Source organism: Achroia grisella, unplaced genomic scaffold (genome assembly GCF_030625045.1).
Source record: "Achroia grisella isolate CSIRO2021 unplaced genomic scaffold, CSIRO_AGI_Agris_v1 utg295, whole genome shotgun sequence".
Lineage (NCBI taxonomy): Eukaryota > Metazoa > Arthropoda > Insecta > Lepidoptera > Pyralidae > Achroia > Achroia grisella.
Genome location: NW_026712783.1, coordinates 1,211,182 through 1,355,360, shown reverse-complemented (window position 1 = coordinate 1,355,360; position 144,179 = coordinate 1,211,182). Strand labels below are relative to the sequence as shown.

Here is a 144,179-nt window from a genome sequence, read left to right as displayed (position 1 = left end):
CAAATCAAAAAATGAAATTGAACCTGCAAATAGAGTATAAACATGCAAATCAAATTTATTGTTGCCAGTACTTATATTAAACATCACTTTAGCGGTTTCAACCGCGTGAAATTACATAGCCTATATATTATTCTGATGTATTTTCTATTAATACTAAAGTTTCATCAAAATCTGTTCAGTAGTTTTTGCAAAGAGTAAAAACAATCATATTCATGCATACAAATGTGTGTTGCAAATGTGTGTGGAATCGCGTTTATAATATTAATAAGATTCATGTCTTTATTGTGATTTTATTTTGTAATTTTTTTGCAATCGTTAATAAAACAGGAAACATACCATCATTGAATTCTTCTCCATCCATATACAGATCATCCTCATCGACTTCGTCTGTGGGGTCCGGGTGGAGGGTCTGTCCTTGGCTCATTGCGGAGTACATAGCTTGCAATTCACCTTCATTCTGTGGTATAAAACTGTTGACAAAAGACAATATTATTAGTAATGTACTAATATTATAAATGCTAAAGTCTGTCCGTCTTACTGTCGCGCATTCACGCCAAAACTACTGATCCAATTTAAATTAAATTTGGTACACAGATAGTCTAGGCCCTTAGAAAGGATATAGGCTACTTTTTAATGCAAAAAAGGCTTAAAAGGGGACATAAAAGGTTGTATGTAATATCGCCGTTTTTAAAGATAAAAGCTTGTAATTTATTTTCTAGGCTGTTGATTAAATATAAATAAATATGACATTCAAAGTTTCTAATATTGTACCGTTAAGGGGGTAAAATAAAATAGGGGATGGAAATTTGTCATTTTGAAGCCAGAATGATGAAACTTTTGTTTGGATTTTTTGGGTCAGATTATTAAATATTTTTTCTTTATTTGACGACGACGCGGGCAGGCAGTATTGTTTTTATATTTTAACTGTATTTATTAGTACTTCAACTAGACTTAAAAAAAGATATGATTCAAAATGAATCTGTGGAAAACAGATTGATGTAGGAGAATACGAGGAGAAGGGACATCAGGGGGTGACTTGTTCCATAATTTTAAAGTAGATGTGGTTAAACCTTTTCAGCCATTTTGGAATTTAGAGTTGACGCTTCTGAGATAAACTTCTTAGCATTCCATGGATTCACCGTGCGGATGCTGGGTCCATCGTGGGGCAAAGAGGGAAACTCCGAGCAGTTCCCGGGCTATGACCTGGGTACTGGTTTAAAGGACCCTTTGTTGACATATATCAACACTCACCTTCACCACTCATGTTTCCCTGTCCAAACTAATCTGGTAGGAGCCTACTAACGCAGCTTTATGTACACCTTTAGTATAGTACCCACTGCAGTTTTAGACAGGCCAAGATCTATAAATAATGAAATGTTTACCGTAATTGTGTGATGGGTTGGTCATCGGCGTCAAACTCATCATCTTCGCTGGCGTCCCCTCCGCCTGATGGTTGCGCTAGTTCTGGAACTCTGGAAGTAAGAAGTTATTATTAAGCTTTCTTCACAATTTGCACAGATTATACTCTGATCCCCGTCCAATTCAAACGGGGATCGAAATTACGACATACGGCTGTACCGAAGTTCGAACCCCTAGCGGTGCTAAAGTCGTATTCATCAGGCAGGAGTTGGCCTTCAGCCGCTCCACTCCATCTAATACTATGCTTATATATTATATACTATATACTAAGCAACAGATATAAATATCTCTCTCTTCCTACCTATCTATGTGGATCTATCATGGTGTTGGGGTCAGCTTTCCTTGTTTTTCTCCACTGGCACCTGATTACATATATACACATATGCATCAGTAGACTACAACATAGACAACTTAGTCCTCAGTCCAGTCAGAGCCTGATATGAACAGAGGCTAGTAAACCAAGACCAACACACTCTAGAACAAAATACCTGAGTTCATAATTGAGGACCATATAGAGAGCCGGCGAGGGTTCCCTCTGGACTGCATGGAGTGAGATGCTGGGGTAGAGCAGTGATATGGTGGGAGCGGCAACACCAGATGGCCGCACACCACCTCCCCACACCACATTGCTGTCATTGTAAGAAAAAAATATTGAATATTTTATGATTTAGTTTAATCATATCAAAGATACTATATAAATAAGGCCCACAATCATATATATATTCAACAATCATACATTATATACTGTATAATTAAATAAATAAAATGTTATAATAATTCAGTACATTTTTTATTTGATTTTGAGGTCATTATATTACTACTACTACTATTTACTTATTATAGTAATTTATCTATAGAGTACACATTCTAAATTTAATATAAAGACCTCTGCAAAATTGAGTTTGACACCTCTGGTTTTGTTAATGTTACATATTGCCTTTAAAAATTCAAGACCTATTTAGCTGAGTGTGATGGGATATTTTTTTTTAATATTTTAATTGGTCTAATTGTGTCTCTGGTAGAGGTTTGGAAGCGTGACTGAGATGCCTTTGCCCAGTATTGGGACACTAATTAAATTATAAAAAAAAGAATGCAACCAAAACATTATTATTATTATTGAAATATATTTATGTTAGAGCATGTTCTGTAGTTGTATTGTTATTACACATTGTCACATCGTTACACCAGTCCTATGTTCAGGTGGCTTTTTGTTGTTACTCTTACGCTCTTAACTAATTCTAATTAAATTTGGTACCCAGATAAGTCATCCCAGTTACAGCGTTTAAAGAGATGCCAAGTTTTGTGTAGGTAATAAATATGAAACCTGTATCTGTAAACACGTGAATTTTCAAACAAAATATTTACATTCCCTCACCTTTCTGTAATGTACAAAGTAGCAGTACCAAGTTCCTGATCATTCACAAAGAGTTTTGTAGAAGGAGCCTGATGAAGAATTCCTTCGATAGGTTGAGAAAACGTAGATGAAACAACTACCATTTTGTTAGAAAATAAGTATTTATATTTTAATTTACGATCTAAGGCGTAATTTGTATGGTAAAATATTAATTTACAATCTCTTCTCGTAAATACGTGATGGTAATACACAATTTCAAGCTTTAAAATTCCCTTCTATTTAATCGCTCTCAAATTATTTAAATTATAGTAAAAAGTACATATAATTTAAGGAAACACGTTGTATTGAACGGAAATAACAAAGACACAGACTACCAACAGACTACTATTCTCAAATCACAATTAAAATACCGAATGATAGATTTGACACTCTGTCAGTGTCAAATAAATTCAATATAATATTTCTATATAGTACGAGTAAAATAAATAAATATTAAATATTAAATTCTAATTTAATATTAATCACAAAAAATACTGAAATAAAACATATTACAATAATGTATTTTATAATATTCCATCAATAGATTGACCCGTATGAAAGTGTACTCAAAATAGTAGTGGCATGACAATAGAGTTTCAGTTTGAAGCTGTCATTCCACCATTGAAAAACGAAAAGCACAGTTTTTATACCTGCTAAACTAAAAGAATTTCAGCATCAAGATTCTGAATTCAGGATGTTGAATCGTTAGTTTATTTCATATTTAAATGACCTATTGTAACTGAATACTTACTTTTTTATTTATTAAATGGTAAAAATAAGTAATTGTATTTACCGTTAATACAGCTAATTCAGTGAAACATTAAAAAATATATATATTTGAGGTGTTCCGAAAAACTAAACTTGTATGATATTAAGGGCGATTAAATATTTGTCAGGAATCTTATATCATAAACAATGAATGAGGAAGAGGAAATTTAGAGGAAAGCTATTTAAATTTCCCATTTTCAATACTGTATTTTCCGTGCCGGTTATTAAAAAAATTAACCTTCGAATGTTCGAAACATGTCGATGTTGAAGAGACATTCTTTATTCGTTAGTTCTGAAAATGCACCATTTGTTAACCGATTTGAAGATAATATTAGTTTGAAACAGGATGTAAGTAATTTTATATATAAAATTCTCATGTCAGAATTCACAACGTTAGTTACCATACACCGACACGGTTTGACTGATTTTTTTTAAATTTTATATGCATGTATTTAGTAGGTCTGAGAATCGGTTATCTATTTTTCATACTCCTAACATTTTAAAAAAAAAAATTAATAAAATATTTATTTTAAAATATAGTAAATACATACAACCCTGCATTTTTACCATTCTATCAAAAGCCCTTTTTTTTAATAACGATTTTAATTTAATGGCAAAAAATGTTTGCGGGTCAACTAGTTTTACTATATATTTGTCAGGCGGTTTGTGAATGGCAGATGAACTGTTTATTTGGCCAGTATATACAGCCCTAAATATTTTTCCTTTTGTTTTAGCCCTTATGTGGTGTTGGAAGTGATGTTCAAGAGGCAACTAGTATTAAATTAATAAACAGTGTTGTATTTGCTGAGCCTTTAAATTATCCTCATCTAGAAAGAGGTAAGAACAATATTTCATTTTATACCTGATTTCTTATGGTAACAGTCGGACATAATAAAAGTAGTATATACAGCCCGTCAAATTTGCTATTTGTATTTAGAACAACATTTATGTGGTAAAAGTGATGTTCAAGAGGCAAGTATTAAATTAATAAACAGTGTTGTGATGAGTCTGCATTTGGAATGATCCTCATTAGAATGAAAAAATATGACTATTTTATACTGCTACTATTAACAGTTTACATAATAAAGATTATTTTATGTTTACTTTAATAGATTATTTTAGGTGGCAATTGTGAACAACTTTGATTTATGTTTTGAGTAGTCATGCTCACTAAAATGTCCAGACTTGTGGCGGCGTGGTGGGCCGGGTCATGGGGTCCCTAAAATATGGTCGATGCTGGCTCATCCGTCATACTCTGCTTATAGGGACTGGTCTGCTCTAATCACTATGACTGATTTCCTCTTATTAATTGTTTAACAGTTGGTTATGTATTCATATTTTTTCTTTTTGAGTATTTAATTGAATGTGTGTATTCACACACTTAAACTTAAAAATGGAATAATAAAATTATTTAAAAGGCTATTCTTGCTCGTTCTTCTTGTGATAGACAGCTGCTAGTTTAAAAAAAAATGTAATGACTATTCAAAAGTGCTTCATGTAAGTTTATTTGAATAAATGATTTTCTATTCTATTCTATTCTATTTCTATTTCTATTTATTAATTTATACTTACTTTTAGAGCTAAATACAAAACATGGTGGAGAGTTGACATTCATTGACAATGTTGTGGTACAGAAAACGGCCGGCAAAAGAAACAAATATCACATGGATATTGAAGACTTTCAAAATCCGAGATGCCCACAGGTAAATGTAATTTAGAAATGAAATATCATAAGCTCCATCGATAAGAGCCTTACAATGCAAAACTTTGGTGGTTTAGCGGATCACAATACGGCTTTATTTCCACATGGTCACATGTTAGGTTCCTCATACCGTACAAACATTTGTATTCATGATTATTATTATTTGGATCTTGTCTATTTATATTATGTATACATTTACTTAAAGAAATATATCGTAAATATGTTGTTTAGTACCTATAACACAATTTCTGCTTAGTTTGGAACTAGTATTGTCTTGAGATATTTGTTATAAATATGGATTAAAAAATTTTGAATAAAAAGTATACAAAAAAAACATAAAAATTTACTTTGATTCGGACTAAATGGTGCTGCATGATCAATTTCACACATTTATAAATCACACATTATATGTCTATATATATCTATAGTATTATGTCATCATAGTCATGTCCAGATTTATTATTATTATTATATATATGTGTGATTTCTCAACATAGCTAGTTTTGTAGAGACAAGGACAAGTTTTTTACCAAGTCACTTGTTCTCATATTGTATTTTATTCAGTAGGAATGTTAGGAATTATTATTATTTGTTTCAGCACAATTGCAACAAGACGTTCTCAAGTATGACGCTCCTCAAAGCGCACATACGCAAAACTCATTGTTCCAATAAGAACCGGTACATATGTGATAGATGTGGCAGTGGTTTCCCAGCACAATATCTGTTAAGGAGACATGCAGTTATACACCGCAGTGAAAGAGTACAATGTCCAGTTTGTAGAAAATCACTCAGTGCTAGAACTAAGTAAGTATAGTTTATATTTTTTAGTTTGTACCAGTGGAACGGGCTAAGGTCGGACGCTATACTGCCTTACTTTCAGTGAAAGTGTTATATAAGCATAAGCATAAGTAGTAAGCAGATGCCATACAGCCTAACTTCAGTAAAGTATAACATAGGAATACTAAATTTACATAACACTGCATGCAATTGCAGTATTTTTATGTCCACTCTTAGCAGTGTATACAAAATAAAAAAGGAATTTTTAGAAATGTTAGGCGGGCCACATAAAACTGTTTAACGGGCCGCGTGTTGCCATGCGTAAAATATTGTGTGTACTATAAATATATATAATATTATTCTTGTTTGCAGTCTATCAACACATCTGAAATCACACGCAGACACTCGGCCACATGAGTGCGTCTCGTGTCACAAGCGTTTCGTACGCAAGTGTACGCTTGACGCACACGTCAAGTTCGTGCACAGAGTTGGCGAACTCAACTGTGACAAGTGTGACGCCACGTAAGTGACATATATTATACTAGCTGTGCCCGTGGCTTCACGCGTGATATGTGCGCCTATATGTTTTTTTTTATACTACGTAGCAAACAAGCATACGACCCATCTGGTGGTAAACGGTTACCGTAGCCTATGGACGAATGAAATATCAGGGGTGTCACGTGCGCGTGGCCGACTCCTGAAAAACCTTTATATACTTTCATGAAAAATCCCATACTGTAGTCTCTCAGGCAAACCTCGGCAGGTAGTCCACAATATAAGTTTACGAAGGAGGATGCTCTTCTAATAATTAGTCAAAAAAATTATGAGTTTCAATGGATGTTCTTTAAAGCAAGTAATCAGTATTATCTATGTTCAAAGCTAGATGTATGTATGTCTGACCCCCATTACAAATAAGTAATTTTTATAAGGTCTCACTCTGTGTCATTTCAATGCAGATTCGTATCTCGTACCGAATGGAGTCGACACAAGTCTTCACACGACGAGTCACGTGACGTTTCCTAAGGGTAAGTCTGTCTGTCTGTTATCTAGATCTCTACAGCTTGAATATTTTTTTTTACTTATAGCGCGGTGGTTAAGAGGTTTTATGGATGATAATGGAATGGTGCACCCGCCTTCGCTAACGGTTTACACCAGTGGAGGATGATAAGATGAGCATGAGGTCAGGTCAGTTAGCCGATCGTAACAGATTCACCTTGACATGGTACATTGCTACAGACATGATATTACTGTACCATATACCAACTGACCCCGATGACCCCATAACGGCAGGTAACCTCCCCACGGGCCCACCCGTTTCACCCCGACCACACTTTTACACACACACACGACACCGTCCTCGCCGGCGAAGACGACGACCTCAAACACAATATCGCGCATTCAACCGGGCGCCTACGCGCGCCCGGGCGCTCCACACCGGTGCCCACCGGCGCCCCCGGGCGTCCCTCCGATCGATCCCCCGTCCAATTCAAACGGGGATCGAAATTACTACAGCCTGAGCCGAGGTTCGAACCCCTAGTGGTGCCCTCAGACTAAAGTCGTATCCGTTAGGTGGGAGTTGAGCTTCAGCCGTTTCAGAAGTCCTTCCGCGGGTTTGAGTGCCATCGGCACTCGGTCCCTAACGTCCGGTGAAGCTGTAAAGGCCAGCTGCGGTCAACAGCATTAGAGTAGTCCGAAAAAAATAACATATACCAAATATGTACAGTATTGGGGTCCACATTAATAACAATCCTTTTCCCGTTTGATTATGAGGTCAAAAACGGGCTATTTTTGTTTAATATAGATTAGTAGTTACCGAGTAGATAGATGTAAGGGAGTCATAAAAAAACGTACGTAACGTAAAATACTATTCGATGAAAGACGACATACTCGTTCGCAGTACCAGTATATACGACTCGACAAACACGCTTCGTATGTAAACTAAATAATTATCTTAAGATTTAATATGGCAGCCGATAGCACACAACAATATATGTGGAGACGGGCAATTCTAGTTTTATATAATACACATTAACATACAGTTATAAAACTAATATTTAAAAAATTAACAACTACATCGATCTTAGTGCAATAATAGAATTTAATTTTAATTTCTAAAATAAAAGTAGCCTAAGTTACTCGTTATTACATCAACTACCTGACAATAAAAGTCCCGTCAAAATTAGTCCAGCCATTTCAGAGATCAGCCGGAACAGACAGACAGACAAAAATTGTAAGAAATGTTATTCTGGTGTGTACCGTATGTATACTCATATGTATGTAGTAAAAAATGGTTATTTCAATATAACAAACAGACACTTCAATTTCCTTAGATTAGAAAGTGAACCTAGTGAGACTTTCTAGTGACTGCAGCATGAGTTTTTTCAACAAAGGTATATTAAGATTTCTTAAGGGTCTACAACGCGCATGTGACACCCCTGGTGTTACAGGAGGCAATAAGCTACGATAACTGTTTACCGTCAGATGGGCCGTATGCTTGTTTGATACCATCGTATAAAAAAAATACTCACAAAGTTGATGGTATTTTTTATACCGCAGTTGTTGCAATGAATTTGAGCCCAATTTGATGGTCAACGGTCACCGTAGGCTAAGTACGAATGAAACATTAGGGGTGACACGTGCGCGTTACCGACCCTGAAGATCTTCTTAATCTTTGAAGAAAAAATTGAAGAAATTCTGAATCTTAATATGCTCTTAATGAAAAACCACTTGCTATGGTTAATCGAGAGAGCCTCGGCAGGTTTATTTCTCGATCTGTGTGTACGTGGGAGGAAACTGGAAATTTTTCCCACGGACGTGACGTCATCAGTTGACGCCCAAAAATATGTTTTATGTTACGTTTGCAATGGATATCTTATTGATATTGAATATGGATGAATGATTGTTACTCTTTCACGCAAAAACTACTCAACATACAAATACAACATAACAAAATTCATATCATCAATGACATATCTAAATATATGTAACTCAAAGGTGACTGACTGACATAGTGATCTATCAACGCACAGCCCAAACCACTGGACGGATCGGGCTGAAATTTGGCATGAAGGTAGATGTTATGACGTAGGCATCCGCTAAGAAAGGATTTTGATTAATTCTACCCCCAAGGGGATGAAAGTTTGTATGAAACTTCGTCAATTTTAATCCGATCGGGCTGAGACTTTGCTTGCATAAAACTACTATGACGTAGACTAAGAAAGGATTTTAATAAATTCCATCCATACGCGGGTACAGCTAGTATAATAATAATATTGTTATTTAAGACTTATATTTGGTCTACGCTAAATCGTCGCCGTGGTATTTATTTCTATTTTTATGTGTCCATGTTCTAACGTCTTGTTGTTTTTTCTCCACTGGCAACACTTGCGATAACTGTCTTTGTTTTCCAAGGCCGTAAAATACTTAATAAAAAAAAAACTGTCTTTGTCAGCTGGCCGAAATAATTAATTACTTTTATATAATTTATTACTATAATTTTATATTGTGTATATTATAATTAGTGAGTTTATACTATAAAAAGCATCGATTGTTGTTTGTGAATAGAAGATAAATTCCTGGTGTTTGTCATTATGTGCTAACTGACCTGATCTCATGTCCATCTTATCATCCTCCACTGGTGTCCCGCCAGCATAAACCGTTAGCGCAGGCGCACCATTCCATTATCTTATATATAAAATTCTCGTGTCACAGTTTTCGTTCCCATACTCCTCCGAAACGGCTTGACCGATTCTCATGAAATTTTGTGAGCGTATTGAGTAGGTCTGAGAATCGGCCTACATCTATTTTTCATCCCCCTAAATGTTGGGGGTAGTCCACCCCTAAATTTTTATTTTTTAGACAAAATTTTTAGTTTCTATTTTTTTATGATACAACATACAAAAATACATACAATCCTAAATTTTCAGCCTTCTATCATCAACCCATATTTTTTTATAGCGTTATTAATTTATATGGCAAAACAACGTTTGCCGAGACAGCTAGTCATCCATAAAAAAATCCCCTCCCCTTATGTGCTGGGGTAGCTACAACCCAACAGTACTGGCACTATTATTACTTGTTTGGTTTTCTTTTGAATGGAGTAATTTCACTGTAATTCAGGACTAATTCATATCAATCCGTTGCTAATGATACAATTCTGTCTCATTCAACGTCTCGCCATATTTATTTATAGTAATACTAGCTGTTGCCGCGACTTCGTCCCCGTGAAATTTAACTTTACTTTTCTAAAATAAAAGTAGCCTAAGTTACTCTTTATTACATCAGCTACCTGCCAAAAAAAGTCCCATCAAAATTTATAGCCATTTCAGAGATTAGCCGGTAAAAAACGGTTATTTCAATATTAGAATAGAATAGAATAGAAAATCATTTATTCAAATAAACTTAATTTAAGCACTTTTGAATAGTCATAACAATTTGTTTTTTATCTACCACTCGTTCGGAAAGCTGTCTCATCACAAGAAGAACGAGCAAGAAACTTGTGTGTTGCTCTTTTAAATAATCCTTGTAAGTTTACATTTACCAAGTCGAAACGTGTGAATACAAACTACCAACAAGCACTAATTTTTTGGGTCAAATATAATCTTGCAATAAGATTAAATCAGTCGTAGTGATAAGAGCAGACCAGTCCCTACAAGCAGCACTCGTTCACGAGTATGACGGATGAGCCAGCCATCACTGCGCTCGACCATATTTTAGAGAGCCCATTGACCCGGCCCACCACGCCGCCACATGTCTGGACATTTTAGTGAGCATGACTACTCATTCCACACGACCACGTCACAGCTACAAAAATTACTATATGGTAGTTACAGTATTCGCACTTTACATAAGGATGCATGCGGCAATCAATACAAAAGCCGCTACGCTATCATATATCAAGAAAGCAGTATGAAAATTAAAATTATAACGTTGTCCGCAAATAAACTTATTCTTGCTATATATTGCTATCATCTATAAATTCATCTATCTTATAATAGGCTTTTTTAAGTAAGATTTAGCGTAGACTCTGGCAGTTTATTATAGAATCTTACGCAATTACCATAAAATGAATTACTAACTTTGTGTAGACGGCATTTAGGTAAAATTAGCTTATTTTTATTGCGTAAGTTTCTACTTGTACAGTCTTTAAGTTTCTTGAAACTATCTAAGTTTTTCCTTGTATACATAATATTTTCATAAATGTACTGTGAGGCAACGGTGAGGATATTTGATTGTTTAAAGCATTGACGTAATGACTCTCTAGAACCCATACCATAAATAGAACGTATGGCTCTCTTTTGTAAAATAAATATAGTATTTATATCGGCATTCCCCATAGCAGTATGCCATATGACATAATGCTATGGAAATAACTAAAGTATACAAGTTTTGCCGTCGCCACGTCTGTTAATTGCCTTATCCTTTTAATTGCATAAGCAGCAGAACTAAGTCTACTGGCTAATTTTGAAATATGGGGCCCCCATTGTAACTTCGAGTCCACTGTTATTCCTAAAAAAACTGTATCATTAACAAAATTTACTATTTCATCATTAAGCAATAGCTGCGTATTTACTTGTTTTACATTAGGCAGCGTGAATTTAATGCACTTAGTTTTGTTGGAGTATATAATTTATTACATAATTTTATATTTAGTATAGCAGAGATAGCATAATTTACATCGTCTAATTGATTACATTGGCGACCAATTTTAAACACTAACGAAGTATCATCCGCAAATAACACTATATCTGCAACTTTCTCTACCATGTAGGGAAGGTCATTTATATAAATTAAAAAGAGAAATGGGCCTAATATTGAACCTTGAGGAACGCCCATTTTTATATTAGTTCTTATATTTACACCATCAATATCTACAGTTTGCACCCTATCCTCTAGATAAGTTTTCATTAGACTTAGGTCATTATCTCTAATACCATAATATTTGAGCTTGTACAAAAGTGTTTCATGATCTACGCAATCAAACGCCTTCGACAAGTCACAAAAAACGCCGAGAGCATCCTGTGAGTTTTCCCATGATTCGAATATATGTGTAATAAGCGCTACACCTGCATCAGTAGTAGACTTGCCGGCAGTGAAACCATATTGCTGACTGTGAAGCAGTCCGTTATCCCTGAAGTATTTTAACATTTGGTTAAACATAATCTTTTCAAATACTTTACTTAGAACTGGCAAAATAGAAATTGGTCTATAGTTGCCTAGCTCAAATCTATCTCCAGATTTAAAGAGTGGAATTAATTTGCTAAATTTCATTAATTGAGGAAACACGCCATTATCAACACATTTATTGAAAATAGTAGCTAGATAAGGAGCAACAATATCTATGAATGTACTAACTACTTTAACTGACATGTCCCAGAGATCTTCCGTATTTTTTAAATTTAACTGTTTGAATATTTTTATGACATGAAAAGGGCTGACATGTGAAAATTTAAATGTTAAAGAGCAAGGGCTGACATTAGCCTCCAGTAATGTTTTTGCTCGAATTGGAGATGAGTCTAGAGAAGATGTAATATCAATCGGAATATTAGCAAAAAAATCTTGAAAAATATGAACTATATCTTTTGTTGCTGTTATTAACTTATTGTCATAATTTAATGAGAATTTAATATTACAAACAGATACTCCAATTTTATTTATATGTATAGATTAATACAAAAGTGTCTGTATATCTGTACATTTGTTACTTTTTTACGACTAAACGGCTGGACGGATCTATGAAATTTGTCGTCATGGTAGTACCTCAGTTTATCCTAGTTATTACGTCACTACACATCCTTTGTGGTTGTGCATGAGTAATACAGACAGACAGCAATTTTTTTAAAAGCCAGTTTTTTTACGTACTACATGTGGCCGCGATTTTGTTCGCGTAAATTACATATAACCTTTCGTCTCTCCTTTCAAACGGAAACTCGAAAAAAGAACGACCTAGAATATTTGATGAAGTGGGTAATTTAACTAAAATAATTTTAAGAAATATTTGTAATTCAGTCATATGATAATTAGGATAAGTTTTTAATTTAATAAGTACTGTTGACTACAAAGTACATAACAACAAACTTTAACCATAAACAAGGTAGATCATTATTTTATTGAAGATATTTCTACACTGCTGGCAATTTTTTTTATTCCCGATATTAATTGTCAAAAATTTGACTGATGACTGTTTCACGACTGACAGCTGCTTTAAATACATAGGAAATCGGGCGTTCAGAATTTATAAACGTGTTTAGCGAAATTTGTAGTGGTGAAATGCAAACTGAAGCTTTGAACACGTTTAAACGTTTTAATGGCGTTCAGTTCGAACTAAACGCGATCAGTTTCTTTGATGAAATCCGGCCAGTCTACGGTTCTTTAGATTTATTTAATTACATTTAAATAATAATTATAACGCTGAACAATTCATAAAGCGCCATCTAGTCCTAAGCAAAGCAGCTTGTGTAATGGGTACCACACAAGTTATAGAAATACTTAGATACATTTTTTGTAAATACACACATAATATACGTAGAAAACACCCATGCCGATACAACCAGTCATATGAATGAATACAAATGTTTGTACCGTGCGAGGTATCGAACCCGCGACCATCGGAAGAAGGCGGTGTACTAAACCGCTATACCGTCAAGGCCTAAAACGTGTCATTAATGTTGCTAAGGAGTACTAATTTTAGAATAAGAATAATTTGTTGCTGGCAATGTAATTACGCAAAAGAAAATACTTTTAAAGGTTACTTAATTAAAGTCGGCAAAAGGATCCGGTTTTAAACGTGGTGGATTTTATTTTTTAGTTCCACTTGTTACTCTTTCACGCAAAAACTACCGAACAGATTTTGATGAAACTTTACAGTAATATAGCTTATATCAGAATAACACACAGGCTATACATTTCATGCGGGTCAAACCGCGGGTACAGCTAGTTTTTTATAAGCTGACCCTGCGAACTCCGTTCCACCTCAAAAATAATATGTCAAAGGTTTTTGAAGTTTAGTTACGCAATAAATTTCTGAACGCTTGACAGCTATCAGCAGTTTGTATGGGGAAATAATATTGTTGTTTTTACTATTTTACATGCAATTTCTTCATATTTTATCGCCGCCTAAACTTTCCCTGGACTTCCACGAATATTTCAACACTAAAATTAGCCAAATCGGCTGTTCTCGAATTTTAGCGAGACTAACGAACAGCAATTTATTTATATATATATATAGATATACCATACCGATCATCTGATTGAATGGCGTTTTTCTAGAAACTTTTTGCCACGCACAACCACATTGTGGAATCACCTTCCACCAATGGTATTTCCGAACCGATAAGATTGAAACCTCGAAGAAAAGAGCTACTACTGATATTGCTCTGTGTTTGTGGGCGCTGATAAAAGCAATTTAATAAATAGATAATAATTACCAACTTACATAATTTGGTAATTATTTGATTGTTTATTTTTTTAAGAATTGTTCCGATTAGTTTGTAATAATGGGATTGACATGTCTGAAAACAAAAATCCCCAAAATAAATTTAGATTAAAAGAAAAAAAAAGTGCTTACGCGTTTATTCCTTCTTAAAAGACCGACGAGAAAAAAACATAGTTTTTTTTTTTTTTCATAATATGATTTAATTTTTTTTTATCGTAGTGATAAAAAAAAAGTTTTCTAGAGAATTTAAATATTTCCAAAGATGACTTTAAGGAACTTGTTGCTCATTTAAGGTTCTACTGGTCTATTGCTCAGACAGTTTGTCTGATCGTATTGCTTAGTAGTGCTGCAGCAAGTACATATTCTTAGTCGAATTTGCTATTTTCTTTTTTGATTTTGTATTCGATTTCGATTTTCTATGAAATTTTATTGAAGTCTGATCGGCATAACGTTATATATGAATCTGTCATTAAAAGACTAAAATGTTTTTTCACTCAATTAGATCTTTGAAACATAGATAGGTATTTACTATACGGTAGAGACGTGTAGTAATTTTATAGAATAGAATAGAATAGAAATTTATTTATTCAAATAAACTTAATTTAAGCACTTTTGAATAGTCATAATAATGTTTTTTTTAATTTACCGCTCATTCGGAAAGCTGTCTCATTACAAGAAGAACGAGCAAGAAACTTGCGTGTTGCTCTTTTAAATAATCCTTGAAATAGCTAGTTGTAGTAGGTATACTAATGATTTGTGAAGTACCTAATCAATTAAAATTTATATTTATTACCTACGTTACAGTAACATATAAATATTTTAGGTAGCCAATATATATTTTTTTGTTTTTGTCATTAATTTCTTATACAGCTTAATGTTTAGGTTTTACTATAATTTTATGAACTAATAAAACAACAAATTATAAAAGAAATCATACTATTTTTATTAATTACTATTGTACGCTCACGGATTTGCTCGATATTGTAAATTATGTATTTACTCTTGTTGTAATTTAATCTATCCTCTCTGCTATACAGTAAACCTTTGTCAGCCTTATAAGTTTCTTCATTGTTATTTTGTTATGCATTTCAATACCGAGTCACTACAACGGCATAACAATATTATAGTTAACTACCTACCAGCCCCGGCTTCGCACGGGTGTACATTTATTATAAATATAAACTTTCCTCTTGGTTCACTCTACCTATTGTTAAAAACCGCATTAAAATCCGTTACGTAATTTAAAAGATACAAGCGAACAGACAATGGCGGCGACTTTGTTTTATAGTATGTTAAGAAGATACGTATGAAACTATTACTATGTATAATAGTTTATATAATTTCTGAATCGAATTCGAAATTTCGAAATTTTACAATAATATACAAAATACGTCATGCAGTAATTCGGAATTCTGAACCGTATTCGAATTTTGAAATTTTACAACTAATATACAAAATACGTCATACAGTAATTCCGAGTTCTGAACCGTATTCGAATTTTGAAATTTTACAACTAATATACAAAATACGTCATACAGTAATTCCGAGTTCTGAACCGTATTCGAATTTTGAAATTTTACAACTAATATACAAAGTACGTCATACAGTAATTCCGAGTTCTGAACCATATTCGAATTTTGAAATTTTACATCTAATATACAAATACGTCATGCAGTAATTCCGACTTCTGAATCAAATTCGAATTTTAAAATTTAACATCCAATATACAAAATACGTCATGCAGTAATTCGAGTTCAGAACCGAATTCGAATTTTGAAATTTACAACTAATACACAAAATACGTCATGCAGTAATTCGAATTATGAACCAAATTCGTATTCCGAAAGGTTATTGGGTACCTTAAAAACTATACCCACTGCTTACAGAAAAAAAATAGAGTGCGAAGTTTAGATAAGAGATATTTATCTAAACTTCCCACTCTATTTTTTATGCCAGACCAAAATATAAAAATGAAAATTAATATATTAAGGTTAATTATCATAAGGTCTCGAATATTAATATTGTTGTTTTATTTATTTAAGACAATGCTTCATTGAAATTGTTTTATCTAAACATTTTATATATAAAAATGCAAAATGAATACCTATTTATTATACATCCAGTAATTTTTATTCCCATGGTTTAAAAAAAAATACGTACATAAAATTAATAATTGTTTAATACTCAACAATTTTACCTAATGTGATTTTTGTAGGAAAACTTTTGGTAAACAAATGATATACAAAATACGTCATGAGGTAATTCAAGTTATGAACTGAATTCGAAATTCCCAATTTTACAAGTAATATAAAAAATACGTCATGCAGTAATTCAAGTTCTGAACCGAATTCAAAATTTTACTACTAATATACAAAATATGTAATGCACCCCGCATTCGGTTTATGAATCGAATTCGAATTTCGTAAAATACCTATACAATATACGTCATGCAGTAATTCGAGATCTATCATATTAAATGATTATGAAATATTTAGACAATTATTTTCATTAGACAATACAGTGACTCTGTCAGCCGCGGCAATAAACAAGGTCAAACAGAGCTAGCAATTTACATATACTTTATGAAAAAACTATACATTATTTGTTATAATAATTACCTGCCTAGCCGTCAAGAAACGCTAGCAGCGGCCGCAGCTTGCTTGCCGCACGTAAAGTATCCACGGAATTATGTAACACTACAATTTCTATAACTCGAACGTTAGATGGTCGTTATGTTACCAAGCGACGTGATTACCTATTTATGATTAAACTTGTGTACAAGTTATCTAGAGTACACGGCGATAATAATATTGAACAAAAATGTTTTGTAAGATTATTGATACATGATGTGCCCGTGACGTTACTACGACATTATTTTTGCCGCGTTCACACTAATGTAGTCAGGATACATTGCATGCATCTTATTTATTTATTAGCGCGAGGAAGGCGATATCGCAGCGACCTCAGTCTGCTCGCACCTATTTGTTCCCCGCCGTCTCTGGCGGCCATGTTTGCCCGATGCGCTGTTCAACCCGCCCGCCAGTTTCACGCGGGCGTTCAGACGTACATTACGTTACGTCCGCATAGAGCTAATACGCACGTAATTTTTGAACTCGCATTTGGAACGTGACGTTCGAAATTTAAAAAAATATTTTTTTATTTTATTTATCTACAATGGTCAGAACGAAGGACGGCGACGGGGTGAAGAGTACTCTGATAATAACAGAAGTACAGAAAAGACCTTGTCTGTTCGACACGAACGATCCAAGTTACAGTGACAGGGCGGAGAAGTCACGGTGCTGGGAGGAGGTGTACGAGTGCGTGGTGCCGGGCTGGACTGCTCTGGGGTTGACGGAGAAGTTTGCGGCTGGTATGTTGTTACGCACCCTATTTGCGGATGTCGGTTGGCCGCAACGAGCGCGTGCGGCGGTCGTGCGTTCACAGCCGGCCGGTTTGCAATTGTCGCGTCGCTGCGTGTTCTTGCTCTTTGTTCGAGCGCCGTCGTCGTCGCTCGGATGCTTTCCAAACGTACTATCCTACTGTAATACCTATTTCTAAATAACGTCTGTATAGAATATGACACGTGTTATATTATCTACTCGTAATATCTAATTATCGACGCCATTTTGTAATAGTTAATTATTTAATTTTGTACTCGAAAGTACAACTCTTGGGAGTTTATACCTATCTCGATTTCAATTGTAGCCCAGAACACAATGTAGATAAATTATCCATCTCAATAACAAATGACGTGGTTTTAGTATTCATAAAAGGCGTCGATTGTACTTTTTGTCTACTATTATCAACTACGTCTATTCCGTATTGAAATAACTATATATTTCTATATTCACACGTAATAAGTAACTCGACAATATCTTATCTTAATAATAATATATTATAAATGCGAAAGTTGTCTGTCTGTCTGTCTGTCTGTCTCGCTTTCACGCCAAAACTACTGTTTAAATGAAATTTAGTACGCTAGTTCACCGCAACTTTTTAATGCGTAAAAAGGGTTGTAAGGGTTCAAAATGGAAATACAAGGTTATCTTTATGCGGTTGAATACTTATTCGTCATCTTTACATTTCACTAGCTAACAACCAATCAACACATCGCGTGCGTTTGCGCCATTTGCCATCTTTTCATTTCACTAGCTAACAACCAATCAACACATATATAAGGTATCCATCACAGAGAACAAAACCACAGATAACATAATGTAAAACGAAAGATCTTGCCGGAAACATGACGTTGACGTTTAGTGAAAATATTGTTTTTTGACACTTTTTTATGATAAAATCGTATATCGTGTGTATGTGTTTTTTCTTTAAACCTGAAATTGGCCGATTGCGAGATAAATTTGGCGATTTTTTTTATATAATTTATTTTACGGCTCTGGATACAAGCCCAGTTTAGCCCAACTTAAAGTTTTACAATATAAATTACAAAAATTAAAGTCAATGTCCAATGTTAAATAATAATAAATGTCAAACGTTGTTTCCCTGTTCTGAATATATCACAATTTCTTCAAATTTTATTATTTACATTTTTTAAAGAATGTTGTGGTGTGGCATATTTAAATTATTTACCCATTTTTGTAGGTTATACAGAAATAATGTGTGTTTATTTAAAAAGCATTAACACAAAATTAATAAAGTATAGGTCTTAATAAATATATGGTTGTTGTATCAAAATAGAATTTTCTTATTTTTCACTAAAATAAAAACTAACTGATTTTTTTATACAATAAATGACCTTTTCATTGTGCCATATATTATGGAACTATTTAAATTATTTAGCTGATTGTAAGAAACAAAATGTTGGTTTGTAGATTAATACTGTAAAATTATTATTTGTACGGAAACGATAAAAATATATTTTTGTGCTGCGACAAAAACTAATATTATAAATGTGAAAGTAACTCTGTCTGTCTGTCTCGCTTTCACGCCAAAACTACTATTTGAATGAAATTTGGTATACAGATAGTCTAGACCCTGAGAACGGACATAGGCTACTTTTTAATGCGAAAAAAGGGTTGTAAGGGGTTAAAAGGGGGGATGAAAGATTGTATGGAAGAATCGTCATTTTTGAAGCTAGAAGCTTGAAACTTATTTTTGAGACTGTTGATTAAATATAAATAAAAATGACATTCAATGTTTGTAAAAAATTACCCTTAAGGGGGTAAAATAAAATAGGGGATGCAAGTTTTTATGTAAATTCGTCATTTTTGAAGCTAGAAGCTTAAACTTATTGTTGAGACTGTTGATTAAATATAAATACATATGACATTCATTGTTTGTAAAAAAATTACCCTTAAGAGGGTAAAATAAAATAGGGGATGCAAGTTTTTATGTAAACATGTCATTTTTGAAGCTAGAAGCTTGAAACTGATTGTTGAGACTGTTGATTAAATATAAATAAAAATGACATTCGATGTTTGTAAAAAATTACCCTTAAGAGGGTAAAATAAAATAGGGGATGAAATTGATAAATTCTTCATTTTTGAAGCTAGATGCTTGAAACTTATTTTTGAGGCTGTTGATTAAATATAAATAAATATGACATTCATTGTTTGTAAAAAAATTACCCTTAAGGGGGCAAAATAAAATAGGGGATGATAGTTATTATGTAAATTCGTAATTTTTGAAACTAGAACGATGAAACTATTTGCATTGGTTCTTTTGGGGTAGATTTTTAAATACCCCACTAATGTTATAACTGTGAAAGTAAGTCTGTTTGTCTTTCTGTCAGTCTTACGCTCCAAAACAAAACAAAAATTTAAATGAAATTTAAAAAATTTAAACACAGTTAGTTTACACCCGGACAAAGAATATAGGGTACTTTTGAATGTGAAAAAAATATTTGTAAGAGGGTTGCAATGGTACACTGTATGGAAGAATCGTCATTTTTTAAAACTAGAAGTTTGAGACTCATTTTTAGACATTCAATGTTTGTAAAATTTTTACTCTGAGGGGGAGGGGGGGTAGTAAAATAAAATAGGGAATGAAAGTTATTGTGGAAATTTGCTGTTTGTGTTATTGTGGAAGCTAGAACGATTAAACTTTTTTCTTTGTCTATTTTAGTTTTTATTAAATATTACTGATATTATACATGTGAAACTTTTGTTTGTCTGTTTGTCTCGCTTACACGCCAAAAAAACTGAACCGATTTAAATTGAAATTTGAAACAGACATAGACAGACTAGATCCTGAGAAAGGACATAGGTTACTTTTTAATGTGAAAAAGGGTTGCAAGAGGATTGAAAGGGTAGATCCAAGGTCATATAGATGTATCGTCATGTTTAAAGCTAGAAGCTTGAAATTTATTTTTTAGCCTATTGATTAAATATTTATTTTTATTTTTTATCATTTTTTAAGCTAAAATGATGAAACTCATTTATTTGACTTATATTGTGTTAATTGAGTTAAATATTTTTTCATTATTTACGCGGACGAAGTCGCGGATACAGCTAGTATATTATAAATGCGAAAGTTGCGAGTATGGATGCATGTTTGTTACTCTTTCACGCAAATACTACTGAACGGATTTTGACGAAACTTTACAGTAATATAGCTTATACATCAGAATAACATATATAAGCTATAAATTTCACTCGGATACAGCTAGTTTTACTATATATTCACACGTAATAAGTACCTCTGCAATATCTACAGATAAGCAACAATATATTATTTAATTTTAGGTGTATTTTAAATTAGTAATATTGTAATTTGTTTTTTCTAAGTTAGTAATTTTTCTGAGAATTAACTATGTTCAGTATCAGTACCAATCCACGTACGTTACAATCTTCAGATTAAATTCCAAGAAGTCATATTTTGTTGTAGATTACCGATACTATATAGGTACCTATTTGGCTAATATTAGATTATTACGTTGCTTGCATTTCATTAGCTCTGATTTCAAATATTTATAATTTCTATATTATTATATACAATTCGTATATTTTACTTATTTATGGCGGCTAATGTAGATTTTCTATTACAATGAGCGTATAATAGTGATAAGAGAAATATTTAAAGCAGTTATCAAAAAAATTTATTTTTACATACATCAAAAACAGTTTAATCTTATCGTAATCGTTTAGTTGTAGTCGTTTTAAAAATCTAAAAAACCATATGGTTTTTAAATTGAATGTTATTAAACTTAAAATTATCTATGGAAATTCTTTATGGTATAATCGCGATAAACTCTTTTTATTATTTTATTTTTTGAAATATTGTTGTTGAAATTGTTTTATTTTAGAATTATTTATGGAGCTGTCCTGAGGAAATGTTACGCGTGGATGTCCTATTTATATTATATTTTAGTTTTTTTAAATGTTCTGTAGGTACGTTGTAATTAGTAAATATTACTTTTTAGGTAGGAAATCTGTAATCTGTACATTGGTAGACGTCACCACGGTAAATATAATTAGCAACTTCTTTTTAATTTATTTAAAACTAGTTTTTACTAGCCGCGACTTCGTTAGCTTGGAATTTTTTCTATTAGTAATCTTAAATATTTTTACAATTAGTAATCTTAAATTGTTTAATTTAAAATCCATAAGGAGTAACAAACTATAATATAAATTTCAGAAATAAAAATATCCGAACTTACTCCATATAACGTTAGCTATTTGCGAGTAAGTTCTGTCAAAATCGGTGTAGTCGTTTCAGATGTTAACAAGAACTGACTTATATTTATTTTTTTATATTTGTATTATGTTGTTCCCTTATATATATGGTACATACTTTTATATACATCTAATGAAAAGTTATAAATTTGAAATTATATAAAGTTTCAAATTTATAACTATTATTTATTATTTATTTGTACACGTTCTGTCATTTAAATAATGACGTTGTTATTGAAGGACAGATGTGATAAACATATTTACTAATTAATATAGTTGAATTCAAAACACTTTTAAGTTTTTAACATATCTACTCGTAGCAAAAGTAACAGCACCCATACAAAAGAAACGCTATGAAACTCGCTTGTTATTAACCTTTTAAAAATATATATAATACAACTTCACGTGGCAGGTCACGTGGACATCCAACGCCGTCTCCCTGATTACATTTTGGTTTGTTAAAGATGTTCCCATTTCCGGAGAGTTAGTCGGAAATGTGAATTGACACTGTTGGGCCCATGGCAAGATTCAAACTGGACAAAACCCAACGCCGTCGCCCTGATTAAATTTTAGTTTGTTAAAGATGTTTTCATTATTCATCAGAGAGTCAGTCGGAAATGTGAATTAATACTGTCGTGTCCATGGCAAGAGTCAAACTCACGACCTTTGGTGTATCTGTCTAGCAATGTAGGAAGTCAAGAAGAACTTATACTTCTAAGATATCTTCCTTAAAAATATAATTTAACTAGCGCGTGGAAATGAAATTTATTTTTCTAAAATAGAAGAATTTTTCTAAAATTAAAGTAGCCTAAGTTCCTCCTTATTACATCAGCTACCTGCCTAAAAAAACTCCCGTCAAAATAGGTCTAGCCATTTCAAAGATTAACCGGAACAACCAGACAGACAAAAATTATAAAAAATGTTATTTTGGTATAAGTACCGTATATATAATCATATGCATGTAGTAAAAAATGGCTATTTCAATATTACAAACAGACACTCTAATTTTATTTATAAGTATAGATGTATAGATGAGTTTGTTTATACCATTATTAGATTATGTAGGTATGTATGTAGGATTGCGGAAAATATCGATAATATACTATTATATAACAACCCAGAAGCTTGTAATTTTCCATTGATAGCTTTTCTTTTATTTATTAAATTAATACAATATAAACTTACCAAATTGGCAACATATCATTATTACATAGTATATTACCATTATTAATAAATAAAAAAACTGTCGCTGTCGCTGTTTGTCCCTATGTATGTTTAAATCTTTAAAACTACGGTATAAAACACATTATTAATAAAAAAAAGTCGCTGTCGCTGTTTGTCCCTGATGTATGCACTACGCAATGTATTTTGAAGCGGTTGTTGTAGAGAGATTTTAGATAGAGTGAAACTTTTTGTTGTTTATGTTTTCTTTTTATTTTATTTGTTTCTCTATTGTGTTTATTATCACATTTTTTGGATTATGATATTAAGTAGTACTTCAGCCGCGATTTGATACGGCCAAAGTTTTAATTGTTTAATGTGTTCCTTTGGAGGGGATGCTCAATTAAGAAATAAATACATATATATTATACTAGCTGTTCCCGAGACTTCGTCCGCGTGGAATTGAGCTTTATTTTTCTAAAATAAAAGTAGCCTAAGTTACTTCTTATTACGTCAGCTACTTACCAAAAGTCCCGTCAAAATCGGTCCAGCCATTTCAGAGATTAGCCGGAATAAACAGACCGACAGACAGACAGACAAAAATTGTAAAAAATGTTACTTTGATGTATGTACCGTATTTATATTCATATAGTAAAAAACAGACACTCCAATTTTATTTATAACTATATATATAGGTATTAATAAGTATATATATATCATATTTTATATACATTAGTTAGTAGTTAATATTGTTTATAATGTTAGTATAAGTTGGTTATTCCTTCCTACTGTGTTGTAGTGTCAGATTACATTATTGTAAGCACAACGTGCCTCTAGAGTCATCAGAACTAACAAGATGGTGCTCTGTACTGAGAATCTGGAATAAGCAAAATTGTATGATACTGTGTGGGAATAAATATCAGTCAATTAAAGCATATTTTATTTATATTTTGATTGATTTGACAGCTCCGGTGGTCTAGCACGCCACTTTACCTCCGATGGTCGCGGGTTCGATTCCTCGCATGGTGCAAACATTTGTATTCATGTGTATGATTGTTTGATTAGTCTGGGTGTTTTCTATGTATAATAAGTATATTTACGAAAAAAAAATTATGTATTTATATCAGTTGTGTAGCACTCATAACACAAGCTCTGCTTACCGTGGGACTAGATGGCGCTGTGTTAATTGTGCAAGGTTACTTTTTTTTTTATTAATATTGAGATATCTAAGTGGGTAGAAATAGAAATAATCTTTATTCAAATAAACTCAATACAAGCACTTTTGAATAGTCATAGTTTTTATTCTACCACTCATTCGGAACGCAGACACATCATAAGAAGAACGTGCAAGAAACTTATGTGTATGTTGCTTCTGTATTGCTTCCTTACATCATGAGGGATTTTCTCGAATAAAATCTCTATAAAATAATTCTTCTTATATATAAAATTCTCGTGTCACAGTTTTCGTTCCCATTCTCCTCCGAAACGGCTTGACCGATTCTCATGAAATTTTGTGAGCGTATTGAGTAGGTCTGAGAATCGGCCAACATCTATTTTTCATCCCCCTAAATGTTAGGGGTAGTCCAACCAAATTTTTTTTATTTTTTAGACAAATTTTTAATTTTTATTTTTTTATTATACAACATACAAAAATACATACAATCCTAAATTTTCACCCTTCTATCATCAACCCCAATTTTTTTTATAGCGTTATTAATTTATATGGCAAAACAACGTTTGCCGGGACAGCTAGTATAATATATAAAAAAGGCTAGCGGTGTTAAATATACCTAATATTATTATTATATTAATTCCGTTGTATTTTTTTTACAAATACAACTAATGATTAGGAAATTCATACTCAAAATTATTTATTTCATATAAGACATTTCCGGTCTCTAATGCATGTAATTTTTTTTTATCACCATCCGTACCATCCAGTTCGGATACCTGAGAAAATTAACTGGTACATAGTTTATACGTTATCATTATTTTTTAATTTAAAAAATAACATACTGTTCAAATGTGTGTATGTCTAACATATTTAAAATATCGAATATCTCATGTCAGAGGAATTACCACCAGGTAAGGTCGTCCCAAATAATCGTTTATAGAGTAATAGGTTTTATTTGTTAAGTATTTCTTTAAAAACAATATTATATTATGATAATCGTTTACACAGTAATAGGTATTATTCATTATTTCTTTAAAAAAATGTATGAATACAATAAAACACGTTAGGAAATGTTTTGAGTGTAGTTCTTGACGCTTGTAAAACAAAATGTCCGCCCATATTCGACGTCACGATCGTTCATACGAATGCGATATGATATTTAGTTACCGAGTAAGCTATGGACACAAGTTGTAAACTTAGTTCGAGATACACTGCTAAATTACATATAACTCTATATATCGCACAATAAGGCATACATTCGTTTGCTGCTATTATGTAATATTATTAATGTATAATATATCACTTTTTTTTAATAACGCAACTTTATTAAATCTTCTTTATGGCCAGTACTTAAGGTAAAAAATAGACTACTCTTCTTATTTTTAATTTAAATTAGTTGTTCATACGCGTTGATTCTAAATTGCCAGTTTATTAAATAACTAAAATTTCCTAACTAACTAGCATACATAAAAAAATTACGTCGATATTTGTTTATATGTAGTTAATTTTAGAATCCGTAATTATCTTAAATTAAAAAACACGATTTCATCACATCGGGCAAAATTTTCATAAACCTACGCGCGCAAAAAACTACGTCCGGTACTGCGTCGACTCTATACGCGTCGACGACGTATTAATTATAACAATTTTTTAAAACTCATTTCATTGATGGTTTTACAGTAAAATAAAGCACTACATTTCAATAATATAAGCAATGTATGTTATTAATTTGCTAGAACCAGAATTTTGAATTTCGAAGAACGCAATGGCGGGGAATTGCGGCGTTCGTGACTCAATATAGACTAACTTCACATCGCATCGACTGAACACAATTATATTTGTATTACATTGCTCGTTCAAACTAGGCTTGTAATATATCGTTTAAATACATTGCGTGCCTGGTATATTACGTGATACGATATGTCGTTCGACTGTGAAAGTCATATTTATTCATAGGTACGATAGTATAGTATACGTTTATAAGAGTTACCTATGTGATATCATTTTGATATTCAAGGAAATATATAGTGTGGGCATTATAAAATTACTTGTTAATAGTCTTGTGTACCTTAGTTAGCGACTCGGAACGCTTACTTTAGGTTTAGCTTACGGTTCACTGGTGCGGTTCGTTCGCTCCCGAATCGAATCAAAGTCTATTAAGTATTCTTAGTTTTTAGCAAGATATAGTATTTTATGAACTGAATTAAAGCAGAAAGTTCCGCGAACTAGTTCTGCAAGCGTAGTTCGTCTTTGGGATCGCTCTTTCTAATTATTAATATTTATACTAAGTTCAATACCAAAACATTGTTTGACAATTTATGATTAATTAAACAGTGCTTTGTTAATGAACTTGAAAATTAATAATGTACCACAAAGTTCGGTATTGCTATTGCTAGTACTCTGTGCTACGTCATAAGCAAACAACTGTATTGGTATCACATGATTCCATAATTAAATTATTGTGCAACAAATTTGATATTATATTCAACCGGGACCAAATTTAAATTTGTATAGCATTTTTTTTTTGTAATGGATTGTTTCCAAGGTCCTTCCTGGGAACTAGAATAGGTTTTCTTTATTGAGTCATAATGGAATGGTGCATCCGCTAACGGTTTACGCTGGCGGGGGCCAGTGGAGGATGAGTTGAATATGAGGTCAGAATAGTAGCCCACATTGGTAAATTCACCAGAAATTTATCATGATAGTTTCTAGGAGGAACCGCATATACATATATCAAGCTGACATAGTACATTGTTAGCAATAGTGTTATCAGTCCACATTACTAACAATCGCCTTCCCCCCAGGAACAGGTTAGACAGATGTACCCACGTCTACTACTTTGTAAGAAGATTAATTTACAGTTTAAATACGTTTTGTATACTCTAATAAATAATAACAAATTGTTATTGTGGGCACAGATAAATTTATAATTTTAATTTTCGAACACTAACAACTCGTTTCTGTGCACATAGAGGAAAAATAAAATTTTATTTTTCAAACACTAATAATTCGTTATTGGGCACACAGAAGAAATATAGTTTTAATTTTTCGAACTATAACAATTCGTTAATATGTACACAGATAAATTTATAATTTTAATTTTCGAACAATAATGTTTCGCCATTGTGCATACAGAAAAAATATAATTTTAATTTTCGAACAAAGCTGATGGATCCGCAATATTCCGCAAGCAGCTGACTCATTCGGCCAGTGTTATGTCGCGAGCGTCGACGTGCAGTAGACCGCGTATCCATGTACTCACACCGACCGCGCCCGCACGCCGAATCTAAATCTTATCGTTTTCCAACGAGTTTATTTGTTTTGTTACTAACATGAGTGTAACAACACAAATCTTGTTGTTTCAACACGCCAAACCTATTCAAAACTATTAAAACTTCCACAAGTAATTAATTCCTCTCTATCTATAATGTAATTATGTGCAAACGGTTACTAACATCGTCTATACAAAATAGATTTTGATTTTTGATTCATAATTACGTAAACTATTTTCTCAAAGTCCTACATTAACGATGTTCGCGCTAATGAAACGTCTAGATAATGATAATGTTGTAATAATATTCCTCTTAAATTAAAAATGTACAGAGTCTAAATAAAACGTAAAATATGTTACGTGTTCGTAACGAAACCTCTGTCATTGGCGGCGAGAGTAGTCAAGTTAACGTCTCGCTTACTACTGACTGACTGGTTCTTACTTCTTGTTTGAAAAGAGAATCTATAGAGCGCGCTCGCATTATAACGTTGCAGGAGAGCGGAAAACTGAACGCGCGCCGTTCCATATTTAAAAACTTTTAAATAATTCACTACTAATATAATTAGCGCACACTGTTCAGTGCTTACATACTTCTTACTCGCTTTGCGTTTTATTATAGCATTATGTACATTGACTTTTGAGTTCGTAATTTAAAAAATATAATTTCATAGTTGTTGATTTTCGTAACATTACTCTATTGTGGTTGGTATTACGAATTTGTGAAATAGATATCTTTTGTTTGAATGAACAATAAATAAGTAGTTTTTGTGATAACATGCCGGATTTGTGAGTTTGTACTGCGGTGCGGTGAGCCATTGCTGTTGATGTTTGTCATATCGTTATTTAGGACATAATGGGTTGGTATATTATTTAATTATATACAATTAGTTGTATAATTTTAATCTGAACATTATTATACATTTACTTATACGTTTGATGTTTGTTTAAATTCTCGTGATTTGGTAGGAACATGCTATTAACATATGGAAAGATCTCGTCTTATTTTTGCAGTTTCATAATTAAGTTTTGTTTAAATAAGTATTACAAGGATTTCAAATTATTATTATCTCCATTTAATTCTATTAATGTTACATTATGAGTAACTATAATAGTATAAATATTATATGTATTTACGTATTGTTTTTATTTTATCTGTATGATTTATTTTAAAGTTACTTATTTTGTTCTTGAAGTATATCCTCAATGAGTACTATATTATGTGCATATTTTAAGACTTTATATTAGAAACTACAAATAAATAATTGCGTGTATGAATGAATGAATGAATAAATAAAAGGTATTCCCGAAAAAGTACATATTACACAAAATATTCAGTTTTAAATGTCAGTCAACTATGTCATATAAAATAGTATCTATATGTAGTGTAAAGCAGAATCTGTATATGGTTAAATGTTTTTTCAATTTTAAAACATGGGTCGAATTTTTATACTACTTTCAATAAAGTTTTATATGTACAACACGTGCACATAATTATATAACATTCATTATATTTTTTTTATACCACGTAAGTGGCAAACGAGCATACGGCCCTATAGACTATAGTACAGACTCGTGCAATGCCGAGGTATGGTGCTAGTTTTGTCGTATATAGTTGTTTGGTATTAATTGTATAGGTATAGACAGGCTGCCATGAGGTGTGCGACCTCACTGGAGGTCGGCGTCGATACGTTCCGCTTGAACACTGAATTTTCCATTTTTAATTTTGTAACAGATTAAAACTCGTTATATCCTATGAGCGACCATGACCAAAATGGGAATTTTATAGAAAGACCTATTTTCTTATGGATGATAATGGAATGGTGCATATGCTTGCGCTAACGGTTTACGCTGGCGGGGCACCAGTGGTGGATGATAAGATTAGCATGAGGTCAGGTCAGTTAGCCCATCATGACAAATTCACCGAGAATTTATCACGATGATTTCCAAGAGGAACCGCGTGGAAGTCAACCTAATAAGGTACATTGCTAGCTATAAGATCATCAGTCTACTTTACTAACAATCCTGTTTCGCCCTTCTTGTGTCTATTATTATGCGGTTTGGTAACAAAGGTGTGCATTCTAGTAGTTTAGTGTAACGTAGAGCAATGCTAGTTAGGTTGTTTATACAATAAATAATAACATTGAGTGAAATTTATAGTCACAGTACCTATATATATTAAAGAACACATGTACTGTTCTTTAATATATTGTTTCTTCCTTTTCTTTGCTGTATGTTACAAATAAAGTATATTCTATCTATCTATTTATCTAAAACTAGCTTCGTCTTCGTCCGCGTGGAATATAACAAAAATGTTAATTTTTCTAAAATAAAAGTAGCCTAAGTTATGTCTTATTATATCAGCTACCTGCCAATAAAAGTCCCGTCAAAATCGGTCCAGCCATTTCAGAGATTACCCAGAACAAATAGACAGACAGACATAAATTGTAAAAAAATTTGGTTGGTGTATGTACCGTATTTATATTCATATGCATGTAGTAAAAAAAGGTTATTACAATATTACAAACAGACACTCATTTTTTATTTATTTATATGTATAGGTAATATAATTACAATACAGTAGAGTATAGGTTGAGATAGAGTATGAGTGTTTTTTTATATTCAAGATATAAAAAAAAAACTCATAAAAGATTATACCTTTAACAAAGAATATTCTTTTTTTTTAGTTGGGTATGTTTAAACTGTAGTTGTATCTAATATTATACTGCATCACAAAGAATGTTTATTCGAAAAATAGATTCTAAAGTTTAGATGTTAAAGTTAATTTTCCAAATATTGTAATTGTAGAGTTAATTCAGTATTATCTGTAACTAATTGTATGTCTATATACGTCTTCAGCATCTTATGAACTTTTTCATGTCTCCGGAGTGTAATTTGCCAGATTTGAGTACCAGTAGGTTGTGCATATCTTTACATAATATAAAACGAAAGTCGCAGCCGCTGTCTGTTCCCTTATATCTTTCAAATTACGCAACGGATTTTAATGCAGTTTTCAGCAATAGATAGAGTGATTCAAGAGGAAGGTTTATATGTATAATACATACGTGTTATAGTATAGAACAAGCCGGGAAATTGAAAGATTTGTAATGCATCCGTGCGTAGTAGGGACGAGTTGCTATATGTTATCATTATATATAATATATAACTTGAACTACGCAATTATATATTACATCAGGCAGACGGTCGTTTATCCATCCATATTGAAATTAATTTAGATTTATTGTTGTAAATACAAACTTCAAATTCAAAAATCATTTATACATGTAGGACATTTTAGCTGCTTATGAACGTCAAATTTTTTATATGAGTTGTATTTTTACCTATCGTCCAAACTGTTCTAATTTTAAATGAGGATTATACTTTTTCTACTTCAATCAATGTGCCTAATACGGTCCCTTAATCCATTACATTTAAGACATTCTAATCTGAATATATTTTTTAAATCTGTTAAAATACCAGTTTATTTACAATGTAATAATTTTTCCCTATCGTAGGAGAACTGTCTATGTCTTTATTTACATTAAATGAACATTAAATGAAAATCCCGTGCATAAACAACTATTGCCATGCACGCTCGTCATTCAAATAGTCGTTCAGTGAGTAATAGGCTTTGCTCAGTAAATATGATTTAACAGTTGTTTTGAATTTATTTAAAGGTTAGAAAGAAAATAAATTAATGTAGTTACAATCGGTTTTATAATTAAAGTGAAAAGAGAAACGAAACTAAAAAGAGTGTAGGTAACTGGGCTCCTAGACGGGGGAAGGGGATTCTTAATGTAACAACCCCATTGCTAGCAATGTACCTTGTCATGTTGACTTCCACGTGGTTCTCCCTAGAAACCATCGTGATAACTTCCTGATGAATTTGTCACGATGGGCTAACAGACCTGACCTCATGTTCATCTTATCATCCTCCACTGGTACCCCGTCAGCGTATACCGTTAGCGCTGGCGGGTGCACCACTCAATTATCATCCATAAGAAAAAAAGGAACTCCTAGATAGGTTAATAACTTGTATTTGGGAGCATCACCGTATAATAACTAATAAAAGTTAATCATAACTTATTACTTTAATTGATTTATACTATTTTGCTTCAGTCCGCTACGAAGAGCATATTTGAGGCCACAAATATTCAGTTCGGAAACCTGACCACCTCTACTAGAAGTGTTATGACCTTCACTATTAGTGATGATAACGAGCTTCTCTATTGGTGATCAAATTTCGACTTGAGAATCTACACCTATATTGCGACAAATTTTTCGCCTCTGACCGAGGTATCCTCAGGCATTGACTAGAGGGGATATAGCTTAGAAGCCTAGTGTTATTTTCGGCGACCAATCTTCTTCGAATAGTTCGGCATTAAACGAAATAAAATAAATCCATTTTAGGTTTTTTTGTACAATTAAGTTATGTATATATAGTAAGATAATGTAAATTTTTATTGTTTATTAGTTATTAAAATATTTAAATTATCAGTCATAACACTAATATAATTAACGAGACTATGTAAGTATAAATCCATTAATAATGATGAAGACTTCCGCAAAAGAACACCTGATTCGGTAATGCATAATCCTAAACCCAATGTAATGTGATCGAAACATACGGCAATCAGAAATAATGTTTACATATAACAAAATCGTGACGAAGCGAAAGCTGATTGTTTTTGAGTAGAATGTTTCTTTTTTCACTGAGTATGTTTTAAAATGTGTGTCTACTTATGGTCTAATGAAATTTTAGACTAGCTGTACTCGCAACTTCGTCTGCGTGGAATTTAACTTTATTTTTCTAAAATGAAAGTAGTCTAAGTTACTCCTTATTACATCAGCTACCTGGCAATGAAAGTCCCGTCAAAATCGGTCCAGCCATTTCAGAGATTAGCGGGAATAAACAGACACATAGACAAACATTGTAAAAAATATTATTTTGGTGTATATACCGCATTTATATTCATATGCATGTAGTAAAAAATTGTTATTTCAATATTACAAACAGACACTCCAATTTTATTTATATGTATAGATGTATAGATAACTAACCAACGAATTGAAATTCTATACTAATTCATCGTTTGAAGATCGAACCCACGACCATCGGAAAATGAAGCGGCACGCTAAACCGCTCGACCACCGAGGCCGTCACTGCGAATGTATTAATAACATTATTTCAATTTATCTTTTCCCGTTTAATACACAATATATGCAATGAACTGTGGTTAAAATATATATTCAAGTAGTCCATTAGATATAAATTTAGAAACATAGAATGTTTAATAACGCGACAAACAAGTCGTTTAATCTGTATATAGGTAATTATGATAACTAGAAAAAGAAATCAAAATAACATTATCATTAGTGAAAAATATAATTAACTAACTGTTAACAGTCAGTTTTGTTGCCTGTATAATTATTTTTTTCGTTAATAGAAATTTATTAGTGGACGCCGAGTGGTAGAAATTCAACCATAATTTATGGTTAATTGAACTTACCAAGCGAACTTTAACCAAAATACATTGTTTTTGTGTGTATATTTTTAAATAATTATATTTATATAACATAAATTATATGTGTACAGAGATTTTGTTTAGTTATTTATATATTGTAGTATTATTATCACAAATTTTCTAGTTCTACCCAAAGATTAGCTGGTAGAGTAAATGCCATATGACATTAAGCTCGCCTCTTGTACACTCTTTATAGTGCAATAAAGAATAATATATATATATCCTTTTTATATGCAGAATAATTGAAATTCAAATTCAAAAATCATTTATTCAAATAGGACATTTTAGCCGCTTATAAAGTCGAATTTATTACATTATAATTTTAATTTTTTCCCTACCGTGCAGTTCGGTATATAGAAGAACTGGCAAGAAACTCAATTGAATTACTTTTTTTTAAAAAGCTCGTTTATTTACAATGTATATTTACATAGGTGTCTATGTCTAACATTAAATGAAAATCCAGTGCATGAACAACTATTGCCATGCACGCTCGGCATTCAAGTAATCGTTTAGTAAGAAATAGGCTTTACTTAGTAAATATGATTTAACAGATGTTTTGCATTTATTTAAGGGTAATTCCAATATATCCTATGGGTATCTTATTGTAAATTTTTATACCTATTCCCATAAAACTATATTAATATTTAATTAATTATAACTACTACTCTAAAATAATGACAACTAGTGACTTGCACCGTTCCACGTAACGTTGACTTAGTAACAACTCGTTATTTTTTTTTTATCTAGTCCAAATGAAATCTGACTTGTGTGCTGATGCCATAAGAACACCGTCTACATGCTATACTTAAATCTCGAGGATGCAACACTAGAGTATAATTAATTTAATATTTATTAAGATTTTTTATATATATTCTCTGGTCCATTCTCGCGGCATTTACCACTTTCTATCTCTCCTCTACTCAAAGGTTGTCTGGAAGAGATTGTTTACACGATAAGACCGCCTTTTGACATTCATTCATTCATAATTTAAGAGCTACGCTCTTGTCGGTGGAACTCATGCCACTTTATCTTCCATCACGCTCTTTAATTTTTGATACGACACGACTCCCATTTTGTACTTGATTTGTTTGATGTAGCTGTGCCTTGGTCTTCCCCTCCCCCTCTTTCCTTCTATTTTTCCCTCAATAATAATTTTCATGAAATCATCAAGTGTCCCAACATTTTTCCTGGTCTATTTTCTATTGTGTTCAATATCTGCCTTTTTTCTTTTACCCTGTGTAGTACTTCTTCGTTACTTACTTTATTCTTCCAGCTAATTCTTTCCATCCTTCTCCAACACCACATTTCAAAATCCAGTATGTCCCTTTCTTTTTTATTTCATGTCCACGTCTTACACGCATACAAGGCTATACTCCAGATATAGATTTAATAAATCGTTTCCGTGAGGTCTTTCATATTTTAGCGCGTTAAAGGTATTTTTTTTTGTTGTTAATTGCTTTTTGTTGCCAGTGCTATTCTTATTGTAATATCTGTGGTACATCTGGAGTCGCAGGTGCCTAGATATTTGAATGTGTATATATTATGTGTCGTCTTTTGACAAATCATATTAAAACAAATAATATTAATCTATTCTCAATTTGACCACAGACTAACAATAAACAAAGGAGTATATATGCGTGTTGTTAAATACGCCATGTATTAAATACACACGCATATATATCTTAGTGTGTGTTTTTTTTTTAATTTAAAAAATATTATTTTCTAATAGTTATCTGTCATGATAAATTAAACCTTGTGAATTTTCCACGATATATTTATACACCAGTGAGAGTAGTTAAGTATTCTAACCAGATGCCTGACCTCATGCTCATCTTATCATCCTCCACTGTTGCCTCGCCAGCGTGAATCGTTAGCGCGGGCGGGTGCACCATACCATTATCGTTAAAAAACCTACTTATACATACCTATATGCAAGTATTGACAAGCAAAATACATGCAGTTGTATCATGTTATAGCATAGCCAGTCGTGTTTGCGGAAAAATATTATTTTAATATTTTCCTACATTGACAACCCAAAAGCTATCTGTATTTTTCCAAACAGATCGAACTTTACGTATTCTTTTCTTTTTTATCTGTATAATACAGTTCCTGTGCTATATCTATATGTGAGTAAGAAGGAAAGTCCTTAAACTTTTCCCGCGCAAAACCTGTTGTTCATTCTCTATGGAATTTCCAAATATCAATAAACTTGAATAACGATGTAATTTTTTGCGGTGATACCAGATCTTATCTATCGGGGTTTTCCCCACTGATTTGGGGGATTTTATGGTGAGGGAGTGGAGGGAATTTCGAAGGTATTTGTTAGGGAGAGATTAAAAGGTGACTGGGGGGTTTTTTAAATAGACGATAACGAAATGGCACTTCCACTAATTGTATAGTCTGTAGGACACTAGTGGTGGATGATAAGATGACTATGAAGGCAAGTCAGTTCGCCCATAATATTGTTCTATGAGCACCGCGTGGAGATCGATTTGTCATTGATAACAACGGGGATCCAGTTTCTGTAACGAATGATAAAATTGCGAGTTTTTGGCACGCAATGTACATTACTAAGGATTCTTCAAAATCACAACTTTTTGGGAATTTTGGACAAACTTTGGGGGAAATACAGACGGTAATCTGGCTACACTGGTTTTTTGTCGTTTACATTTATTATTCGTGTATTTTTCGGTGCTATTATTATGTTAATGACCTTGTTGTTTTACATAACGTTAAGAATCTATTTTAATAATTAAAGCAAAGCCTATTTACTTTGTTACTAATTATATTGACGAAACATTTTAAAATTGACATTGTATTAGGAGGCGACACTACGTGCTATTTCGTAACGAACACACAAACTTTCAATAACATATCAGTAGGCTCAAATAAATTTAATTTTAAGTATTTTTTAATGGTATTTTATTTTCTCTACCACTAATTAAGTTTGAGATTCTTGCGTGTTGCTTTTTAAAATAAAAGTTATACAACTTGACATATTTAAGATTTTTAAGAATTAAGTTAGAATATATTAACTGAAAGTATTATTTATTTATTAAAACTTTAATACACAAATATACTTATGGCGGATTTAACACCCTACGGCATTTTCTCCCATGCCAAGGGAGATTATACGGGTAGTGCATTTAAAAAAATAATTAAGTTATAGTTTACATGTAAAAACTTGTACAGATGTATTTTTTTGTGGATAATAATGGAATGATGGGGGCATCATTCCATTATTATCCACAAAAAAATATGGTTGCGCCTGCGCTAACGGTTTACGCTGGCGGGGCACTAGTGGAGGATGAACAGATGAGGTTAGGTCAGTTAGCCCATCGTGACAAATTCACCAAGAATTTATCACGATGGTTTCCAGGGGGAACCGCGTGGAGGTCAACCTGACATGGTACATTGCTAGCAGTGGGGTCATCAGTCCACAGTAATAACAGTGTTTTCAGACAGTGCGGCTAAGGCAATTTGCTCAGTGGTGAAGTGATGTAGTTATTAGTTTCAGGGTAAAATGGGAATGTACTTATGTAGTTCTAGTTTGTACAAGTCCCTAAATTTGAAATATATAAACAAAAAGTCTTATTGTTAATTAATAACAATTAAATTTTTTGTACACTTTCAAGTGACTATTATTCTTTATAGATAATAATGTAGATATAACTATAAAACACCGCAACAACTTTATCAGTAACTTTATCAATAAGTATGTACCTACTTACATACCAAAAAAGTCGATGAAAATAGTATGAGTTTTTTTTATGAGTCATAATGGAATGGTGTACCCTCCTGTGCGTACGGTTTACGCTGGCGGGGAACGATTGGACGATGTTATGATGAGCATGAGGTCAGGTTAGTTAGCCTATCGTTGCAAATTCACCAGCGACTTCAAGATGGTTTCCAAGGGAAACTGCGTGTAGGTCAACCTGACATTGTACATTGCTAGCAATGGGTTCATTAGTCCACATTATTAACAATCCTGTGTGCCCGTGACGCATCATTGTGGGCTTTCGTTTCGTAATACTCTTTGTGTATACAAAACTAGCTTTTATTCACGTATTCGTTTGGCATTCAACTTTTGTTTTTTATTAACGAATATAATTTCTAAATCTAGCCAAGTTACTCCTGATAATAGCAACTTTCGGGGGGAAGGGGATCGTTAGTAATTTGGACTGACTGATAACCCCATTGCTAGCAATGTACCATGTTAGGTTGACTTCCACACGGTACCCCCTGGAAACCGTCATGTTAAATTCCAGGTGAATTTGCCAGGATAGGCTAACTGACCTGACCTCATGCTCATCTTATCATCCTCCACTGGTGATCCGCCAGCGTATACTGTTAGCGCAGTTAGCGGGTGTCAGCGGGTGAACCAAACCATTATCATTCATAAAAAAAAGTAGGTGCGTTTTTCCTCTAAATGAGTAGTTAAATAAATTCATACATACATCTACATAATACCCTTTTATATTAAGGTGTCTTAAGGGCGACAACGCGCAGGTGATAACCCTACTGGTTTTGGCGTTTGTAGGCTACACTAGCCGTTTACCATCAGATGCGCCATATGCTTGTTTACTACCTTTATGGCATTACAAACATTTGTTTTTTTAATATTTATTTTATTTTAAATAACATCTATTCAAAAGAGCAACACAACTTTCTTGCTCATTCTTCTTGTGATGAGACTGCGTTCCGAATGAGTGGTAAAATAAAAAAATGTGACTATTCAAAAGTGCCTATGCCTATATTGAGTTTATTTGAATAAAGATATTTCTATTTCTATGTATATATGTATAAGAAAGTTGGAAGTGTATTATTAAATTAAAAAAATTATTTGTATACCTACATCGTAGGTAGTAGGTACTGTTATTATATTGTATAAAGCAAACAATTGTTCTTATATTTCCAATATGAATGTACTAATAACCACAACAATAATATTTTTAATCATCTTATCATCCTCCAATGGTGCCTCGCCAGCGTAAACCGTTAGCGGAGGCGTGAGCATTACTCCATTATCATCCGACGACCTCGGTGGTCTAGCGGTCTAGCACACCGCTTTACGTCCGATGGTCGCGGGTTCGATTCCTCGCACGGCACATTTGTATTCATGAGTATGATTGTTTGTATCGGTCTGGGTGTTTTCTATGTATATATAATATATATATATATATATATATATATATGAAAAAAAAATCTATGTACTTGAATCAGTTATCTAGTACCCGTAACACAAGCTTTAGCTAGCTTAACTTGGGACTAGATGACGCTGTGTGAATTGTCCTGAGATTATTATCCTTATAAAAAATACACACATTATTTTTAAAAATAACTAAATAAATATATTATCATGCCAAATTTCATATATACTTCAATTCAATTAACGTTTCATTTATTGATAGCCTTGTTGGTCTAGCAGTTTAGCACACCGCTTTACTTCCGATAGTCGCGGGTTCGATTCCTCGCACGGTACTCATTGGTATAATTGTTTGGGTGTTTTCTATATATATAATGTATGTATTTACAAAAAAAAAAACTATCTAAGTATTTATGTCAGTTGTCTAGTACCTATAGCACAATCTTTACTTGCCGTGGAACTAGATGGCGTTGTGTTAATTGTCCAGGGTTTTTTTATTTATTAAAAAATAATTATTGCACTAAGATCGATTTAGTTGTTTAGTTGTAGTTGTTATTTTTTTTAATATTAGTTTTATAACTGTATGTTAATGTGTATTATATAAAACTAGAATTGACCGTCTCCACATATATTGTTGTGTGCTATCGGCTGCCATATTAAATCTTAAGATAATTATTTAGTTTACATACGAAGCGTGTTTGTCGAGTCGTATATACTGGTACTGCGGACAAACGAGCGAGTCAAGTTGAAGGCCGGTGCTGCGTGACTCCACGTTTCGCGCCAAATGGTATTGCCAGGTCATAGTCTTGTTTTTCCTCGAGATTTCCCCAAAATCCAGATCTTGTAGCACTCCAGATCAGCGCAGAAAGACTGTATTATCAGAGGTAAACTAAGATATCGTCGATCATCGTCTCGTTTTCCCCCAAATTTTGCCTAAAATTCTACCAAAATCATTTTATACAAATATCCAGTACAGAAAGATTGTACTACCAAAGGTAGACTGCAAAATTCGTCTGTGTGGAGTATTTCAGTCTCACTTATTTCAGCCACCAAGCAGCTTTCTGTAATCTGTCTTTCGGTTGCAGGATGCAAATTAGGCAGTAAAATTGTAAGATAAAATCCAAAACATCTTAATCCCTGTAGTGTTATTTATATGATTTAGTCTAGTACCCATAATAGGCTCAATTTACCTTGAGACTTAAGGCGTTGTGTGAATTGTGCAGGGGTATTATTTTAAATCCACATAAACATTTGTTTTCCACATTTACACTTATTGGATCAAATTCCCCTCAAATTTGGGGGCAGAACTGTGGCAGTCTGGCATCACCGACGCTAAACTATTATAATTTTTTTTTAGGTTTTGTATCTTATGTTGGGCTAAAAAGGACTTGTATCCAGAGCCGTAAAATATTAAATAAAAAAAAAAACTAACGTTTTGCAAGCTTGCGTCACTTTCAACAAAATAACGTTTATATGAATCTATGTTACTATTTTTTAGCCATATTTGCATGGAATTAAGTATATACATGCATTTTGAAGGTTTTTTAGTATGTACAGTTTCATAATAATCATTAAAATATGTATAAAACTTCATGCTCTTCTTTTTCAACCTTCTTTAAAAAAATGTGTAGGTTTCGTAATTTGACTGTATTGTTATTTTTTTATACTATTATGGTGGCAATCAAGCATACCACCCATCTGACAGTAAACGGTTATAGTAGCCTGTGAACGCCTGAAACACTAGGGTTGTCACGCGCATTGCCAACCTTAATATACCCATTTTATGTATGTTAGAAAACTATTGTACGATTTGATTTTGATATTGACTACCGACCCGTCCCGGCTGCACGCGGATGCTTTACAAATCATTGAATGTCTCGGCTTCTTCTATATTATAAAACGTATGTATTACACATATAAACTCTCCTCTTGGATCACTCGGTCTATTACTGCATTCGTTGCCTACTTTAAAGATATAAGCAATCAGCTGCGACTTTGTTGTATACTATTTAAATTCAAATTCAAAATATCTTCATTCATGATAGGTCTATTACAAACTCCTATGATATGTCAAATATAACGTCAGTTTGGAATGATTTCGAGATGAGAAGAACTGACAAGAAACTCAGCTCGTATTCTTTTCAAACAAATGTTACAATATGCATGTTCACAATAGTACAAATTCATTTTTTAATTCAACTTTGGGATATATGTAAAGATGATTCCGTTTTGTCACCAGGTAAAGAGGTACAGAAGAGATGGCGTTCGATTCGCGACTCGTACACAAAAGCGTACCGGCAGGGCAAGTGCATCCCACCAGAGAACTGCCAGCCCGGCAGCCGTCGCTACCAGTATCACAAGCAGATGGAGTTCCTGCTGAAGGCATTGCAGAGCAAGTTAGTGTATATCATGGTTTACATAACTACAAGTCGTGCTCGCGGTTTAATCCGCGTGAAATTTATAGCCTATGTTATTCTGATGTATAAGCGCATCACTCATCCCGCCATCCACGCTCACAAACTTTTCCGTTTATAATATTAGTAAGATTGTTATACACATAATGTAAAAAAAAACTATATGTATATATGTGTATATACATATATACATAGCTGTGCCCGCGACTTTGTACGCGTATTGTAATGACCAAATAAAGAAAAATTATTCAATTGTCTGACCCAAAAAAGAAAATAGTTTTATCGCTCTAGTTTCAAAAATGACGAATTCCCATACAAACTTTCATCCCCAAATTTTTCGACTCCCTTAAGAGTAACATTTTAACAAACTTTGAATGTCATATTTATTTATATTTAATCAGCAAATAGCAGCCTTAGAAAATAGTTTCAAAATTCTAGTTTTAAAAATGACAATATTTCACACAAACTTTCATCTCCCCTTTCAATCCCTTACTACCCTTTTTCCAATTTTAAAAGTAGCCTATGTACTTTCTCAGGGTCTAGACTATGTGTGTACCAAATTTCATTTAAATCGGTTCAGTGGTTTAGGCCTGAAAGCGTAAAAATTTTAGATTAAAATATTAGAAAGGATAAATGTGTTTATATTTATATAAATCGTTAGCTATCTTACTAATATTATAAAAGTGAAAGTTTGTGAATATGGATGGATGCGGGGTTAGATTTTTGTTACTCCTTCACGCAAACACTACTGAACGGATTTTGATGAAATTTTACAGTCATATATGTATATATTTTTTTTCGGGACGATTCTCTCATGCAATTTGCGTTCCTTAAAAAATACTGTCGAAATGGAAACCTATTTGTTTAAAGTCGGTGGATAAATAAATAAATATACTATTTCACTTTTTCAGGAAACCAAGATATTCCCAAGACAAATATGAATCGTTCTCTGAAGTGTCCAACTCACCACAACATCCGCCGCCTGAAGATATCATTCCAAAGATAAAGAACGAGATCATAGACAAACCGCTGGACTTAAAAACCAAACCGGATATCCCAGAGAAACCAGAAACACTTGACAAATGCAACCAAGCAACCATGAACACTCAAGAGAAGCCGATAGAGTTAAAAAGTCGCTCGCTAGAAATAAAAATTGACGCGAATTCCATATTACCAGATGATCACTTCGACGATGATAAATTGTTTATGAATTCTCTGTTGCCGCTTTTCAAGAAAATGGACGATGATACAAGGTTACTGTGTAGAATCGAGGTTCTAAAAATTATAAGATACGCATTACAAGGTCACAAGTGTTTTGAAGCGCTCAAAATGGCGGAGGACAGCTTTTTCAAAAATAGAATAAGCGGGATTCTGGCCAAGGAGGAAGTTATGGATAGTTCAATGAATTCAAAGTCTAACGATTCTAGATTGTCTATGGTCACCCGGTCGGCCGACGGCACGAGAACTATTAGGAAACGAAGGGTAGGTAATGAAATGTGAGTTACATAAACACAAATAAGTATATAATGGTAAAAGATAAACGAACAACCAGTTCAGTTTCATGACAGTTGTTCCCAAATGAGACTGTAGCCCGACTGCACTCTTCTCTCTATTCTTCTCTTTTAGCATATATTAGTCCACTGCTGGAGGTATGTCTCTTGCATAATTTTCCACTTTCTTCCATCTGTGGCGCATCTTGCCCAGTTTGACCTGTCTTCCTAATGTCATCAGATCATAGGTCTGGTAGTTGGTCTGCCGAACTGAACGATAGGATTACAAAAAAAACTGCATTATGGCAGAAAGGTCCTAAAAGAAAAAATGCTTCTTTTGAGTTTAGAATTTTATTAGTAGTTTAGTGTTTCCGGTTGTATTACTTAACTAAATAATAATAACCCAGGATAATACACAGAGCGCCATCTAAACCCAAGCTAAACAGAGCTTGTGTAATTGGTACTAGACATAAATATATATATACTGATATAAATACATTCATAATGTACATGGAAAACTCAATACAAACGACCATGCCTACAAATGTTTGTATAGTATGAGGAAACGGATCCGCAACCATAGGAAAGTAAGGCAATGTGCTTAACCGCTAAACAACTAAGGCTGTCAACGAAAAATGGCATCTTAAGTATAAAATAATGTATAATATATTGTTTTTTTTTCTATTTTAGGATCGCTCACCGACACCCCTACCAAATCCGATTAAAAGGAGAGGTCCAGGACGCCCAAGGAAGGTATAATTGAGATTTTTATTAGTTATATAGATAACAATCCGTGCTCGTAATACGATGTATATGTGAAATTTCATTAAGATCCATTCAGCGGTTTAGGCACTTCATTCCATTCATTCATTTCATTCCTTTCACACCTTTCATTCCTTTCATTCACTTCATTCACTTCACTCATTCATTCATTTCTTTCACTCATTCATATTCGTCCAGACTCAGTGCTTTATGTTTGGTTATTAGTTTGCGATTCATGGTCATATATATTCATAGCTAGTGTTTCCCCATCAGATCCGCCCCCCTCAGTCCGATTCTGATGAGGAACACCTCGCCAGGAAACGCTGTTCCAAGAAGGTGGCCCCAATGGAACCCCGACTGTCTGAAATGGATGAGTCGCTCAGCAAGGCCACCAGCGTCGCACAACTCTCAACGCCGTTGTTCATGAAGGTAGCGAATTTATTTTTAACAACATTAAAATGTGTAAACATTGAGTTTAGTATATTTTTTAATCTCGGAGAGTAAATGTCAAATTTTTAAATAATGTTACCAGCTATATCGGTGACAGTCAACCTAGTTACCTGGGGTTGTCGCCCTCGCAGTGAATGCCAAAGGGATCCCCCGAGACCCTAACTTTACCCTCCTAGGAGGTACACTGGTCTTCTTCACCCTTCTAGGGGAGTGCAGAAGAAACACTGGCCTTGGTCAAGGTTGGGGCCTAGTAACCTGGTAACTGGGTTGACAGCCTCTTGGGGCGGGTTTCTATCGGGATAGTGCTACCTGCGATACCGTTTTGTTGAATCGTAATTTTTTTAATTTAATTACTTGTTATTTTGTGTATAGTCCGTTTCATTACCTAATGGATTTATATTGTTTTGTGTCATTGTTTAATTCGGCTATCATTAGCATGATGTGTGAGGAGACCACATACATATATTCAATGCGGAAACCTGTCTACCGCTACTAGGAGCGTTATGACCTAATGGTGATCAAATACCGACCGTTGTTGAGTCTACACCCCTATTGCGACAGCTTTTACAATATTTTTCATTGCAGCTCCGCTCCTATTTCTCGTAGCGTAATGTTATATAGCTTAAAGCCTTCCTCGACAAATTTACTATCCAACACAAAAAGGATTTTTCAAGTCGAACCAGTAGTTCCTGAGATTAGCGAGTTCAAACATACTCTTCAGCCTTATTATACTCTATCTATATATATATAAATGAATTGCTGTCGTTAGTCTCGCTAAAACTCGAGAACGGCTGAACCGATTTGGCTAATTTTAGTCTTGAAATAATCCTGGAAGTCCAGAGAAGGTTTAGACGGGATAAAATATGAAGAAATTGCGTAGTAATTAAGTAGTAAAAATAACAATTTTATTTTCCATATAAACTGTCAAATGGCGCGTTCAGAAATTTATTACGTACTACTACTAAACTTCAAAATTCCTTTAATTCTGAAGCGGAACAGTATTAGTGTAGATTTCAAATTTACAATCTGAAACATTCATAGCAATTTATCATTTCAGATGTACAATCTGGAGCGTTCGAAGCAAGCGCCAATGACGTGCTCGACTCCACAGAACATGCAGGTGTCAGTGAAGACGGAACCCGTGGACCCTGAACCGCAACCGAGTTAAATTGTAACCCACAAACCTATGGGTTTAAGTGCTGAGATATATGTAAAATAAGTTTATTAACTGTAACCCGACTACTGACTAAAAGGTAGATACGTAGATGACGTCATATGGTTGACAGGGGGTGGAGGGAGGAGGGGGAAAGGTCCGCAAAGTGTGATGCTATATAAAAAATTGATTAGTTTTAGAGTTCGTTTAGAAATATGAAATGTAGTCACATATTCTTACCCTACTGGTAGGAGTGTTAATTTTTTTTTATTGGTTTTTTATCGAATATCCTAAATATAACTCTAAACCCGCAGCAGGATTTTCAATGCGGCTAAAGGCCAAGTCCCGCCTGATGGATATGATTATAGTTTAAGAGCACCGCTAGGGGTTCGAACCTCGGCTCAAGCCGTCGTAATTTCGATCCCCGTTTGAATTGGACGGGCGATCGATTTCACATTTAAATGTGATCAATTGAAACGGTATGTTAAAGGGGGCCGATAGACGTGGATGGATGAAAGTAATATATACAACATAGAAGATTATTTTTCATCAAAAAATGTCAAGCCATAACTCTACTTTTGCATCGCCGTAGTCGGGTAACAGGTTAAAAAGTTACATTTAAGCGTAGTTCACGGATGCCCCCGAATTGAGGAAGTTGTGATATAAATAATAGACGCTTGGATAGTGATGTAAAGTATAGAATTAGATTGTAAATAAATGCCATTTCTAACCGACTTCGAAAATAGGAGTTGTATTTTTTTATTGTTTACTTTGATAACTTAGGCGTTTATGAAACGTTGTGGATGTTTTTTTTATTTGTATGTATAGTAGATGATAGTATGGTTTTATAAGTTTCATCAAGATCTGCTCAGTTGTCTCTTCAAAACTACTTTTTGATGTGACTGTAGATTTGACTTGTCATAATTCTTAAAATATCAATAAAGATACTTATTTTTAAACTTTCGCGTTTGGTACTCATTATTAATATAAATAAACAAGTTTTTAGGTAAATACATTTATTTACCGTAAAATTATTCGTGTTAAAACCCGTTTAATTATATTAATAATGAATAAAGATGTTTGTATCTAACTTTGTACAGTATAAACATCTAAAATACCAGTATACAACGAACGTGTGATTTAATTTGTACAATCGTTGACTTATCCCAAATGAGGAATTTCTTCCAGTCAACCTTTAAATGACTGACAGGAATTGTGGCGTGGTGGAAATAGAAGCTTATAAATGATAATAACAATGTGTTACATATGAATGTGGTTGGTTATAAGGGCGGAGGAAGGCCGAAAAAGAGATGGATGGACTGTGTGAAAGATATGGTAAGAAAGGGAGTAAATAACGAGATAACTGCGAAGAAAAAACATGTTACGTCAACCACATATGAATGGGATAAGGAAGAAGCAGATGATGATAACAGAAATTAATAACAAAGATATATATGTTTTGATATGTTTTGTAGTACCAGTCAAGTTTAACCCACGTTACGACTGAGTTTGCATTCTAAATTTAACGATAGAGTAATAAAAAGTGATTCTTATGTTTATATAATTAAAGGTTATTGTTAATAATATTTATAATTATTATTGAAATATGTGGCACTCATACTAATATTGTAAAGAAGTAAAGTTTGTGAGTTTGGATGTTTGAGGTACCCACAGGGTAGCCAGTTTATAGAGGAAGGCTATATATATTTTACATTACACTACAATTAATAGGAACTGAATTTTGTAAGCTTTATATGTAACTATATATGTATATATACACAGTTACTTGGCAAGGAAATATTTTTTTCCTTATGGATAATAATGGAATGTTGACCGCGCCTGCGCTAACGGCATACGCTGGCGGGGTAATTGATCAATCATAAAAACTATCAATGTTTTACATATGTTCCTGATAGAGCTGATGACAGCTGATGTTGATGCAGTATTTTGTTGTTATTGTATTTTTATGTAACAACATTCTCGTAAAATGTATGGTTTCAGCGAAAGTTGCAGATAGTATTTTTACGGCTCTGGATTATCACATTCTTAGGAATTAGTATACCCTTTCTGACGAACCATGTATATATAAATATATGTAAACGCATCATTCCATCTGATATAAGTATAATATTTATACAAGAATGATAAACAACTTGCAAACTTAATTGTAAAAATTAGCAATTTATATTACGCCTTACACATCCCATACGTATTGCTTGTTAAATGGTATTTTTTAATGAGGCAACCCTGTTTCGGTTTAGTAGATTTTGAAACTTATTGTTTAAATGTTACATTCCATGTTATATGTTAATTATTATAGTTAAGTCTATCATATGAATGTACCAAATAATAAAAATATTTCATATACAATTTTATTTATTTATTACAATTTATTGTACCTGGAAAATAATGAATAAAATTTATAGAGTAAGAAAGTACAAAAGTTCTTATTGCTTAAACAACGTAAACAAGCTAACGGGACATTTGATAGTAAATGGTAATGCTTATATACATGACATCTCGTAGTCATTGTATATGGTGGTGCAGTGGTGCAACTCACACTTTGCTATACCAACCTACATTTCTGTATAACTATAGTAATGTTATAAGTACAATAAAATATATATCAGAGTGCTAAGTTAGTAGGCCATATATGCCTGCGGAAAAATGGCGTTGGTAATACACGTTAGGGGAGGGTGGGTGCTGTGGATAAACAACATTGTACTAGAATTTCGAATCACAGAGTATCTGAAAAACTTTGAGGTACCTATACAAATAATTTATTTATTTATTTATTAGCATACAAAACAGATTACAATCAATATAATAATATAATTAGGAGCGTGTAGTTCGGTACAAAACTGGATTGTAATCCAACACTATTTATGCCTAAAATATAATTAATATAATTATATTTTAGGCATATATGCATTCAATATACGCTAGATAGCTAGATAAGGTTATATAATAAAAAGTAAACTAAATAGAAAATGATATATAACTACGTAATGCAATGAATTATCATGTTAACAGAATTTTATTTATATTAAAGAAAAGAAAATTGGTACAATGTTAAATATAATTTGTCTCTACGGTGGAAATTTAATTGTCTCCGGAACTGGACCAGCGTTGAATGGATAATATCTATATTTCTATTCGAGACAAGAATTTCATTGTATTGGCGACACATTCGAACTATTGGATTATAATAAGAAGTATTATTTGAGTAAACCTGAAGATAGAAGGTGTTATAATTACGGTTGCGTGATCTAAATCTAGTATTAAAGTGAGAAGAGTGGACGAGTCCAACATTCAGGTCATTATTTTGTCGTCTTATATATAAAGGGTCCAGTGGGCTAATTATGTAACACGATATGAAATTGTTTCTGTTGAAGTTGTGATGCAATATGAAATCATTTCAATTTAAAAAATGCGATCAAGTAAGGTCGAATGACCGCAACATAAATCATTTCTATCGATAAAACACTACTATGAAGTTGCAGCGGAATATTGTTAATCCGACCAATTTAAAAAGTCAGTACATTAGATAGCTTATACCTTTAGAGGGATACATTTTAATTTATTGGGTTGTTACACTAGTTGGTTGATTTGAAACAATTTTTATTGCGTTCAAAAATTACAAAATATACTGCAGCGTTCACTTGTTCTTTTATTTTAATTTTATTAATAGACATTTAATAAAATAAAATAAAGAAAGTCTATTCTATTCTAATGAAAAAATAAGGTTAATAATTTTGAATATAAAAGCATATTTTATACAAACTATTTATAATCATTAATAATATTAATCTAACCTACAAATTAAATTTTCTTTTCTGCTATAGATATCTAGGTAAGTACGTAGGTATCCATATAAATTTAAAATGATATGGGCACATCTTTTTAAATTTGTACATAATTGTAAAAACTTTAAACAAATAAATTTATTTACTTTAAACAAATCACAGAGCATCATAAACGTTGTATTCCACAGAGCACCGTATTCATTGAAATAGTTTTTTAATTATATTAATATCATAATCAACCCTAATTTTATATTAAACATTTACTCTAGTTAATACAACATTCTATGTGATTTGGGACGAAAATAAAATATCGAATTGGCAACACTGATGTCGTGTTGTGAGTCGTGACAATTTTCCCATTTTAATAAATTTAAAACCTTTTCACGACTTTCTACGTAATATTTAATATAATAAAAATATATGTAATACTGAAAATTACCAAAACAAGATAAATAATGCTGCTAATGCTGATATTTTAAAGATTGTAACCAAAAGAAACACCTTCTAAATTGTTTCTCATAATGTAAAAACCGTTTCAATTCCACGCTGTCATTTCGGCAAAATAGCGATTACGTGACGTTGCAACGAGGTTACTAAATCGACATTCGATAGAAATAATTTTTATCGATATGTAAATATATACGTTGCAATGCTAGTTGACAGCGTCAAATGGCGTCTATATGATCGCATTATTGACAGATGACCTCATTTTCACTACGTTACATACGAAAATCGTTGCGAACGAAGTTACATAATTAGCCCACAGATTAAAGTAATAATAGAATGAATGGGGTAACTTTAGTCGATTTTTTAATTAAATTGTTTAATCAATCGAATATTCGAGAAATACTAAACATCTTTTTACACAGAAGGTCTTGCTATTATTATATGGCAACGAGGATGAAATTTTGACCAGCTGTGACATGGGAGGGAGGAGTCAAAATGACTGAAATTGGTATGACGTGTAGATGGTACCTAATTTGAATGTAGTATATCCTTATTGGGCACAGAAACAGATACATCGCTGAACTTAACCTCTAAACCTTGCCGTTGAGGGGTACAGCACATCAAGCCAACGAAATATTTCTCAGATACGGGAAATTGGCACAGTCTAAGTAGAGTCCATTTTACTTTATCTGTGGAATATTTTACACAGACGACGTCGCGCACTTTAGTGAGACGCAGCCAGAATTTACGCGGGTCGCCATGGTATTCGCCTGAAAAAAAGCCATTTTTTATTTTACGTAACTGGAAACACAAGTAAAGTTATATCCAAAAAGCTTAACACACCACGGACATCTTTTTATATGTCATGCTTCTGATATGCGTTACAATTACGGAGGACTATTAGAATATATGGGCGCGAGGATTTCAGGGTTTGTATGGTGTGAGTTAAATGGAATTATTTTCTAAAAAACACAAAACCGAACAGTTATATTTATTTATTATTTAGTATTAGCATTTGGCAATACAACAGGAGTTTTATATTCAACAATTGCACAACTTTCACTGCCCTCACTCAATAATTTTATCCCCACCCTTCAAACGAAAGCCATCTCTGTATAGTTTATGAATACAGCTTACAACGCAAGCTGCATGGCGGCTGATATAGATGAGACCATAGACTTAGTTTTTAGTGTATGTAACTAATTCTATGGGTGAGTTTGCGTTACAGAAAACTTCTTAAAATTCATTCACTTCACATCATTCCCATCATTTACTTCATTCACTTCATTCACTTAATTCACTTCATTCACTTACTTCATTGACATTGACATTGTATTCATTTACTTCATTGACTTCATTCACTTCATTGTCTTCAATCACTTCATTGATTTCAATCACTTCAATAATTCAATCGTTTCATTCATTTCATTCATTTCAATTTTAGAATTTCATTCATTTCGTCATTTCATTCATTTCATTCACTACATTCACTTCATTCACTTCATTCACTTTATTCACATCATTCACTTCATTCCATGTGGGGTACACAATTAAAAGATCTTCGATTTTCAATATGTGTGGACTGTATTTCAATTTGTTTCTTATTCTATGGGTCGGCCGGCCGGAGTGGGGTTTTCTTGGTCGTTGCGCCGGCGGTGGTTCTTCGTCGGTGGCGTATGCGTAAGAGAGCGCGATCGAGAACCAACCCGCCTTTTACGGGCACCCGAGCGCGTCCTTCCCCACCCCCGCCGAGCCGTGCGCGTCGGCCGTCCCACCCTCCCGACAATTCCTGCACATGTCGGTGACCGACGGGCCGGAACAGCGAATACGCACACATTTAAAATTAAATACAATAGTAACAACACAAAAAACTACAAAAAACCACGTGCGACTAAATGCCACATGTTCAGGCTACACTAAAGCTGTGATCCCTAAGAATTTACACAATGGGCGGACATAGAATTCACAGTATCTATGCCGCTACAAAGGGTATATGGTACAAACAATAGTCTAACCTAAACAATAGTCAAAACACTGGAAAAATACAAATTTATACACAAATTTGTTTACATATTTTCGATGCCGACTCGTGGTCCGCAACAGCCTCCCCCGGCGCAGATCTTCGCAGCCCTTATCCCTAGGGAGGACCACCAGCCTTCGGGTCGGCCTTCGAAAAATTCCCTCGCGTCCGTCCGGCCGTCCGCGTTCACCGCAACCCCACATGACCCAATTACCCGCGTCGGCGGGGCGCTCCCGGCCCAGCTTCCATGCCCGTCGCCTGTATTCTTCTGCGACCAGCAGCACCTGTGCAGTCCTCCTCACTCGGTCATTGAAATTGATGAGGAGAACCGCATTCTGTCCATTACGGTGCTTTGCCTTCGCCCGGACACGGGCTACTGTCTCTGCAGGGACGGGCTTGCTTTCCTTGGGTCGTTCTTTCTCTGGAGCGTATAAAAGCGCCGGCCCGACGGATCTGTCGGCGGCGGTCCGTATTGTATATCTCGCGCGGGTCGCGTCGTTAGTTACGTCGTGGGCGGTCGGTACCCAGCGCCACTGTGTTGGTTCTGTATGTTCGGCGCTTTCTGCCATCCGGCGGGCCGCATGTGGATTGTATCGAGCGGTGTCGTTCCTAGTCCAATGTAGCGTCTTCTTCGGAGAGATGACGACGTCCTTTCAGTACGTCAGCGGCCAGTCGGGGTCCTACCAGGCTCGCCTGAAGCTCCATCCGGGGTATACTCTGCGCTTTCATGGGCGCTACCCTCGCTTTGGCTGCTACCAGGACGACGTTAACGCTACGATCCTCGCGTTCCGTCCTCCAATACGCGGCTGTGGCATATGCCTGTTCGCTTGCGTCCGTGAATACGTGCAGTTGCGACCGTTGGCTGTCGTTCGTGCCATACCATCGCGGCAATCTCAGTTCCTCTATATAGGCTAAGTCATCTCTCCATTCCTGGAACATCCGCGCTTCCTCGGCGGGCAGAGAGTCATCCCATTCGACCTTCTGCACCCCCAGCGCCTGCAAGATGATTTTTGCCGTGATGGTGTAAGAGCTCAGCAGCCCGAGCGGGTCGAACAATGACATCACCGCTCCTAAGGCTTCCCTTTTCGTCGGTATCCGCGTGCCCTGCTTCACTTCTCGTGGGACGCGTGGCATGCCGGTGTTGAACGCCAGCTGGTCTTCGGCTGACATCCACAATAACCCCAATGTCTTTCCGTATGGATGTGCGTTGGCTCCCAGTTCCTTCGGCGTCCTCGCTCGCTGGTCCTCACTCACATTCTCTAGCAGGCTCGGTCGGTTTGTATTCCAACCCGCCAGCGTGAATCCCATCCCGCCATGAACCTCTACTACCTCTCGTATGGCGCGGGCTGCTTCCTCTTCGGAGTCAAAGCTATCGACCCAGTCGTCCATGTAGTGGTTCCTTGTTATTACGCTGACGGGTGCGACTTCGGTGCTCTGCCGCGTTTCTGTCTCGAACGCTGTGTGCGATGAACGGTGAACTCCTCGCCCCGAAAATCATTGAGGTCATTACGTATTTCTGCGGCGGGTTAATCCTGTCATCTCCTCGCCACAGAAACTGTTGTGCTGCTCTATCTTCTTCCCGTATCTTAATCTGCAGGAACATCTCTCGTATGTCTGCCGTGATAGCTACGGGCTTCTCGCGGAAACGGTATAACACACCGTTAAGCGACCGTAGCATATCTGGCCCATCCAGCAGTACGTCGTTCAAGCACATTCCCTTCGAACGGGCCGCGGCGTCGAATACGAGTCGCAGTTTTCCGGGTTTATTCAATTCGTCACTCCGAAATGGGGAAGGTACCACGCGCGGTCGTTGTTGAACCGGTCGTCGGTTACTTTCTCGGCGTAACCCTTGTCCAACAACTTGTTTATCTCCGCGGTATACGCCAGCCGGAATTCCGTAGAGCGATCCATCCGCCGCTCTATTCCCCTCAGTCGGCTCGCTGCCATGTCGTAGCTGGGAGGTAGAACGACGTTATCTCTCTCCCACGGCAATCCTACGACGTATCGTCCATCCACTCTCGTCGCTGTGCGGTTGAATGTGGCGACGGCGCGCTCTCCTTAGCGATGGGTAATCTCTTCGACGATATACCCAACGCGTCGATGTCGTAATGCGCTTTTATTATGCCCTCTATATGCCGCATGTCTGGCTCGGCGTTGCGCTGTGTCAACCGCACGTGGAGGACATGTTCCTCGTCTTCCACGACACTTCTGGGTACCGTTCCGTGGATGACCCATCCCAGTCGTGTCAGCGACGCTGCGGGTTGATTGTGCCTTCCTATGAGCAGCTTCCGCGTAACAATCAGATGCCAGTTGTCTGACCCGATCAAGACCTTGGGTCTGGCATCTTCGTAGCACACTTGGTCGCAAGTGAGTTGTCGCAGGTGTCCGTACGCGAGTATTTCCGGGTTCACTCGCTGCGTTCCTAAGATCCCGGATCGTACGCGCCCTCACCGAGTGTTCTTCGTCCGTATGGTGTCGCCCTCTGATGATGACATCAGCCACTCGGCGAGGCTTCGTGCCAGCTCGAGGCCGCTCCCTGAATTCTCAGAGATCGCGTCGGACCTTCGGCTCCGATCTGTTCTGCGATCTCCGCATCGATGAGTGTAACCGTCGAGCCTTCATCTAGCATCGCGTACGTCTCTACTTCGCGTCCCGTCTTGCCTTTCACGATGATGGGACACACCTTTAACAACACTGGGCTGTTCTCTGGCAAGCGTGCTGCGGCTGTAATCGCGGTGTCCTCTTGCCGCTTCGGCGGTTCTTCTGGGGGTGCAGCAGGGCGTGGTGTGGCTTACGACACTCTCTCACACCACATTTGCGAGCCTTACACTTGAACCTTCTGTGCGTGCTGTTCATGCATTGGAAGCACATCTTATTTGTTTTCGCCCACTCCCATCTGTCCGATAACGACATGTCGTTCAGCTTCTTACACTTCGGCGTTACGTGTGCGGCGCCGCAACAGAGACATTCGGTACTCTGTTCGCTCTTTTCTACGGCGGCGTATACGGCCGCGCCAATCCGTCATCTGTCGCCGAGGTGCCGACATCGTTGCTTTCGGTATGGGTTGCCTAGTGGGTTGCTTCGGGGCTGCTTCGTGGGTAGCGCGCTCGTTCGTCTCGTTGGTGATGCTATTCGTAGATGTCGGGTCATGAGATCGGCTTCGCTCATTAAAAACTCTGCCATCTTGATGATCGTAGGTCTAGTGTCCTCCTTGTTTTTTTCAGCGTAGTGACACCAGTGGACCTGTAAGTGAGGGGTCACTTCTCTGACACTTCACTCTCAAGCGCGGGATTATGTAGGAATCTCGCCCCCCTGTCGATATCCGCGACGATGGTGGTGATGTTCTGTAGTTTAATGGCGAAGTCAATCACCTCTGTTGTCGATGTTCCTATTACCGGCATCCTTCTCAGATCTTTGAGGGCGCGGTCGATGATGGCCTCTGTCCGGCCGTACCGCTGCTCCAACGTCCTCATGATCTGCGACGGTTCTGTAGCGGATACGAGTAACGCTGCGACTGTCTCTCTCGCTTTTCCACGTAAGCAGGCCCTCAGCCTGGCCAGGTTCTCCGCTGGTGTGATCCTGTACGTCTTTGTAGACTGGTCTACGGCCGCCTTAAACGCTAGCCATTCACTTGCTTCGCCGCTGAAGATCGGGAGATTTGGGCTTGCCTCGGCGCTATATCCGCTCGTTCGTCCACAGCTCGTTCAATAGCTTTGGCCAACCGGGTGAATCCTTCTTGCATCCCGGCTTCAGGAGCGGGGGACCTCCGTCTTTGCTTCGGCGTCCTCGGCGGTGAAGCTTGCCTTTCTGTTGGCTCTTTCTGCGTAGGCGGTGGGGAATTAATTCTCTGCTCCCCCCGTACTTCGGTACGTTGAAACCAATCCGTTATACGTTGCAGGCCGGCACCTTCCTCGGAGCACACGCTATCTCTATCGGTCTCTTCATGTACCGCGGCGACATCGGCTGCCAACTTCTTTCTAATTAAATCAGCCTGTAATTTCGCCATCTGTAGCGCTGCCTCGTACTCCAGCCTCTTTAATTTAGCTATACCGCTAGCGGTAGAGCGGCGCGATCGCACCGACGCGGCCCGGGCCGGACGTACATCTGTCGTCGGCGGCTGCGACGGTGGCGCCGGTGCGGAGTCAATAAACGCGGCGCGGGCGGCTTGTGCCTGTGGCGCGCTCGACGGCGCGGCGGACGCGGACATCTGCGTGGTTTCTGAAGGGGACGCTTCTGTCTGTTCATTTTCCCGCGTGGTCTTTTTCTCTGCTCCCGGGGGTTTGGCTTCTCGTAGTCGGCATCGTGTTCTGGCACTTAAAAACCTACCGGTCCCTACCTACCTAACCGTCCCTAACAATCCCTCAGGATAACACCCGAGGGGATGGACTATGGGGATAGGAGGGTAGGAATTACCCCGCAGTGGTGCGTATGTACAGACGGGGCGCTCAGGGCCGGTTCGGACTTTCCGACCCCTTTGGCAGTGCCTACAGTCCGGCCCCCGCTATACGATACACACGTACAGGCGTAATAGTGCTATTCGGTTGCGCCACGGTAACAAGCAACAACCGGCAACACACCACCCACTGCACCGCTCAATGGCGTTAACCCACACTCCGACCGTTTGACACCGTTAGGTGGTAAGAACAGCCGCGGACACACCGCTTAGACGTTATCTATCCTATATGGCGTAGACGTTATTTATCCTATCCTCGCTGCACCCTCAAGTTATCACCTTACGACGGCAGCGAAATACGGTAAGCTGCTAGCGTCGCACCGTTGGGTGATCTTCCTCGGCGAGGTACGTCGCACCGTTGGGTGATCTTCCTCGGCGAATATCGCATTGGGTGATCTTCCGCGGCGATTCGTCGCACCGTTGGGTGATCTTCCACGGCGATTCGTCGCACCGTTGGGTGATCTTCGGTCTTGATATGCGGCTGCGATGGACCACAAAATTGTGGGGTACACAATTAAAAGGTCTTCAATTTTCTAAATGTGTGGACTGTATTTCAATTTGTTTCTTATTCTAGGGTCGGCCGGCCGGATGGGGTTTTCTTGGTCGTTGCGCCGGCGGTGTTCTTCGTCGGTGGCGTATGCGTAAGAGAGCGCGATCGAGAACCAATTTTACGGGCGCCCGAGCGCGTCCTTCCCCACCCCCGCCGAGCCGTGCGCGTCGGCCGTCCCACCCTCCCGACAATTCCTGCACATGTCGGTGACCGACGGGCCGGAACAGCGAATACGCACACATTTAAAATTAAATACAATAGTAACAACACAAAAAACTACAAAAAACCACGTGCGACTAAATGCCACATGTTCAGGCTACACTAAAGCTGTGATCCCTAAGAATTTACACAATGGGCGGACATAGAATTCACAGTTTATGCCGCTACAAAGGGTAATTACAAACAATAGTCTAACCTAAACAATAGTCAAAACACTGGAAAAATACAAATTTATACACAAATTTGTTTACATTTTTCATGCCGACTCGCGGTCACATCACATTCACTTCATTGACTACATTCATTTCGTTCATATATTGACTTCAATCACTCGTTGACTTCATTCACATCATTCATTTATTGACTTCAACCACTTCATTGACTTCAATCACTTCAATGACTTCAATCACTTTATTGGCTTCGATCGAATCATTGACTTCATCCACTTTATTGATTTCATTGAAATCATTCGTTTCATTGACTTCATTCACGCCATTGACTTCAATCACTTCTTTGACTTCAATCACTTCATTGACTTCAATCACTTCCTTGACTTCAATCACTTCTTTGACTTCAATCACTTCATTGACTTCAATCACTTCATTGACTTCATTGACTTCATTGACTTCAATCACTTCTTTGACTTCAATCACTTCATTGACTTCTTTCACTTCAATCACTTCCTTTACTTTAACCACTTCATTGACTTCATCACTTCATTGACTTCAATCACTTCATTAACATCAATCACTTCATTGACTTCAATCACTTCGTTATCTTCAATCACATCGTTGACTTCAATCACTTTACCATTTCATTCACTTAATTGATTTCATTGAAATCATACGTTTCATTGACTCCATTCACGTCATTGACTTCCATCACTACGTTGACTTCAATCACTTTATCGACTTCGATCACTTCATTGACTTCAATCATTCATTCCATTCAATCGATTCATTGACTTCATTCACTTCATTCATTTCATTCACTTCATTGGCTTCATTCACTCCATTAACTTCATTCACTTCATTCGCTTTATTCACTTCATTGACTTCATTCATTGAAATCAATAAACTGATTCAATGACGTGAATTCAACGAAGAGATCCATTCAATGAAGTGAAAGAAGTTAATGAAGTTAATGAAGCCATGAAGTCAATGAAACCAATGAAGTGAATGAAGTCAATGAATCGATTCCATGAAGTCCATTGAAGTCAATGAAACCGAATAAATTTCATTAATTTCATTAATTTCATTAATTTCATTAATTTCATTCATTCATTCATTTCATTCACATCATTCATTTCGTTCATTTCATTCATTTCATCATTTCATCATTTCATCTTTTCTTCATTTCATCATTTCATCATTTCATTCATTTCATTCATTTCAATCATTTCATTCGTTTCATTCATTTCATTCAATTCAATCGTTTCATTCATTTCATTCATTTCACTCATTTTACGTTTCGGTCGTTTCGGTCGTTTCATTCGTTTCAATCGTTTCATTCTTTTCATTAATTTCATTCATTTCATTCATTTCTCACTTCAAATCATTCACATCATTGACTTCAATCACTTTATTGACTTCAATCACTTTATTGACTTCAATCACTTTGTTGACTTCAATCACTTATTGACTTCAATCACTTCGTTGACTTCATTCACATCATCATTTATTGACTTCAATCACTTCGTTGACTTCAATCACGTCATAGACTTCAATCACTTTATTGACTTCAATCACTTCGTTGACTTCAATCACTTCGTTAACTTCAATCACTTTATTGGCTTCAATCGATTCATTGACTTCATTTACTTCATTAACTTCATTAACTCATTTCAGTCATTTCAGTTATTTCAGTCATTTCATTCGTTTCAGTCATTTCATTCGTTTCATACGTTTCAGTCGTTTCAGTCGTTTAAGTCGTTTCGGTCGTTTCAGTCGGTTTAGTCGTTTCAGTCGTTTCAGTCGTTTCATTCGTTTCATTCGTTTCATTCTTTTCATTCATTTCATTCGTTTCAGTCGCTTCAGGCGCTTCAGTCGGTTTAGTCGTTTCAGTCGTTTCAGTCGTTTCAGTCGTTTCATTCTTTTCATTCATTTCATTCATTTCATTCATTTCATTCATTTCATTCATTTCATTCATTCATTACATTCATTTCATTCATTACATTCATTTCATTCATTTCATTCATTTCATTCATTTCATTCATTTCATTCATTTCATTCATTTCATTCATTTCATTCATTTCATTCATTTCATTCATTTCATTCATTTCATTCATTTCATTCATTTCATTCATTTCATTCATTTCATTCATTTCATTCATTTCATTCATTTCATTCATTTCATTCATTTCATTCATTTCATTCATTTCATTCATTTCATTCATTTCATTCATTTCATTCATTTCATTCATTTCATTCATTTCATTCATTTCATTCATTTCATTCATTTCTCACTTCAAATCATTCACATCATTGACTTTAATCACGTCATTGACTTCAATCACTTCGTTGACTTCAATCACTTCGTTGACTTCATTCACATCATCATTTATTGACTTCAATCACTTCGTTGACTTCAATCACGTCATAGACTTCAATCACTTTATTGACTTCAATCACTTCGTTGATTTCAATCACTTCGTTGATTTCAATCACTTCGTTGACTTCAATCACTTCGTTGACTTCAATCACTTCGTTGACTTCAATCACTTTATTGGCTTCAATCGATTCATTGACTTCATTCACTTCATTAACTTCATTAACTCATTTCAGTCGTTTCAGTCATTTCAGTCATTTCATTCGTTTCATTCGTTTCATTCGTTTCATACGTTTCAGTCATTTCAGTCATGTCAGTCATTTCAGTCATTTCAGTCATTTCAGTCATTTCAGTCATTTCATTCGTTTCAGTCATTTCATTCGTTTCATTCGTTTCATTCGTTTCATTCGTTTCATTCGTTTCATTCGTTTCATTCGTTTCATTCGTTTCAGTCGTTTCAGTCGTTTCAGTCGTTTAAGTCGTTCGGTCGTTTCAGTCGTTTCAGTCGTTTCAGTCGTTACAGTCGTTTCAGTCGTTTCAGTCGTTTAAGTCGTTTTGGTCGTTTCAGTCGGTTTAGTCGTTTCAGTCGTTTCAGTCGTTTCAGTCGTTTCATTCGTTTCATTCGTTTCATTCGTTTCATTCGTTTCATTCGTTTCAGTCGCTTCAGGCGCTACAGTCGTTTCAGTCGTTTCAGTCGTTTCAGTCATTTCATTCGTTTCATTCGTTTCATACGTTTCAGTCGTTTCAGTCGTTTCAGTCGTTTCAGTCGTTTAAGTCGTTTCGGTCGTTTCAGTCTTTTCAGTCGTTTCTGTCGTTTAAGTCGTTTCGGTCGTTTCAGTCGTTTCAGTTGTTTCAGTCGTTTAAGTCGTTTCGGTCGTTTCAGTCGGTTTAGTCGTTTCATTCGTTTCATTCGTTTCATTCTTTTCATTTGTTTCATTCGTTTCAGTCGCTTCAGGCGCTTCAGTCGTTTCAGTCGTTTCAGTCGTTTCAGTCGTTTCAGTCGTTTCAGTCGTTTCAGTCGTTTCAGTCGTTTCATTCGTTTCATTCGTTTCAGTCGTTTCATTCATTGCAGTCATTTCATTCATTTCATTCATTTCCTTCATTACCTTCAATTCATTCATTTCATTCATTTCATTCATTTCATTCATTTCATTCATTTCGTTCATTTCGTTCATTTCGTTCATTTCGTTCATTTCATTCATTTCATTCATTTCATTCATTTCATTCATTTCATTCATTTCATTCATTTCATTCATTTCATTCATTTCATTCATTTCATTCATTTCGTTCATTTCATTCATTTAATTCATTTCCTTCATTTCATTCGTTTCATTCGTTTCATTCGTTTCATTCGTTTCATTCATTTCATTCGGTTCATTCATTTCATTAATTTCATTCATTTCATTCTTTATTGACTTTATTGACTTCAATCACTTCTTTGATTTCAATCACTTCATTGACTTCAATCACTACATTGACTTCAATCAGTTCATTGACTTCATTGACATCATTCACTTCATTGCAAATTACTGATCTAAATAAGTTGTTAAATTAATTATTATTTGTTATTTTTAATTCCGATATTATATACACCGTCATATATTCAATCTTTTATTAATATCACTCCTACTCTATATCAACACGCCAACCTAACCACACTGGTGACCCCGACGTGATAAAAATATGTACGTCAAAGTCGTAGTAGGAGCCCTCAACCTAGGACATGTTGGTACTACCGTATATATAAGGAAAAGGCGTTACACTGTACTACTCCTTGTAACTGGCAGCACGATTTATTTTTAAACATGAACAGGAGTCAGTAAAGTCGACTATCGACATACATATTCACTTACAAAATAGGACAAAAATAATTACCAGTTGCCCAATCCGAAGTTCCATTAGTGTGCACACTGCCTATCATAGGCTGTCCATCGTTGTACTCTATGCCTGCTTTTAACCAGCGTTTTTCATCCAAATAAATCGTAAGGCCTGCTTGGTCGTACAATGTAGTGAAATCTGCTTCAATACAGGCCTATAAATAACACATACAAATATTAGGTACATTTGTATCCTACACATAAAGTCGCTGTCGCTGTCTGTCCGTCTTTATGTATGCTTAAATCTTTAAAACTACGCAACGGATTTTGGAGCGGGTTTTTTTTAATAGAGTGATTCTAGAGGAAAGTTTATGTACCTATGTAATGCATGTACACCCTTGCGAAGCCGGGGCGAGTAACTAGTATTATATATATATATATGTAGCGATTCCACGTTTCCGTGCTATATACTTGTGGTTTCACACATGTTAATAATATCGGTATTAAATAAAATAATATAATTCCATTTAGTAAAGTAAAGAGACTTAGTTCCATAAAGTATAGACAGAGTTGTTCTCGGTTTCATAGTATTAATATGGCTGGATTCTTAAATTACTAGGAATAATATATTAAAACGATAATTATTTAGTAAAGACGGGGTCGCTAACTATGGGCCTCATGAACAAGAGTCAGTCAGAGTCACTCAGAGGGCAATGGAGAGTGACCGACATAGCCTGAAGAATTCCGACACTGAAGTGCCAATGGGCAGGGCGCTCATAAGACAGATGGCCGTTGGAGCAATAAAGTCCTCGAATGGCGACCACGGACCGGAAGACGCAGCGTGGGAAGGCCTCCAGCAAGGTGGTCCGACGATCTGGTCAAGATCGCTGGAAGGCATTGGATGCGAGCAGCGCAGGACCGATCGCCGTGGAGATCTTTGGGGGAGGCCTATGTCCAGCAGTGAACATCTTCCGGGCTGCGATGACGATGATATATTAAAATAATTACTCACATAATTAGTACTTACCGTAAAATTGAAGTCATCACTTATATCAACACCATATACATGCGCAGTGTTGAAATAAAAATTGTACCAGGTCCCTTGCCAAAAATCTGTCTTATTATCAGTGATTACTCTTAAACTGTGAGATTCTATTTGCCAGGTTGCCGGCTCGTTTAACCATTTAAATTCTTTATGCAAAGTTACATCATTAAACTGAGATGACTGCATTATATGAGTATATTATAAAGTAAAATGTAATAACTCTCTAATGTTAAAAATTGTATGCTGTTAACACAATACTTAGTTGGATGACGCTTATCTATAATATGTATTTATTTCCTTATGAATCATGCTATAGATATGTCTATTCGATTAAATAACTCGAGTTGTGCTAAATTCATGTTAACTCAAGTTGAATTCAACGCCAATTGATCGATTTAAACAAAAGCGTGATTAGTTCGTTATATAGAATAATTGTAATCGAAAATACATAATACAAATATAACATAAACAATAAGAAAATACTTTTAAGAATATTATATTACAAAACAATATTTTTTGTTTCTTTTACATTATAAAAAAAAACTTTTTACAATATGTTTCACTTTTTATATAATAGGTATATCTTGGTAATGAAATAAATAGAATTCTAATTCAGGTGTAGTACATATTATAATAAAAGTTGATTGAGACTTATGAGAACAATTTTTTGAGGCAACAAAAAAACAGAATATTATTATTATAAATAATTTATATAACTATAAATTATTTATAATAATAATAGGGTAAGGGGATTGTTAGTAATGTGGACTAATGATCTCGTTGCTAGCAATGTACCATGTCAGATTGACCTCCACGCGGCTCCCCCTGGAACCCATCGTCATAAATACCAGGTGAATTTGTCCCGTTGGACTAACTAATCTGACTTCATGTTCATCTTATCATCCTCCATCAGACCGTCAAACCGTAAGCGTATGCGAGGGCACCATTCTATTATCTTCTTTAAAAAAACAGAGCCAGAAAAAAATGGGTATTATAGTAGATTATTACCTATTCGATATTTAATGTAGTAGTTTCATGGTCGAAAGACTGTATATTCATATTATAAATTTAGACTGAAATTATTGTGTGAAGACTACTTTATATCTAGTTAGTTTAGTTATGAAATATGACTACTTACGATAACAAAGTTAAAACTAAATCAGTACGACTATAAAAATAATTTCTAATCTATTTCTGCCTATATACATTAAAAATTTTGTGAATATACGCAATTTTGTGGCGTAATAAAAAAAATAGGCATGACGAAACAATTCGAATTTATTTTTATCTCGATATTACCACAATATTACAATGACATACTTTATCTATTTTGTTTAAGATGTGGCAGCTTATATTATTCTCGCGGTAACTTTATGTAACTGTTGGCAACACAGTTGAGCGCACCACCAATCACAATTCATTATTTAACTTCATTTATAAAATGGCCTCATTTCCGCCGAAACCACCGCGTTGCCGTCGCTCTGCGCGGCTTATGAAGAAATTAAAATATATTTTTGTATTTAGATAGTGAATAGTGAAATTAATAATTTTACACCTTCTATTAGGTATTTTTTTGAATTATAATGGGTAAACCTGGTGAGTATTTTGTCTACTTTCATATATATTCATACACGACTTACACATTGTCACCGCGTGGTTATTAAACACAGTTTTTACTGTATTTACATTTCTGATTTACTATTAACCTTAGTTTTTATAAGTAAATAATCAAAATTAAATAATAGACGCCACCAATTTGTAAAATATCACGCACATGGTAATTTCTCTCACGTGTTATATTTTAGGTTATAATCTCCAATGTATGAGTGGTTTAAAGCTTTTAAATTATTTTAAAGGCTTAATTAATTATAAATAATTGTTTAAACTTAGGTCTTTGTAAAAGCTTAGTGAATTTCAATACTGGTAATGAGTAAATATCAGTGAAAATTTATATTGAGTCAATTGTTACTCTATTTATCATATTTGTTAATGTCGAATTTAATAATGTTATTCTTAAATTCTGTTAATAATGCATGAACGAGATGTTAAAGAGGAACAAAAATGAGTCTGCTTTTGTATATTAAAACTAATAAACAAAAGTGTTTGTTCCGCCATGTGCACGTTGAGACATTTTCTCCCTGTGAACCATAGGCCCAACAGAGATTCATGTGGGCGGTGCATTATCAAAATTAACTTTGTAAAAGGAGAGGTGCTTCGAATCTTATGTATACATACATATGCAACCATAGTTATATGTATAATCCATAATATATTTTTATATTACATTAACATACAATATATTTTTAAATGTAATTATTGCTTTTAGTAAAAGTTTCTTAGTTTTCTGTCATTGTGGCACTGTAAGTAGTTGCTTGGGTTGGCAGTCCACCATGGTTACCATTTACCATCAGGTGGACATGGATGCAAGCATGTTTCATTAAATAAAAATGGTAACCAGAAGGAACAAAGCAATATCGAGATCAAATATTTATAATATACATAGTAAAATGGCACATTTACAAAAGCATGTTTAGACAGTATAAATTGAACTGTCCACCATTTTCTGTTCGCCTATGTATCTTTAATTACAGAACAGATTTTAACCCTTTGAATTTTTTGACGCAGATCTGTGCAAAAAACTTCTTTTTAACCAATTTAGTCCTTATTTGAAACGAAATAAGATTGAAACATTTTTGAAAAATACAGCTGGTGCGCCTATACTGCCTCTTCACTTTCAATCGCTGCGATAAACAACAGACATTCGAAAGGTTAATACAGGCAAAATTTATATGTATAATACATGTGTGTTTAATACAGAACAACCTGAGATATTAAAAGATTTGTAATACATTGGTGCAACGCTGGGTCACTAGTACAATATAAAACAAAAGTAGCAACATAAATATGCTATACCTTCATGACTTAGGTTGAACCATGAATGAACCATGTGGAGCTTAACCTCATAGGGTATATGAATACTACTCCCCGTTTCTGCTCCTATATAAATATATTTTTTAAATTGAGAGATATACATTAAAGTTAGTAATTCATTTTATGGTAATGTAAGGTTTTACAACAAACTACCAAATTCTGTTTTAAATCTGCCTGAAAAAAGATTAAGATGTCGTATAATACACTTCCTTTGTAAAACAGCATATAAAATTGAAGAATTTGTTAATGACAATAATGTTTTTGTAGAAAAATTTGAAATTCATAGCTCTGACAATATTTTCTGATTTTACAATGAGTGCCTAGCGGTTTCTATGTTGATTATTGCATGCCTCTTACTTATTTAATAAAGATTATTTCTATTACATATTGATATACTAAGTGGACACTTATCACTAAAACGTTGGGCTCAAACACACCTACCAGAGCTGTAAAACATAATATATTGTCGAGCTTAGTGATAGCTGATTATAATTTAACAATAATGTACATATTATAAAATATATTTTCTATCACAAACAATTATATTTAATTCAAATTAGAAAATAATTTATTCATATGGTATAATATTTTTTTCCTACCATCAAGTTCAGTAAACAGATTCAATTGAGAAGAACTGCCAAGAAACTCAATTGAATATTTTTTTTTTAAAAGAGACTATTTACTATGTTAATTTATATATAAAATTCTCGTGCATGAACAACTATTGTAATGCACTCTCGTCATTCAAGTAACTGTTTAATGAGAAATAATAATAATAATAATAATAATAATAATAAAGACATTTATTCAGCATTACAGTATTCTTAGATGCTATCTATCTTATATACTATACAATTTAAAAGCTAAAAGCTAAAACATACTAGTAACGCTGAATGTGACTCCCACTCAGCATTTATACTGCAGTATATATATACCACAGCGCTGATTTTCAGTGGGGCCACCACACACGAGAGAGCGTAAAGATTACTAAAGAAAATAAAACGTTAAAATTAAGACCATTTTATAAATAGGTATGAAAATGTATGTAAAGATAAATGCAATTTTAATTAATGTATGTATTTAGTATTAGTAAAAATGATTTAACAGATGTTTTGAATTTATTTATATTCATACAGAAAGTATACTATGTCCTATCGTCAACTACTTTTCATATATGTATATGACGGTTATCGTTTACCATCAGCTGGCTATGTAATCAGCTATATAGTATAAGAAGCTTATTTTATAGACTGTCATCAGTTTTTTTTAAAGTGTGATTCGATCTGTGACCGGTATACGCTGTTGGGGCACCAGTGGAGTATGCCAAGATGAACATGAGGTCAAGTCAGTTAGCACATCGTGACAAATTCACCAGGAATCTGTTATAGTTTCCGGGGGAACCGTGTAGTCAACCTGATGGTACATTGCTAACAATGAGGTTATTAGTCCACATTACTAACAATTCCCTTCCCCTTGTCATCAGAGTTTAACGGTCCACGTGGAGGCGGCGGAGGTCGAGGGGGCTTCCGTGGCGGACGCGGCGGGGGTGGGGGCGGTGGCGGTCGGGGGGGAGGAGGCCGCGGGGGCTTCGGGGGCGGCCGGGGGGGAGCCGGCGGCGGGAAGTTCGAGAAGCGGGGCGGTGGCGGCGGACGAGGATTTGGAGGCCGAGGTGGAGGTGGTAAGTAATCTATACAGTATTTTAAATACGTATTATTTAAGATATTTCATATTATCTTCAGAACCTACTGGTTTATCTAATCTTAATATATAAAAAATTCATATCACCTTATCTGTCCCGGATAAAATACTAAACTATTGGACTTATTATTAACTAGCTGTGCCCGCGGTTTCACTAGCATGAAATTATAGCCTATATTATTCTGATGAATGATGAAGCTTACTATAAAGTTACATCAAATTCCGTTAAAGTTTTTGCGTGAAAGCGTAACAAACATCCATCCGTACAAACTTTCGCATTTATAATATTAATAATAAGATATATAATGTATGTAATTGTTAGGTTTAGCAATAACAATTTACACGCCCCAAAGTGGGGCAATTTGATTGTTGAGGAGGGCAATTCGTAAATGGACTCTATTAAAATTGTATGGAATGTGAGTTATAATTATTCATGTTTTGAATATTGACTTATTGTTTCATTAACAATTTCCTAATGATTTCTTCGTAAAACCAATTTTATAACTTCTTTGAACAATTCAATTTTTTAATGTTATATGTTACATTGGGGGGTATGAGAAGTTTGGAAATGCTAAGTCTGACCTGGTGCTAAAAACGTTGGGAAACAATCTGGTTAAACACATTTCTATTGTGTGTGGAGATTTCTTAATACAATTTTTTAACATCTTTGTATTATTTTTATAATATTGTCTTTCACACAACCCTTTTCAAATCCAAATCGGTTAAACTTTTTGTTTTGGAAAATTGTTACTATTTAAAATAGTTAAAATGTAAGTAATTTATTTCACCCTGTGCAAACTAGATGGCGCTATTAAGATGTTTTGGTTTTAATGACCTCCCTGTTAGTATTTTTTAATAAAAAAACTCCCTATCATCCCTATTGAATGATAGTTTCAATTGGAACCCTCAATAGCATCATTTTGACCTCGCTGTACCTAGTTGTTCAGTGACAACAAAAATTTTGGAGAACTATGGCAAGTAACACTGTGATACGAGAATTTTGTATATTAGATCATATATGATGACAACATGGTCCCTCTAATCTAGACCTATTCGTGAAGACTATGATACCACATACCCACTACTGATTACAAACAGACAGACAGATCACTGAGCTGTTTTGAAACTGTTATTATAGTGCTTGTAATTGCTCAGGTCGGGGCCGTGGAGGACCACCAAAGAGAGGAGGCTTCAAGGGCGGGAAGCAGGTCATCATTGAACCACACAGGTTTGTACTTCTTTCTATGTAATTTGAATGGCAAACAAGCGGCTCGCCTGATGGTAAGTGGTAATCACCTATGTACATGAAGCGTGTTACACAGGCGATACAATGTGTTGCCATTCGAGAGGACTAAGATGTGACCTTTTATTTGATTGTTTGTAACGGTCTGGGTGTTTTCTATGTATATTATGTATGTATTTACAAAAAAATATCTGAGTAGTATATAAGTTGTCTAATACTCATAACATAATAAGCTTTGCTTACCATGGAACTAGATGGCGCTGTGTTAATTGTCTAGGTTTAAAAAAAAAAAAATGCCAACAATAGCATTTTAGAACGAAAAACACTATGGTTTCATGATAATTCGTCTCTTCCTCGTGGTCTGCCCTGAAAACCATTTGTGATAAATTCTTGGTGAATTAGCGAAGATGTAATTATGACTTGACGGTATCCTTATGCTATCATTCTCCAAAGATGTCCCATTAGCGCAGGCGTATTCATCGGCTCATATTCGTCTATAATAAAATAAACGAAATTAAGTATATACTCATGCGAAGTCGGGTGATTAATAACAGGATAAAGATTGTATTATTATCAGCCGTATCACAAGATAAGCAATTGTGGTGAGATATAGAGCGAGCGCTGTATCATACATATATATAGATATATATCACAAACATACATAGACGACAGGTTGTGTTATCAATTAGAACAAAAGAAATCAATAGTTTTAATAGAATTACTTGTTTCCCAAATAGAATTGTGCAGTGATTGTAACAACGATGCCTTTGGGTGATATAGAACCCTACAATTTGGAATCGAAGCAATGGAATTCGTATGTGAGACGTGTCAAAAACTTTTTGCTGTGTAACGAAATAAAAGAAAATCTAAAAGTACCGACCTTAATAACGTTAGTTGGCGCGCCCACCTACAATCTTATGTGCGAACTGTGCTCACCAGGGAACCCCGAAGACAAAACGTTCAACGAGCTAATAAAAATAGTTGGAGACTATCTCGAACCCGAACGATCCGTGCTAACAGAGAGACACGCCTTCAGATCGAGACGACAATTGGCAGGCGAGCCGTTGTCTGAATATTTGCATAACTTGAAACGTCTCGCTGCAACCTGTAACTTTGAGTCGACGCTCGAGGAAAATCTTCGAGATCAGTTCGTTTCGGGTCTTTGCAGCGACGGTATACGGTCGCGATTACTTTCCGAAAAGAACATAACATATAAGAGAGCGGTGCAGTTAGCTCTGTCTTTGGAGGCTGTTGAAAAATATGCAGAGACTGGCCAGCGAACGGACGACCAGGATAGCGGAACCAACAATAACGTAGGGTCGACTAGCTTGTGGGGAGTACTGTACGGAGGCGGCGCCGTTGCCGATAGCAGTAACAATAATGAATACGGCGATGAAAAAACCGCTACAAAAAGCCACAATAGTGCCAGCATAAATACAAGAGGAGGGAGATCCAAACCTGGCAAGGTACAGGGCGGAGAGGACGTATCTGACAGTGGTCACCTCAAAGGCGATATTGGAATTGGCCCCGGTAACACTCAAGGCGGCAGTGTTAGAGTAATTACTAGCAGTAACGTCAAAGGTGCCGGTGCAAAAGGAAATGACAGCGGTGACGTCAAACGTGGCGTTGCAAAAGGAAACTATGGCGGTAACGTCAAAAGCAGTGGTGACGTCAAAGATGGCGGCGGAAATGACTTCGAAGACGTAGATGCCAATCCCATTGCGCTGCCGCCCGATGATCGACGCCGCCAGAAGTCAGGCGTCATTTGTTGGCGATGCGGTGGACGGCACCCAGCATTCAAATGCTACTATAAAAATTATGCCTGTGAAAATTGTAACCATATAGGTCATGTAACAGAGATGTGTAAAACGAGACTCGAGAAACACAATGTTAATAACCAATCTACTGTTGATTCTCGCAGCCTACAAGTTACAGGTAATGTAACAGAGGTGTGTAAAACGAAAATCGAGAAACACAACGTTAATAACCAATCTAGTGTTGATTCTCGCAGCCTACAAGTTACAGATAATGTAACAGAGGTGTGTAAAACGAAACTCGAGAAACACAATATTAATAACCAATCTAGTGTTGATTCTCGCAGCCTACACGTCATGTCTGTCGAAAACGATCCTTACTTTGTTACCGTTGAAATAGAAAAGAAAAACCTTACATTTTATGTCGACACTGGTAGCAAGGTATCCCTAATTAATATGGATTACTATGAAAACTTTTTTTCTCATAATCCTGTGTCCAAAGACAATCTTCAATTAACGTGTCCATACAGTAGTTTGGCAATACAACCGGAAGGTTATATATTAGTAAACGCAAAAATCAACGACATCACACGATATAAATTAAAATTATATTTAATTAAATGTTGTATTCGTCCACTGTTGGGCAGGAGTTGGATTCATGAATTCAGTATTAACCGGCTGAATATTGTTAACAGTACTGCTACAGTTAACGTAAACGACGTACGTAAAAATATTGCAAATATTTTAAAAAACAAGTTTCCCAATGTGTTTACCGATGCGTTAAGGACATGTAAAATAAAAATTCGATTGGAGTTGAAAGATAAGGAACCTATATACGTGCCTGCGCGCTCGGTTTCGTCCACATTACTCCCATCCGTTGAACGCGAATTGAAACGTTTACAACGAGAGGGCTACATATATCCCTCAAGAAAGTACGAGTATGGAACGCCGATAACAGTTATAGACCAGTCGGATTCAATCAGTATCTGTGGAGATTACAAAATAACTATAAATCCTAAACTTAAACGAACTTTCTATCCGTCACTTACTTCGCAGTCCATAATTTCGGCATTAAAGGGCGGACAAAATTTTACCAAAATAGATATGTCTACGGCGTATACGCAGATATTGCTTGAGGAGGAATCCCAGGATATTACAGCCATATCCACTCATATGGGCATGTTTGCGTTCCGACGTACACCCCCAGGATTAGCATGTATACCTGAAAAATTGCACGAAATCTTACAAAATATTCTGCACGGTATCCCTATGAAGCTGGTTCATTCGAGTACCATAGTAGTCACAGGTCCGGACCAAGAAACTCACATGATAAACCTGCAACTAGTTCTAGACCGGCTCTCCGATGCGGGCCTAACAGTTGACATTAAGAATTGCTTATTTTTACAAACCAGTGTCACATTATTCGGTTTTATTATTGATAAAAATGGGGCACACGCTATATCGAAATAAATACACGAGGCTGCAACTTTAGAACACTCTATACCACTGTTAATTGGTCGCATGACTCCGCATTTTGACTTTTATTTTCAAAATCATCATAGAAACGATGATTTTGAAAATAATTTCAATTCATTTCGTTTCATTGGGAAACTTGTTCAGTTGTCAATCAAATCAAAATATCTTTTTTGATGAAGGTCTATTACATATGTGATAAGTAATATTTATCAGTAATTTTAGTTTGAGTCGATAAGAACTGAAATGAAATTCTGCCCTTTTTTAATTATTATTGTAATATGTATATATAATAATAATACATTATTCTGTAATCAAAAACTGTATTCAAATTCAAAATATCTTTATTCAGGTCTATTACAGACTCTTATGATATGTCAAATGTACCGTCAGTTCGGAATGATTTCGAGCTAAGAACTGAAAAGAAACTCAGCTCGTATTCTTTTAAAAAAAAGTGTTGTACATGTTTACAATAATACAGAGTCATTTAAATTCAGATTTGTGAGATATTCATATTAAAACTACGATGTGATGAAGTCTTTAATTAGCTAATTAATATAAGTAAATAATGTGTTATTTAGATTAAGTTTGAAAAAAATATATTTTTAAGACAATTCTGTAAAGTAATGTGAAATGAAACAGTTAGCCTAGGCCGCTTTGTTTCACTGTTCCGTCGTGATAACCATATGTATTAATTTTCATATATTGTTATTGGGAAACTGCGTTTACCCCATTGACGAATTTGCAGACGTTGAATGTTATTTTATGTAATCATTACATGGTATAAAACAAAGTCGCTGTCGCTGTCTGTACCTAAAGATACCCAACGGATTTTGAAGCGGTTTTTTTAATAGATAGTGATTCAAAGGCGAAGGTTTATATGTATAATACATGTACACCCGTGCGAAGCCGGGGTGGGTAGCTAGTACATAAATAAACATGACATGTAAAACGACCTCGTTGGTTTAGCGGTGTAGCACACCGTTCTACTTCCGATGGTCGCGGGTTCTTAGCTTTTCTAAAATTCTAACGCAGCACACGGAGCGGAATCAATCGTACTAGTTTTTTTTGCCCCATTGTTCATTGCTGGTCCTCTCCTATTGGTTGTAGCGTGATGTTGTATACCCTATAGCAGTCGAGAATAATATACCTTTGTAATAGTGAAAGTATATTTAAAATCGGATCATCAGAACCGGAGATTAGCCCGAACAAACAAACATACAAACATTGCCTCTTTATAATATTAGTATAGATTTATGTTTTTACTATCTACTAGCTACTCGCCCCGGCTACGCCCGAGTGTACATGTATTATACATATATATAAAACTTCCTCTAGAATCATGTATTAAAATAAAAACCGCTTCAAAAATCCGTCGCGTAGTTTTAAAGATTTAAGCATACATAGGGGCAGACAGCGACAACGACTTTATTTTATACTATGTAATTATTATTTTATACAGAAAAATATAATGTTGTTCTTATTCATCTTTTATCTGTTTTATTTGTTATTTGTTATATAATATATAATTAAACTATTTCTACCCAACAACCGTCTTTTTTCTTCTTGATTGAAGACTTGAAGATTGTTCGTCAATATCTTATCTTAATCTTAATATAATATTATAAACGCGAAAGTATGTAAGTATGGATGTTTGTTCCTCTTTTACGTAAAAACTACTGAACGGATTTTGATGACACTTTTGCATATTTCTTGCTCTTTCTTCTTGTGATGAGACAGCTTTCCGAATGAGCGGTAGATGAAAAGAAGTATTACTATGACTATTAAAAAAACCCTGAAATTAGGTTTATTTGAATAAAAGATTTCTAGTCTATAAATATTTACCAGCGTAATATAAATAACCCAAGACAATTAACAAAGCGCCATCTAGTCCCACAGTAAGGAGAGATTGTGTAATGGATACTAGATAACTGATATAAATACTTAGATTTTTTTAAATAATATATATAGAAATACACTAATATAATATACCTAATATATATATAAAACACCCAGACCGATACAAATAATCATGCTCATGAATATAAATGTTTGCACCGTGCGAGCAATCGAACCCGCGACCATCGGAAGTACAGCGGTGTGCTAGACTACCAAGGCCGTCAACTACACTGCTCTATACTGTTATAGATTCAAATGAATTTTACATGATGTAATTATAAATAACTTTCGTTCTTCTGAAAGCGAACAGCTTGAAGACAACATATTTCGCTGATCAAACACATTACACCACTTTACCAACGTCATCTGTACCCATGTAACGGAAGAATCTGTTCACCAGGCATGCCGGAGTGTTCATCGCAAGAGGGAAAGAGGACGCGTTGGTTACAAAGAACCTGGTACCAGGATCAGAGGTGTACGGAGAGAAACGGATATCAGTTGAGGTCTGTAGTCCATTATAGTTTTATGTATCCGGCTGACCTTATGGCAAATGTTATAGTTGTCTATATACATAAACTTGACGTCATCATGCGACAATAGTGGTAACCCTCATGCTTGTTAGTAATGAGGAATAAAGAAATGAGGCCATTTTTTTATGTATTATAATGGAATGGTGCACCCGTCTGCGCTAACGGTTGACGCTGGCGGGGCACCAGTGAAGGATGATAAGATGAACATGAAGTCAGGTCAGTTAGCACATCATGGCAAATTCACCAGGAAATTATCATGATGGTTTCCAGGGGAACCGGGTCGAGGTCATCCTAATATGGTAGATTGCTAGCAATGGGCTTGCGCTGTCCCCTAACTGGTGATTTTGTCACTATAGGCTAACAGACCTTACCTTATGCTCATCTTTCCTCCACTGGTGCTCCATTGCATTACATAAAAAACCGATCAAGATATCATGCTTCCCTGTAAATTTACTGTCATGTCACATCAATCCAAAGCAAGAAATAAGTGAATCTGCATTTCTTAAAAGTAATCACTAAACTGTCAGTAGAAGCATCGAGAACAAACTAGAAGCATCCAGTACAAAGTCATTTGTGTAGGAATGGATAACCAAGCGGCTGGTTGTGTATTTATTATTTTGATTCTAATGAATTTATGCTAATTGATAGTTTTTAAACATTTCAGCTTACAAATGTAAAGTTACAACAATTATTTAAAAGAGCAACACGCAAGTTTCTTTCTAGTTCTTGTGATCGAGCTTTCCGAATGAGTGGTAGATAAAAAATAATAATGACTACTCGAAAGTGCTTGAATGTTTATTTGAATAATTTTCTATTCTATTCTATTCTTGCTTTGTAAGGCTATGTGTCTAGGTTTTGGAGACATGACCCTTTTGTGCTACGTAATGGTAACGCATGAGTGATATCACGAGCGTCGCATAATAACGTTTTGTCCATTTATGTATATGAACAGCTTGTTTGTCATTACTTAACACGTTGAAGACCGCATTGAAAAATCTTATTTCTCACATAGGGACTGGTATTGTTTTTATTGTTAACTAGCTGTACACATAACTTCGCGTGGAATTTAAGTTCATTTTTCTAAAATAAAAGTAGCCTAAGTTACACCTTATTACATCAGCTACCTGCCAAAAAAAGTCCCGTCAAAATCAGTCTAGACATTTCAGAGATTAGCTGGAACAAACAGACAGACAGACAAAAATGGTATTTTGGTGTCTGTACCGTATTTATATTGATATGCATGTAAGTTTACTACATGCATATGAATAACAACGGGTATTTCAATATTACAAACAGATTCCAATTTTATTTATATGTATTATGTATAGATAATGTATATTATTTTTCAAATATGTTTTTAGTGTACAATAATTTGAGGTAGACATTATTTAACCCCTAGATTTATTTCAATTAAAGTGCCCACGGGTGATCACCCGGTCCCAACGTGTAAAACTTTCGTTGCGGAGTGACCCACCGGTGGGTATGCGGTCTTGAACTTGTTAAAAGAAATGATAGGATTTCTCTTTATAACATTCTTCATATGATGATTGTGGTCCCTCTAATCTAGACCTATTCGTGAAGACTATATCCACATACCCACTTCTGATGTTCCTCTTAAAACACCCCCCTCATCCCCTAATCTTTTACTCTTATTTAATCAGCCTCCATTTTGCAGAATGAAGGCGAGAAGATTGAATACAGAGTGTGGAATCCGTTCAGATCAAAGTTGGCTGCAGCTATTATGGGCGGCGTGGATGCTATTCACATGCCGCCAGGGTCGAGGGTTCTGTACCTCGGAGCTGCTAGTGGTACAACCGTAAGCCACGTGTCAGATATCGTTGGACCTGTAAGTGATCTTACTGTTTACATTAATATTATTTCATTATTACATAGTGACGACCTCGGTGGTCTAGCGGTCTAGCATACCGCTTTACGACCGATGGTCGCGGGTTCGATTCCTCGCACGGCACAAACATTTGTATTCATGAGTATGATTGTTTGTATCGGTCTGGGTATTTTCTATGTATAATATGTATTTACGAAAAAAAAATATTATCTATATATTTGTATCAGTTGTCTAGGACCCATAACACAAGCTTTGACTAGCTTAACTTGGGTCTAGATGACGCGGTGTGAATTGTCAAATAAAAAAAAAATTAAGTCGCTGTCGCTCTGTCCCTAAGTATGCTTAAATCTTTAAAACTACGCAACGGATTTTGAAGCGGTTTTTTTAATAGATAGAACACCCGTGCGAAGCCTGGTTGGGTAGTTAGTACATAAATGAACATGACATATAAAATAGCCTCGGTGGTCTAGCGGTTTACGCCGCTTTACTTCCTATGGTCGCGTGTTCAATTCCTCACACGGTGCAAACATTTGTATTCATGAGTTTGATTGTTTGTATCGGTAAGGGTGTTTTCTACGTATATTATGTATGTATTTACAAAAAAATTCAAGTATTTATATCAGTTGTTTAGTGCTCATAACACGAGCTTTGCTTACCGTGGAACTAGGTGGCGCAGTGTTAATTGTCCAGGGTTATTTATTTATATTTTTTTTTTAACTATTGCCATAACAGGAATACGAAATATAAAACAAGAATGTACAGTAAAATAACTATAAATTTAGAATAAAAAATACATTTCAGATTAGCCAGTTACAACACATCTGCGTTATATTTTCACCATTTTTGCAATATTTTTCATTGCTGCTCCGCTCCTATTATTCGTAGCGTGATGTTATATAGCTTTCTTAATAAATGGGCTATCCAACAACAAAATGATGTTGCAATATCAGCTCAGAGTAGTACCGGAGATTACCCCAGATTCAAACTTACAAATAATCTTTATAATATTAGTATATATGTTAATGTTTATTTGCAGGAGGGTCTAGTATATGCTGTAGAATTCTCACACAGATCTGGAAGAGATCTTCTTAATGTAGCAAAGAAGAGAACGAATATCATACCCATAATAGAAGATGCTAGACATCCACTGAAATACAGGTATTTATATCAACTGATTTATTTCTCCTAATGCTGTTTTAACATACATATTCTTTTAATGTATGATAATGGAATGGTGCAACCGCCTGCGCTAAAGGTTTACGCTGCCGGGGCACCAGTGGAGGACGATAAGATGAGTATGAGGGCAGGTCACAAAAAACATACAATTACAGGGTGATATAGGGTGTGATCGTTTTGTATAAAAAAAAATCTATATAATTTGTTATTATAATCGGCGGGTATAGTTTGCTAGTTACATAATATTTTAGACTGCCACCCCATCCTGAGTCCATGGCTGGCTACGTTCATGCGTGCAATCTATGAACTTGAAGCTGATGAAATTTCGGGTTTTTTTTGTGGATGATTATGGAATGATACACCCGCCTGCGCTAACGGCTTATGCTGTCGGGCACCAGTGGAGGATGATAAGATTACCACGAAGTTAGGTTAGTTAGCTTCTTGTAAATTCACAGGGAATTTATCACGATGGTTTCCAGGGCCAACTACGTTGAGGTCAACCTGACATGGTATATTGCTAGCAATGGGGTCATCAGTCCACAAATTCAATATATCTTTATTCATGTATGTCTATTACAGACTCTTTATGATCTGTCAAATATACCATCAGTTCAGAATGATTTCAATCGATGAAAAGCAGTGGCTATTAAAACAGAGTTGGCTATGAAAACTAAACTGCACTAAAATAAGTGAAGTCATATTGAACAAATTTCAAATTATCTGTTATGGAACCTTTGCGTCATAGATTTTGTTAAGTCATGTTATCATTATAGACTTTGTTAAAAGTCATCTTACTATCAAGTGAGCTGTCAACTCATCATAAAGTTACATAAGCCAAAAAACTAAGTGATGAAAAACATTAACTAAATATTTCATGTTGATAACTTTGAACTCTCTCTCTGATGCCGATTACTAATTTGCAACTATCTCCGTTTAACTGCCAGCTTGCTAATAAGCCTGTCTCTGTCCAGAATGCTGGTTGGTATGGTGGACACAATATTTGCGGATGTGGCCCAACCTGATCAAGCCAGGATTGTGAGCCTGAACGCGCAGCACTTCCTCAAAAATGGCGGACACTTCGTTATCTCAATTAAGGTGAGGCCAAGTTCTTTCTTATAATCCATGTTATTTCTTTGACGGTCTCGCAGACTGCTAGACCATAGCAGATTAGCACACTGCTTTACTTCTGTTTCCTCATACGGTACAAACATTTTTGTTCATGAGTATGATTGTTTGTATCGGTCTGGGTGTTTTCTATATATATCATGTATGTATTTACAAAAAAATCTTAAGTATTCATATCAGTTATCTAGTACATCATAACACAAACCCTGCTTACCTTAGGACTAGTTGGCACTGTGTGAACTGTTGAGGGATATTATTTTTATTATATTACTAGGAGTCGTTTGCCATTCGTGGCATTAAAAAACCACTACAGTTGAATACATTAAAATCCTCCATAAAACAAAACGAAATTTTATTACTTTCTTATGATGAAAAAAAAAATGCTAAATATTTCATGTTGAAATTTGAACTCTCTCACTGAAGTTATAATATTCACTATATTGATTTTTTTTCTATTATGCAACTTCTGACCATAAATATTTGTTCTAGGCATCGTGTATAGACTCGACGGCGCAACCGGAAGCGGTGTTCGCGTCGGAAGTAAAGAAACTACAAGCGGACAAGTTAAAACCACAAGAACAGTTAACGTTAGAACCTTACGAGCGAGATCACGCAGTAGTCGTCGGAGTGTTCAGACCACCGGCCAAGAAAGCATAGACTTAATTATAGATTAGTTATTTTTTTTAATTACAACTGACAGTTCTAATAGCAGTATAATTATTGCACCTTCGCTCAAATAGTGTCAGAGAGACAGAGAGAGAGGATTCATCGAGAGAGAGAGAGAGAGGATTTGGATTCATCGTGCAAAGATTAGGATTCTCCCTGCAAATTGGGGAAATCAAATCAAAAATCATATGAACGTAAAAATTTTTGTCTTAATAATTTTTCCTTACCATCCAGTTGAGAATACGAATTCAATTGAGAACTGACAAGACACTCAATTAAATTTATTTTTTCTTTAAAAGCCAGTTTATTTACACTGTACTTGTGGTAGGTGTCTATGTATAGCATTAAATGATAATCCCGTGTTTGAGCAACTATTGCCATGAACGTTTGTAATGTAGTGATGACAGTAAATTTGGGATAAATAATTGAAGTTAGGGGGTGGGTGGGAGTTTTGTGAAGCTAAAAGTATTATTAATAATATATAATAATGTTTATCCTGATTTTTCTGTATTATGTATATTATTACTTCTTTGCACTCCAGTATAGTAACTCATAGAGGATACCAATAACTCCTGAACTATATTAGGTACAAGTACATACCTGTGGTGTAAAGGAAGAATGGAGTCGTTGCAATAAAACAAAACATTTCTTAGCTTAATATATAAAGAAACATTCTAACTAATAATATTAAAAAAAAAACATAAATTTTTAATCGCGACAGTGGATTTAAAATTAGTATTTTAATGTCGCAAATACAACGACAACGGAGTGCAAAGGATTGTTATAGTAAAACGGGTTTTAATACAAATAATTTTATGGTAAATAAAGGTATTTACCTCTCGACGATTCGACTAGGTTGCACTAGACGTGGTCACCCCAGACTTGTATATCATTAGATACACATATTTGATTTATTCTTAGTGGAAACATGCCTTTTCTGAAACTGATATAACTTTGACGCTATTTGAGTGGAGTTGTGTTATGTAATTGCGTTGCTAATCTTCCCATTTGGCGATTATATAGGTTTGCAATTATGTATAGATAATTTGCGAGTTGCAGTTACATATTAAGTCATATGTTTCGCAACTGAAACGGTTCATACATAATAGTTGTAGATTGAAATCTGTTGCAAATGAGAATAGTTAGCAACCGCTTTACATAATGCGGCACTTGTGATGTATTTGTAACAAAATTGTTTACAATACATTGTACAAAACAGGTTATTGTAACATTGTTATTAAATGTTGCCATGCTGACGTGTTGAATCAATCACAATTTGAAAATTGTGTATTTTTTATTGTCATGTTGACAATCTCGATTATCTGTAAGCCTGTTTCACACTGAAAGATTCCATTTGTACAAGCGTATAGTGTGGAACGAGCCTTAATTATAAGTAGCACATATGAGATGAATGTATGATAAATATGTGATAAGAGAAATATAAAATGGTGCGAATGATATTTAGTTGTTTTTATTGTATTTTTAACTAGCTACTCGCCCGGGTGTGCATGTGTTATACATATAAACGTTCCTCTGGAATCACTATTCGCTTCAAAATCCGTTGCGTAGATTTAAAGATTCAAGCATACGGACAGTCAGCGACAGCGACTTTGTTTTATACTATGTAGTGATGTAAAAAAGTAATTTTTACGAACAATATAACCTGAATAATAGTTTGCTCAATGCTTTAACTACCACTGATTCCTGATTCCGGGTTCGAAACCCGCACAATACAATCATTTGTATTCATATTCCGGTCTCGCCTATTTAAGTTGTTAAGCAGCCTCTGGTGTAAATTGTTTCTGTTGTATGGAGAGGATTCGGCAGTCCAATTACAGAATAAGAAGCGTAGATTAGTCCTCCATGACAACGGGTGAGTGATTAAGTCTTATGATGTAATAAGACTACCTGCCAAAAGGTACCGTAAAAAATCAAATAAAAGTACCGTCAAAATCGGTCCAGCTATTTCAGAGATTAGCCGGAACAAACAGACGGACAAATATAGTAAAGAATGTTTAAAGCACTAGATTTTCTATAGAAACTCGTGAAGTATAAAACACAATTATTGAGAGTTTAAGATATGAAATATTATTTTCATCGTTTGTTCATTCATACTTGAGAACCTCTGTGGTCTAGCGTTTGAACACGCCGCTTTACTTCCAATGATCGCAGGTTCGATTCCTCATCCGGAATATGTCTGATACATATTGTTCTGGGTGTTTTCACATTATGTATATACATATATTAAAAAAAAATCTAAGTACTTACATCAGTTGTCCAGCACCCATAAACAGCTCTGCCTGCTTTGGACTAGATGGCGCTGTGTGATTATCATTATTATTTAACTATTCAAAAAAGATATATACTAGAATTTTTAGAAGTTTAAAACAGAATTATTGTTCAGAGAGTCGATTCATATTATCATTGTATCATCATCATCTACTTCTTCCTTATCCCATTCATTTGTGGTCGGCGTAATATGTTTTTCTCTTCTATTCTGTGAACTGACTGCGAACAGATGTTCGCAGTCATCTCGTTATTTACTTCCTTTCTTACCATATTATCTTTCTCTCTTTCCTTTCTCTGCCCTTATAACCATCCACATTCATACATAACACCATTTCATATTATAAAGAAAACACCAAGTTAAAATTAACATTTATATATTTTATCAATCGTCGTCTGACTGCCCCGAGTCTGTATCCATGTCGTTATCAGATGCCTCCGACTGCTCGCCGGCCGATATTTTCCCTGCTGACTTCTCTTCATCTGATTCCCCGGGCAACTTGTCCTCGTCCCACACGTTATCACTGTCCGAATGGTACTTCTCCACTTCCATCTCCTCGTCTGATGATGTGTCTGTAATAACAATATACCTGTTGATCGCACTGAGGGATGACACTAATAAAACTAGGAGTCGTGACTCATTAAGAGAGAAATTCAAAGAGGAAAATACTCTCAATTGTTTCTCAACTCATATACATGTGAAAATAATGATTTTTTATTTTGAGGTGAAGACATTCTAATAAAAGCTATGCTTCAGGCGTTAGTGCATCGATGAAAGTGGCCAGTCTATCGTTTTTTTTGGATACACTTTGGTCATAGTACCTGCATAATTTTCATGCCTTCTCTTTTTTATCACCAAACTCCACGAAGAACACATCAGATGTATAGTGGCATTCAATCGAGTACTGGGATATATCAGCATTTTTGTTAAGCACAGTGCATTGGAAGTAAGATGATCTAACCGCCGACAACCGATGCCGTATCAATTGTAAACTTACCATTGTAGTCAAGTATAGCTTCTTGGTCTTCAGTCTGGTTGGTTCTTGCTGACCGTTGCGCCATCGTTAACTCCAGCCGACCCTTCAAATTCAGCAATTGGCAGAGATGTGATCGTCTACAAACAATTGATAATAATAATAATATCTCAGAACAATTCACACAGCGTCTTTTAGTCCCAAGCTACGACAATTTGAGATATACTTAGACATATATTTTTGTATGTATATATATAATATGCATAGAAAACATCCAGACAACTATAAACGGAACTACTCGGATACTCATGAATACAAATGTTAGCATCGTGCGAGGAATCGAACCCGCCACCATCAGAGGTAAGTCGATGTTCCAAACCTCTAGTCCACCGAGGATTTTACAGGCAACCTGGAATTATGACTTTAGTCGTTCTTGCGTGTAATATTCGCCTGTACAATATCTCCTGCGGATATTAGTAACTTCTTTTGCTAGGAATGTACCATGATTGACCTCAACACGGTTCTTGGACGATCACGAACCATTACGTCAAATACCTGGTGAATTTACCACAATGTGCTAACGGACCTGGCCTCATGCTCATCTTGTCATCTTTCACTGGTGCCCCGCCAGCGCATACCGATAGCGCAGGCGGGTGCCCCGTACTATCATAATCAATTAAGATTAGGTACTGGTGCGTGATTAATAGGTACCTGTGCGTGAAGTGTGCGAGGAGATGCGCAAGATGTGTGTTGGCGGGAGAATTCGCGTGTGCGGCAACAACCAATGCGGCGTGTGCCCGCAGCGTGGCCGCCGCCCACGTACACGCAGTCGCACATCTGAAGATCAAAACATAGTTATTTATAAGCTGTTACTCCAGTCAGCTCGTAACCACGGCTAGTGCAACCTAGTCGAAACGTCGAGAGAGGTAAATACCTTTTTTTGCTATAAATTTATTCGTGTTAAGACCCGGTTAATAATTTAAATAACATTCAAAACATTAGCTCAAATTGAGGTTTCATGGAGGAAAGGGATGATTAGTCTTTCTTCTCTCTTTCAACATAAAGTATGCCACCGTTAGACGTTTGCCTATTGCATAATATTCCACTTTGGATGTGGACTAATGTTAGTGTACATTGCTAGGAATGGGATATTCCTAGCAATGTACCGTTATTACCCAGAATTTATCGGTAGCTGACCGTAAATTTGGTAGGTAGCCGTACTAGTACTGCCGTAGGTAGTACTGATAAAATCTGGGTAATAGTAGTTCTAACTACTCGTGTCGGTTAACGGTAGTTAACCGGTTAACTACCGTTATCCGGTTTTTTACAAGTAGACACGAGTTAAAACAATACTCACTGTGTGGTCTTCTTGCTGGCCATTTGTGCGAGTTCTTCCAGCAACAGGTGTACGTATTCTACAGGCAGGTGGGCCACTGTCTGCGACGCCACCGCCGGGTCGTCTTGTAGCAGCACCGTGAATATTAAACTGTCAAAATATAATTTATTATAGCTTAAAATACAAGGCTCGGCTGGGTGTCCATCCTAATGAGCCCAGAGGTTACTCATTAACAACCCTCCAAAACGCCTGAAAGGAAACATATTCTGGTGTTGGATAAAGTGTACTCCGGGTCTTCAAACCTAATCAAAGCGATGGAGGCATCTTTTAAATAAAAAGTCGTGCACTCACTGGTCTGTAGACTTGCTTAGTAATTTACCAACCAATCCGATTATAGTACAATTACTGATTGCGGATATACAAGAAACAGAAAAAAAAAAGAAAAAAAAGTTGAGTCTGTTCTTGAGTTTCTCAATTGAATCTGTATACTGAACTGGATGGTATGGAAAATATGTTAAAACTTAATATTGACGATCATACGCAGCTAAAATCACCAATAGAGAACATCATACTCATATAGTAGTAAATATTTGTGGTGAAACTGTGGCAATATGCGACAGACAGCGAACAGCGACTTTGTTTTATACTATGTAGTGATGATATTCTGAACACTTACTTTTTATCTTTAGAGTGGAGACCTTGCATTAATAGTTTTGTTAGATTCTGGCTGACGGCTGACTTGCTCCGACTCTTGGGGTCTAATGCCAGGTTTTCGAGTCTCGCCTCCATTGGTATCTCGATCTGCCAACAATAAAACAGCATTTATTGACTTATACATAACATTATTACCAAAAAAAAGCAAAGAAATAACACATTAGAACACTAAAACAAAAAAAAGGAAAATTGTCCCCAAGTTTAGCACTACGTTTAGCAAGTTAGATATAATATATAAGAGAAAAATATTTATTAAAATAGGCCTTTTTTTATCCGACCATTCCCATGTAATCCCTTAAGCAGTTTATAATGTATACTCCCTGTTGGCGACCGACCGACCGCTGAACTCCTTTGATATAATAATTATTTTAAAATTTATATACTTTTAGAACAGTTCTTTTTTATATGTCATGTTATTTGATATACTTCACTTTATTATTCACTCATTGTCTTTTAGATAGTTCGCAATTGTATTTCAATATGTTATTATAAACTACGTCTTTTCATCATTTAGACCACTCACACAGTCCACCGATCTATACACTCGCCCTAGAGGCTTTAACCCAATCACCCAGAGGTTGTTGTCCCCCAGTTAATGCTGGGGCAAAGATTCGCTCCCCGAGCCCCAACCTTTACCTCCCTAGTTTATATGTTTCCATTTTTAAGGAGATAACAGATTGACAATAATCAGTTGCGTGCGCAGCGTCGCAAGCGCGTTGTCTATACAAACACATACTTCCATAAAAGCTTGCATCTCCCCTTTCAACCCCTTACAACCCTTTTTTCGTATTAAATAGTTGCCTATGTCCTTTTTCGGGGTCTAGACTATCTGTGTACCAATATTGTAAATTTAAATTAGTTCAGTAGTTTTGGCGTGAAACCGAGACACTTACTTTCTTATTTTTAATATTACTAGATGTGCCCGCGACTTCGTCCGCGTAAAATGACGATAATTCTCTATCCCATAACTTTTCATCCCCCCCCTTTCAACACCTTACAACCCTTTTTTGCATTAAAAAGTAGACAATTTCCTTTCTCAGGGTCTAGACTAAATTTCAATTAAATTACTTCAGTAGTTTTGGCGTGAAAGCGAGACACACAGACAGTTAATTTCGCATTTATAATATTATTAAGGACTATCTGTGCCCCGCGGTTTCGCCCGCGTTAAATATCAATATTAAATATAGGCTATGTGTTATTCTGGTGCATAAGCTATACTACTGTAATGTTTCATCAAAATCCGTTCAGTTGTGTTTGCGTGAAAGAGTAACAAACATCCATACTTATAAACTTTCGCATTTATAATATTAATACGATTAAGGATTAAGGATATACTAACCTTGGCACCGGGCGCGGGCCGCTTCCTGCTGGCGCCAACCATTGTATCCACGAATGTAACATCCTTTGTATCTCCACTTCTCACTTTATTAATTTCATTAGTTTCATTTTTTTTCTTCTGTGATTTACTAGCTTTGACATCTTTTTCGCCACGTATAAGAATTTGCGTCTTGGATTTTAAGTCTGGTATCTAGAATAGAATAGAAATAATCTTTATTCAAATTAACTCAATATAAGCACAAAATACAAATGTTTACAGTGCGATGCGAATCGAACCTGCGACTCGGAAGCAAAGCGGTGTGCTACACCGCTAGATCACTGAGGCCGTATATATTAAGATACTACTTGTTCCCCGCGACTTCGTCCGCGTGGAATTTAACTTTATTATTCTACAATAAAAGTAGCCTAAGTTACTCCTTATTACATCAGCTACCTGCCAATAAAAGTCCCGTCAAAATCGCTCCAGCCATTTAAGATATTAGCCGGAACAAACAAACAGACAGACAGACAAAAATTGTAAAAAATGTTAATTTGGTGTATGTACTGTATTTATATTCACATGCATGTAGTGAAAAACGGTTATTTCAAAATTTCAAACAGACACATCAATTTTATTTATATGTATAGATTACTTACCACATTTTCAAAAATGGTGGCAGGACCACTGGAGTACCCTATGAGCAGGTCAGGATCACCCAAACGACAGCACTGCAGCGGGAAGGGCGTAGCATCACAACTGGTCACCTGGATCGTTACTGATGGCTTGATTGGTTTCACTGAGGATCTGCAAAACGAGAGAATGACATTGTAAGTGTATAGGTCTTTTGGCCCCTAATGTAGTATACCTTATGGATGATAATAGAATGGTACACCCGCCTGCGCTAACGGTTTACACTGGCGGGGCACCAGTGGAGGATGGTAAGATGAGCATGAGATCAGGTCAGTTAGCCCATTGTGGTAAATTCACCATGAATTTATCACTATGGTTTCTAAAGTAACCACATATACCATACACTGCTAGCAATGGAGTTATTATTCCACATTACTAACATTCCCCTTCACTCCACTAATGCAGTATTGAATATTAAAAAATTTTTTTTACCCACAATTCACACAGCATCCTTTCCCAAGTTAAGCAAAGCTAGTGTTCACTAAACAATTGATAGAAATACTTGGATACATTTTTTTGTACACACATAATATACATAGAGAACACCCAGACCAATACAAACAATCATACTAATGAATACATGTTGGTATTGTGGGGGGAATCGAACCCACAGCCATCTGAAGTAACTGTGTGCTAAAATATTTTTTTTTATATTCTACTATGATTTCATATGTATGTTTGTATCAAATAAATAAATAATCACAATTTCTTTTATAGTTGTCATTGTTTGGTGATTTACAAATAATTTACACCAGCAATGACAAATCTATCTCTCTATTAAAGGGAGTATACAAAAAATATGTAGCAAAATAATACTAATGAAGTTCCTGAAACTCCTGAGGAACTATAGTATAAATACCTGTGTTTTATTTAGGAGTATAAAGTGATAAATATACTTACCCATTGAGCATGTGCCCATAATAATGGACAACTCCACTCCTGGTAGCTGCAGCAATCTGCAACGAGCTGCCATCATCACCACTCGTCAATGTGGCATCTATAAATCTCGGTGCATCCTCCAATATGAAGCTATACATGGGCGTAGACAATTTGGATATTGAGGTCTTCCGTTGCTTTTTCGTTGGAGATGCATCTCCATTGACTTGGGGTGCGACTTCTTCTGTTATTGTTACATCCCAGAAGGATAGGAGACGTTCATTTCTGTAAAGATAGATAAAAATTTTATTTACGACTAGCTGTTCCCGTGACTACGTCCGAGTGGAATATAATTTTATTTTGCTAAAATAAAAGTAGCCTAAGTTACTCCTTATTAAACCAGCTACCTGCCAATATAAGTCCAAATATGCTAAGCTATTTTAGAGATTAGCCGGAACAAATAGACACACAAAAATTGTAAAAAATCTTTTTTTGGTGTATGTACAGTATTTATATTCATATGCATGTAGTAAAAAACGGTTATTTCAATATTACAGACACTCCAATTTTATTTATATGTATAGATAATTACAAATGCATATACAATAAATTTACATATAATAAATACACACATGGACTCTGTTTAAAGAGTATAGCAATTTCATAGATGACTTATTCCCAAATTTAAATTTAAAATTTAGGTCTGTTGTAGTGTCTGCTTAGCCAGTAGCTCCTCTAGTAGGTCTGCTAAAAATTATTTTACTGTAAATAAGCTTTTTTTTCGGATGACATGGGGAGTAGGGGAGTCTACATGATGATTATGTCATCGATAGTTAGTTATTTTTTTAAACGAATTGCAACCCTCACATTGTTTTTGCTAAAAACAATATGTTGATCAAAAATGTTTACATAATCATGGGGGGAGGGGGTAAGCTTTGCTTACTTTTGTTGACAAGGGGGATGGGGGGGTAAATAATTGTAATAAATCTGCTTACGTAATACTTGAATGACGCTGAGTGTAAAAAAATAATTAATAATACTAACTGAGATCCTTCAATCAGCCAACTTGAACCATTTGATGTAGTCAATGCTAACAACGCGTTGGATGTCGTGTTGTGTCCTAGATTCCGTAATCTTGTGGCTTGGCCACCATGCAGCCTCCACAGGTAGACCTGCCATGACGCTGTCACTATGTAATTAGCCGGTGTGCTCTGTAAACAGGTTTTTTTAATTAGTTGTTGTTTTGTATGTATACTATGGGTAGTTCAATTTTTATTTGTAATTTATGTGAGGGTACTTATATAATTATGATGAATATTAAATAGTTTTGCTTCCAATCTCAACCAAGATGTATCTTTTAGTTTTTTTTTTGTGGATGCTAATGGAATGGTGTACACACCTGCGCTGATGGTTTATGCTGGCGGGGCACCAGTGGAGGATGATGAGCATGAGGTCAGGTCAGTTGGCCCATCATGACAAATTCACCAGGAATTTATCATGATGGTTTCCAGGGGGAACCGCGTGGAGGTCAACCTGACACGGTACATTGCTGGTAAAGGGGTCATGAGTCCACTTTTCTACTAATACACCATCCCCCCGGTATCTTTTAGTTGTCATTACAACTAATTAATGGAACAGGCAAAAGAATTGTACGACGGCAGAAAAATTGATGGGCTGTTCCGTGATAAAAGGGATACCACTAGTGATGTGCCAGATTGTGAAAAATATATATCCTTGGGTATTGATCCAAATATGGAATTTTTTAGGTATTCTCTCTTACATATCAGCCAAGATAGATCAGGAACATGAGTATATTGGCTGGTATAACTAAATTGGCTCATATAAGCTTAATTTATATGTATTGTTATTTTATGTTTGTGTTGATATGACTAGCTACCCACCCAGCTTCACAGAGGTGTACATGTATTATACTTATAACCTTCCTCTTGAATCACTCTATATATTGGTAAAAACTACATCAATATTGACTGTATAGTTTAAAAGATCTATACAAACAGACAGTGGAGGTCACAGCAACTTCATTTTATACTCTGTAAAGATTATTATATATATATATATATATATATCAGTGCTATCACAAGTATCATATGATAATATGATATCCATTGTGATGCTCATGTATATAAGTGGCAGTACTGCTTATTAGAAGGTGGGCTATCACTTAGTTGCTATTAAAATTATATTAAAAAACATGTCTCTGAAATAAATAAAATACATAAAAAATATTTTTCACTCACCAGATTGTGTGGTACGATTTTGATAGCACTTATAATATTTGCTTGTTTATTCTTATTATCAACACTAACATTATATTTAAATTTAACATTTCCTTCATTTATATCCCAATGGTATAAATTGCTTGATTTATTACAGCTGTATAAACCAGATTTCCTTTGCCAATCCAGTGCAGTCACATTAGCGTTCCCTTGTTTAGGACTCTGTAAAACGGTCACTACTTTTGCTTGTGTTACTGAGTATATAAGAATCTTTCCACTTGTTGTACCTAAAACTATACTCTGCGTTTCATTGTCTTGGCTTATAGAATTACGCTTACCACCTTTGCCTTTCTGTAGGCTCTGAAAAAAAAACATGAGGTTATTTTAAAAAAATATTAGCCAATATTGTGATACAATTAAATCATTCAGGATTTTAAGTTTAATGCATTAAACGGAATAAAAATTAATGCTGTATAACTTCAAAACACATTTGTTTCTCTAACAATTGTATAAAAACCACGTGTATGACTTACGTTTGAAACCGCTAGGGTTATCCATTGTAAACAAGTAGGTGGTGAACTTAAATGAAGGTCAGGAGTATACTCCTGTTTCAGGATATTGGTCTCTGTTTCCCATATCCTCAAACGACCGTCTTTACTAATATATGAATAATATTTTGCGTCTTCGGAAAACGCGGCCACTGCCATGGCTCTACATTCGTATTAATGACAGAATGATTGAGAAAATATTTAATACAATTTGACAGTACGAACGCCGTTCCGTTTTTACATCAGGGTTGAACACGGAAGTTCATCACGTGCTAAATCCAATGCTATTTCAAGATATTATTAGTAGATATATATGTTTGTTGTGTTTGATAAAAATTTTTATTATATCTGTAAATTAAATATTAATCATTTTAATATATATTTTTAATTAATAAAAATTTACTTATTTAAAATAATGTTATTCGACTAAAAAGAAACGTGTTATTATGAATGACAGTTGCATGACATTATTCGTATTAAAAAAAATACAATTCTGACTAATGTTGCCATTTTGTATAAAGAGAATAATAAGTACATAAGTAAAAGAATTATAAATTAAAATTTTTAACTTTATTACTTATGAATGTATTTTTCATCATAAAAGACATAATTTATTATTTATTTTAGTTTTTCCGTAGTCATGTACATTATTGACAATTGCTGCCAGTCTATTGAAATACAAAAGTTCCATTTCAATCCAACCAATCACCAATCCAATTTCCAGTTTCACTTTGAACGTCATAAACATCTGTCATAGATTGTAAATTCGCTCTCGTTCCCTTGTCTGTGTCCGCTGATGTAGGCGGAGTTCACAATATTTTCTAGTTTATCGCTCTCGTTCCACTTTTCAATATTATTCTTTTATTTTTATATCTAGTGCCTAGTGTTGTGCTTTCCTCTTTAATACTAATAGTGATGTGTTTCGAAATCTGTGCATAATTTCTCTCGGATATGCTTTTGTGAATTTATGATGTCATATTTGTGCTTGGAACCTTGAAATATGAGTGTCGAAGCGGATGTATCTAGCCCTCTATCTGAAGGACAGAGTGGTACCTTGGATCGGATATCGAAATCGTCATCCGACAGCCTTACTTTAAGCAAGACTGAAGAGGTCGACCCAGGGCAAGATCAAGATGACAAGTCAGAACCCTCTACACCTAAGCCTCATCCGATGGCATTTACCATTGATTTTGGGGAGACCAAGCCAGTGGATAACCGTAGGCTGGAGGAACTGGCGAAAAAATCCCAAGCCAGACATCAAAGAGTTCAATCTATGTCTGCAAGCTTAACGAGACCTAGTCCAGCGCCTCAGAAAACCCCTATGAGTGCTAAACTGCCCAGAAAAGCTCAAGGATACAACTCTGAAGGGTACTTCTCATCAGACCAGGAGGATAGTGGTCTGTCAGGGTCCGTTAAACTACGTAGCAGCCCCCTAACGCAATCTGCATATGTGACCTCCCCAGTAATCAACAGGCACACAAAATCACCAATTACAGATATTTTCCAACCAAAACGTACGTCCAAAAGTCCAATAGTTGATAGTATAATGTCAAGAAGTGATAATTTCACTGCGAGACAAGGCTTGAACCTTCCATTAAAGAACCCTACAAGTTCCTATGTACGAGACATCCATAGAACTCCGAGTTATGGTAACCTGTCATCGTCTTATCAGCCTAAACATAGTAATATAGCTGATATTATCGATCAAAGTCCTGAAGGAGTTATGTTAACTGATATATCCAGTCCAGAATTAGATATTTTAACTCCCGATAATGGCCTATCTACTCCGGAGCATTCCAAAAGTCCATTGATACGAAAGAGTAGAGCATCATCAGAAACACCAGATTTGTTTAAGAAATGCATTCCAAAAGTAGAGCCTTTATATGTTGATGATGAAGTGGATAGGCAGTCAGATAATTCATCAACTGGTACATACACCATCGAAGGTGATAATTACACTGAAGAGCAGAAAGCTCGGATGAGTATAGATCGTACATTTGGTGCTAATTTACTAAATGAGACTGTAGAAGAAACATTGCAGATAGTCAATACTGAAAGAGATCCTGAAATAGTATTTGACTTTCCATCTCTTCAACGGGTCATCACGAAGGAGCCCCGAAGAGATGTTGCACTACGAAGTCCATTAGCTATTAATGCATTAGATTTGCCAAACAAAGTGTCAAAAGACAAGAATGTGTTAGAAATATCCTGTTGCTATGAACCTCCAACAGAAAATGATCTAGCTGCCCAAACATCCAAGCAAATTAAGTCCACACGTAGTTATTTAGAGAAAATTAAAAATAGGGTGCGTACTATAACTGAAAAGACTTTCTCCAAGTCTCCACCGAAGCATGACGAGGATGTGGACGTTGGTAGCTTTACCTCTGTGACCACATCCGGTGTTTTGAGCACTAAAAACCTTGCAAAAGTGGAGATACCAAGTCGAAGAAGATGCAGTTTGACCAAATCTGAAATTGACCAAACCGACTATATCCACAGGCTATCTAGAGAATCTTCTGTGCCTGTTTGTCTTCCAAGCAATAGGGTTCCTTTAGATGCTGCAAAATTCGAGAGCACTGCCTTAAAAAACGCTCAAAAAGCTATGAGAGATGATTCCGGAGTGTCCTCAGATATTACACCAGATCATGTGGTTGGGAAACTGTCATATCTAAGTCTGAATAGATGTAAGGGGGATAAGACTTGGATACAAGATTGGGCTGAAAGTGTCAAGAAATACAATTACGATGGCACATTTCCAGTGGAGATGGATAGGCCTCCAATAAGTCCAAGGCACATCCAGGCTAAACGTAAGTTTTTTTATTTATATACTTAATTGCAAATATTTTTTTAAATATCTAGTAACATCCAGAGACTACAGGGACAGGGCATATATGTACAAAGAGAAAAAAAAATTGAAATGTGATGTGAAGAAATTTATGACTTCTTCCCTGTGTCACACTCTGTCACACTTATCCGATTATTACAAATTTTATGTCACACTTTAAGGGAGAGGAAGTCTCTCTCTTAAAGTGTGACATAAATTTTATATTTTTATTTTTATTGACCACTGTAAAAAACTTGTTTATATATATGACAAGTCATATAGTAATGATATTTATACAATAACAGTTTAATTACAATTATACTAATAAATAATAATACATTAGTGAAATATGTATACAATACACAATATAACTAATAACAATATATCATAATAACATAAATCATAAATAACATATAATTATGTTTTGGTTTATGTATTCTATTAGCTGTATTCGCGACTTCGTCCGCGTGGAATTTAACTTTATTTTTCTAAAATAAGAGTAGCCTAAGTGACTCCTTATTATATCAAAGTCCCGTCAAAATCGATCCAGCCATTTCAGAGAATAGCCGGAACAAATTTTATTTATATGTATAGATAACATTATAAGAAGGATGTATTTCAAAATAAGATATTATTTTAAATTTATATTCTTTGGTAGTAATTATGTTATCTGAATAGCTAGCTTATTATATTTTTTTAATTTTAAAGAAAGACCTTTTCTCTTTTTATTTTCAAGCTTAGGATGTCACTAGTGTGTTTGTTTTTTTTATGTATGATAAAGGAATGAAGCACCCGCCTGCGCTAACAGTTTTGGTGGGGCATCAGTGGAGAATGATAAGATGATGAGGCTATCTGACCTGTTTCAGTTAGTCCATCGTGACTAATTCACCAGGAATCTATCCCACTGGAAACCATCATGATAAATTCCTGGTAAATTTGCCACGATGTGCTAACTGACCTGACCCTATGCTCATCTTATCATCCTCCACTGGTGCCCCACCAGCGTAAACCGTTAGCACAGGCGTGTCCACCATTCCGTTATCATCCATAAAACTCTGTCACACTAGAAATGTGACATGATTATGCTGTCACACAATTTCGACACAAATGTCAATACGTGTCCCGTTACTAATAGAAAGTAGGTAGGTATTTAAAGTCTTATCATTTCGTTATCATAACACAGGCCCGTTCAGTGACAGTAACGGTATATGTGATAATGTTTGTTTGTATTGTTTATTGGCATTATTGTTACCTTCCATTGTTGGTCGAGCGCAGTGATGGCTGGCTCACCCGTCATACTCGTGAACGGGTGCTGCTTGTAGGGACTGGTCTGCTCTAATCACTATGACTGATTTCCTCTTATTAATTGTTTAACCAGTTGGTTATATATTCAATATTTTTCTATTTGAGTATTTAATTGAATTAGTGCTAATTGATGGCTTGTATTCACACATAAACTTAAAAATGTAAAGTAATAATAAAATTATTTAAAAGAGCAACACGCAAGTTTCTTGCTCGTCTTCTTTGATGAGACAGCTTTCCGAATGAGCGGTAGATTAAAAAAAAATAATGACTATTCAAAATGGCTTCAATGTAATTGAATAAATAATTTTCTATTCTATTCTTCCCTCTCGCCCCGCATTAGCCATATAGATAGATAGATAGATAAGTTCTTTATTCAACAATTACAAACACATAGCATACATGAGATATTTTATAAATAGAAATAAAGTTTACAAATTAAATATGCAGAAATATAATGTTACAAAGTAGAAAATGGAGGTGGCTTTATGTGTCCCAATGATGTAGAGGAAACCAACTCAGCATGAAGGTACAGATAAGTCTGCAGCGCTGATATTCTGTTGGCTCCTATAATTAAATACATACATATGCTACGCCCCCACTCTGGGGTCGAGCCCTCGCAAATATGGAATGTTTACAAGTGTATAAATATAAAAAAAATAAAACAAAAAAGAAATCTGTCCTCAATTATGGCACAACACGTAGTAAGCTTTAAGTAGTTTTTCTGTTTCCTTTTTTTATGTATACTTGCCCTAGGGGCTTTGATCTAGCCTCCCGGAGGTTGTTGCCCTCGGAGTAGACGCCGGGTCAAAAGGGTTCACCCCGAGACCCAATCTTCACCTCCCTAGAGGGTGCGGAAGACCAGACAGTCAGAATTATTATTACTTCTCTCTCTGCCCAGCACGTTTCCATTTCATTTGAGGTTGACTTTCTTCATCAGGCTCAATTGTCCTGGGGCATCAAGTCGGTTACTTTCGTTTTCTTTAGGTCGTTCTTGGTAACTGACTGCCTTGTTAGATTTCCTCGCAGGCATTAATGTTACCAATATTAATCAAGCAATTAGGGACCTTTCTTTGAAGATTTATTAAATGCACAGCTCTGAATAGCTGTGCCCGCGACTTTTTATATATCGAGAAGCCAGGAAAGAAAAAACTATAATAATAATATCTCAACACAATTTACACAGTACTAAGTAGAACTGTTATGGGTACTAGACGACAGATTTTTTTTTTACTACGATGGTGGCAATCAAGCATACGGTTTATCCTGAAACACCAGGGGTATCACTTGCGCGTTGCCGACCCTTAAGAAACCTTAATATACTCTTCTTGAAATACATTGATTGTATTTTCATGTTTTTTATAGTTACATTGCATAATATATATAGGAAACACCCAGACAGACAAACAATTATACTCAGGATAATATATAAAATATATCGCTTTTGCAGCCATAAATACAAATGTTTGTACCGTGTGAGGAATTGAACCTACGATCATTGGAAGTAACTATACTAACCGCTAGACCACCGAGACTGTCATCAATAAAAAAAATATATAAACTTAGTATCCTAAGCTAGAAGCTAAGTTGGGTTAAATTGTAAATATTGTAATCTTCCTCGTAGTTTAGATACTTATCTATCTATCTCTACGGGCTGTAAATTTACGTAAAATAAACTTTTATTTTACGTAAATTTACAGCCCGTAGAGCTTAAGTCTAGTTTCCAGTGGGTTGTTGGCCCCGGACCTGCACCCTCTTGTCCCTTCCAGACCTGAATTATTTTATTACATCCCATGACTTTGGTAAATACGATGCGTCTAAAGTATAATAAAAAGAAAAAAAATTGCCTTAAATTTTTGAAAACAAATTAGTAGTACTAAATTTAATATTTATAAGTAAACAAATGAATACAATCGTTTTCAATCAGAAATTATAATATCGTTTTAAATGATATTTTAAGTCTACGACTGTGCACGCCAGTTTTGAAAGGGTTATGAGGTGCGGATGAGCAGGTTCATTCGATATGGGACTGCCACTAGCTTTCTGTCGTTACACACAAGCCTTGCTCCATTCACAACTTTTATTTTTCTAGTTCATATATATATTTTATTAATTACCCGCGGCTTCGCTCGCATTGAATCCTTTTTTTTTTATTATAAAGTATCCTATGTTCATTCTAATACCTCCAAGAACATGTGTACAAAATTTCATGATGATCGGTTCAGTAGATTGCGTGAAAGCGTAACAAACATCCATATTTATAATATTAATCCCCTCCGTCACATTTATAATATTAGTAAGAATATTCATCGCAAAAAAAGAAGAAAGAAAGAAAAAAAAAAATATGTTAATAACCTTTATAAAAGAAACATTTGATACAACAAAAAAGGATTCTTAAATACAGAGTGCCTTCTGGCAAAGGCATTGATACCTTTAATATTTTCCAGTGTACTAATGTAAAAAAGTACTTTTATATAAATTATGAAATCGGTCCATACTACAGTATGTACAAAATTCCATCTATATAAGATTAGATAGATAAGTCAGTAATGTACAATGAACCTATTATCTTATCATAGGAAAGTGTACTTTATGTTAATGTGACTAATGTAAATAATCATACATCAAGATTAGGAAATTGTTAGTGCATTCTACTTCATGTGTTGAAAAATTACACAACGACCTTGAGTGGGCGATGGTATTTCATGACGATGACGTAATGCTGCTCCCACCTTTTTTTTAATTTGTAAAACCCTCATGTAGAGAAACGCTACTCAAGAATTGTTCAACATTATAACAACGACTACCTTTTACCATCGACAGGGAATTAATTCCCATACGCTACAACCTAAGTGGTCTCGGACAGTGCGGTTTCAGTCTTCTTCCCATGTACACTTAGATTGTGGTATGAACTACTTGCCGAGGTTTTCTTACGAGACTACAGCGTGTGGTTTTTCAAGAAGGGTATTTTATTAAGGCTTCTTAAAGGTAGATAACGCGCACGTGTCACCTCTGGTGTTTCAGGCGTCCATATGCTACGGTAACTGTCTGTCTGTCTGTTTGTACTATCAGATAGGTCGTATGGTTGTTGGTCACCATTGTGGTATAAAAAAAACATGTTTTTATATCATGTTCAGACAAAAATTAAGACAGATCATTTAGCCGTTATAGTGCTAAAGCATGGGGTTTTTCAAGAACGGTATTCTACGGGTATTCTCTTCCATTCCTCCCTGTTCGCAGTCATCTCGTTATTTAATCCCTTTCTCACCATATCATCTTTCACACAGTCCATCCATCTCTTTTTCGGCCTTCCTCTACCCTTATAACCATCCACATTCATATGCAACACCTTTTTCAAATTATTATTAGTATAGATATTATTAATATTATAAATGCAAATGTTTGTAAGTATGTATGTTTTTTACTCTTTCACGCTAAAATTACTGAACTAATTTTCATGAAACTTTACAGTAATATAACAAGCTGTATTTTATATTGAAATATAACGCCAGTGAAAACGCGGGCACAGCTAGTATTATATAATAATATCCTGACATATCCAAATTGTTAGCGAACTTTTGTAAATAAGCTAGGATATATAAGGGCACATGAAATGCGTGGGAGTTCTTGAAGCGATCTTTACATATAAATAAAATTGGAGTGTCTGTTTGTAATATTGAAATAACCGTTTTTTACTACTTACATATGAATATAAATACGGTACATACACAAAAAAAACACTTTTTACAATTTTTGTCTGTCTGTCTGTTTGTTCCGGCTAATCTCTGAAATGGCTGGACCGATTTTGACGGGACTTTTATTGGCAGGTAGCTGATGTAATAGGGAGTAACTTAGGATACTTTTCATTTAGAAAAATACAGTTAAAATCCACGCGGATGAAGTTGCGGCAACAGATAGTAGACAAATGAATATGTACAAGAAAACATCATAGCGCCGTCACATGTCATTCCTACAATTTCTAAGTCATTTCCCAAAAGAGGGAATCGTTGAATTATTTATAAGTGTTCCATATAGTTCCGAATTTCGTAGCGACGTTAAGGTTAGATATATGACGACCTCGGTGGTCTAGCGGTCTAGCACACCGCTTTACGACCGATGGTCGCGGGTTCGATTCCTCGCACGGCACAAACATTTGTATTCATGAATATAATTGTTTGTATCGGTCTGGGTGTTTTCTATGTATAATATGTATGTATTTACAAAAAAAATCTAAGTATGGGTCTAGATGGCGCTGTATGAATTGTCCTGAGATTATTATATTATATTATTAGATATAGATATTAATCTAATATATAAAGTTCTCGTGTCACACTGTTAGTTGCCATATTTCACCAAAATGACTTAACCGATTTTGATGATTTTTTTATGTATACTCTGTAGGTATCAGGTATGAGAATAGTTTGTTATCTATTTTTATAACCCTTAAGTGATAAGAGTGCTCCACCCCAAACTTTAATTTTATATTTTTTGGACAAATTTTGATGATGTGGCAGGAATACTGAAAAATGTACCGTGAAACGGATGAGTTATGTAAAAAAGGATATGTATTAATGAGGAGTAAGATCAGGTATGACGGCTGATAAGAATCAGTGGAAGATGACATACAGAGCCGACCACAAGTAACGGGATAAAGGCAAGGCAATGATGTGACATTAAAAATACATACACTTCTAAATTCTCACCCTTCTACAACCAGATATGTATTTTTTAATAGCTATATTATTTTATATGACATATCGTTTGCCACGTCAGCTAGTATATATCTAGCCGATCCCTCTACGATATATATATATATCTCATTGATATTATATATACATATGTGTATAAATTATTTTTTCTATAATCTAATTATATATTACTTTAATTGAAATGTTTATTGTTACAGCGCGCAGTCCCCACTGCGTTACTCCGACCAAGATACCCAGCCCCGTGGGTACACTTCTGCACAGGAGAACACCGGTAAGTCACAGGTTCATTATAGTAACTACCCCCCCCCCCCCCCCTCACACCCCTCCATCCCTACTACTTTGCATGTGGATAACTAGGTTTTACTTCGCTCGCATTGAATCTAAAAAAGTATCCTATGTTTATTCTAATACCTTCAAAAACATGTGTACAAAAATTCATGATGATCGCTTCAGTAGTTTTTGTGTGAAAGCGTAATAAACATCCATACTTTCACATTTAAAATATTAGTAAGGATAATAGAAGTTGCACCCGCGTTCGTGTGCTAACGGTATCGCTGGCGGGGCACCAGTGGAGAATTATAATAATATCTGTGGACATCTCACACAGCGCCATCTAGTCCCAAGCTAAGCAGAGCTTGTGTGCACCCCGTCTGATACAAACAATCATACTCATGCATACAAATGTTGGCACCGTGCTAGGAATTGAACCCGCGACCATCGGAAGGAAAGCGGTGTGCTGAACCCCCAGACCTAATGGCTAATGGCAATCGCTCCTCGAACCAACCGGGTCCCGGGTCCGGCTCCAGTGGAGGATAAGATGAGCATGAGGTCAGGTCATTTAGCTCATCGTGACAAATTCACCAGGAATTCGTTGCCATTCCGAAGGACTAAGGACTAAAATGCTATAATTTCACTAACCTATCGCACCCTTCAACCGAAACATGTAACAAAGTTGTTTGGCGGATCAAATAAATTTAGATACCCACGCAGACAAAGTTTATCTCAATTTATTAGCTAAGTTTTCACTATGTAGAATCAAGTTGTGCTTATTTGGAAGTGTGGTAATGGATTTTGTCACCTGTGATCAAGATTATGTAAAACATGGTCCAGTTTCTATTTATGTAGTCGTTGCCATATTAACATTGTAATTCAAAAGTCAATCAGACTGTTTGGTTCAAGGCTGAACTCAGTATATTCTTAGATCCTAAAAAGTCTAAACTTTCATTATGCAGTAAACTGGTTTTCGGACTATTCTAAATGTATGATGCACACTAGCTGCACTAGCTGCAATAGGTCACTAGTCCTGACCGATTTTGTACCAAGACAATCTTAGGATAGTAGATACTATTCATCTATTATCCTAAGATTGTCTTGCTTTCAGCAATAAAGCCGCCTAATTATATTTATTCATATATATATTTCGGACTACTTTAGAGCTGTTGGCCGCAGCTGGCCTTTACAGCTTCACCGGACGATAAGTGACGAGTGCAGATGGCACTCCAAAGTGCCAAGGAAGGACTTATGAAGTTGCTGAAGGCAAACTCCTGCCTAACGGCTACGACTTTAATTTCAGGGTACCGTACCGTACTAGGGGTTCGAACTTTGACTCGGGCCGTCCAAATTTCGATCCCCGTTTGAATTAGACGGGGGATCAATCGGAGGGTACAAAAAGTGTGTATTTTTTATGTATGACAATGGAATGTACGTCAACGGTATACGTAGGTGGAGCTCGAATAGAGAATGATAGGGTAAGCATGAGGTCAGATCAGTAATCGTGATGAAATTGCTAGATATTAAACACGATTTTTTCCAGGGGCAACTTAGCAGAGGTCGACATGACATGGTAGTTAGCAACTAGAAATAGAAATATTCTTTATTCAAATAAACTTAATATAAGCACTTTTGAATAGACAAGTTTTTTGATTCTACCGCTCATTCGGAATGCAAACTCATCACAAGAAGAATGAGCAAGAAACTTGTGTGTTGCTCTTTTAAATAAATATTGATTCACTTATTTATTATATCCTATATAATAATTATAAAATATTACTTCCTATTACTATCATTAAGTGTATTCAATCCCCTCCCCCCACCCCCAAATAAGCGTATCAAACTATATTACACTTATTTGCAACAAAATATTTGTATAGAAAGTAAAGAAGGCATAAAAATGCCCAGTTTTTTCTGAGTGTACTTGTATTTTGACTTCTATTCTGGTATCACGATCTTACCACCATCTTTCGGAGTGATTAAATTTGTTATCGGTGATACTTTCACTGGAGTGTCAGTAAAACATATTTATTTATGTTAGAAAGATTAACGGTGTAATATTTCAAGTTACTAATTGTACTGAATTGTCCTATTTTTTTTTATTGGGTTGTTTGGGCTATGGTCAGATGTTTGTAGCACCTGTAGCACTGCGACCTACATAGATCTATTGTGCTCGCCCTTTTTCAAAGCTCGCTACCTAGACCCGCCCTACAATTGTCCTATGCCAATTAATCTTCACGAATAGTAATTTTTTTATGGTACATATCTCACTGATTTGAATTCAAGACCGTTAAGGTTTGTTTCGAGGTAAACCACTAAACTAAGACGTTCTGCTTTACTAACGGGTTATTATCAGCGCTGCATATATGTACATATATAAATAGTATTAAAAGACGTGTGTTCATTGAGTTAATCGTTATCGTAGTTAACGGGGACGCGATTTCCTCCAACAGTTAAAATTAGTGTACTTAATTATGCAAGTGTATGTAGAGTGGAACTGTGAGAGGTTTCACTCGTGACTCGTGTTTATTTTGGGAGTGACAGAGATTTGTTTTTAATGGTATCATAGTTACTATAGCACTATCTGTATATATAAAACTAGTAGTTAATAGATAGAATAGATAGAGTGACTCAAGAAGAAGGTTTAAGCTATATAACATCCCACTACTGAGCAACTATCTTTAATAGCGCGATAACCTATAGTCCACGCGGGCGAAGCCGCGGGCGGAAAGCTAGTATTATTTGTATTATCGTCCAATTCAGTATACAGATTCAGTTGAGAAAGAAAGTCAACTGAATTTCTATTTTTTAACTTCACATCATTACTTAATAGATTATATGATACATTATATTATATATACACATATATGTACCGACACCTGTGGTCAACCCTAAATCAACAGCAAAAATTGTTGATAAACCACATCCTGTAGTATCTTGAAAACGATTACGCCATCTAGTCCAGTCTAAGGTTAGCAGAGTTTGTGTTATGGGTACTAAACAACTCATATACATATTTTTTTGTAAATACTGCCTGACTTCATTCTCATACAAACGTGACATAAAAATATGGTGCCTACACATCACTAAGTCTCGCACTCATCCATTTAAATTCAAGTGACAATAATAAATCAAGAGAACACTTCCTTAATAGTTACATACATAAAAAACAAATAAATAGACTCATAGTAACTAACTACGCTACAGTCTTGTAAATAATAGTTCGCGAGTGAGATCGGTCGGTTTAGTTCGCTGCTCTTTTGTTCTTGAAACTGGTTTGTTCCCAAATCTAGTCAGCGGATGGCGCGAAGTAGGTTGCGCAACTTTTCTCAACCTAGTGTTTTTTTCTCCCAAATATTATTATTATATTATAAACGCAAAAGTTCGTGAATATGGATGGATGATTGGATATTTGTTACTCTTTCATGTAAAAACTACTGAACTTATTTTGATTAAACTTTACAATAATATAGCTTCAGAAATATCATCAGAATAACACATAGGGTAAACTTTAAAAACATGTAAATTGGGCGAAATATATTGATAAATGACAAGTAAGTTTGATGAAAACGAAGTTGCACTGTCAACTAGTAAGTTAAAGGTTTTCTCGAGAGATTACAGCATGGCGTTTTTCAAGAAGGGTATATTAAGGTTTCTTAAGGGTCAGCAACGCGCACGTGACCCCATTGGTGTTTCAGGCGTCCATAGGCTGCGGTAACCGTTTACCATCAGATATGCTTGTTTGCAACCACCGTAGTATAAAAAAAAATGTTTTTATTTATAACTTTTTGCGTCTTCTCTAATGAACTAAAGAGCGTGAAACTGCGAACTAGTTGGTCTTTCTGTGCGCTCTTCTGAACTAGTTTGTTCATGTACTACACAAGTCTAGTACGCTAAGCTAAATTTAGCGTTAAACCCACGCAAATACATTGTTGCAGTATTCAATCGTTTTAACATCATGTTTAAGTCCAATTTCAATTATAGCACGTAACCACCAGAGACTTGTAATTAGAACTGATGAATAGTAGCACATGTTCATTGTTTTCTATTCTTGTTGTATTTTATAAAATTATTCAGTTCAACAGTTTTTTTTTATTGAAGGTTTTGGGCCTTTATCAGTTGCTAAGACCTGTAGCGCTGTACAGATCTATTGTGCTCACCCTTTTTCAGAGTTCGCTATATTTGCTATAGCGTGATGTTATGTAGCTGAAGCATTCCGTGATAAATGGGCTATCCAATACTAAAAGAATTTTTCAATTAGCAATAGTAGTTTTTGAGATTAGCACGGTCAAACAAACAAACTTCTGCGTCATATTGTTAGTGCAGATAATAATTTATTTTCAATTTATGTTTGGCATTTTCCTTCGTCATTGCTTTAATATTGTTAGTTTATTTCTATTAATGAGTATGATTATGATTGTATTGTCTGTAATATACGCATAGGTATAAAATATGCACATTTAAGTTTTTGTATCGGTTGGCTAATACTCATAACACAAGTTCAGTTTACCTTTGGACGAAACCAGTGTAAAAAATATCAGTTGTATCTTACTTCTCTTCTCTTCTCTTCTTAATGTGATTTCAAGCGTTTCCTTGACAATTTACAAAATTGTTTCTTAGCGGATGATTATCAAAATACACTTTTGTTGTAAATATTTGTTACTGTCTAAAACAACATTGGATTGCATTGATGCTTTAGTACTAACTAATAATTTATATTTTATATTTTTCTGTAACTGGCCGCTAAAAAATAAAAAAATAATTTTAATACCACGCTTTCAAAACCACACGCAACACCTAGCTTCTCATTTGTTGCTAATACATAAAAAATCCAAACCGATGCATGATGACCAACTGGCTAGAATTTTTATCAAGTTCAATAACCACCTTCATAACCACTTCACGTGTTGAATCATCGTGATTAGTCGTTTCTAAAAATCTTTATCTATCGCATTTATATAGCTGTATATGGCAAACCTGATGCCTATGGTCATGCCTTCATGCGCCGTAAAAAAAGCGGTTCAAGAACAAATTCCGTTCTATGACTCACCTGTCAAACTTTCGCGGGAAAAATGGCGCGCGTGCGCTCCCAAAATGGCGTCAGCCTACGGTGCTTTCTGAATCATGTTTGTTATTATTATTAAATAACTAAGTGTATTGATTTTAAGATTGAGATTGACTTATAATTTAATATATTAATGTCATGGCGTTTTGATATACATCTTCGTAGAGAGATTTAATTCTTTTTGGAAATATACTTACAAATTTACATGTTAGGTACATGTCTATTAGACTAAAACCCGATTTTATAGCAAGATCAAAATAGAACTTGTATGTCTACAGGAATTGTTAGTTTTACATATTATCCTTAATTAGTTTTATAACACAAAAATGCATGTATATGTGTAATGTGACTCTGTGAATTAGTTTTGTTTGTCAATAATTTTTTTTTTTATACCACGGTTGTAGCAAAAAGTATACGGCCCTATCTGAAGGTAAACGGTTACCGCCTATGGACGCCTGAAACACCAGATATGTCACGTGTGCGTTGTCGACCCTAAATTAAATCTATGATCATGACGAATATACTCGTGATCACAGTATCGATTTATTTACTGCGAAACTTAAATTTTGTGTCAAAATTGGTTTAGATTTGCATTGGACTCTAATTATTTATTATTGGAACAACAAATACTATGGTAAGGCATGAAGCACACACATTAAAGAGTCATTATATTTTGAGTATTTACTTAAAAGGAGACAAAACATCCACATGCCATTAAAGATAGAGACAATTTTCAACTAAGTTATGGAGGAACGTAACAATCGCCTTTATTATATCTAGAAAGCATTTCTTTGTTGCGGTCTGCGGTCAGAGATGAGTTTTCTATCCTATGCATTGTCCGAAATTTTCTAGCGAAAGTGTTAAGCATTTATTTTATTTTGTGAAATCAAAGTAATAAAGATTCTATAAACTACGGCTTTTTTCTGTAATGGTTTCTGGTTATTTACGATTGCTTGCTTCTTGTTCTCGTTTCTTCGGTGACCTTAGCTGTTGTATTTGCTTCAGATAACTTGATATTATTAATATATGCACTATTGGCCGATATTATATATATATATATAAATTATTAATATTGGCCGATATTATATATATATAAATTATTAATATTGTCTTATAAATGACACCAAACAATTGTGGTTATTGTAGTTACCTTTTCACGATGCACATTTTGTAGAAAGTCCTACAAAATGATACCTGAAGTTGTTTGGTGTCATTTATATGAGAAACAGTTCTGTAAATCTAGCTATTGCTACTTGAATGACGAGCGTGCATGGCAATAGTTGTTCATGTACGGGATTTTCATTTAATGTTAGACATAGACACCTATATAAATATACATTGATTATAAACTGGCTTTTAAAAGAATAAATAAAATATTCAATTGAGTTTCTTGCCAGTACTTCTCAATTAAACCTATATACTGAATACAGTAGGGAAAAAATTATATAAAAAATTTGACGTTCATAAGCGGCTAAAATGTCCTACATGAATAAATGATTTTTAAATGTGAATTTGAATATAACAGAACTACCTAGGATTATTGCTGTGTCCTAATTAATTGCGATATGTAACGCTCTACTTTTTTCGTTTACTAGCTTACCTACAATTTTATCTATAAAATTTTTCATACCTTATAATTTTTTTTTGTAATTAAAAGATAGCCCATGGCCATCTCCGTAATACAATCTAGTCTAAGTCCTTATGTAAAATTTTCGTAAAATCCGTTCAGACGTGATAAGTTAATAATTAGAGAGAGAGCTTCACTTTCGCGTTTATAATGTCAGTATGAATTAATAATCTTTTAGTGTAATATTATCAACACTTCAAAAAACTGTTGGCAAACTGTAGCGCCTCTTTCTAAACGTTTATCTGCTGACAGTTCTGACGTTGGCAGTAATCTTTAATTAACAATATGATGTAATAATTAAGTAAAAGTAAATTTTGCTACCGCGGCGTGATGGCACACTTGTTGCTTTTGGTTATCACTATCAGCAAACAAGATGTTAGGTAATGTACGAGTAGCGTAGTCGAGGTAAAATTCATTAATGAAACATGTAAGTGGTACATCAATGATCTATGTACAGATACTCTAGAACAGTGGTTCCCAAATAGTTTTTACTGCGTACCACTTCAAAAAGACCTCAATCCTTGCTTAACCCTTATTGTAGCAATCACACTAATATTATAAATAAAGTTTGTGTATATGTATGTATATTTGTTTTACAAATAGCCGCACGTACCCCGTGATGCAAATTCACGTACCCTTGGGGGTACGCGTACCACTAATTGGGAAACATCGCTCTAGAAGATGCTTTGTTAAGATTAGCCCGTAAAGGTTAAATTTTATTCATTTTATTATTTGTACATAACATAGATGTTTTAACAACAATCACTGCACTAAGCTCAAGGCTTGTATCGCAGGAATCAGAAAACTTTTAGTACAGAAACTGTAATAAGATTTTTTTATGGATGATAATGGAATGGTGCACAGCGCAGGCGGCTAATGGCGCTGGCGAGGCACCAGCGGAGGATGATAAGATGAGCATGAGGCCAGGTCAATTTGCCCATTGTGATTAAATAACCAGGAATTAACCACGATAGTTTCCAGGGGGAACCACGTGGAGATCGACCTAAAGTACATTGCTAGCAGTGGGGGCACTAGACCCTATTACTTACCCCTTCTCCCCACAGGGTAACAAGTTTAACTAGGTACAAAACCAACCAATATTACATAGAAAAATAATTAAGAAAGAACAATAAAAAAAGGGAAAAGCATGTGTGAGTAGAAGAAAATTCGTGGATGCGTGCTTTTACATAATAATATTCAACTATAATTAATTAAAATCAGTTATTTTTTATATAATTGGAATGGTAAGCTAAATGATGACTCACCTGATGGTAAGCGATATGTCGTCTATATACATTAAGAGCACATTACGTTGTTATGTGACGCCAGTACGCAACGATTACCACTTACCACCAGGGGGCCCGTCAGAACACAAAAAAATTAAACATCCAGTTTATAAACGACGACGAGGTCGTCAAGACCTCGGTGGTCTAGCAGTCTAGCACACCGCTTTACATCCGATGCTCGCGGGTTCGATTCCTCGCACGGCACAAACATTTATATTCATGAGTATGATTGTTTGTGTCGGTCTGGGTGTATAATAAGTATGTATTTACAAAAAAAAATATCTATGTATTTGTATCAGTTGTCTAGTACCCATAACACAAGCTTTAGCTAGCTTAACTTTTGTCTAGATGGCGCTGTGTGAATTGTCCTGAGATTATTATTATTATTATTTCTTTATATATATATATATCTCCCTTTGATGCGGTAATAGACTTATCATTGCGAGTAAAAATCACCAAACAATGATAGTATAAATGATGAATGATGAGGATGGGTAATTTATTATTATTATTATTATATATATATTATCTATCTATAATAGTTCTATTGTAGAGGAGGGGGGGATATGCAACGTGTTATTATTATTATTATAAACTTACGTGCATATTAAACATAATTTATTCAAACACGCTCTAAGCGAATTTAATATTCGCATGCACCATTGTTTAAAGTTGCACAAAGGATGGGTGAATCATTACATTCCAGATTGTAATGTCCGCTCAAGGAATGACAATGAAGATAGTTCTCCAAGAGACCAAATGATAGTTGTAATTGTTTCTTACTATTCGGATTTTGTGTTTAGTATGACGGCTTTTTGTAATAGTTCTATTGTAGAGGAGGGGGGGATATGCAACGTGTTATTATTATTATTATAAACTTACGTGCATATTAAACATAATTTTCAAAACCAAGACGAACTCTAAGCGAATTTAATATTCGCATGCACCATTGTTTAAAGTTGCACAAAGGATGGGTGAATCATTACATTCCAGATTGTAATGTCCGCTCAAGGAATGGACAATTTCACAGGCTGTTTAAATTTATTGTGCCTGAAGATAGTTCTCCAAGAGACCAAATGGATAGTTGTAACTTGTAACGTAAACATCCTTAATCCTTAATGATATTATATATGTGAAAATAGAGAAGATGTTTGTTCCGCATTTCATGATGCCTCGCAAAAACTACTGATCACCATTAGAACGTAATGGTAGTCATCATCAATCCAGATTACATTCAATACCTGATGATGCCTCGTTCAGAGGCGAAACACGTTCTCAACAACGATCGGAATTTGATCACCATTAGAGAAGGTCGTAATGGTAGTCAAGTTTACATGCTAATCCAGATTACATTCAATACCTGATGATGCCTCGTTCAGAGGCGAAACACGTTCTCAACAACGATCGGAATTTGATCACCATTAGAGAAGGTCGTAATGGTAGTCAAGTTTACATGCTAATCCGGATTCCATTCAATACCTGATGATGCCTCGTTCAGAGGCGAAACACGTTCTCAACAACGATTCACAATATCGTGATATTTGTAGTCAAGTTTACATGCTAATCCGGTGTAGATGATGCCTTTCAACAACACGTTCTCAACAACGATCGGAATTTGATCACCATTAGAGAAGGTCGTGATGGTAGTCAAGTTTCGGCACTGAATATTTGTGGTCTCACATGCTAATCCGTATTCCATTTAATACCTGATGATGCCTCGAGCCTAAACACGTATCGCAATATGGGTGTAGACTTAACAACGGTCGGAATTTCATCACCATTAGAGAAGGTCGTAATGGTAGTCAAATTTCCGCACTGAATGTTTATGGTCTCACATGCTAATCCGTATTCCATTTAATACCTGATGATGCCTTGAGCCTAAACACGTGTCGCAATATGGGTGTTAGACTTAACAACAGTTGGAATTTGATCACCATTAGAGAAAGTCGTAATGGTAGTCAAATTTCCGCACTGAATATTTGTGGTCTCACATGCTAATCCGGACTCCATTCAATGCCTGATGATGCCTCGTTCAAAGGCGAAACATGTGTCGCAATATGGGTGTAAATTCAACAACGGTCGGAATTTGATCACCATTAGAGAAGGTCGTAATGGTAGTCAAGTTTCCGCACTGAATATTTGTGGTCTCACATGCTAAATGTACCGGAATATAAGTCCATTAAGTAGTAATATTATTGTGCCTGAAAATAGTTCTTAATAAGATCAAATGGCTAGTGCTAATGTAAACAGCCGTTATATAGGATATCTGTTGAATCTTTAACTTCCTGTAAGCTTTCTTGTTGTATACGGATGAAGTACTCTTTTACAAAGTAACTTGCTTCGTATATTGATAAATACATGTGTTAGAGTTAAAGATCTTTAAAATTAAACTTCGGTTCAAGGATTTATTTTTCCAAAACACCACTTCGTTCACATTTCAAAATCGACTCACTCATTCAGAGGACTGGCGTTCATTTTATAGACATCTATTGAGTCGTTAAACAACTTATTTCGTTTAATAACTGAAATAAAATTACCATATTTATAAAGTTTTATAAATATATACTTCAAATAATAATTATGAAAATATATTACAATTCTTACTAAATATATAGCTATATATAGCTTCTGCAAATAAACTATAAATAGTTAATTTCAAATTCAAAATATCTTCAAAATATTCATATTACAATGTTGTTCCGGCTAATTTCTGAAATGGCTGCACCGATTTTGACGGGATTTTTATTGGCAGGTAGCTGCTGTAATAAGGAGTAACTTAGGCTACTTTCATTTTAGAAAAATTCTTTTATTTTATAAAAATAAAGTTAAAATCCACGCGGACGAAGTCGCTGGTACACTTAGTTATACATAAAAAAAAACCAATGTGGCATCGACGAATTTAAATCAAATAAAAAATAAATTATTCATGTTCATTTTAGCCGCTTATGAACGTCAAATATTTTGTATTATAATTTTTCCCTATCACCTAGTTGAGTATGCAGATTCAATTGAGAAGAAATAACAAGAAACTCAATTTGCCGCCTTCTCAAATATGTTTATTCTCGGCATCTAAGATCGAAGTGAATACTATAATAAATAGACATTTTAAGCAATTTCAATTTATTAGATGTTGCAATGCGCTCCGTGAATTTCATGCTGTGAATAATTGCTTCAGGGTTGCTATAATGTCTGGTGCAATTTGGTTAAAGTCTAGATAGTTAACTCCATAAACTGCCTGCTATGTTTAAACAGCTGTACGATTCTATATTTCTTGACTTGTGTATCTTGATATGTTTTTCATAATTTTATATTAATTAATTTTTTCAACTAATTAAAAATTTATCAAATTAAAAATAAGTCAAAACTCAATTATATCAAGATTGAAGTAAATAATGAAAAATGACCACACATTTAAAGCAATTTCAGTTTATAATATGTTGCAATGCAAAAGGTATCATTATATAGTATAAAATAAAGTCGCTGTCGTTGTCTGTCCGTCCCTATGTATGCTTAAATCTTTAAAACTACGCAACGAATTTTGAAGCGGTTTTTATAATAGATAGAGTGATTCTAGAGGAAGGTTTATATACACATATAATACATGTACGCACGTACGAAGCTAGTTATGTATAATAGGAGAGTAGATCGAACCCTTATCTAAAACTATAGTTAGAGAACACTGAAGACTTATATGTATGTATGTATTATGTATTTTCTAGTATGTATGTATTTTCTAAAATATCAACGTCAAAAGTACAGATATGGGTGTCCATATCTGTACTTTTGACGTTGATATTTAACTATATATATAACAATAACATAAATATATATATATAACAAGTGTTTGTTATATATATATATTTCCAAAAAGAATCATCAAAATCGGCTCAAAAACTAAACAGATATCGTGTAATATATATGATTGATTGAAATAGCTAATTTTTGTCGTTGGTTTAAAAATAGTTTTATGCGTTACTCATTCTTCTTAATCGTTCTTCGTGTGATGAGTCTGCGTTCCGAACAAGTGGTAAAATAAAAAATATGACTATTCAAAAATGCTTGTATTGAGTTTATTTGTATAAAAAATATTTCTATTTCTACTAAGTGCTTTTTAAGTAATGAATAACTAGTTAACAAACACATCGTAAATCATGTAATCTTGTAAATGTAATAAACAATAGTAAAATCTGGCGGAAGTTAGCCCTGCCATCAGTCATGTACCGCGCGGGAGTCGGGGGCAACGATCTCTAAAGTGTAACTTACAAGTTTACAAGTTGACACGTAATTGGGTTAGTGGTTGTGTTTTTACATGCTTTTATTAACTTGTAAAAAGTTCGTTCTGGTCAACTCTTGCGAATTTGAAGCTCTCAATTGATTGAACTGAAATCTTTATCTTTTTCTACTTTACATCTAATCAAATCAAATAGCAATATATGAAAATGTTACTTATTATTAAGTTATAATTTTAGTTAAATTTAGTCGTCTTTTTGTGAATTTATCAATACTATTTATAGACACCTTATTTTATACTATGTAATGATAATCATTACATAGTATAAAATAAAGTCGCTGTCGCTGTCTGTCCGTCCCTATGATGCTTAAATCTTTAAAATTACGCAACGGATATTGAAGCGGTTTTTTTTTAAAAGATAGAGTGATTAAAGAGGAAGGTTTATATGTATAATACATGTACACCCGGGCGAAGCCGGTGCGAGTAACTAGTACATGTTATAAATAGTTAAAGTGTGTTTGAATGTCCGAGGCAGTCTCTGGGAATACTGATACGATTTTGAAAATTTTCTTATTGTTCGATAGTGTATTTACGAAGGATGGCTATAGGGTATATAACATCACACAGCGTGAAGTTATATAGCCTATAGCCATCCTTAATAATTCACGCTACAAACCGATAGGAGCCGAGCAGCAATGAAAAATGTAAAAACTGGATGAAAAAAAATGCGACGTAGACGAGGTTAAGCGGGGTAGATATTTGTAAATAAAAGATATAATCTTTATAATACTAGTCTAGTTACATTTTTTATTACCTTGACCTTAGTTTAGTTTGTTTTCAACTTTTATAGAAATAGAAATAATCTTTATTCAAATTAACTCAATACAAGCACTTTTAAATAGTCACATGTTTTTATTCTACCACTCATTTGGAACGCAGACTCTTCACAAGAAGAATGAGCAAGAAATTTGTGTGTTGCTCTTTAAAATAGACGTTATTAAAAATAATCATTCAATAATAAGTAATAGAGCCATGCGATAATCAACATAGAATCCGCTACGCACTCATTCTTAATGCAATCAGATAATAATGTCAGCGCTATGAATTTTAAGTTTTTACTACACAAACATTATTATCGTTTACAAACTCTTCAATTTTATAATAAGCTTGTTTTACAGAGAAATTGTTTTATTCGACATCTGAATTGGTTAGAGATATCAGTATAGTATCTTTAGGATAAGTGATTTCTTTTTTTTTTGGGATGTAGACAAAATGCTCTCTTGGCAACTCCATCGTTTACAATCTCTACAATTTTATTATAAGCTTTTTTACAAAGGAAGTGTTTTATACGGCACTTGAATCTTTTTTTTTATTCTATTGCGAACGAGTTATAACGATGGGAAACATGCTAATTTTAAAATGGCACGACTTTGAACGCTGTGTACGCGGTCTGATTTCTTAACTAACATTACTACATAGTAATGCAATAGGTCTGTGACCACACGATCGCCACAGATGATACTTGACATATGTAATGTAATGGAGAATATAATAGGTATAAAATTATACAATAACATACCGAAGGATGTACAAGCAGCACCATACTCGTGAACGGGTGCTTTTTGTGGGGACTGGTCTGTTCGGGTTACGATTAGATTATTATAAACGCGACAGTGAGCGATGGATGGATGTTTGTTACTCTTTCACGCAAAAACTGCTTAACGGATTTTGATGAAAATGCAGTTATATAGCTTATAATTCAGAATAACATACAGGCTATAAACACGCGGGTAAAACCGCGGACGCAGCTAGTTTATAATAACAGCCACAACGTTGTCTGAAATAAATTAAAGAAAGTCCCCTCCCCTATGAGATATTTGTAAGTTCAATACGGATTCGTTAGAAAATAGGTCCATATGGAATGTAGACACTAACTCTAAACACACGAAATTACAGCTGAATAACCAAAGAGTTCATACCGTACTGTACAGTTAAAATTTAACTCTATGCAGTGGTATGTAAAGTTCAGTTTTGTAATGCAAATAGAAGTAGGATAATAAATATTGAAAACGCGGGAATTCTAAGAACGAGCCGGTCGGGAATATATTGTGTTGGTCAATTTACATTTATGTTTAGTAACCAAAGACAAGTGCTTTGTTTCCAGTCAAAGATACGACCATAGATATCAAAATTGGTAGATTTTGAAATAGAAATAATCTTTAGAAATAGAAATAATCTTTATTCAAATAAACTCATTACAAGCACTTTTGAATAGTCATATTTTGATTCTACCACTCATTCGGAATGCAGATTCATCACAAGAAGAACGAGCAAGAAACTTGTGTGTTGCTCTTTTTAATAGATGTTTTTTTTATATAAATAATTACAGTATAACAGTAAGACATGCGATAATCAACATAGAAGTCGCTACGCACTCATTATTAATGTAATCAGATAATATTGTCAGTGCTATAGATTTAAAGTTTTTCTATAAAAACATTATTATCGTTAACGAATTCTTCAATTTTATAGTAAGCTTTTTTGCAAAGGAACTGTTTTATTTGACATTTAAATCTTTTTTCTATATATATATATATATATACTAACTTTAGCCAAACGACATTTAGGTAAAATCAGTTTGTTATTGTTACGTAAGCTTTTATTAGTGCAATCACTAACTCTTTTGAAACTGTCTATATTCCTTCTGGCATAGATGATATTTTCATAAATGTATTGAGAAGAAACGGTGAGGATATTTGATTCCTTAAAACACTCTCGCAATGACTCCCTGGAACCCATACCATAAATGGAGCGAATGGCCCTCTTTATTTATTAAAACAGTTTGACGGCCTAGTCTAGCGGTTTTGCACACAACTTTACTTCCGATAGTCGCTGGTTCCTTGCATTATGTAAACATTGTATCTAGATATATATATATATATAACTCAAAGGTGCCTATCAACGCACAGCCCAAACCAGTGGACGAATCGGGCTGAAATTTGGCATGCAGGTAGATGTTATGACGTAGGCATCCGCTAAGAAAGGATTTTGATTAATTCTACCCCCAAGGGGATAAAATAGCGGATGCAAATTTGTATGAAACTTTGTCAATTTTAAACCGATCGGGCTGAGATTTTGCATGCATAAAGCTACTATGACGTAGGCATTCCCTAAGAAAGGATTTTGATAAATTCCACCCCTAAGGGGATAAATTAACGCGAGAGAAGCCGCGGGCTAAAGCTAGCTCATATGTTTGTACCGGTCTGGGTGTTTTCTATGTATATTATGTATGTATTTACACAAGAAATATATCTAAGCATTTATATCAGTAATTTAATTAATTAAATTATATAAAACTAAAATACATTAATTAATGTATTTTAATGTATAATAATTGCGAAATTTCATACTACGCCGTCCGCGCAATTTTCTTCAAAAGCGCTACAAAGTTTTTCCTTCATGTATTGTTTTTTTTTATTTATTCATCCAAAACATTATAAATTGTTTATGATAACATAATAGTAACATTACAGTAAGTTTTCGTTGGGGCAGTAAAGTCCTCGAGTGGCGACCACGGACCGGAAGACGGAGCGTTGGAAGGCCTTGGATGCGAGCAGCGCAGGACCGATCGTCGTGGAGATCTTTGGGGGAGGCCTATGTCCAGCAGTGGACGTCTTCCGGGCTGCGATGATGATGATGATGATGAAGTTTTCGTCAATAACTTCATAGTAACTTAAGCAGTAAATCTCGTTGTCAGCTAGCATAGTACAGTAGGTTCTTAGACTTTATGATCATCATTATAATAGTCATCTACCGTATAGTAACACTTATTCAATAAAAATGTCCTCAATTTAGTGTTAAACAATATGATATAATGATTACAATTCTAATTATTATATCAAACAGACGAAATCACAGATAGAAACTGCTTAGTAGATGACGAGATATATATAACATTCATCCGTATGTCCGTACTTACGCAATACTCAATTTATATGCTACTTTACATTAGTTAGGGTAACATTAAATACGTGACTTTCTATATTGCATCATACGTTAGCAAATATTAGTTAACGTAGTGGCGGTAATTGAACGGTATACAGAGAACTCATTAATATAATGTTACTTTTATTGAATTTGGCTAAACGTTAGTCTTATTATATGGACTGGACTGGGTCGTCCGCTGGTCCTTACGGACCGCCGGGTACGGGCCTCGAGCAAACGCTCTTTGCCCGGGCGTACTGCTGGAGTGTTATTAATATTATGGAGGAAACTGTGTTTCGTGGCATAGGTTTACCTTTTTCGAAAGCCAGGGCTTAACGTTTTTTTTTTATAACACAGGGGACAAACGAGCATATGGCTCACCTGATGGTAAGTGATTACCGCCGCCCAGGGGAATTGCAAGTACGTTGTCGGCCTTTTTAAAAGGAATAAGCTCTTTTCTTGAAGGTTTCAATATCGTATATCGGAAATACCACTGCTGGAAGGTGATTCCACAAATTGGTTGTGCGTGGCAAAAAGTTTCTAGAAAACTGCACTGTGTGAAGACCGCCATTTAAAAAATTAAAAATTTTTGTTTTTTTTGGGTCTGTCAGATAGACGTTGATTATCAATGATTCTGGCTGGTCGGTTCTGAATGCGGTCGGTTCGGAAATGGAAGTAGCTGGTATTGTGGTGCTCCCGCCCAGAGATGAGAACAGTATTCCATATGCGGCCGGATCTGCGCCTTGTATAAATGTAAGCGATGGGCCGCCGTGAAATACCGTCTCACTCTACTGAGCACACCAAGCTTTTTTGAGGCTATTCTAGCCTTGTCCTCCAAATGACCGCAAAACTGAACGCCACTGGATATATCAACGCCAAGGACCTCGAGCTTCTACTCCGACCACGGCACTGTATCTGTCCCGTCTAAATTACGCCACTAAGGAACAGGACACACAGGTGACGCAGCTGGAGTCGAGACACAATGCGAGTTTCAAGGCGTTTGTGACCCGGGTTCCCATCAACATGCTGCCCACCTTTATGAAGGTGGACTACTCTAGCTGAAGGTGTGGTGTATCAGCGCTACCGTGGCAGATTGCCGTCGTCAGTGCCGCGACCACACAGACAATTTCAATATTTCTATATCTTAGTTATATAATATTCATTCATATGATATGGTAAGAAAGGAAGTAAATAACGCGATGACTGCGAACAGGGATGAATCGAAGAGAAAAACATATTACGCCGACCACATATAAATGGCATAAGGAAGAAGCAGATGATAACGATGTATAAGGCATTTATACGGACCTAGTAGCTTGAAATAAATAAATAAAAAATATATTAAGTTGTACTATATATCTATATATATATATAATAAAGACGCCAAAAACTGAATCAGAGGGTTCTAACATCCCTCTGATTCAGTTTTTGAAAGTCTCTTATTCATAAGTTTGAAAAAAATCTTAATTCAGTTTCAGTTTTTGGCGTGAAATTTTCTATTTCACGCCAAAAACTGAAACTGATTTAAGATTTTTTTTGATTCAGTTTTTGGCGTTTTTCCATATGTACAGACAATAGACCTATCCAGTTTTATTATATATATAGATATATAGTACAACGTAATATATTTTTTATTTATTTATTTCAAGCTACTAGGCCCTCTTTCTATTTCACGCCAAAAACTGAAACTGAATTAAGATTTTTTTCAAATTTATGAATAAGAGATTATTATTAGATAATAATAATATTTTTATATACCCCTGTAATATCCCCCTTTTTATGAGGGGTAATACGATATTATTATTATTATTATTATTATTATTATTATTATTATTAATAATAATACGAACGTATATTATAAATGCGAATGTTTGTGAGTATGGATGGATGGATATTTATTACTCTTTCATGCAAAAACTACTGAACGGATTATGATGAAAGCATACAGTAAAGTAGCTTATACAACAGACCATACTTACTCCATTTATTATAATCAAATTGTTCTTAAAAGTAACAAACATTTGTTTTATTACCATTTTTCAAGAAATCTTACGAATGTGTGAAGGTAAAAATAATAATAACCTTCATATTACAGGAAATACGTAAATAAAACGAAACCAAGGGCAATCGGAAACCGCAGTGTCTGTAATAAGGTTTAATGAACCAAAGACAACGTTTGTTTTTCTCGTTTTCAAGTTTATCCCAATTCGCTGGATGCCAATTACGTACAAATATAACAGCGGCGGTCGTTAGAATTAGGTCGGCATTATAATCTATTTATATGCAACCTTGATACTACATTCTGTTTAGCAAGGGATATTAGTGTAGTGTGTAAAATACACTACACTAATATCCCAGACAGACGTAATACGCGTACGGTCAAAATTGACGGTCTAGGTGTGAGCTTCCCAAACTTTTTTGTATCGTAGACCTTGCCATATTTTTCGGTTTTAGGTAGATCCTCAATTCTTACCTGGTATTGATTTTTTTGTAAATTTCTAACTGTAGTAAAGTTTAGTGTTAAAAACATAAAGTAAAAACAACAAGATGATCGCTGTCGTAGACCCCTTGCAGTTTGTCATAGACCCCTGTGAGTCGATATAGACCATTTTGGGAATCATTGGTCTAGGTGATCTAATAATTTAGCACCCCGCTCTACTTCCGATGGTGACGGGTTCGATTCCTCGTACCCAAATATTTGTATTCACAAGTATGATTGATTGTATTGTTCTGGGTTCTTTCTATGTATGTATTTATAAAAAAATATATCTATGTATTTGTATCAGTTCTCCTAGTACCCATAACACAAGCTTTAGCTAGCTTAACTTGGGTCTAGATGGCGCTGTGTGAATTGTCCCGAGATTATTATTATTTTTATGTATTTACCAAAAAATGTATTTGACTATTTCTATCAGTTATCTAGTATCTATAACACAAGCTCTTGATTAGGTTGGGTCTAGGTGGCGTATGAATTGTTCAGGGTTATTATTGCCTCTGACTGGCGGGAAGGTGATTGTTAGTAATGTGACCTGATGACCCTATTACTAGTACAGTACCATGTCAGGATGGCCCCCACGCGCCTACCCCTGGAACCCATCATGATGATTTCCTGGTGAATTTGTCACCATGGGCTAATGGTGGTAACCCTATAACTAGCAATCTACTTTTCCAGGTTATTTATCTACGCGATTCGCCGGAAATCATTGTGATAAATTTCTGGTGAATTTGTTAACATGGGCTTACTGACCTGACCTTATTCTCATCTTATTATCCTCCATTGGTGTCCCGTCGGCTTATACCCTTAGCGCAGTCGGGTGCACCATTCCATTATCATCCAAAGTCTTCTGACTACCCCATCTGGGCTATCAGTCGTGAAGATACATTTATTTATAAATAAAATTCGCAAAATAAACGGTCATCGGCCATTTGTAGGTACATAAATTAGCTTAATTAACATCAAAACAGGTCGAAAGGAGCGGCGTCAGCGCCATCTTAAACTGACGTAATATCTAACTGACAATGCAAATTTGTACTCTATTGTTAATGGTTTAGAATGTAAAAACAAATAAATCTGACTCAGACTGAGGTGTGCCGAATCGTGTTTGTAACGATACCAACGGCAAAGTATGGTATGTCGGCAAACTATGGTATTTAACGTTTTTTTATAACACACTAGCGATCCGTCCCGGCTTCGCACGGATGCATTACAAATCTTTGAATTTCTCAAGTTGTTCTATACTATAACACGCATGTATTATACATATAAAGCTTCCTCTTGAATCACTCTATCTATTGCTGAAAACTGCATTAAAATCCGTTGCGTAGTTTAAAAGATATAAAGGAACATAGAATTGCTCTAAAAAGCGAGATTGTGCTTACAGTCAACCTTTCACACAAGCACTTTATTATAGCCGTCTTCCAACTTAAATTAAGAAATGTAATTATAAGTATAAACGTCATACTTGTGAACGAGTGATGCTTGTAGAGTCTGGTCTGCTCTAATCACTACGATGGATTTTATCTTATTGTGTATTTATATTTTATATTAGTGCTACTTGGTAGTTTGTACGTTTCGACTTAAAAATGTAAAGTTGCAACGAGTATTTAAAAGAGCAACACGCAAGTTTCTTGCTCATTTCCCCTGGTGTTGCGGGTGCTCATGGGCGGCGGTAATCACTTACCATCAGGTGAGCCGCAAGCTTGTTTGTCCCCTGTGCTATAAAAAAAACTTAAATTAAATAATGCAATTAATCATGGAGAATTTAGTGCAGGAAACCAGACAGTAACGGTACCATAGTAACGGATTTCAAACGGGATGTGAATCTTGCTCCCACGCCCATGATCTAAGACACGATATTGCGAAATTAATAATTGCAATTATATATATTAAGAAACGACTTCGCCTTAAAAACAGTTATGTATATTTGATGACCGCAGTGGTCTAGCGGTTTAGCACAACAACAGCCGATGATGGCGGGTTCGATTTTCGCATGATACAAACATTTGTAAACATGAGTATGATTGTTTGTATTGGTTTGTTTACTATGTGTATTATGATATACTGATTTCAGAAATTATTTCACGGTTCGAAAGGTACTTATCAAAGTTATATATGTTATATATACATAATTCTGGAACGAAGTACCTTTTCAAATGTATAAAAAAATATATTATGTTTATATATAGAAATCTCTTATTCTTAGGACCGATCTTCTTATCTCCTCAGAATAGAGCGTGTAGTTTACAAAGGATATATTTTGTTTATGCACCTTTACTATCAATCCTCTTTAGAAGCCTGTTTTTTAAATTGATAATGGAATGGTGCACTTGCCTATGCTAACGGTTTACGCATGCGGGGCATCAGTGGGGGATGATAAGATGAACATGAGATCAGGTCTTTAGCACATAGTGAATTACTAGGAATTTATATTACGTTGGTTTCAAATTGGAACCTCGCGGAGGTGTACCTGACATGGTATTTTAAAATGAGTGTATATATAAAAATAGTTATAATAATTAAATAGGCTGGAGCGTCAGGTCCGTTAGTCCATCATGACAAATTCACCAAGAATTTATCATGATGTTTTTCAGGTGGAAATCAACCTGATTTGGTATATTGCTAGCAATGGGGTCATCGGTTCACATTACTAACAATCGTTCAGGGGGTGGGGGGTTGAAGCCTGTTAAAAATATCCAGTTAGAAAATAACTGTTAGGGATGAAAATTGTGATGATGGAATATTTCGTCCCAAAGCACGATATATAAGGGTGGGACAGACGATTCGCCCACGCAACAGGGTTGGTTCGCACGCGTCCAATTAAATTATGTTAATATTTAATTCAAGGATATTGGTAAAGGTCGGGGTTGCAATTTTTTTGTCTCTGATGGTAAGTGGTAACTGACATGAACAAGTTTTAATGTATTTTAAAAACAATAGTATGTGTTTTAAAAATTGTTAGAATATTTTAATCTGTATCTTAAAGTAAAAGTAGTAACCTACTCTGTACAACTTTTATATGTTCTCTGTTTGTATATTAACTGTGATTTTTCACCTTAAACTTCGTTCTTCCGGTTTTTTAATCAATGAGAATGAGAGATGTCGTCTTTTGTTTTGATAAGTTTTTAAATAAATAAATACCAAATAAATTATTTCACAATTGTCATCAATTTGTATTTTTGTATTATTGTATCTGTAATCTATGTTATTGTATTTTTGTAATCATAACTAAGCTCATTTGAAAAGAATAAGAGCTGAGTTTCTTCTCAGTTCTTAGCTCGAAATCATTCCGAACTGACGGTAGATTTGACATATCATAAGAGTCTGTAATAGACTTACATGAATAAATATATTTTGATTTCATTTGATTTTGACTCTATGGTATGGTATAGACTATTGTTTATTATCTATCAAAGCCAAGAAATAAAACTTATCGACCTTATTTATAGTTATTGGACAATATAATTACTTAAATGAGCCCAATAAATGGTCGTTCGGAGTCGTATTGTCTATGACACTTGACACAAATTGACAATGGCCGAGGAAAGCCACGGCGCGGAAGCACGCTTTGTTGGTCACGCTTGCAAGTGTATCCTGTCCTTGTGGTACAAGTGATAAAGTGATGGCGATTCTTATAGCTCCGATCGATCCTCCGTCCAATTCAAACGGGCATCGAAATTACAACGGGCTGAGCCGAGGTTCGAACTCCTACTGCTGCCCTCAGACAGTCGTATCCGTCAGGCGGGAGCCTGTAAGTCCTTCCGCGGGTTTGGAGGGCCACCTGCACTGGATCCGTATCGTCCGGTGAAGCTGTAAAAGCCAGCTGCAGACAACAGCTCTAAAGTAGTCCGAAAAAAATATATATTCTATTTATTCATATATATATATATATATTCATATAAATAGAATAAGTCTGCTTTATTACTGAAAGCAAGACAATCTTAGGGTAATAGATACTATTCGGTACAAAATCGGTTCAGGATTAGTGCAGCTATTGTGCATCATACATTTAGCAGAAAACTCATTACTCCACGTCTTTCGTAATGCTGATAATAATAATAATAATCTCAGGACAATTCACACAGCGCCATCTAGACTCAAGTTAAGCTAGCTAAAGCTTGTGTTACGGGTACTAGATAACTGGTACAAATACATAGATATTTTTTTTCGTAAATAATACGCATTATACATAGAAACACCCAGACCGATACAAACAATCATTCTCATGAATACAAATGTTTGTGCCGTGCGAGGAATCGAACCCGCGACCATCGGACGTAAAGCGGTGTGCTAGACCGCTAGACCACCGAAGCTGATGATTGTGATCAGTTTGTAATTTGTACCACAGGCCACAAAACTAGGGGTGTATGTTTAATTTACACCTGCCAATGACGTCACATCCGCCTATTGTCTGCCCTTGGTCCTACGCCAATACTTTGTAGTTTTATATTGTTATAAAATAAACTGGTAGCTTTTTATTTAAAGAAATTTATTATTTCCAAGTTTTAAAATCAACCTTGACAGGTTGACGTCCACGCGGTTTCTTCTGGAAACCATTGTGATAAATTCCTGGTGAATTTGTCACGACGCTATCTATCTGACCTCAAGTTCATCTTATCATCCTCCAGAGCTAACTGACCTGACCTCATGCTCATCCTATCATACTCCATTGGTGCCCCGCCATCGTAGACCGCTAGAGCAGACGGGTGCACCATTCTATTATCATCCTTAAAAATAACTGGATTACTGGGGGAACGGAATCATTAGTATTTGTTTTTTAATGAATGATGCACCCGCCTGTGCTAATGATTTACGCTGGCGAGGCACCAGTGGAGGATAATAAGATGAGCATGAGGTCACGTCAGTTAGCCCATCGTAACAAATTCACTAGGATTTTATCACGATGGTTTCCAAGGGGAACCGCGTGGAGGGCAACCAGATATAGTACATCGGTAGCAATGGTTTCACGAGAATTACTAGAAGTATTAAGATGTACTGGTACTCCAATAGACTACTGCTATTGAGTAAAAACAACATATGCATGATGACTAGGGCCCTCACAGGACACTGCAAATTAAACAAGCATATGGCTAAACTAAGCTTATGCACGACAAGTATCTGCAGATTCTGCCAAACTGAAGAGGAAACGCCGCTTCACATCCTATGTGGCTGTAGCCCACTCATGCATAAACGAAATATCTCCTTTGGAAAGTTTACACTCTTTCCCGAGGAGATAAAAACGATCGCTCCTAAGAATATCCTTCAATTCTTGTCCCTGACGGGTCTAGGTAGCGAACTCTGAAAAGGGCGAGCACAATAGATCTATGTAAGTCGCAGTGTTACAGGTGCTACACATCTGACAATAGCCCAAACAATCCAAAAAAAAAAAAAGATGTACCACAAGTTCATTGCCCACTGCACGTAAGTGTATGCAAATATAACTGTATGTTTTTTACAGATGTAAGAATATTGTGTGACGCAAATTTTTGTGACTATATACTAATATAACATAGTGATATTTTATTTGTGTATTTAGAACTCTTGCACTACCATCTTCATACGAACATACAAAAATACATACCATCCTAAATTTTCACCCTTCTATTATCAACCCCCATTTATTATTAATTTATATGGCAAAACAACGTTTGCCGGGACAGGTAGTTTTATATAAACATGTTGTTTTTTATTTATTTATATACTAGCTTTTACCCGCCGCTTCGCTCGCGTTAATTTATGCCCTAGGGGTGGAATTTATCAAAATCCTTTCTTAGGGGATACCTACGTCAGAGTAGCTTTATGCATGCAAAGTCTCAGCCCGATAGGTATAAAATTGACAAAGTTTCATCCGCTATTTTATCCTCTTAGGGGTAGAATTAATCAAAATCCTTTCTTAGCGGAGGCCTACGTCATAACATCTACCTGCATGCCATATTTCAGCCCGATCCCTCCAGTAGTTTGGGCTGTGCGTTGATAGATCACTATGTCAGTCACCTTTGAGTTATATGGTTGACAATATTGCAAAGTTATTTCGATGCCAAAACTACTTGTATTAAAACAAAAAGTATTGACTAATATTTACTAGTATCCGGACATCCCTATGTGGGAGTATACTGAAAGTTTCAGGCAGTTCGCCGGTACATTCCTAGATAGAATATAAGATTGAGGTCACAATATATTTCCACTGCAAGATATATTGTTATTTACAATGTGAAATACAGTTTGCAAGTTCTAAGGAGACTGAAATTGTATTTCTCTCTGTGAGTAACAATAATTGTATCTTTTAGTGAAAATAGTACATTAAATAGAATCAAAATCATTTATTCATGTAGGACATTTTAGCCGCTTATGAAGTCAAGTTTTTGTTTTGTTTGTTTGTTTTTTTACTACCGTTTAATTCGGTATACAGATACAATTGAGAGGAACTGGCAGTATATTCAAGTGATTTTCATTTTTTAAAAAGCCAGTTTATGTGTTCAATATATGTATGTATATGTATTGTAACATAAAAAAACAGTTTGTATTTGTATAACACAAATTTATATTTATAGTTTTAACTAGTATTATAGATATTAGTAAATTAAAACTAGTAATAATAATAATTTATTTATTTATTAATACTTAAATGCACAAATACAAAAATATAGGTGCATAGGGCAGACTTAACACTATAATATCTCAGGACAACTCACACAGCGTCATCTAGTCCCAAGCTAAGTAGAGCTATGTTATGGGTACTAGACAAGAAATATAACTATCTATATGTATAAAGATACTTTAGATTGGACCTTCTTTTCGGACTATTCTAATGCTGTTGGCCGCGGCTGGCCTTTACAGCTTTACCGGACGATAGGGGGCAATTGCAGATGGCACTAAACCCGCGGAAGGACTTATGAAGCGGCTGAAGGCCAACTCCCGCCTTACTGATACGACTAGTCTGAGGGCACCAAAGTTCGAACCTGGGCTCAACGATTCGGAGGAGGAATTTAAAATGGACCTGTTATTTCTACATTACGAGCCGCGTGTTTTATGAGTAACTTTACCAAAACGAACACAATAACCTCCGTAACCTTAATAAGAAAGTCGTTATAGCCATATGTGTATAATAAAACTATAGTGTTCGATCAGCATTCAATAGGCAGGTGTTTTTATTGCCCATCAACATGTAAAAATGAATAACTAGCTGCTCCCCGCGATATTGTCTGCACGTTTGTGCATTCATGAACGGACGAAGGGAAAGGGGACGAAATAAGGGATGAATAATCATCATCCCTTATTTCGTCCCCTTTCTGATTACTTTTTGAGATAATAATAATGTCTCACGACAATTGTCACGGCAATATCTAGTCCCAAACAAAGCAGAACTTGTACTATCTTTACATATATGATACAAAGTCGTCGCCGCTGTCTGTTCGTTTATATCTTTTAGATTACGCGTTAATCATCATCATCATCTGCTTCTTCCCTATCCCATTTATTTGTGGTCGTCGTAATATGTTTTTCTCTTCCATTCATCCCTGTTCGCAGTCATCGCGTTATTTACTTCCTTTCTTACCATATCATCTTTCACACAGTCCATCCATCTCTTTTTCGGCCTTCCTCTGCCCTTATAACCATCCACATTTATATGTAACACCTTTCTTAAAATATTATCTTCATTCCTACGCATTACATGTCCATACCATGATAGACGATTACTCTTCAACCTCCCTGGCACCGGTGCCACTTTTACGCGTTAATAAGAATATAATAATAATAATCTCAGAATAATTCACATTAACTAGCTTAACTTAGGATAATTATCCTAAGTTAAGCTAGCTAAAGCTTGTGTTATGGGTACTAGATAACTGATACATATACATAGATATTTTTTTTTTGTAAATACATACATATTATACATAGAAAACACCCAGAGCATTGGATTTTAATGTAGTTTTCAGCAACAAATAGAGTGATTAAAGAGGAAGATTTATATGTATAATATATGCATGTTATAGTATGGAACAGACCGAGATTCAAAGATTTATAATGCATACGAGCGAAGCTGGGTTGCTATTGCCAGTATCCTGGGTTGAAAGTACCTACCTATTCAAAAGTGCTTAATTTTAAATTTATTTGAATAAATAATTTTCTATTCTATTCTTAGACGGCCTCGGTAGTCTACCGGATGATGATTTAGATTTAGATGAAGAATTTGGTGATGATGAAGATATGCTTAATCCCAAGTAGTAGTTCTTGCTTAAAAGAATAACATATATCCATCCATCCACACTCACAAACATTTATATATTAATAAGAGGATGGTAATGGAATGGTGCACCCGCCTGCGCTAACGGTTTACGCTGGTGGGGCACCAGTGGAGGATGGTAAGATGAACATAAGGTCAGGTCAGTTAGCCCATCACGACAAATTCACCTGATATTTATCACGATGGTTTCCAGGGGGAACCGCGTGGAGGTCGACCTAACATGGTACATTGCTAGCAATGGGAGTTACTAGTTCCCATTACTAACAATCCCCTTCCCCCCTGCACTAACGGTTTACACTGGCGGGACACCAGTGGAGGATCATAGGATGAAATCATGTTCATCCTATGACCCTCCACTGTCCTGGTGATGAGCATGATGTCAGGTCAGTTGTCCCATCGTGACAAATTTACCAGGAATTATGACGATGGTTTCCAGGGGGAAATGCGTGGAGATCTACTTGACTACATTGTTAGTAATAGAGTCATTCCTGTTAGTAATGTGTACCGTCCCATTGCTAGCTATGTACCATGTCAAGACCTTCACACGGTTCCCCCTGGAAACCATCGCAATAAATTCTCAGTGAATTTCTCACATAGGTCATCCTCAAGCGTAAACCGTTAGCGCAGGCGGGTGCACCATTCCATTATCACCCATAAAAAAACCCATTGCTAGCAATATACCATATCAGGTTGATCTCTGCGCGGTTCCCCCTGGAAACTTGATAAATTCCTGATGAATTTGTCACGATGGGCTAACTAACATGACCTTATGGGCTGGGCTCTTATCATCCTCCACTGGTGCCCCGCGAGCTTAAACCGTTAGCGCAGGCGGGTGCACAATTCCATTATCACCCATAAAAAAACCATTGCTAGCAATATATCATGTCAGTTGATCTCTGCGCGGTTCCCCGAAACTTGATAAATTCCTGGTAATTTGTCACGATGGGCGACCTTATGGGCTGGGCTCTTATCATCCTCCACTGGTGCCCCGCGAGCTTAAACCGTTAGCGCAGGCGGGTGCACAATTCCATTTTCATCCATTAGAAAAGAAGTTTGCGTCGGCAAATAAATAACTGCAATTGTCACAAGTGTGACAGCGACCTCACACTTTCACTTGACCTTGGCGACAATTCCACCCGCCTTTTTGATAGACCGATTAAACCGTATTATGACACAGTTCTGCGGTGACATACATACCAACAAAACATATTTGGCATCCTAAACTACTTCGCGAAACTAAAACTCAATGACGGCCTCGGTGTTTTAGTGGTTTAGTACACCGCTTTATTTCCGATGGTCGCGGGTTCGATTCCTCGCACGGTACAAACATCTGTATTCATGAGTATGAGTGTTTGTAACGCTCTGGGTGTTATCTATATATATTATGTATGTATTTACAAAAAATATATATATTGAAGTATTTATATCCGTTGTCTAGTATCCATAACCACACTGCTTACCGTGGAACTAGATGGGGCTGTGTTAATTGTCCAGAGTTACTCGTATTTATTATTATTATTCTACGTATTCTGATATAGAAAATGTGTATTTATAATAGCGCAAATAAAATTGGAACTCCACCTGTTTGTTTTTACTCATGCCGCGTCACCATACAAGTTGTGTGAACCATACAAGTGTATGGTCAACAATATGATGTCATACATCAATGAGTCAATGTGAGTCAGAAGTCAAGCTTGCCGTTTTTGGGTGTACCTGATGCTCTTGTAGATTCAACTTGACATTGATCGTGTCCACAAATGTTTATAGCACTTTATATATGTAGGCGTCGGACGGGTATTTAATATATACATATATATATATATATATATATATATATCGTACTTTCTTACCAATATTTTGGAATGGTGCACTCGCCTGCGCTAACGGTTTACGCTAGCGGGGCACCAGTAGAGGATGATAAGATGAGCATGAGGTCAGGTCAGTTAGCCCATTTTATCAAAATTCACCAAGAATTTATCACAATGGTATCCAGGAGAAACCGCGTGGAGGTCAACCTGTTATGGTACATTGCTAATAATGGGGTCTTGAGTTCATATTATTAAGGATGCAGGATGATAAGATGAGCATGAGGTCAGGTTAGTTATCCCATCGTGGCAAATTCACTAGGAATTTAACAAGATGGTTACCGCATGTCAACTTGATCTTATTTTATTTTTATTGAATAAGTGTTACTATTCCGTGCATAACTATTATAATGATGACTTTAAAGACTTATAAAAACCTACTGCACTATGCTAGCTGACACCGACATTTAATATTTAAGTTGCTATTATGTTGTTGACAAAAAATTACTGTAATGTTACTTGTCGCGTACAAGCAGCAACAAAACGCAACACTAAGGGAGCGTTCTGATAGGAGCGCACACCCATTTAATTTAAATACGTAACTTTTGACTTTAAAAAATCAACCGATCGATCTAACGTACCTTCGTTCACTCCACCAAAATTAATAATAATCTCAGGACAATTCACACAGCGCCATCTAGACCCAAGTTAAGCTAAAGCTTGTGTTATGGGTACTAGATAACTGATATATATACATAGATTTTTTTTTGTAAATACATACATATTATACATAGAAAACACCCAGACCGATACAAACAATCGTACTCATGAATGCAAATGTTTGTGCCGTTCGAGGAATCGAACCCGCGACCATCAGTCGTAAAGCGGTGTGCTAGATCGCTAGATCACTGAGGTCGTCAAAAATTTTTATTTTATAATAGTATTTACGTATTAAATTGAAGAATATAAGCAAATTCTATCATTTCTACAACCCGTAATCTGCTGAAGCCATCATCTAGTACCATCTATTCATTCGAGCCGCATCACCACCTACCATCTGAGCATTCGAGCCGCATCATCACCATCACCATACTATTATGTTATCCTACACAATTTGTATTGTTTTGGATGAATAAATAAATAAATAAATATTTCTAGCAATTGGGTCATTAATCCACAATATTACATATTGTAAAATAAAGTCGCTGTCGCTGTCTGTCTGTCTTTATGTATGCTTAACTCTTTAAAACGCACACGCAAGACTTTCAGACGCAATGAGTTTTGAAGTGGTTTTTTTTAGTAGATAGAGTGATTCCAGAGGCAGGTTTTTGTAATACATGTACATCCGTGCGAAGCCGGGGCGAGTAGCTAGTTACTAATAATCCTTTCCCCCCGCTATATAAAGGTTCTATCTTTAATTATTTATTTCATTCTTAAACACATGTCAGGATGGTTAATTGTTAGGCTACGAAACAATATAAAATTAAATTAATTACACATTGCACTATTGCTAAACATATTGTAAATAACCTCAAAAAGGTCAACAAAACATAAAAATATGCAAAATCACAACATTAATTATATTCTCTGTGCATTTTCTAACGCATATATCACGGGGAGTGTTCTGAGGAATTGTTCTGATTAATACCAGCTGCTGAGTTTCACCTCCGTACCACCCGCCAGAAACTAAAATACCATCCTGATCATCTGGATGAAAGGCGATCATCCACAGTGCGGTATTCTAGAAACTTTTTGCCACGCGCAACCACATTGAGGAATCACCTTCCAGCAATGGTATTTCCGAACCGATACGATATTGAAACCTTCAAGAAAAGAGCTTATTCCTTTTTAAAAGGCCGACAACGTACTTATTCCCCTGTATTCCTTCATGTTATTACTCAGTGAGAAACGTTTGTCCCCTAATAAAATTCTAAAAAAATTGAATTAAATATATATATATATATTTATCCATTTACGTACGTATATAAATATAATATAATATATATGTATTATATCGATAATTTAGCATCCCCTCCAAAGGAACACATTAAGCAATTAAAACTTTGGCCGTATCAAATCGCGGCTGAAGTACTAGATAATATTTATAATAAAAAAAAATGTGATAATAAAAACAATAGACAGACAAATAAAATTAATAAAATAAACTATACAAAGGGCCTATATAATGTAATATAATATAAAAAACTATATAATGCCTCCCTTCATATACTGTCCTAGCCTCTCATAGCGTTGCATAAGCAAGTGTATTATGTTGCAAGCATTGCTTTCATTTCCTACTGACCACTGCAATTGACAATATGAATTCATACATCAAACCGCTAGAGATTTTTTACATGCCATCAACCCAGTTAGCAGTCTTCCTGTAGCTATAACTAATGTTTCGTAATTAATTTAAACGATCTTTACACACGCACTTGCGAATTATTATATACTAGCTGTGCCCGCGATTTCACCCGCGTGGAATTTTGTTGTATGTTATTCTGATGTATAAGCTATATTACTGTAGAGTTTCATGAAAATCTGTTCAATAGTTTTTGTGTAAAAGAGTATTAAACATCCATTCATACACACAAACTTTCGCGTTCATAATATCAATAAGATATATGTATTTGACGGCCTTGGTGGTTTAGTGTACAGCATACCGCCTTAGTTCCGATGGTCGCGGGTTTGATTCCTCGCACGGTGAAAATCTTATTAATATTATAAACGCGAAAGTTTGTAACTATGGATGGATGTTTGTTACTGTTTCACGCAACTACTGAACGTATTTTAATGAATCTTTACAATAATATAGCTTATACAGCAGAATAACACATAGAACCGCGAGCACAGCTAGTATGTGTGTAAAAAAGTGTGATTGTTTGTATCGATCTGGATGTTATCTATGTCTTTTATGTATGTATTTAGAATAACAAATATATTTTAGTATTTATATCAGTTGTCTAGTCTAGTCTAATAACACAAATTCTGGTTAGCTTGGGACTAGATGGCGCTGTGTGCATTATCTTCAGATGTTAAATATTTGTACACTTGATATAAGGCACACGTTTTCCATAAATATAAAATGCCGTATTACCACAATATGAACAAACGAGGTTTCTCAATGTCAGATCAAATGGAGATTTGCATATTTTGGTAGTTGTTATTGTCTTATTGTTATAACAAGAACGTAACAATTACAATACGCAATACTTGTAACTAATGTTGGAGGTCACGCGCTTTAGTTCCGCGAGATATTTCACAAAGCGCTTTTGTTATGACATGTTTATAAATAACGAGCGGTTACACGCGACTTCGACTGCTTTTCTTGAGATAAAAGTAGCCTATGTCCGTCCTCGTGATAGAAACTATCCCCATGGTAAATTTCATGAAGATCTGTACAGCCGTTTTGTCGTTAATAGGTATCAGATAGACAGATAGATTTTCAAATTTATAATATTTGTATGGAATAGCTATTTTACCTGCTACTTTGTATTTACACCGCTTTACGTTCGAATTCCTCGAACGACACAAACATTTGTATTCATGAGTATGATTGTTTGTATCGGTCTGGGTATTTTCTATGTATAATATGTATTTACGAAAAACAATTATCTATGTATTATATTTGTATCAGTTGTCTAGGACCCATAACACAAGCTTTAGCTAGCTTAACTTGGGTCTAGATGGCGCTGTGTGAATTGTCCTAAGATTATTATTATTATTATGTACAAACTATTATCCTCTAATATATCCCCTTCATTTCAGCAGATTTGTTATAAAAATGTAATAAACAGACACATAGAGACTTGCATTTATAATAATAGTATTGATACATAATTTCTTCATAAATTCATTCTTAAGATAGACTCAGTTAGACTTTGCTCAAAATTATTTATGAGTTTTTCGTTCATAATTAAAGTCTATGGCAGCAAAACAGCACATATATTTTTTTGGAACTCGCAACATATGGCGTCCATAGAATAGAAAATCATTTATTCAAATAAACTTAATTTAAGCACTTTTGCATAGTCTACACATTTTTTTTTAATCTACCGCTCATTGTCCAAGAAGAATGAGCACGAAACATGCGTGTTGCTCTTTTAAATAATCTTTGTAACTTTATATTTTTAAGTCGTAACGTGTGTGTTAATAGGGTCATATAATAAATACACATAACTTGGTGTAAACCACTAACCACTACGACCTCTGTAATTAATTATCGTAATTAATCAAACCGTTTTATTGTTTCAGGATTTAATTCCAGTTCAAGACACTGAATCTTATTTGTTGAAGACACAAAGCGCTATAACAAATCTACAGGCAAAACTACAATCATCAAGAACCAATAATTTCTCGAACATTCCCTCTCAACTTACCTCCAGTCTCATCAGCGAGAAGACTGCTATCTCACGCCTTCCTGTGTCACAGCTCAGTAGGTCAAACTCACTGAACTATCGTCTAAGAAGAAAAGACACGTATAGTGATAGCAGCCCACTTAGAAGTCCAGGACATTACGTCATAACTGGCTCCGCGAAAGTTCCAGAAAGCACTAGAATACTCTTGAATTCCGCATCGCGATCACTAGACACCGAAAGGCGGAAAGGACGCGATTCGAACATGAACAGTCCGTGTTCTGATAGAGGTCTTTTGAGTAATAGTTCTGATGACAAAACATTGTCCAACAAACCAGCGTATGACTTCAATCCTGCACCTTCACCGTCCAGGAAAGGTCATACGCGCCACAAAACAGTTGACGCCAGAAACGCTCCGGAATTGTATAAAGACGTGAATAATGCAAACCAAATTGTTAGTCTGAAAACGGTTCTTAAGAACAACGCCTTAGATGCGAAATATCCGCGGATTGATCAAACCCGTTGCCAAGGAGACAAGAAGCATCAAAGAGTATTAAGCGACGGCAAGAAACCTAACAATATAGCGTTTGGATCATCCATTAAGCGATCTAGTTCATTTAATACAGTTAACAGGAATAACAACTATTTGGAACCAACCAGAAATGTGTTTAGGAGATCCAGTGGCCATTCAGATGATTATAAAGATGATTATTTATCAGATGAATCTGATAATGGTTCGTTCAGTAAATCTCAAGAGATGAGATATAAGAGGTCTGTCAAAAGCAGGATAGATTCGCCTGATTTGAAGTCAATAGCGCCGGCCAACTCTCCAAGGTGCCCCAATACTCCGGAAATGCAGAGGAAATTTGGACCAGGGCTGGTTAGGAATTCCAGTAGGGTTATAAGTAAAGATAGGGTTAGTAATACGAGGATGTCGGAGCCTCCTGTCGCTAGGGAAGAGAGGGGGAAGCCGACTAATCACCAGAGTCGCAGGATATCTGAACCAACGAGACAGGCTGTTTTGAACAGACTGACTAAATCAAGATCGTCCACAAGGGAGTTTCAACCTAATAAAAATCAAGATAAAGGTAAGTTTTGAAAACCTTTTATGTGTAACTAATTTAATCCACAGCCTTGGTGGTCTAGCAGTTATCACACCGCCTTACTATCCGATGGTAGGGTTCTTTTCCTCGTACGGTGCAAACATTTCTATTCTTGAGTCTGATTATTCGCATCGGTCTGGATACAAAAAAATCATAGTCATACAAAAAAATATATTTAAGTATTTATATCAATTAGTACTTATAAGGCAAGCTCTGATTAGCTTGGGACTAGATGGCGCTGTGTGGATTGTCCAGGGTTACTATTACAATTATTATATCGCTTTAATAGTATAGTATATTACGATATAAGTGCGTTATGATGTTTATAAAACACTAGGCGGAATTTCAGCCCAAAACGAAGGCGAGGGCGTAATATAGAGAGTGTTAAATACGACGTTTTTCAACACACTAGATATTAAATAAATTCAACCTTAAAACTGAAAAATCCGGGTTGCTTTCGCGCTGTTTTACTATTTTAAATCAACGCTTTGCCTAATGACTTGAGCCGCGCGGTGGTCACTTCGAAATTAGCTATAATATAAGCCAAAGAGCGTTTTGATTGGAGCGCACACCCATCCAATTTAAATCCACTATATAACGACACAGACTTCAAAAATCTAATCCATCGACGCAACATTTTGTTCACTCAACCAATCACCTTTAGTAATGAATAGTATATTTACCTAATTCAAGATAGTAAGCGAAATCTATCATTTCTACAATCCTGTAATCTGCTGAAGCCATCAACACATAACATGTATCATTCGAGCCACATAATGTACCAATGGCAATAGTGCAGTTATAATATAACTTCACTATTTGGGTTTATAACTCGTGTTATATGAGGTGCTTTGCGAAAACCATTACAATTAGATCCACATTACGAGCAAGTGTGTTGAAAAATATTAAATATACTACATATATTGTTAATTGCAACTAAGTACAAACATATATCACGATTTGACATGTTACATAGTAATTATCCTTGGTACAAACTCAAGCATTGGGTGAATGGTAATAAAATTACATACAGTTGCCACATGTATATTAGCGGCCTCGGTGATCTAGCCTTTTAACACGCCGCATTACCGTTAATGGTCGCAGGTTCGATTCCTTGCCCGTAGTTAACATTTGTATTCATGAGTATGATTGTTTGTATCGTTATAAAACCTTTGACTACCCCGTGTACACCAGTTGTGAAGGTACTATTTATTAAATGTTTCCAGGGCAAAAGAAGCCAAGCCAACACCGGTCATCATCAGCTCTAGCCACTAAGGAAATCGAATTCTCCAATTGGAAGAAGCGGTCTTCGTACGACCCCATGAAGGCAGCACAAGAGGGCAAGAAACGCCAGCAGTTGGCTAAGCGGCAGGACAATAAGGATGCCCTAAGTTCACCCAGGTATACATATGCTTCGAATAATAGATCCTGTGTTATAGTAATCTTCTTCATTCATAATTTAAGAGCCACGCTCTTGTTAAAGAAAGTTCCTGCTATTTTCCACGATTTTCCATCAGTCTCTTTAGTTGTTCCAATTTTTTTCCCGATCTGCTTGATATAACTGTGTCTTGGTCTTCCCCTCCGAATAACATCCTGTTTATGGTATTCTCTTCCTTTATAATTTAAGAGTTGCACTTTTGCTCTGGAGCTCTTGCCATTTCCCACGATTTTCCATCAATTTTTTAGTTGTTCCAACTTTTTTCATGATCTCCTTGATATAACTCTGTCTTGGTTTTCCCCTGGGATCGATATATCCAGTTTATGGTAGTCTCTTCATTCATAATTTAAGAGACGCACTCTAGACGCTGGAGCTCTTGCCATATTTCAGGATTTCCATCAATCTCTTTAGTTATTCCAACCTTTTTTTGATCTGCTTCATATAGCTATATCTTGGTATTCCCCTCCGATCAATATATCTATTCGTGGTAGTTTCTTCGTTTATAATTTACCGCCACCAGTGGAGGATGATAAGATGAACACGAGGACACATCAGTTAGCCCATCTGTGATAAATACAATAGGAATTTTTCATGATGGTTTCCACTTGACTTGAACTCATGTTCATCTTATTATGTACTGATGCCCCGCCGGCGTAGACCATCACCGCTTGCGGGTGCATCATTCGTAGACCGTCACCACTAGCGGGTGCATTCCATTATCACCCATTAAAAAATTATGTCAGCAGCTAATCAGCATAGAACATAGACAGAGATACCGACATACAGACGATTTTGTACAAAGTCTACCGTGTTTTGTAATAAATAAAATATAAAAAAAAATATTTCCAGCCACTCTTCTCCAGTACATCGCTCGCAGTCGTTCCACACAACCAACATCGCTGACCTAGAAACCCTGGAGTATTCCTCGGAGGAGGATGACCAGATGCTGGCTCTACCAGTCGATCCGATGATCACGTCCACGCACTCCGATATCCTGGACTTGAGGACAAACAGAGAGAATCTCAGACGGCAGGCGATGACCAACGAAGTTGTGCTATCCAGGGACTATATCACCAACTTTCAGGTAGTTTAGATTTTGAGGTTTCATCAGTGAGTGGTAGGGTCATGCCGAAATATTACAAGTGTAGCCACAACACTTATAATATTTCTTTCAACTCTCGGCACCCTTCTATTGGTTTGGTTCTCCACATAACTTAAATGTTTACTTTTAAATTATAGCCTTTGTGTTATTCTGATATAAGATATATTGTATTGGATAATATTTTAAGGAAGTTTGTGTCACAACTTGGAATGTCATATTTATTTATATTTAATCAACTTCTAGATTTACAAATGACGATACTTTCGTACAACCTTTCATCTCCCCTTTCAACCCTTTTTTTCGTATTAAAAAGGACCGTATGTCCTTTATCAAGGTTTAGAGTTTAGCTTTATGTTCTAAATTTATTTAAATCGGTTCAGTAGTTTTGGCGTGAAAGGGTGACATACAGACAGAGTTCCTTTCGCATTTATAATATTAAATATGAAGTATACTTAGGGATAGACTTCCCTACTGTAATTAAATCTACGCGAAGTCTGGACGTGTTTTTTATAATACTATTTTGCCTTTTCAGATAAACCAACAAACAGATAAAACAAAACGCCGCGACGCCGACAAACGCAAAACATTTATTATCGACGACGTCACCCCCACCAAAGACAATGTAGACTTCCTGCCTAAAAGGGATGAAGCCATAGACAAGAGGAAAACTTTTATCCTAGACAGTGACACGAATTCAACGACAAACGGAAGCAGTCCAAGGAATTCGTCGATATTCAGTCATGAGAAGAATTCAATGACAACTGGCACTAGTGACACGGAGGGCGAGAGCGGGACGGAGAGTGCGCCGGTTGTTATGCGGCATCCGGGTGGGAAGAGGGCGCCTGCGCAGCCTAAACAGAGGTAACGATCACCAGATATATTATCATCATCATAGACATCATCATCATCCCTGTCATCATCAACATCATCATCATCTCCATTATTAATAATCTCTCTCCTCTGCTTTTTGCCAAAGATGTTAAAAAAAATTGTGTCAATTTATATCTCACGACTGACTCTCCAGTAAAGATAACTTTACATAGTATAAATAGAAGTCCCTTCAGCTGTCTGTTCGCTTAGATCTTTTAGACTACGCAACGGATTTTTCAGTTATAGCAATAGATAGAGTGATTCAAGAGGAAGATTTATATTGAGGTGTACTTTAAGTGACTGTATTTTGTATTGAGTGCATTGAAGTTAAATAAATAAACAAATAATTTACATTAATTATGGTTGACTTTCGACCTCTAGTTATTATTTGTATCACCACAGGTACAGCGGTGACTATTCAATGTCATCATCGACGACCTCAATAAGCCAGAAGCGGCCCAAGGAGATCCAGCCTCGGTATCTCGACATATCCAAGTACAAGTCTGAGAGTTCGCCCAAGAACTTCCTGCGGCGGGACCCCAGCAAGACTTATGTGGGAGTCCTGCCAAACTGCGACAGGAGTCACGTTAGCAAGGGGAGCGCGCAGCACTATGAAATGGGTGAGTCTCTATATTTCTCTTTCTCGCTGTCTCTATCTACCTGTCTCACTCTCTGTCTCTCTTTCTCTCTGATACGACTAATAACTAGATGATTGGTGCACCATCGTCTGCATTATATTTATTTGAAATTTATCATTATATTTCACCCAATTTACATAACATCTTTTCAAATTATAGCTAATGTGTTGTATCGACTTGTATTATGATCTATAAGCTATATTACTCTAAAGTGTAACATAAAACTAATTGGTAGTGTTTGCGTGGAAGAGTAACATCCATCCATCCATAGTTCCAAACTTTTATATTAATAAGATTTTGTAATGAAATCATTTTGTGGTTGTATAAAAGTATTGTATGTATATTACAGAACAAAAGAAGCAAGAGTTAGAAAAGTGGAAACGGAGAGCATCATACGATCCGAGGAAGGCTGCGGCGCTCGGGAAAACAAACAAACCGCCACCGAAGACAGCCAGGTGAGAACACTAACTTCTCTGAAACGGAGATGTTACGGATACGTGTCAGGGGTCCACAGGCTGCAAGGCGGATCATACATTTAGCATACTAAAACTTAGGGCCCTACCTAATTATATAATCCACTAAAAAAATACACCGACCAAAAACAAGCGACGGAGAATTCCCCGTTCCGTTCGATAAACATGCACATCGATGGGTTGATTGATATCAGGGCCAACCCAGAAATCAATCAACCCAAACTTTGATAACGTTTTCCAATATTTTAGATTTTTTTTATTTCGAAATATCGCCTATTGCTGTCCGTTGGGGCTGGGGGTCCTTTGTACCACAGGACCTTGTGGAAAAAACCTATAGGTAGATCTGGTCCTGATGGACTGGATGTTATAGGTTTTAGGTTTCTATTTTTATCATATGGTAAATCTTCAAAAGAAGTAGGGGGTGGCTACCAGAGGGACTGCAAAGTTATCATAGATATATAACGATCGATCGTCGAACCAGCGTCCTCTCCTTTAGCAGGCCCAAGGTTTCTTAAAGGTCGGCACACGCCTGGTGTTTCAGGCGTCCATAGGCTACGGCAACTGTTCACCATCAAAATGGCCGTATGCTTTTTTACCACCTACGTAGTATAAAAATAATCTTAGTAAGCATAACGGTAATTATTGCATATTTAAAAAAAATAAATGATAATGAATGTATATAATCTCAAAATTGATATATTATCGAATAGCTGTTTTTTTGAGGTCCATTTCATTACATGATCATTAAGGAACTATAATATAACCTTCTTGAAAAATCCCAAGCTGTAATCTCCTGAGATTCGTAACATCCCCGTTTTTATTATATTTGTATTTAAAACTATAATTAATATGTGATGAAAAGCTAACTACTTTTTTTTTCATTTTAAACGAGTTTTTTTGTTTCGTGGATTAACGTTTTCTATCTTCTTCTAACCACTTCATCGTTTGTACTTTTGATTTGACTAAATATTAATATAATAAGTACTTTATTTGTATATTTCCATACCCATAGACTTGTTCTGTTGTATAATAATTATCTATGTATTTATCAACGAAACTTTGTTTTTTTTTATTACAAAAACATAAATAAAAGGGTTTGGGAAAAATGAAATACAGTACATGTAACAAAACGAACGAATGTATAATTAACATTTAACATTGTTATTGTTAATCTTGATATTTTAGAGCGTGACAGATGTCAAAATGCATGCAATTTTGGCCAAAGTGACAAGTGGGCAGCCATCTTGTTCCGTAAGGTTAGTTATACGTCAGATTGACATTGACAGCACGTCAATGGTTGTCGTCTAAAGGCTATTGCACACTATCAAATGCTTCTGCACATTATTGTCCTATTTATTAAAATCTACGTGTTTTCGTCAATTTTTAAGGTCTCAAACGAAAGGTCCACCTTATACCAAACTAGCCCCGGCTTCGCACTAATGCATTTTTTAAGGCCCGTACACGCTAATAATGTGGCTTACTGTACGTGAGATTTTTTAGAACAGATTTAGTATGGTTTTGAAATCTTTGTCTCTTATATACAAAATATGAATAATTAGGTTTTTTCTAGTGTTAGTAGATGAACTATTGGGAATTGTACCACATGCATATGTGAAGGTAGTTAGTTACAGTATAATTAACAGAAAATGTAAACAAACATTAATTAAAAAGTATCTTAAAATCAATTACTAATTACTAAATGTAAATAGTAATACATTAATTTAAATTTTTATAAAGACTAGTTACGACTTTTGTAAAAGTATTGGTACTCACTATTTAAATAGTTTTTGAAAAATATTAAGCGAAAATTGCAAGCAAAATTAATGAAAGCATTCATATTATCCTCCACTGGTGCCCCGCCAGCGTAAACCGTTAGGACAGGCGGGTGCATCATTACATTATAATACATTTAAAAAAACGGTCCAAATTACTAACAATTTCCTTCCACACCCCGTTTGACGTGCAGTAATTTTAACCCCCTTTTACCCTACATTAATTGGCGAATACCATTTGCCGATTTGCGCTTGTGTGTTTAGCCGATTTAATAATAAAAATAATAGAATTTTTATATCTACGCGGCTACTGCAATGGTTCACTTTATAAACATATTACAACGCTTTTTGGGTGCTTTAATTGACTATTTACATCTTGGTTTTTCATTTGTTTATTCTGTATTTATATTTTTAAATTGGCCATTTTGATTTTTTTTAAATTGATTATGTTTTTTTATTATATGAAAAATCAAGATTTATTAACGTTCGCTTATTACAGTATATAACAGAATTAAACCAACTTCAAAAATGATATAATTTTTGTAATGTGTGATTTTTTAATACTGTGTGAATACTTCAGTCTCATCTATTTAAGCCGCCAATAAGCTTGCTTTGTAAGCTGTTTCGGTCGGTGAGATTGGACATCGGTTGAAAGGTGAGATTGGGCAGTGAAATTACAGGATATGGAGGTATTATACCTTAGTCCTCAGAAATGACAACCAATATTCATGAGTAATTATATCAATTGCGTCTCTTGATAATGTGATATCCTGTTGATGTGTTGGCGACGGTTACCACTTACCATCAGATGGGTCAGCTAGTTTGCTGTACCAATTACATAAAAGAAATAGCGACTGCTTGTTTTGAACTACTTTTTTTTTACTATGATATCAATCAAGTGTACAACCCTGGTGGTAAACGGTTATCGTAGCCTATGAACGCTTGAAACACTATTTTCAGATGAACTGAAATTGAGATTTACTTCTGTTATATACTGTAGAAATCTGTAAATTTTTTTTTATTAAAATCTTACCTATTTGTTATATTGAATTATTATAATAATAAAGACATTTATTCAACATTATGTATATATATACATTTAATAAATTGCTTTTTTTATAGTTTTTATAATGAAGAGTTGAATTTATTGTCAGTTCTAAACTTCTACGAACTGACGGTATATTTGACTTATATTTGTAACTCCCGCCTGACGGATACGACTTTAGTCTGAGGGCGCCGCTAAGGGTTCGAACCTCGGCTCAGGCCGTCGTAATAATACTGAGTTATCATAAAAAAAACAAGTTCTTATATTTAATACTCGGAATTTATTATTTTTTTATAACTAATAATGTAAACAGTAATGATTTTAGTATGGTAATCATCATCAGCCCACTGCAGTCCACTGCTGGACTTAGGTCTTTACCAACCCACGCCACTGGGCACAATTGTAAGCCTTTCTTGTCCAATTTTATGTAATAATAATAGTTGTTGTTTTGAATCTATCCACAGCAGTGTCCTACGTTCTCAGTCGTTTCATGGGCCCGTACTTGTATCTACAAGTCTACGCTACCAGCCACCGCCCACGCAAATAACAGAGAACTACGACCATTCGAGCGACAACGACTTCTAATGCGACCGCTTAAAGTCGACAATACGATGGCAAAATGTGATAATGTGCGTGCAAGGTCTATGTGAATGTATGGTGAAACGAATTTGTATCGTCTTATATAAATTATTCGTAATATTAATAAAATTAATTACGATTAAAATATCATAGTGAGGTTAGTGTTGTATGTTTAGCGAGTTTAATGTGCGCTCCGTTGCGTTTGCCAGTTGCAGTTTTATAAAAGTTTTCCTGTCAAATATGACAGATCGATTTTCGCGCCAAAACCACTGAGAAGGAATGTCTGTATAGGCTGAGTCCTTTTGCCTTTCCCTGTGATGGGAAAAAATTAACCAAAAAAAAGAAAGAATTGCGTTTTGTTTCAACATATTTGTAGATGGCTACAAATAGGTTACAATGAGAGGTGTATTTGAATAATCGCATAATTTTTTATTTTGTATGAACTATGATATTAAATTCATACTTATGTACATTTTAACATATTGTATTGGATTCAAAAACATACATTTTGTAATTACAAACAGCTATTATTCAAATATTTCTCAGTTATCTGTATTTTTTAGTCTATGACAGTCGTATTGTTTTAGTTTTGACAATTTTGTAAATTAAAGGAAAGGATTGGGATGATGCAATTGTTAGTTATTATAATTATATACTTAATGATCTTACATTATTGTTTTGCGTTTAGTTATTCGCACAAGTGTCGAAAATAACTTCTCTATATAAATAAATGGATTAAAATTTCAATATTGAACTTCAATTGATGTGTTTCTTTTGTACATTTATAATATGTCCGTTGTTAAAACATAATTGAAATTATATGTGATAATTGTAGAGTTATTTGATATCAAGAATTATATGTATATTAATTTTTCTTATTATTAAATATTAAATTTGTATTGGATGCTTTAATTACGACATTATAATTAATTATATATTCAAATAAATTGCTCATATCATTCGTGCATACATCGATGTAGTGTTTAGTTTTTTTTTAGATTTTTTTTTCTAAAATATATACTCTCTATTTAAGTGCAATACAATCATCACAGAATTGAGGCCCAGAGCCTATTGTATACAGCTAAACTTACTAAATACGTTTCTATCTTGATTTTAATGAAATTAAAAAACAATATGACAATGGGTGTTATGTTAAAGTTCAAAGTAGTTTTATATATTTTTTTTAAATGTACGTCATCTGTATGATAATGTTTTTAGTAAGTTTAGTTATATATTGTTAATCATACACTATGACAATTTTTTTTTTTATTAAGCACAGGCATAGCTTATAATATTAAGAGGTATATTGGATTTATTTATGATTTTGCAAATACTCAATACAAATTAAGTAGGTACATACAGTCATTAATGTTTCATAATTGTTTTGGTGTGTAACCAATGAAGTTTTAATAGAACAATACTCATAAACTTATAATGTAAGGTGTAACAAAAATTGTTCTCAATATTTTCAAAGGTCATATAGGAACTTCAAGAAGTCAGGTAATAAAAATATAGTGAAAATGTTACAATATCTTTTATCTTTGTAGTTGGTAGAGGTTCAAAGGTCTGGAAGATTGCATAAGCGATAAGACCGCCTGGCGTACACTATTACTCTCTTAATTTTAATTCCTGTATTATATATCGTGCAATATAGAGTGTATAAGTAATTATATTTAATCATGTAATACAGCTTACAGTATTATATTTTACGCATTACATCGATTCATATCATTACTACATTATTATAAAATGAATCGATCGATTGTATAATCGATGAATCGAATGGATTTAAACCAAAAAACAAACGATATAATGTAGAGCATGTGAATAAATAATACATAAAGCTTATACCATAAAAATAATAAAATAAAAAATAGAAACATGCATATTTTTTTTATAGGTCGTTTATAATTTTATTTATTACTTATTTCTAAACATCAGAAATTATTGAGCACAGTTTTTGTTAAAACCTTCATATTAATCTTATGAATTTAACCTGATAAATAAATTTCTATATAAAATGGGATTAATAAATAATACAATGTTTTGGTTAAATTTAAACATGTTTTGTTAAAATTTTTGATCTCATGATGTATATTTATTGTCTCGAATACTAGAAAGGTAGTCCAAAATCAACGTGCCGTTCAATAAAAAAGGTGCTTTCCACGTGTGAAATAAACCAATCAAAAATTGTCTATAGATTGATAATTGTATTCTCTATGGAAATAGATAATTTTATTTTTTTGGTAGAAATAAATAATTTCTACCAAAAAAGAATATTGTCTATTTCTTTAGAACAGAAATGTAATGTAGAAATATACAATAAATATAATATTGATGTATATATCAATAGACACAATTATTTATTATTGTATGTACTATTATTATGGTTTCATGATTAAAATACAAATGATATGCTAAATGTTATATATTCTAAAAAAGAAATTTGGTTATTTCCGTCCATAATATGAAACAAATTGCTTTGTAATCGTAGAATTTGTGTTTATTAATGTAATACAAAGAGAGACAATTCTAATATATATCAATTCCGAAATATTACTATTTATTTCTATGTATTTTTTTTGTATAAAGTTCAAAGAAACATTTATTTGTAATGAATTTGTTTTATAATATATACATTTCAAAATATGTATTCTTATTTCTAAATTTACACAGATGATCAAGAAGAGTTAAACCATGACTCAGGTGTATTGTATTTTTTTAATTTCTATTTAGATTTATATTTTCTTTTTTTACATACTCTATTTTTGGTCCTCGATGAGTAGTTTTTGTTTTTTTTTTCAGTAGACGCGGTTTCGATCGCGGTGGCGCTATACAAACATTTATATTCATGGTTAAATCTACTTGTATTGGTCTTCGTTTTTTCATATGTGTATTATGTTTTTACAAAAAAAAATATATCTATCAGCTGTCTAATACCCATAGTACTACTTAGTTTGGGACTAGATGCCGCTGAATATTTTTTTATTTATAAAACTATTCCTTGTACAACATTTAAACCCAGATTTTAAGATATTTCGCCAAAAACAAAACGAAGAAACGTCATATATTTATAATATATATGTAACGAAAATTTGAAACTTTATACTGCTTTGTCTTTTCCCGAGTAATTTGTTATAAATTCTGTCTCTATGTAACAGCTTCATAAATCATAGAGTAAGTATTACAACATGTAATACTTACTCTACGATTTATAATCTATGATATACAAGTAATTGTTTATAGTAATCAGCTTTGTATGAGTTTGTACCTACTATATTCAACGTTCAATAGAAATTGTGATGCCCTTTCGATGTTTAGTGTTTCATAAAAAATATATTATTTAACAGAAACTTAATAAAAAGGATACAAAATAATTTTAATGTTATTTTATTTTATTAATTTTACCAAAGCTTTAGGTACCTTCCGATTATTTTACATAATTGGCATATCAAGCATGATGACTCACCTGATGGTAAGTCAGGTAGCAAGGCAACTGATTTTTTTTTATTAATGGATGATAATGGAGTTATGTATGTATCTGCCTGCGCTAACGGTTTACGATGTCGAGGCACCAGTGAAGGATGATAAGACGAACATGAAGACAGGTAGTTAGCCTATCGTAACAAATTCACGAAGAATTTATCACGATGGTTTCCAGGGGGAGGCGCGCAGAGGTCAACCAGACATGGTACATTGCTACCAACGTTATAAGTCCACATTACTGACAATTCCCTTATACGTAATTCTTGGAGTTTAATTTCTGGTGAATTTACTGCGATAGGCTAAATGATTTATTCTACACCCTATCATCCTCCACTGGTATGCCGTTAGCAAAGACGGGTGCACCATTCCATTATCATCCATTAAAACTAAAAAGATATGCTAAAAATAATGATGTACAAATAAAACAACAGATTTACATTTATTATTAATGATTTTATTTTTGAATATCAATTACACTTTTTTGTTTTATTGTTATTATAGAAATTTTACACGCGACTTCATACTTTATATTTATTTCTCATATACAAACATGCTCCACTATTATGTAGCGTATATACC

At 35.2% G+C, this 144,179-nt stretch overlaps 6 protein-coding genes across 9 annotated transcripts in view; 3 read left to right on the top strand and 3 right to left on the bottom strand.

The window, feature by feature from the left end:
• LOC131843312 (methylosome subunit pICln) overlaps positions 1-3,136 on the bottom strand; it is a 5,503-nt gene extending 2,367 nt beyond the window's left edge. Inside the window, exons 1-4 of the mRNA XM_059191936.1 lie at positions 2,795-3,136; positions 1,908-2,048; positions 1,383-1,472; positions 337-470 (exon numbers count right to left, since the gene is read on the bottom strand). Coding sequence (XP_059047919.1) covers positions 337-470; positions 1,383-1,472; positions 1,908-2,048; positions 2,795-2,916 — 487 coding nt within the window. The 5' untranslated portion in view covers positions 2,917-3,136. The remainder of the gene's footprint in view (positions 1-336; positions 471-1,382; positions 1,473-1,907; positions 2,049-2,794) is intronic.
• A 3,290-nt stretch (positions 3,137-6,426) lies between these two features.
• On the top strand, positions 6,427-45,480 carry LOC131843309 (uncharacterized). 4 transcript variants are annotated; one of them, XM_059191932.1, is made up of 7 exons: positions 6,427-6,581; positions 7,016-7,084; positions 40,638-40,794; positions 41,724-42,294; positions 42,993-43,055; positions 43,338-43,493; positions 44,572-45,480. In XM_059191932.1, the coding sequence occupies exons 1-7, from the start codon at positions 6,473-6,475 to the stop codon at positions 44,680-44,682; spliced, it is 1,236 nt and encodes a 411-aa protein (XP_059047915.1). In that variant the 5' UTR covers positions 6,427-6,472; the 3' UTR covers positions 44,683-45,480. The 4 variants fall into 4 exon arrangements, with proteins under 4 accessions (XP_059047915.1, XP_059047914.1, XP_059047916.1 ...); XM_059191931.1 differs by lacking the exons at positions 6,427-6,581; positions 7,016-7,084 and adding an exon at positions 17,550-17,863; XM_059191933.1 differs by lacking the exons at positions 6,427-6,581; positions 7,016-7,084 and adding an exon at positions 17,550-17,863 and having other exon boundaries at positions 41,724-42,308; positions 44,572-44,661.
• A 3,762-nt stretch (positions 45,481-49,242) lies between these two features.
• Positions 49,243-61,837, bottom strand: LOC131843313 (uncharacterized). The gene is made up of 3 exons (XM_059191937.1): positions 61,554-61,837; positions 60,585-60,741; positions 49,243-49,690 (listed from the first exon to the last, which is right to left on the bottom strand). Exons 1-3 carry the CDS (start codon positions 61,755-61,757, stop codon positions 49,449-49,451), a joined length of 603 nt encoding a protein of 200 aa, XP_059047920.1. The 5' UTR covers positions 61,758-61,837; the 3' UTR covers positions 49,243-49,448.
• Positions 61,838-63,008: 1,171 nt separating this feature from the next.
• On the top strand, positions 63,009-79,372 carry LOC131843311 (rRNA 2'-O-methyltransferase fibrillarin). The gene is made up of 8 exons (XM_059191935.1): positions 63,009-63,167; positions 65,986-66,180; positions 67,356-67,428; positions 72,970-73,072; positions 74,775-74,945; positions 75,982-76,103; positions 77,093-77,216; positions 77,736-79,372. The coding sequence occupies exons 1-8, from the start codon at positions 63,155-63,157 to the stop codon at positions 77,901-77,903; spliced, it is 969 nt and encodes a 322-aa protein (XP_059047918.1). The 5' UTR covers positions 63,009-63,154; the 3' UTR covers positions 77,904-79,372.
• A 1,186-nt stretch (positions 79,373-80,558) lies between these two features.
• On the bottom strand, positions 80,559-89,057 carry LOC131843308 (WD repeat-containing protein 43). Its single transcript, XM_059191930.1, has 11 exons — positions 88,877-89,057; positions 88,365-88,703; positions 87,151-87,317; positions 86,131-86,391; positions 85,197-85,344; positions 84,562-84,750; positions 83,185-83,309; positions 82,530-82,658; positions 81,884-82,009; positions 81,197-81,312; positions 80,559-80,771 (listed from the first exon to the last, which is right to left on the bottom strand). The coding sequence occupies exons 1-11, from the start codon at positions 89,048-89,050 to the stop codon at positions 80,584-80,586; spliced, it is 1,962 nt and encodes a 653-aa protein (XP_059047913.1). The 5' UTR covers positions 89,051-89,057; the 3' UTR covers positions 80,559-80,583.
• Positions 89,058-89,636: 579 nt separating this feature from the next.
• On the top strand, positions 89,637-140,616 carry LOC131843339 (uncharacterized). The gene is made up of 9 exons (XM_059191967.1): positions 89,637-91,698; positions 97,924-97,997; positions 130,994-132,182; positions 133,424-133,598; positions 134,485-134,719; positions 135,270-135,598; positions 136,010-136,227; positions 136,595-136,700; positions 140,000-140,616. The coding sequence occupies exons 1-9, from the start codon at positions 89,892-89,894 to the stop codon at positions 140,118-140,120; spliced, it is 4,254 nt and encodes a 1,417-aa protein (XP_059047950.1). The 5' UTR covers positions 89,637-89,891; the 3' UTR covers positions 140,121-140,616.
• Positions 140,617-144,179: the final 3,563 nt, after the last annotated feature.

Coding starts and splice junctions, on each gene's coding strand:
- LOC131843308 (XM_059191930.1), bottom strand. CDS start 89,050: ATGGCAGTGGCCGCGTTTTCCGAAGACGCAAAATATTATTCATATATT. Junction 87,318..88,364: donor AAATCGTACCACACAATCTG/GTGAGTGAAAAA, acceptor ACCTGTTTACAG/AGCACACCGGCTAATTACAT. Junction 82,010..82,529: donor GCCAGCAAGAAGACCACACA/GTGAGTATTGTT, acceptor TTTGATCTTCAG/ATGTGCGACTGCGTGTACGT.
- LOC131843339 (XM_059191967.1), top strand. CDS start 89,892: ATGAGTGTCGAAGCGGATGTATCTAGCCCTCTATCTGAAGGACAGAGT. Junction 132,183..133,423: donor TAATAAAAATCAAGATAAAG/GTAAGTTTTGAA, acceptor AAATGTTTCCAG/GGCAAAAGAAGCCAAGCCAA. Junction 136,701..139,999: donor CCGCCACCGAAGACAGCCAG/GTGAGAACACTA, acceptor ATCTATCCACAG/CAGTGTCCTACGTTCTCAGT.
- LOC131843313 (XM_059191937.1), bottom strand. CDS start 61,757: ATGCAGTCATCTCAGTTTAATGATGTAACTTTGCATAAAGAATTTAAA. Junction 60,742..61,553: donor GTGATGACTTCAATTTTACG/GTAAGTACTAAT, acceptor TGTTATTTATAG/GCCTGTATTGAAGCAGATTT. Junction 49,691..60,584: donor AACTTCGGATTGGGCAACTG/GTAATTATTTTT, acceptor GCTTTTTTTCAG/GCGAATACCATGGCGACCCG.
- LOC131843309 (XM_059191931.1), top strand. CDS start 17,668: ATGGTCAGAACGAAGGACGGCGACGGGGTGAAGAGTACTCTGATAATA. Junction 17,864..40,637: donor GACGGAGAAGTTTGCGGCTG/GTATGTTGTTAC, acceptor TTTTGTCACCAG/GTAAAGAGGTACAGAAGAGA. Junction 43,494..44,571: donor CAACGCCGTTGTTCATGAAG/GTAGCGAATTTA, acceptor TTATCATTTCAG/ATGTACAATCTGGAGCGTTC.
- LOC131843311 (XM_059191935.1), top strand. Junction 66,181..67,355: donor TGGAGGCCGAGGTGGAGGTG/GTAAGTAATCTA, acceptor GTAATTGCTCAG/GTCGGGGCCGTGGAGGACCA. Junction 74,946..75,981: donor TGTCAGATATCGTTGGACCT/GTAAGTGATCTT, acceptor GTTTATTTGCAG/GAGGGTCTAGTATATGCTGT.